Source organism: Drosophila bipectinata, chromosome 3R (assembly GCF_030179905.1).
Source record: "Drosophila bipectinata strain 14024-0381.07 chromosome 3R, DbipHiC1v2, whole genome shotgun sequence".
Taxonomy (NCBI): Eukaryota; Metazoa; Arthropoda; class Insecta; order Diptera; family Drosophilidae; genus Drosophila; species Drosophila bipectinata.
In genome coordinates this window covers 22,758,310-22,900,081 of record NC_091739.1, presented here as the reverse complement: position 1 = coordinate 22,900,081, position 141,772 = coordinate 22,758,310, and the positions used below count along the sequence as shown (strand labels likewise).

Genomic DNA, 141,772 nt, shown 5'->3' with positions numbered 1-141,772 from the left:
TCCCCCCGCCGGACACACCCCGCCCACTCTGCGGAACCATTCACTTCAGTCTTTCGCGCTGTCATAAATCAGTCGCCTGCCCCGAGAGGCAGAGGCATTAAATACTCGTACTCTCCTCCTAAATTGCCGGCCACGAACAGCGACGGCGCAGCACAATGCCGCTGTTGTGTCGTGTCATCCCCGAAGATCCATCATAGCCCAGGCCCGACCAGAAGATTTGCGGCACACAGAAATTTGCCTGGCACGTGTCCATCATGGCAAGTGTTGCAACTCGCAAGCGGCAACGAATTCCAGCGGGGGAGTACCCGGAAGAGCCAGAGAGTGCGGGGCATCCGAGGTGTGAAGCTGTGAGCTGAATGCTCTCAGATGCCATAACATTAGGGTTCACAGGGAAGGAGGAGGGAAGAAATTGCATCACTAGAACACCGCATCCCTGCCCATGCCCCACTGTACCCCTGATCTTCAATGAAACCCGAAATGGCCCATTGTCCAGAGACACCAAACACGGAAGTCGCAGCCTGTGCACTCCCAAAATGCCCATTTAATATAATTTCGATTATTTCTGCCAACTCTGGCAACTGGAAACTGCCACCAGGTGACAGTTACAATGCAGGAACAATATACAACGATCCGAGTGCATCTCTTTGGAGGATTCTGAGTGGGGACATTGCCACCAGCCACCGTAATGCCAACCTGTCTCTTCCCCACACCCACTCCCGGTCCCCTGGCTGCGTTCCCCAAATGATCATCATAATCGTGATCGTTTGGGGGATCGGTCTCGGACTCTACACTTTCTGGTCGGCTACTCCAAGGCTGTCTTGTCCTCGGGGATCCATTTTTGGCATGCGTTCGGCAGCGAACACTTCCTGTGGCTGTGGGAAACACTCGAGTGCCCGTTCTCTGGATGCGACGCGTTGGCACGATTTCTGGTCAGCATTGTACAGCTCCTAGTTTGGGGTCCGATGCACCCACCCACATGGAGTGTAATCCATTCGCTGGAAGTCACCTCTTAGCCCGGTTTGTATTGCCAATATTTTGGGAACGCGTTCACATAAATCAATTAGTCAAGTGTTACAGTTTCTGGATGGGATGCTTGTCTGGATTTGGTAGGTTCCATGGGCGGGGATAGGCTGGTCTGCTTAGTTATGGTCTGTTTTTTTTTGTGGTGCATGCAACATGCGCAGCGGTCATAAATTTCCAAGGCGATGCCCCTTTTGTGTTGCTGCAAATGGCATTTAAACAGAGATCTTTCCCTGCTGCTGCCTCCTGGCTCTGGCTGGTGGAAATTGGTGCAAATTGATGAGAATATAAATGGGAAATATTGGGAGCAGAGTGGAGGAGGAGTCGCCGCGATAGCCCAGATCGTTTCCAGCTTCCAGACGGCGAAAAGCGGCCAGGCCAGGAATCTGTTTACTTTGTCAAGTGCCGCACTGGGGGAAATTGATGAAAATTGCAACAATTTACCGGTTCGCACACCCGCAAGATGCGAATCTTGTCCAAGCTGTTTACCAACTCATCTCCACTTGGAACCGGGAACCCCACTCAAGGTCGAGGCAGGTGGAAGAAGCGAAGCCGGTGGACGGAGAGCAGGTGTTGCCTTCATTGACAGTTGCCTGATTGGCTTGTGTTGCATGTCGCACGCCTCGTGCTGCCTCTCCTGGGGCCCAGAGCACCTCCTCCACTTCCTCATCCCACTCCACACCCAGGCCCATGCCGGGCACACCCCTTCATTTGCAGAGATAGAACCCATGCGGGAACCCTGCCAGCCCCAAAGACAACTGCATTTTGGGTCCGGATTGAAAGAGGAAGCGCCTAGTTGGCGGCTTGGCGACTTGCCCACTTGGCGAGCTGGTGTGCCAACGCCCAGAGCAAATATTGGGAGAGATCTCACTCCATCTCCCGTCTTCATAACTCGCTGCAATGTCGTCGCTAATCGCAGGCTCTGGGATTGTAAATTAAAAATGGAAGCTCCGATGGCAGGGAGATTGCATCACCGTTGCTCACTATTAAATGTGTCCGGCATCCATCAGCACTGGAATTAATGATGGGAATGTGAAACCACCAATTTGCCTAGCCGGCTGTCGATGCACGGCTCCTTCGAAGCAGGGAGTCCGAAAAGGAGAAAAGCTTTCCAATACCTCTTCATATGGAGGCAACAATCGAATTGCAATCGCTGCGTGGCCATAACTCCTTCTCAGCCGTCCCTGCTACCCTCCGCCCCCTTAACCCAATATATCCGAATCCCAGTCCGGCGGAGGCTAAGCAGAAGCAAAAAGTGCAGCAATTAGAAGCAGAAGCTGCCGATGGCAGTTGAATGTTGGTCGGTGATTGAGTTGCAGCTCAGGTGGACCCTGACCCCCTCTTGGCAGTCCTAACCGATGGCGAAGGGGAGTGGGAGGCAGCCACAACGGCAACGACCATCGGCAGCAAACAGGAAAATTCATATTACGAAAAAACTGCATCGCTTAAGTGTCATTATTGGGACCAGAATTTCAACAAGTCGCTGCCGTTGTCGTGTCTTCTGATTCAGGTGGTGATGCTGAAGAGGGGTGGAGTGTGGTGAGGTGGAGGACGGCTCAGGGGGATGAAGATGGAGACGGAGATGGTAACTTTCACCGCGCTCAGAATTCCTTTGTGCAGAGAGCCAGTGGTTGCAGCGATCAGTCGGCGCAGAATGGCAGGAACCAGAACCACAGCCAGACATCGCTCAATCTCCACCACCTCGCCACTCCCCCTTTCCGCCCCTCCTAGGTGCGCCAATATCCGCTGGCCACAATCAACACCTCCGCACCGCCCACCGCCCCTCGCAGCGAGGTGGAGCCATCACTCAACTTCAGTCCGTGGCTTTTCGAATCTTCGCCAGCGGTCTCCCGCTCACTCCCCCTGCACTTCCACTGCCCCACCCCCTCGTCACTCGATGTTGTTTTTACACCTTGCTCGTTTTTGTGGCCATGGTCTCGTGTCGAATGGAGCCCAACTTGGGTGCAGAGTGCCGCGTTGCAAGAACAAGCCGCGTCCAAGCCAAGCTCGAAGCTGGTGTCGTCGTCTAAGGGCGTTAACTGGGTTAAACGCTCGTTGACAGTTTTATGCCGCCGACCAAGCCAAGCCAGCAAGCCAAGTCCACATCCGAGGCCACCTCAAGACCAATACCAAGACCAAGACCAAATGGTTGACAGTCAGTCAGTGGCACAGGCCAAACGAGACACTTATTAAGAGTGAAAATTCTGATAGAATGGTTTCCCGCCTTCTGCTTAGAAAGCTGCAATTAGAAAGACCCGAAGGGAGCCATTGAAAAGTGAAACAAACAAATCGGATGGCGCTGCAATTAGAGTGAACTTCGTTACCATTCCACACTCGTAAAGTTCGTCGCCTAAGTCTTTCGATCTTGGCCCTCTAAAGTGGAATCGGGGTCGCCTTTGATGGCCACTTTCATGCGTGCGATTCTTATCATCAATTAGGAGATTTCCTCCAGACTCTCATCTTCCAACTCCTGCAGGCACTGTCTGCTGATTTATTCACACAACCTGGAGAAACGCCTCAGCAGATTGATGAGTCACATTTGTATCTTTGCGTGCCATCGCAATCCTTTCCATTTCCACATCCACTTCCACTTCCAAAATTCTCGGCATGCACTCCGAGTGAAAGTAAACAACTCCTCTGATCACATCAAGTGAAAAGGGGGCGGGAGGAGGAGGTCGCTCCACTTCTAATGAGCAAACTTGAAATGCATCGCAAGTGGGGAAATATCCGAGGTGGAGACCGATCAATTTGCAAACAATCGAGACACGAGACGAATAAACGAGCTGCAAAGCGAATTTCCTCCGATTGATTGCCGGAAACATAAACAGCGATCACTCTCGCGATCGGAGACAGCTCCTGCTCCTGCTCGACCTCGACTTTCTGGGCGGTTTTTGGGAGTGGGAGTGACGGTGGGAGTGGGTCAGCCCACGCGGCAATCAGAGAATGTGCGAAAAATCGAAAGGAAATTTGCATGTCACTCAATTGAGCAGAGCGGGGCAGAACGACACAATCGGAGTGGAGAGTGTTTCCCAGTTTGTTTGCTCTGCAAACGAACCTCGCCGGATCGCGACCAGATCGGAGGTTGTCTCTGTCACTTTCAGCTGCTTTTTAAGCAGAGCTTGGCACAGTTTACTACGACTTAGAATGCAAAAAAATATTTGAATATCGAGTGACACGGAAAATAGAACAGAATCAGAAACAGAAAAAGAAACACGGCGATGGCCCACTAAAATCGCTTTGCTATTTCCTCCTAACGGTCGAGTATTGATATATCTCTGGGCCATCCGCCCGAATCTGGCCTTGATAAGAGCCCGGTCAACAAACTTGGCTCTCAGCCCGGTTGAACTGTAAATGTCCGAATCCGGATGGAGGATGGCGATTGCAGACTTCCTACTCCCAAAGCTTTTCCGAAAGACACAATTTATATAATTTCTTTATCAGATTCGTTGGTCGCGTTCATTGTTGGAAAATTGTATAATTCCCTCAGAGGCGTTAATCGAACGCAGAGAGCCTCAATTATGGCCACAAAGCGACAAATGCTGGATGCCAGCATCTGAAATCTTAAATCATCGCCTCAATTGTGGCGATCGGATGCCACTGCAGTTGCTCTGAGATGCATGAAAATGGGGGAAAAGTGCGACGAGTGCAGTTCGCTGTGCTTTCGATGATTGCGCGGCAATATTTAATTGCATTATGTGATGGACAAATTCGAGACAGCCTCCGCTTTCTTTGTGGCGCAATGGAGCCAGAGGTTGCATAAACCTCCAAGCCTCGCACCCAGCCCGGTTGCCTTGACTAAGCTGCCCCCACAATCAGTGACCTCATTCCGCTTCCCCTCTCCCGGTTTCAGTAGTTTACCTGCTCATTCGATTGTTATCGCACACTTAATTAGGCGTGCGTTGAGGTAATGCTCGTCGCATCGTGTAGTTCTTGTGGTACTTACAACTTTGGTCATTAAATGAAAAGCTGCAAGGTTCTTCGCAGCTCTTGACAGCTCCCTCCCCGGGAAATCGCAGCGTAGTTGGCTGCCCCCTTTCTCAATTTAGGTCTATTCTGAAAGAATTCTTGCACCTGCAGCTTTAAACGTCTAGGCCCTCGGGCATGGTGGCTATGGCCCGCTGTGGAACTTCAATTTGGCATTATTCAGTGCAATTCAATGCCGAAGCTGCGTGTCAGGCAATCGCATTAGAAAATCATTTGCCTCGACTGTTATAATTGCATTTTATTACTTCCGACAAGAGCTCAAGACTCTGAAGACCCCAGACAGGGCCGAGATAAAGCCCCTGCAGCTGGCAAAGACCTTCAAGAAAAGCTGCTGCTGCTGCGGCTGCTTCTGCTGAAGAAAGTCTTCGCCGAAGAGAGAAGACTGGAAAGAGAGCTGGCAAAGAGATTGGTAGTCGGCGTTAGCTTTCCGTCTTCTACCGGTTTGTCTTGGCCAAGAAAAGCGCAGAGAGGGAGAGAGCGTTAGTTAGTAGCTGGTGGCAGCACTTGGTAGATGGCTCTGCCAAAGTCGACGCCGACTGCGACGCTGGGGCTTCGTGGGCTTCCCAACTCCCAGCTCCCAGCTTGAAAACGTTTTCCGCGGCCTTCGCAGCCAACATTCAGTGTCAAGGTGCTCGAACTGGCGGTCGCTAGCGCTCCTCGAGTGATAGAAGCTAACGAACTCTGAGAGCGGCCCAGTCCAGCCCAATCCTATACGACTTGATTCGATTCGATCCGAATTTCCCCAGCATCTGGAATTCGTAGCCTGCTGCTCAGTCGCAGTCGCAGAGCTGGAGTTGCGTCCAAGAAGTTCGCATAAGAACGTTTAGCCAAATCACATGCCCGGCAGTTAGGCGCTCCACTTTCGACAGTGAGGACGGTGATCGCTCGAGCGGTTCGGCGGTTCACAGTTTCGATCAACTGTTTCGGTTCAACGAATCCAAAAAAACAATACATTAATCAATACAACGTTTTTTAAATCAATAACAATCAATCGTCGATTGTTGGTGCGTGTCCTGCGATATAAAAGTGAAATTTTAAACCGAATCCCAGTGCAATCAATCGTTTGAAGGTAAAATTAAAATCATAAAACAAACTGCTGATGATGGAATGAGAAAAACGCGTTCTGAAAATCGATTGACATTCAATGCCTGACAAGGTGTCAATTGTCAGCCGAACAGGATGTCCACATGTCCATCAATTAAACGAAAATGGTCAATGGATCATTAGAGAAAGCTTTGGGTGAATGTCAGTGCAGTGGCGAGTCCCGAGTCAAGATCGCCGCCAGCCTGATGGAAGGAGAACAAAAACATGGTCAGCCAGCCTGAGGAGATGTCACATTAGTTGCCAGTTGCGAGATAAGTCCGAGCAGAGCAGGAATTTTTGCGATGCCGGAAACAACGGCGCGGAGAACTCGTCAACTCCTAAATGTGCAGAATTCTGCAGGCAATTAACTTTTGCCTGGTCAAGTCTCCTGACTTGTTCTCCCCCTGTTGGCCTTCTTCACTTGATTTACCCACTTGGGATCCTGCTGTTGCTGCCCAATGATTTGGGTCAGGCAACGGTTCGGTGCGACAATTTAATGGCAATTAGTTGGAGACCAGAATGTCAAAGCGGGCTTTAACTTTCGCTTACCCCATTAGAATTGGTCAGCCAACAAGTCACATTCCTTCATTCCTTCTCGCTGACAAATCTTTGGGCTACGTGCCCGAAACTTGAGCTGATTTGGCTCACAATTCATTTTTCGATTACAACATAAGCCCTGGCTCCGCCGGAGCTCATTTGTATTCCGACAAAGTATTCTAACCACTGATCTATGTGGATTCCTCATGATCCAAAGTTAATGCGTTCACAGTTAGAGCGACTTCTTCGTGAGCTATGGAGTTCATGTCTGTGCTCTGTTTCTTGTCGGGGGCTTATGGATTGGGTGAATAGATTAACATTTCGAATGGCTTTCGAATTGGTGCGGTTAGTTTGCCGTTAGGTCGGGCCATGAAATGAAAAGTTTTGTCAAGATTTTTCCAATCAGTGAGTGAGTGAGTGGGGGGAAGCTACCTAGTGCTTTTGAGATACCGCAGTCGGCAAAGGGAAACGAGTTTTATTTTGGAGCCAGAGTCTTTTGATATTTGAGAAATTTCACTGGCCATTAATTGAAGATTTGTCGCTAACTTTGAGAAATTTCTGCCAGCAACAAAAAAGAAATTCTATAGAAATATCTCGGGCTGACCCACATCGGGCCAGGCCAACTGCTCCTTCCGCCAATGGCCAGCGGGTGCAGTTTTCAAATTGCCAGCCATGAAATGAAGATAGCTCAGCCAAATAGTTGTTGGCCAGGTTGCTTGGATGCCCGTTTGCTTGGATGCCAGCTTGCAAGTTTTCCAGCCAGCCAAGTGGCTAGCTCCATCTGCGGTGGCATCCATACATTGCTTACAGTTACATTGAGCAGCGCTTCAATTGAGATAAGCCTCCACTTGGCAGTTATGTCATTCGACAGGCATTTTACTGGCACACTTTTCCAACCAGTCATCCATCCAATCACTTGGCGCGCCGAGCCACGCCGGTCCCCATTCTAATTAAGTTGTAGCAAGTTTTTGGCGAATTGGTGTCATAAAAGTGTTTTATCGGCACCTTGAGAGACAGATAGACAGGCGATGCTCACAGCGGGATTAGCCCAAATATTGAACCAGATCCGAGCACTCTCAAATTGGCACTCGAAAATCCTCCTGTCCGACCACTCTCGTTTCAAGTTGCACTCATTAGGATGCCTTTCATAAAGTCCGACTAAACAAACTGTCAAATTTGGCTGTAAATATGCTAAAATAAAACGGGTTACTAAACTGGGCAACAGCAACTGCAACTGCCTGATAAATGAACAAACATCCCGATGCGAGCATGTATATATAAATCTCCATTCAATTCGAATTGAAATGCCTGCCAAGTGGCCTTAGTGGCTTTGGTAGCAGCCTCATCCACAGCAGGAGCAGCTTGCCTGCCAAATGGAAATTTATGTCCATGTCCGAGAGAGTGCAACTGCGGCAACTGGATGTGGGGATCGCTGCGGCAGACTGCGGATTAGTTTATTGGCCCACTAAAGCGGCTGACCCACAACATTAAATTGTGTGATTTGAGTGGGCCAGTAGCCAAAGTCGGTCCAACAAGGCCGTAACAAAAATACACGGAATCCGATCCACTTTTTCAAAGAGCTCCAAGAAGTACTGGGGTTCGGTTAATTAGAATGTGTACTATTTTCCAGGCATTTCTATTAGCTTTTGTAGTTGTATGAGGTTTGGAGCAAGCACGCGACTAGCTCGACTTACCAGGCGCCGGGTCATTGACCAGCAACCATGAAAATTGATTTGCAGGCAGTTGCATAATCGCTGATTATGAGCCACTCACGACGGGGCAGTCAGTCAGTCGGATTCGATTAGTGCGGAAATCAATCCAAACCTATCCGAGGTTTTTCGAGAGCATGTGGAAAACTGTCCGTTGTGAGCTCTGTGATTTAACGCATATTACACGTAATGCATTTTCCATGCCGCAGCTTAAAAAGCACCAGCTGGGACCCAAGAACCGCAAAAGCCACTAACGATCCGGCTGCCAGCATCCCAGAAACAACGTCCGACATAAAACATCCAACTGTTGTGTTGGCTCCGTATCGATCGCATTGTGATCAGGGGGCCCAATCAGAATTCCTTCTGACCATTTCAGTTAACAGCTTGTGCCGTGGCCCAAGTTCCAGCTGCTGTTGGTTTTTCTTTGGCTTTTATTTTCATTATTTTTTTGTTTTGCCTCTCATTTTTGCCCCCTCAGTTTGGGGCTTCCTGTGCGTGCGCCTGGCTAAGTGGCATTATTTTAATTCCTGAGCCTCTGCGTGTGAGCAGAGCTTAGATCGGACAACGGACCACGGATCTCGGGCCATGGAGGGGGGGCGGCCCATCAGCCAAATTGATTTTGCATCTATTTCTTTGCAATTAATCAAATGCCTTTCGTGATGGTGGGCGTTGCAGTTGCAGGAGTGGTAAACCCATTATTACGGCTTAACTGTAACTGCTGGGGCAATTAATCATGAGATAAGCATGGGGACTGGCAAACTGAAATGCTAATTAAAAACCAAGCTACCAAAACATTCTTTATGGCTCTTTTCTTTCTGTTCTCTTCTCCATTTTTTGCAGTGAGGCAGGGAAACAGAAGCAATGCAACTACAGCTACGGTCAATGACAAAGAAACGAGTCAGCATGATGAAGACGACGACAAGTTACCTGGCGCTGATCGCCTTAATGCTGCTGCTGGTGGACAGCTCGGTGGCAGCACGCAAGTTGCCCAAGCGGCCGGTGAAACCGTTGAAGACATTTCCGCGCAACAATGCTACACCGATACCGGCAACGGGAGCGGGAGCGGCTGCGGGATCGGTATCGGGAACTCCACTGAACGGAAGCGAGCTACCAAAACCGTTGACACTGCAGTCCGGCGGCGAGCCAGCGGAAGCGATTGTTGCATCTCCACCTGGAGCGGCTGCCCCAGCACCTGCAGTAGCTGCCTCACCTGCTGTAGCCGCAGCTTCCCCTAGTTCTGGTCTAGAGACCAAAGCCGATGATCTCGGCCCATCTGCAACGGCAACACCTTCCAGCTCCTCGGCGGACGAGGATTGCGAACCGGATATGATTGGATTTGAGCTCATAACAGGGTAAGTGTCACCGCTTCGGCCCATAAATTTTAATTGCGGGCAATTAGTTGCCCCATGTTGCAGGGACAATCCCACGAGGGAGCATAACTCAAGCGCTTCCAAGTCGGTTGGAAAATATGCAGCCTGTTAACACATCGTAAAGAGCTGGCCGGGAGGGTTCAGGCTCACCTCCATTTATAATGCTGCAACCCACCCACTTGGGGGAGGCCTCCGGGAACTGGGAACCCAACCCGAGAACCTGTTGCGCCTCCTTCACTCTCTTTTTTTCCCCATTTTTGTTACCACAAATGGCTAACCGAGAATTTATGTGCGTTACTTTCCGCCTAATCCACCATCGCAGGTACGTGCTATCGGCGCCATCGAAGCAATTGGAAACGCTGCCCGGCACCCTCATGCTGACCGACTGCCTGGAGGCCTGCCAGGCCAATGAATCTTGCAGCGCGGTTAATTACGAGACGGGGCTGTGTGTCATGTTCCGCAGTACCGCCGATCAGTTGCCAGGTGAGTTCAGCTCGGAAAAGAGAAAACTATTGGTTGTAAACAAAGTTCAGAATAGGTCAACATGTCGGCGACAAATATTAAGTTATAAACGAAAGCTATAAACGAATATAATTTTGGTTGAAGTTTTAGCTGCACATTTAGTCAATGAGTACTTAAACAATAATGTCCTAGTTGTCCTACCTTTTAAGGTGCCTTACAAAGTAGTTTTTCTTGTAATACTATTAACCAAAAATGTTTAAAGCTTAAAGACCTGGGAATGAATTCATTCACATTATTTAAATATCTTATGCCTAGGAATATCTTTAAAAACTGTATACCCTGTCGATCAGAAATTACAGGGTATAAGAATCCAATGAACTTTTTCCTTGTGTAATCTTTGGGCCAAGAGTGCGCTCTGAACAGCACTCGATCTACCAATCACGAGCCCATGGCCCGCAGCTTGTATGTTAAATGTTCCCCGGTAATCGCAATAAATACCCAAAATGCCCCTCTCTTCCACTCTCCCGTGTCTTACAGGTTCACTTTCCCGGTCCCAGTATCCCGTCTTCACCGTTTACGCGCAGAAATCCTGCTTTGGAGTGCGGCCCTGCTCGAAGGCCTGGTGCATCGATCGCGTACAGGGCTACCGGCTCCCGGAGCGGGCCAAGGCCAGCCAGAGCGTAGCTACGCGGCGGGACTGCATCGAACTGTGCCTGGGCGAGACGGAGTTCACCTGCCGGTAAGTGATGCGATACCGTTACAACGAGCCACCCTCTTGAAACGCCCCCTCCACACAATACACCTCTATGCGCCTCTTCAAGGCACTCCATACCTCATACCAAACAGAGAGTTATACACAGTGCGAAATAAGCTTGAAGTTCCGACAAGTTATGGTTATGGTTAAGGACTAAATATTAAACACCTTTCGTCATAGGACTTCGACCCTAAATTTTTCGACCCCAATTAAACCCAAATACATATTTGTTTCATTAATAAAAGGTTCTAAATATATTCAATTATTTCATTTACATTTTTTTTCCATGTGCATGACATTCTTCCTGAAGATCGGCCAACTACTATGCGCACTCTGGCCTGTGCGAGCTCTCGGACATGGATCGCATTACGCTGTCGGACGAGGCGAACATTGCGGCCTACGATGGCGCCGACTATTTGGAAAACAACTGCGCCGAGGAGCCCAGCAAGCTGTGTGAGTTCAAGCGCGTCGCGGGTCGCATTCTGAAGACCGTGGACTCGGTGCATCAGAATGTTCAGAGTCTGGACGAGTGCCGTGACCTCTGCCTGACTGCTCCGTTCCGGTGCCATTCGTACGACTACAACGAGACCGGTGAGCTGGTGTGCCGTCTGTCCCACCACAGTCGCGCCACGCTGACGGATCTATCCGAGCCGTATCTGAGCATCGAGGAGGCAGCCACCTACGAGCAGTCCGCCTGCTACAACGTTTCGATCGACTGTCGCTCCGGCGAGATGGTGACCAAGATCCGAACCTCCAAGCTCTTCGATGGCAAGGTCTATGCCAAGGGTGCGCCCAAATCTTGCGCCGTAAATGTCAACAACTCCCTGGAGTTCGATCTGCGGATGAGGTACAATGATCTGGAGTGCAATGTCCGCCAGAGTGCGTACGGCCGGTACATGAACGACATTGTGATCCAGCATCATGACATGATTGTGACTTCCTCGGATCTGGGACTGGCCGTCTCCTGCCAGTACGACTTGACCAATAAGACGGTGGTGAACAATGTGGACCTGGGCGTCACCGGCGAGATCGAGTCGACGCTAAGCGAGGAGATCATCGTCGACTCCCCGAACGTCATAATGAAGATCACCGCACGTGATGGCAGCGACATGAAGCGCATCGCCGAGGTAGGCGATCCGCTGGCATTGCGCTTTGAAATCGTCGACGCAAACAGCCCGTACGAGATCTTCGTCAGGGAACTGGTGGCCATGGACGGGACGGACAGCGCCGAAATCACACTGATCGACGCCAACGGCTGTCCCACGGACCAGTACATAATGAGTGCCATGCAAAAGCTGGCCGGCAATCGCAAGGTGCTGCTCTCACAGTTCGACGCCTTCAAGTTCCCCTCCTCGGAGCTGGTGCAGTTCCGCGCCCTGGTCACGCCCTGCATACCGCGCTGCGAACCGGTTATCTGCGACAACGATGAGAACGGCGAGCTCAAGTCGCTGCTGTCCTACGGTCGTCGCAAACGCTCGGTGTTCAACGGCACCGATGGCGGTAAGTGAACGGTTCTTCTTGTCTGCCAGGGATGGCGACGCCATCCGCCATCCACCATCCGCCAAGTGACCTCTTCCCAAGTCGGGTGCATGGTGCATGGTGCATGGTGCGGTGGTGGAGATAGTGGCCGCGTTGAAAAATCACCAGACTTGCCCATATGACATTTACCACCATGCCAGGAATGGTTAGCAAGCTTACTGGCTGAAAAAGGTTAAATTGTTAATTAGGAAAGACTAGAAATTCCTTGCTGGTTATTTATTTTGTTCAGGAGAAGACGGTTTCTTAAACTTGACCTTTAAATATCTATGGGTTTTGAAGCTTGGTTTACCTCTTGCTTTAATTTCTGATTTAGTAGCTAATAAGTATTATAAAGTTCAGTATAGAAACCACTAGAAAACTCTAAAATCATATACCTCTACAAAGAAGGTCTATATACTTAATATGCAATATGTTTCAGTCATCCAGTAAAGTGCAATTTTGATATGGTATCTGGACGTGGTTGGCAATCCATCCCTGGTCAGTTGCACTGATCCCAGAAAACAAATTTCATTTCTTGTTTGCCTCTTTGGCGTTTCTCTTTCCGCGCCTGCACTTTTGTGCTTTGCTTTTTTATGTTGCTGCTCTGCTGTTGTGCTTTTCTGATGTTGTGCTGCTGCTACCTTTTCACAGTTGAGCTGGCCATTAAGTCGGAACGCCAAAAACGTGATGTGAGTCATCAGGCGGCCAGCGATGAGAACATTCTGCTGGTGCAATCGATACAAATCACCGATAAGTTCGCCTTCAATGGCGCCGATGGAGGCGGTGGCGGCGCTGGATCGGAGTCTGGTCTGGATGGCCTGGCCAAATTGCAACTGGACCTTGGCACCAAGTCGGACACTTGCATAAACGGTTATGGTGAGTACAGGGGCAGGGACATGGGCTAGGGCTGTGGCAAGGCAGAGGCAGCGGCATGGGCAGGAGCTGGAGCAGGTAAGGTGGCCCCAGAATATCATCTGAGTTCGGTAAGGTTGCTGGCTTATGGGTAGCACGGTGGCGATCGCAGCTCCATCTATTTGGTATCGCCGAGCGTGGCGAATTGATTTGCGTTAATCGCGTGCCGTCGCGCCATCTAGCCCCAAGTTTCAGCCAGGGTTCTTAGATGGCCCGCGGCCGAGGCTTGGCTAGCTTGCTGACTTGCTGACTTGCCGACTGAGTGCCCAGCTAATTAAATAAGCTCGTAAATTTTCTTCAACTCTTTTTACAACTCTATTACCAACACACTCCACTCACTTCACATTCAGGTTTCATAATTGCCGGGGCGCTGTTCCTGCTGCTCCAACTGACGGTCATTGCTGTTTGGGACAATATGCAGAAGCGCGCGTTACACAAGCGATAAATGCAGAATCGATGCCGGAACGTCAAACGTCAGTGAATGGCCTTTTAACAAGCAACACGAAGGGGCACCAGATAGAGACGGAGATGGAGACGAAGACGGCGATGGAGATGGACTTAAAGATGGAGATTGGAGATGCAGATACAGATGCATTTCCTGGTGGAGGTGAAGGCGGAGATGGGAGAAGAACTAGCATGAAATTCTACTTAGCTCAAAACTTAGCACCGCTCATAATCTAGTTAGTAGATGTACGATCGAGGGATGGAGATCCCGAGGAGAGCCCTTCCCCTGAAACTCCTCCACACGATGCCAAACACAGAGCTGGATTACTCTGTGAAGGAAAAATCGCACCAGTGAAGAAAAGAAATGTGGATGGATGGTTGAGTGGATGGAGGGGCGGAGAAACTGTAGCTTAATATTTATACTATACCTATATGCTCATATAACGTTTAGGCGATCCCTTTATAAGACTTACCGCTAAGACTACTCTGAATACGTCGACATACTATCAGCTTAAGACTCGGAAACGAAAAGCTCCTTAGTTGTAGTGCGAACCATTCAAACCTCTTAAGCGAGTTTCGAACTGACAACCACTGGCCAACAATGCTCGTTTAAGAGGTTTGACTGTCTACTAATACTTAAATACTTAACTTAATGCTTATATATGCTAGGCCTAATCGAACACAAATACGAACACACACACTCAAAAAAAAACAACACAAAATCAAATGAAAATAAAATGTAACAAGAGACAAAACTTCAGATGCTATAAAAGGTAAATAAACGTATTAGAAAGATACTCGTTTGCATTGGCTTTACTTTTCTTTTTGGCGGGGTTGCTGGGATTCCTTAGCTCGTTCCTACGGAAAACAAAATTTGCCCGTCAATGTCAATGCCAATTGATTGACTGTATCTCTCGGCCGGGCAGTCTAACAAGGCCAACCTCAAGCCATGGCCATGATTGTTGGTTTTGGCCTAATCAACGTTGATACAAATCAATCAGAGCGCCGTTTAGCCCGCTCCCCAACCCGCCGTTGGCGAACAGCTCCTCCTACAATCGAATGCCACACTCACCAGGTGGAAAATTGGCCAGAGTGAAACCGAACCATGTCTAAGCGGCACTGAACTCGGCTAAACGGCCCTCAACTTGGCCCAAACTGTAGCTGCAGTAAAAGTGACAAACTAATTGGGCGAGGAAAAGAGGGCTATGAATTGCAGGTAAACAACTTCATTAACAAGATTTCACCTACATTTCGAGGCAAGCCATTAAAATGAGGTGCAAAAAGGGCGGGTGGAGCAAATTACATTTACAGCGACTATAAAAGTTTATTAAGATAAATGCTGTGTATGCTATAAGCAACAATATAAGCTCATTCCTTGGAAAAAAAAAATGTTATAAATAAATATTTTGCAAATAAAAAATAATTTAATGGCATTGTAAATGTTTACCGATCATTATCCTCCATTTAAGATTGAAGGAAAAATGCCAATTTCCAGAGAGAGTTTTTCACAGCCATTCTTCACCTTCGCCAAGATGAAAAGTCACCATAATTTTTAGTCATAATTATTACTGATTTTCTATCAACCCACCCCAAGATGGCAGTCGCAAAGAACAACAACACCAAGATCGACAAAACAGAAAAACAATTTGAAAGGAAATGTTTAACATTATCTCGAATCTGATGCTTTGAACTCGGCGCAAGTTGGCAAACATGAACATGAAAAGTTGCCAAGTCAAATGCTGTCACCGACATGGCCATCCAAATTTAGACAAAGCCTCCGCGATGGCCTCCAGAGGAGGCTCAACTGCTCCTCTGCTACTCCTCTTTTTGTTCATTTTTTTTCTAATACTTGGTCGGACCAACTGTCCCCGACTTGTGCTCCCTGGCATAGCGAAAGTCTTTGGACACTTTCCGTCCTCGGACCGCAGCAGGCTGCTTCACAGCATCCGTTTGCTGGCATCTTTCTTTTCTAGATTTTTGTCACTGCAGCGGGCGGTCGGCTGGTTGGACGGGGGGCACGCATAACATAAATTCTGCAATGCGTATTTCAAAAATTGCCAGCATTCGATGATAAAACGAAGGAGGTGGAGCTCCAGCGGCCTCGGCGGCGTGTCGTCCGTTCTTATAAGGAGCCGAACAGAGGCCTTGGCCATTCAGTTGTCCGCTGGGCAAATGTTTATGTCAAACGCGCAGCAAATAAAGTGCTCGGCTTGACAATGTCCGCGGCAATGTCAACAGCAGCAGCCGCGATGAGGAGAACGCCGCCGACTGCTGACTGCCGATGGCCCTTGGGGACCAATCTGGGTGGGTAGCTATTTTTTGTGGCCACTACTGCCAGTCGGGCTACTCTGCTGCCAGAGGCTCTTTTCATAATTTTTATGAATTGCTGCAGAGACAATGGCCTGACGGAAGTGAAACCGAAATTGAATGTAATAGAAGGAATTATCGACAAGTATACAAGCTAATCATTTTTAACAATAATGCGACATTCTGTTTGATAGAACAAAGAAGTCAGCTTTAATATGATAAGAGCTTAGGAAACTAACTTGATGTAAAGACTTTTTTCTACAAAAATCAAAAGACTCAGACAACAAACTTGATCCATAATCCATAACTTTTCCTATTTGTTACAATGGCCTGACGGAAATGCAATTGCAAACCATTTGCAAATCAGTCCACAGAGCCAAACAAAAAACAGGCCAGTACCAAATTGAATGTGGTAGAAGGCATAATTGATAAGAATTAAAAAATAACGCCACTTGCTCGAATCACGCACGCGAATTCAATGCCCGAAACGGTCTTGTTGCCAGCATTGAGATTGGGCCAAGATCATCGCCAGGTGATCGATACGGGAGCAACAGTTGCATTTTGCCAGCCGGCAGTTGGATCGTTAGCGGCATTGCGGTTCTTTTCTTTTGCCACAGCGGCAGCATGGAAAATGCATTACGTGTAATATGCGTTAAAGCACGAAGTTCAGCTTACAGATGAGATATGTGTGGAATATTCCAGCGGCTGCGATTGATTTCCGCACTAATCAAATTCGAATTTAGCTTTGATTTTTCATTTTGAGGTAGTGGATAATGTGGTGTGTGCAGAGAAAGAAATTCTACGTTACTAGCATGTATTATTGAACTAAATAGTGTAAGTGTATTTAATAACACTTCCCTAACAATTCACTTGTACAAAATCGTATAAGCTTAACTACGGTGGTTAGTATTTTAATTATTTATTATTTGCACGTTAACGATTAATGATTGACCTCAATTTTATACGTCTCTGTTTGACAGTGTAGAGTCTACATCAACAATTACGCAATTGCCTGGCTGTAAATCGATTTGCATGCCTGCTGCCAAGCCTGGTCAGCCTTGGTCAATGACATGGCCGAGTCATTAGCGAAACCCCAAGAATGAGTCGCGTGCCTCTTGCTATACCGTTTCGCCTCTCTCTTGGCGAACCCGGGACCTGGAACCCAGGAATCAGGGAAACTCCACACAAAGACTCACACAATTGCAGGCCACCACACTGGGGCGCGAAGAGTCACAGATGGGAATTCTAATTACTCGATTTCTTGTTGACTCCACTGACTTACATGAGCAAGAACATGCCGGACAGAAATGAGCCGGCCAGTGCTGGAGCTGCAAATGTGTCCAGGAGTTGGGGGGGTAAGCGAAATTTGCAGTAAAAATGTTCGTTTGCCCCACTCAAATTACAATTTAATGTTGTGGGTCAGTTGCCTTAGTGGGGCAATAAACAAAGTTTCAGCCGAAGTCCGATTCCCAGTCCGAGTCCGAGTCCGAATTCAAGTCGCAGATTCCTTGCAATGCCCAGGCCACATAAATTGACTGTGTGCGCACAGCACACCAATGTCCGAATGATTGTGTGCCGCAGGGAGTGGGGCGTACTCAAGCTTTTTTCTATGAATTTTCTATTTTTATACCCTTGAAGAGGGTATTATAATTTTGGTCCAAAGTGTGCAGACGTGAAGGAGAAGTCTGCGACCCTATAACTTCTCAGATTCTCTCAGTATGCAGAATTATGGAGAATCGAACCACAAATCGTTTAAGGTACTCCACTTGAGAATCGGATAAGAATTGGGGAAGATATAGCCATCATTGTGGGCCCTATATAGGAAAACCCCATTTTCAAGGGATCCCATCACGAAAAATGGACAAAAAATCTAAAAAATATTTCGTCTTAGGACTTTGATGCAGAATTGTGGAGAATCGACCCACAAATCGTTTAAGGTACTCCGCTTGAGAATCGGATAAGAATTGGGGAAGATACAGCCATCACTGTGGGCCCTCTATAGGAAAACCCCATTTTCAAGGGATCCCATCACGAAAAATGGACAAAAAATCTAAAAAATATTTTGTCTCAAGATTTTGATGCAGAATTATGGAGAATCGACCCACAAATCGTTTAAGGTGCTCCGCTTGAGAATCGGATAAGAATTGGGGAAGATACAGCCATCACTGTGGGCCCTCTATAGGAAAACCCCATTTTCAAGGGATCCCATCACGAAAAATGGACAAAAAATCTAAAAAAATATTTAGTCTCAGGATTTTGATGCATAATTGTGGAGAATCGACCCACAAATCGTTTAAGGTACTCCGCTTGAGAATCGGATAGGAATTGGGGAAGATATAGCCATATAGGAAGTATTTGGTCTTAATCTTAACCGCAAGGGTATATCAACTTCGGCTCCGCCCGAAGTTAGCTTTCCTTTCCTGTTTTCTTTATTTTGGTTTGCATTTACAATTGCTGCCGCGGTGCGCTTTGGCTGCACATTTGGATCCAAATTCAAATTCAGATTTAGACTCGAATTCAGGTTCGATGGCGATTTATTTGGGCGAATAAACAAATGGCATGTGCAGAGTGTTAATTTATCAAGTTGCCGGCGCACACCATTGAAACTAAGTGCGAGGAAATCACTTTGCAACGGCGCATTCCCCGACTCGTTGCTTTTCGGCAGTTGTTCAACAGCTCAGAAGATCCCGAGATGCTCAATCCTGAATGTTCAATGCCCAATGCTCAGATGCTGTCGGTTGGCATATTTATGGCCCGGCTGCTCATTTTGTCAGCCCAAAGTGCCTGCCATATATCAGGGGAGCATATCTCATTACTTTGTGATATTGCCAATGCATTTTGTCTGACCCAATGCGACACCTACGAATAATGAAAAGGACGCAGATACCCCATGCCAACTTGGACGCGGATGTGGAGAAAGATTTGGGCAAGCCAACTGGATTTCTCCCAAAAAAGAAAAAAATACAGCCAACACCGAAACTATATGAGACAACAGCCGATACGAAAGACTTAAGCGACAAACTTGATTTGAATGAAAACTTTACAGGGATCATTTCCTGCCGACCTTATTACTTCGGAAATAAATTTGAAAACCTATGTATTTTCCGATCAAAGGCATTATTCAAATCGAAACCATTAACAAAAAATCCCATATTTTCCTCCCATAATAGAAGCAATAAATTCATCAATTTAAATCTTTGGGAGGTCCATCCACCTTCGCTGCAAGCCACATCACATTAAATGAATTTCCCTATAATTTATTGTTGATCTTTAGGCCTCATTAAAATGCTGCTCCAGTCGCGGCTCCACTTGTGCACAGCCGGGCAGTAAATGAACTGGACCACATAGATCATTCATAAGCAAAAGATCTCGTGGCGATGGCCAGCATATTGATGAGCCCCATATTGGTGTAGAAGAAAAGAAGAATTCTTTCGTCGATGCTGTAATAGCAGTGAATGGCAGCATTGCACACAAGGTTCAGAGAACCCTTTCTGAAGGTTTAGGCACGTAGCCAACGAATTTGTCAGCTGGTTGAGGTCGAAAAGAAAGGAAAGTGAAAAATCTATAACCGATGCAAATATCGCCGTTTTGTTTAAATGCCAAGAAGAAAACGTTGAAAGATTGTCAAGAGGCCTTTGGTTGGGATTGGCTTGATTCCGTTGGCTGGATCACTGGAAATATCAATGACAGCCGCAGGGCGAGAAAATGGAAATAAATGGCCTTTTTTTGCCAAGGTGAATGCCACGCAGTGGAACAAGCCGGGCAGGGAGAGATCCAACCGGCCTGGCACATCAATTGTTCAATCTTTATTGGCCGCTTTTCAATTTGAAGGCAGTTTTTATGAGGCAGCCAGGCGACGACATCCAAGCGAAAGTTTTTCCTGCCTTTTCCTCAGTTGGGTGGCATAAATTACAAAATCAGTTAGACAAATTGTTGTGAAAATGGCCGAGAGACAACGATGACAACCGCATCGTCAGTGACTCTCGTTGATAATCTGCGCAACTGAGCCCAGTTTAGCTTCAGTCCCGGCTAATTGTCTGCAATTGTTTCATAACCGTTGCCTGACCCAAGCCAAGTGACCCAAATCTGCTGGCGGCTAACCATCCAGCCGCATCCAAATGCCCAGTTCTATCCCCAGCTCCAGCTCTAGACCGACTCCCGAAGAGATTTGTGGCCAGGTTTTCTGGAATGAGAATTGAGTTTTCTTTTATTTTTTTGTCATTCTGCGTGTGCGGCCGCAGTCCGAAACCCAGCAAAAGTATCAGCGTAATTGTGTAAGAATTTTCTGCGCATTTGGGAAATGTGTCTGCCAGATGATGAAAAACAGAAAGCAAACAAAACGAACGAATCTTGGAGTGCGCAGAAAAACCTTTTCCGGCCAGTGAGAATTTTCAGAGTTTTGTCGCACGAAACACCAACGGTTCAACGGTTCCCTACGCCGTTTGGCTGGCCGTTGTCGAACTGGAAGATGACACGGCGCATTGTCCGTCCGCACGCGGAGACATTCACCCATGCCAGCCCATTCCAACCCTACCCATCCCATTCCATTTCAGCCCATTCGATTCCAAACCTCTCCCCTGACCTCCCACCACAGCTCTACCCATGCCATCACACAATCTGTTTCGGCTTTCTCTGCTGGAGAATCTGAGGAGGCATCCTCATTCTCCTGGCGGAGATCCTCTTCATCTGCTAGTTGGGGCACGTACGCCGCATGTCAGTCTAATTTGCTGACATGATTATGATTTTTCATCCAATCCAAGCGAAGCCAAGATTCTACACAGGAAAGATAATGAAAATATTTATTATAATTATATATTTATATTTATAAAAAAAAGGTTTAAATTAAATTTATTCTCCTGTAAAACATGTACTACTTCTTTCTTAAATTCTTGTAATAATTTTTGGGCTTCAAAAAGTATACATTTCACAGGAACCTTTTCAATTTTGTGGCTTAAAGACTTCCCGACCATCAATATCAGTTATGATAAGATCAAAACCATTTCATAAAAGTTAACGAGGATTAATAGTTTCTTAACGTCGATTAATGACCAATATTTTTCCCTGTGTGAGACTTAGCCAGAGGATGCCGAGGATGATGCCAATGTCAGCAAGTGAATGGCATTGACTCATACAACTGCCGCCGAGATGGACTCGACCAATTTGGCCGGGGACCAGATCGGGCGGCTTCCCAAGAATTGCGCCGTTGGAACTGACGAGGAGGCAACCCTCCCGGCTGGCAAATCCGCGCCGATCTGCTCCGCATTGGACCGCTCTGATCCGGTGGCCTCCTGCTGCTTTGTTTGTTTGTTTCCGCGCAGATCGATGTCGGGCTGTGTCGACCAGCTCTGTCTGCTCTGGCTGGAAAGAGTTTGAGCCATTTTAGCCACTCGGGCCGGGCGGAAGTCGCTGACACATGTGCTGCTGCTGACTTGGGCGTGACATAGTTGCATTTATTAATGCAAATATTCCGTTTAGCCGCGCATTCCGCAGCTATGAAAATGAATAACAGTTTGCAGAGGCAACACGGTTCACCGAATCTTTCTTTGGCGAAAAGTCTGTGGCATTTCAGATAAAAGAGAGCTAAAGAGTGGCACCTGATGGCACCTGAAGAACGAGGCAGCGCAGTCAACGCCGGCAGAACCTCTGCTCTCTACAAATATCTCTTCAAGATACTCTTAAGTTAAACTCTTCAGTGCTCTTTTAGAACTTTCCACAGAAGAAGCTTTTCCAGCACCTGAAGCTTCAGCCTTTGAATCGCTTTACTGTTCGAAGTAATGAAGTGTCGTTGCAATAATGATTTTCGGTTGCGACAGGTGCATAAATTACTTAAGAGAAAATTCCTCAGCTAAAGACAGAACATTTTTAAATGAGGGAGCTATTGAGAACCTTGTAGCTTTCTTTCTAACGACCAAAGCTGTAAGAACCCCAAGAACTACACGATGCGACGAGCATTACCTCAACGCACGCCTAATTAAGTGTGCGATAACAATCGAATGAGCAGGTAAACTACTGAAACCGGGAGAGGGGAAGCGGAATGAGGTCACTGATTGTGGGGGCAGCTTAGTCAAGGCAACCGGGCTGGGTGCGAGGCTTGGAGGTTTATGCAACCTCTGGCTCCATTGCACCACAAAGAAAGCGGAGGCTGTCTCGAATTTGTCCATCACATAATGCAATTAAATATTGCCGCGCAATCATCGAAAGCACAGCGAACTGCACTCGTCGCACTTTTCCCCCATTTTCATGCATCTCAGAGCAACTGCAGTGGCATCCGATCGCCACAATTGAGGCGATGATTTAAGATTTCAGATGCTGGCATCCAGCATTTGTCGCTTTGTGGCCATAATTGAGGCTCTCTGCGTTCGATTAACGCCTCTGAGGGAATTATACAATTTTCCAACAATGAACGCGACCAACGAATCTGATAAAGAAATTATATAAATTGTGTCTTTCGGAAAAGCTCTGGGAGTAGGAAGTCTGCAATCGCCATCCTCCATCCGGATTCGGGCCTTGACTTTGGAATTGGCGTGTGAATGTAACTGGGAGTTCTGCTGATGGCCAGAGATTGATTGGACCATGGAATCCCACTCCCCCGGACTACTCACCTTTACTTCTGATTGAGTAATTGGAGCTGGCAGAGTCTTGCTCTAATTGTTATCTAAAATCACTGCCAAAATTATGAAGTCAGAATTAAGTGCCGATTCTGTGGAACTATTCGGCTAGATCTTTAGCCAGAACTTGGCGAACGGCCGGACAGCGTTTACATTTACAGTTCAACCAGGCTGAGAGCCAAGTTTGTTGACCGGGCTCTTATCAAGGCCAGATTCGGGCGGATGGCCCAGAGATATATCAATACTCGACCGTTAGGAGGAAATGGCAAAGCGATTTTAGTGGGCCATCGCCGTGTTTCTTTTTCTGTTTCTGATTCTGTTCTATTTTCCGTGTCACTCGATATTCAAATATTTTTTTGCATTCTAAGTCGTAGTAAACTGTGCCAAGCTCTGCTTAAAAAGCAGCTGAAAGTGACAGAGACAACCTCCGATCTGGTCGCGATCCGGCGAGGTTCGTTTGCAGAGCAAACAAACTGGGAAACACTCTCCACTCCGATTGTGTCGTTCTGCCCCGCTCTGCTCAATTGAGTGACATGCAAATTTCCTTTCGATTTTTCGCACATTCTCTGATTGCCGCGTGGGCTGACCCACTCCCACCGTCACTCCCACTCCCAAAAACCGCCCAGAAAGTCGAGGTCGAGCAGGAGCAGGAGCTGTCTCCGATCGCGAGAGTGATCGCTGTTTATGTTTCCGGCAATCAATCGGAGGAAATTCGCTTTGCAGCTCGTTTATTCGTCTCGTGTCTCGATTGTTTGCAAATTGATCGGTCTCCACCTCGGATATTTCCCCACTTGCGATGCATTTCAAGTTTGCTCATTAGAAGTGGAGCGACCTCCTCCTCCCGCCCCCTTTTCACTTGATGTGATCAGAGGAGTTGTTTACTTTCACTCGGAGTGCATGCCGAGAATTTTGGAAGTGGAAGTGGATGTGGAAATGGAAAGGATTGCGATGGCACGCAAAGATACAAATGTGACTCATCAATCTGCTGAGGCGTTTCTCCAGGTTGTGTGAATAAATCAGCAGACAGTGCCTGCAGGAGTTGGAAGATGAGAGTCTGGAGGAAATCTCCTAATTGATGATAAGAATCGCACGCATGAAAGTGGCCATCAAAGGCGACCCCGATTCCACTTTAGAGGGCCAAGATCGAAAGACTTAGGCGACGAACTTTACGAGTGTGGAATGGTAACGAAGTTCACTCTAATTGCAGCGCCATCCGATTTGTTTGTTTCACTTTTCAATGGCTCCCTTCGGGTCTTTCTAATTGCAGCTTTCTAAGCAGAAGGCGGGAAACCATTCTATCAGAATTTTCACTCTTAATAAGTGTCTCGTTTGGCCTGTGCCACTGACTGACTGTCAACCATTTGGTCTTGGTCTTGGTATTGGTCTTGAGGTGGCCTCGGATGTGGACTTGGCTTGCTGGCTTGGCTTGGTCGGCGGCATAAAACTGTCAACGAGCGTTTAACCCAGTTAACGCCCTTAGACGACGACACCAGCTTCGAGCTTGGCTTGGACGCGGCTTGTTCTTGCAACGCGGCACTCTGCACCCAAGTTGGGCTCCATTCGACACGAGACCATGGCCACAAAAACGAGCAAGGTGTAAAAACAACATCGAGTGACGAGGGGGTGGGGCAGTGGAAGTGCAGGGGGAGTGAGCGGGAGACCGCTGGCGAAGATTCGAAAAGCCACGGACTGAAGTTGAGTGATGGCTCCACCTCGCTGCGAGGGGCGGTGGGCGGTGCGGAGGTGTTGATTGTGGCCAGCGGATATTGGCGCACCTAGGAGGGGCGGAAAGGGGGAGTGGCGAGGTGGTGGAGATTGAGCGATGTCTGGCTGTGGTTCTGGTTCCTGCCATTCTGCGCCGACTGATCGCTGCAACCACTGGCTCTCTGCACAAAGGAATTCTGAGCGCGGTGAAAGTTACCATCTCCGTCTCCATCTTCATCCCCCTGAGCCGTCCTCCACCTCACCACACTCCACCCCTCTTCAGCATCACCACCTGAATCAGAAGACACGACAACGGCAGCGACTTGTTGAAATTCTGGTCCCAATAATGACACTTAAGCGATGCAGTTTTTTCGTAATATGAATTTTCCTGTTTGCTGCCGATGGTCGTTGCCGTTGTGGCTGCCTCCCACTCCCCTTCGCCATCGGTTAGGACTGCCAAGAGGGGGTCAGGGTCCACCTGAGCTGCAACTCAATCACCGACCAACATTCAACTGCCATCGGCAGCTTCTGCTTCTAATTGCTGCACTTTTTGCTTCTGCTTAGCCTCCGCCGGACTGGGATTCGGATATATTGGGTTAAGGGGGCGGAGGGTAGCAGGGACGGCTGAGAAGGAGTTATGGCCACGCAGCGATTGCAATTCGATTGTTGCCTCCATATGAAGAGGTATTGGAAAGCTTTTCTCCTTTTCGGACTCCCTGCTTCGAAGGAGCCGTGCATCGACAGCCGGCTAGGCAAATTGGTGGTTTCACATTCCCATCATTAATTCCAGTGCTGATGGATGCCGGACACATTTAATAGTGAGCAACGGTGATGCAATCTCCCTGCCATCGGAGCTTCCATTTTTAATTTACAATCCCAGAGCCTGCGATTAGCGACGACATTGCAGCGAGTTATGAAGATGGGAGATGGAGTGAGATCTCTCCCAATATTTGCTCTGGGCGTTGGCACACCAGCTCGCCAAGTGGGCAAGTCGCCAAGCCGCCAACTAGGCGCTTCCTCTTCCAATCCGGACCCAAAATGCAGTTGTCTTTGGGGCTGGCAGGGTTCCCGCATGGGTTCTATCTCTGCAAATGAAGGGGTGTGCCCGGCATGGGCCTGGGTGTGGAATGGGATGAGGAAGTGGAGGAGGTGCTCTGGGCCCCAGGAGAGGCAGCACGAGGCGTGCGACATGCAACACAAGCCAATCAAGGCAACTGTCAATGACGGCAACACCTGCTCTCCGTCCGACGGCTCCACTTCTTCCACCTGCCTCGACCTTGAGTGGGGTTCCCGGTTCCAAGTGAAGATGAGTTGGTAAACAGCTTGGACAAGATTCGCATCTTGCGGGTGTGCGAACCGGTAAATTGTTGCAATTTTCATCAATTTCCCCCAGTGCGGCACTTGACAAAGTAAACAGATTCCTGGCCTGGCCGCTTTTCGCCGTCTAGGAGCTGGAAACGATCTGGGCTATCGCGGCGACTCCTCCTCCACTCTGCTCCCAATATTTCCCATTTATATTCTCATCAATTTGCACCAATTTCCACCAGCCAGAGCCAGGAGGCAGCAGCAGGGAAAGATCTCTGTTTAAATGCCATTTGCAGCAACACAAAAGGGGCATCGCCTTGGAAATTTATGACCGCTGCGCATGTTGCATGCACCACAAAAAAAAACAGACCATAACTAAGCAGACCAGCCTATCCCCGCCCATGGAACCTACCAAATCCAGACAAGCATCCCATCCAGAAACTGTAACACTTGACTAATTGATTTATGTGAACGCGTTCCCAAAATATTGGCAATACAAACCGGGCTAAGAGGTGACTTCCAGCGAATGGATTACACTCCATGTGGGTGGGTGCATCGGACCCCAAACTAGGAGCTGTACAATGCTGACCAGAAATCGTGCCAACGCGTCGCATCCAGAGAACGGGCACTCGAGTGTTTCCCACAGCCACAGGAAGTGTTCGCTGCCGAACGCATGCCAAAAATGGATCCCCGAGGACAAGACAGCCTTGGAGTAGCCGACCAGAAAGTGTAGAGTCCGAGCCTGATCCCCCAAACGATCACGATTATGATGATCATTTGGGGAACGCAGCCAGGGGACCGGGAGTGGGTGTGGGGAAGAGACAGGTTGGCATTACGGTGGCTGGTGGCAATGTCCCCACTCAGAATCCTCCAAAGAGATGCAGTCGGATCGTTGTATATTGTTCCTGCATTGTAACTGTCACCTGGTGGCAGTTTCCAGTTGCCAGAGTTGGCAGAAATAATCGAAATTATATTAAATGGGCATTTTGGGAGTGCACAGGCTGCGACTTCCGTGTTTGGTGTCTCTGGACAATGGGCCATTTCGGGTTTCATGGAAGATCATGGGTACAGTGGGGCATGGGCAGGGATGCGGTGTTCTAGTGATGCAATTTCCTCCCTCCTCCTTCCCTGTGAACCCTAATGTTATGGCATATGAGAGCATTCAGCTCACAGCTTCACACCTCGGATGCCCCGCACTCTCTGACTCTTCCGGGTACTCCCCCGCTGGAATTCGTTGCCGCTTGCGAGTTGCAACACTTGCCATGATGGACACGTGCCAGGCAAATTTCTGTGTGCCGCAAATCTTCTGGTCGGGCCTGGGCTATGATGGATCTTCGGGGATGACACGACACAACAGCGGCATTGTGCTGCGCCGTCGCTCTTAGTGGCCGGCAATTTAGGAGGAGAGTACGAGTATTTAATGCCTCTGCCTCTCGGGGCAGGCGACTGATTTATGACAGCGCGAAAGACTGAAGTGAATGGTTTCGCCGAATGGGCGGGGTGTGTTCGGCGGGGGGATCTGGCATCGGAGGGCAATTTAGCGGCAGGCGTGGCGCCCTGGCCCTGGCCGAGCGGAGGCTGCTACTTTGAGAGAAGTCCCACCTGAGTCCGAGGCCTATTACGTGATGATGTAATAATTCTTCGAGTTGTTGGCAGTTTTATTGCGGAAAATGTTGCATAAATCAAGGCGGCAGTAAAACGGATCTCCTCCGGATGGCGTGCCCCCTGGATTGCTGATCAATGGTGGAAACAGGATGCCTTAAATATTTCATTTGCACGGGGCGCAATAATTTGGCCCGGGAAATGGGCACTGCCTTTATCAGCCCGGCTCTGAATAGCATTTTCAGTTTTCCGCGTTCATCCCGAATTCGGCTCCGTCATCCGAGGCAATTGGCAACTGCAATAGAATAGTAGAATAGTGATAAAGTGGACTAGCGGAGCAGGCCAGAAGCCATTCATCCAACAGATGATTTCGGAGGCCGATCTAATCAAGCCAGCTGGGATAATCAGCAACTTGTTGCCGCAACTTTGTTGCCAGTTTCCTCCCCGCCTTCCACTGTAAACTCGACCCACGCGGCCCTCGACACTACTTCGCACATTAGCAAGCAAACCTCTGGCCAGATCCAAGATCCCAGTTTCCATAGTTTTCATAGAGATCTCAGCGGCAGATGATGGTTGCGGGAGATGAGAGATGATTCAGCTGGAGGAACGTGATTGTCATTACAATTGAGGCTAAGCCTGGAACCGCGAGATGGAAGCCCACGCAGAAGCAGAGGAGCTGCGTGCTGATCAAACAGAGGCAACCATAAAAGGATAAACCCTGTGGAGGAACAATATTGCAAATGCAAATGGTCTTGATTAAGTCTCTCGTTTGTGTGATGCAACACGGGAAGCAATCTTCGATTTATGGATCAGTGGGTTATCAATCGGGCGGGCAGAGATTACCGCAACTGTTAATGGTTATGCTAATGGTGATATGTTTCAGACTGCGATCAATAATGGCACCTGATGATAGTGATTAGCCATCTCAGCGAGAGACGAAATCGTTTTGTCTTCCGCAATCAGTTGAAAGGTGAATACTCCCTCTGAACTGGCACTGGAGATCCCCCCAATCTGCCCTCTCTTCCCGTTCTTAAGTCACGCTACAGGAAGAACACCGGAATCCCACTCCCACCTCGGACGCGACGCCTCTTATGTGGGCCAGCGACTCCCCGACCGACGTGATTAAAATGTCAAAACAGCCCCGGGGGCAGACCGTGTTGGATAACTCACTTTATTTATTACAGCCGATATAATTAAATTAATTTCTGTTCAGAACGGAACCTTTGCTGGGGCAGCCAGCAGAGGGGGCGTGGCACTTGGCCCGAAATGTATCAAAGCGTGAGCCACGAAGATCTTTGGGAGCATTTGCCATTTCCCATTTGCATTTCCATTTGTTCGGTCGATTCCTCCCCCAATCCCAGTTGCGTGATTCGGCAATGGATTCTTGGCATTCAGACACCTTTTTGGGTGTCCACTGAGGAGTGGGGGAGAGAAGGCCGAGTTCCCAAGGGGGCTGGGCAAAGGGTCACAGACTGAGCAGACTGAAGAAACTATAAACAAAGCCACACACAAGCCAGAGAGCAAATTATTGGGCAGACCTGGACAAAGCCATGGGGTTGGGTAGAGAAAAAGGGAGGAGGTGGGGGAACTGCTTTTTGATGTTCGGTAATTGGCGGTTTGGCAGCACGCGAGCCGAAAAATAGAAGTGGGAGCCGGAGAGGAGGAAGCAGACTTCTGCTGGTCCGACTTGGAGTCGGGAAGGGAGCTGAAGCTGATGGAGGGTCTGCTCTTCCGACTGCCGGCGCTCCGTCGAGCCAAAGTCCAAGATGGAGCTCAAACCCAAACCCAAAACTAAACCCTCGGAATGGTAACGAGCCATTGCCAGAGAATTTCGGTATTTCGGCGTGACGCGCTTTCTGTTCTCCAGGGGGGATCCCCCCGATCTCCATCGGGTCGGAGAGTAACTAACTAACTAGAATCTAGTTCTGTGCCTCGGATGTCGCTGTGGTCTCCTATAGTCTTGGCTCATGTTGTGTCGTTGCTGTCTTCTCATTTCATAATAATTGGCAGTTTACAAATGTTCTTTCGCTTTTGATTTTGCTTCCATTGCTGCCTCCATTTCTGATTCTATTTGTACTTAGTGGCCCGAAATGTCGCGGTTTTTCCGGAGAGAGTTCGGCGGGGCAATAGCGGTTCTTTGTTCCGTTGAACTTACGGCTAGAGATCCGCGATCCGACATTTTTGTGGCGAATCTCGCTGGGAATCCAGAGCAGGCATCCGCCGCAAATAAAGTCGGCAGTTTATAGGCGTGAAAACTAATTAGACAGCGGAGTCAGTCAGGAGTCGAGCCAGCAGATTGCAAAATAAATAAAGCACCTCCTCGGCCATCCAGAAGACCCCCCGTTCTAGGGTTCGGAGTTTGTTTTGGCGGCTAATGAGCAAATGCAAATCACGGCTCTAACCGCTAAGTGTGGCTGCACCCCGGACCCCTGCCATTTCCCCCCTCGGGTGGGCGGCATTGGGGGCGGGGCTGTTTGCCCATGCCATGCCATTGTCCGCCAGCCACCAGCCGCCATCCGAAATCCGCCAACCTCCGACCGCCAGCAGATGCCAGATTAGCATTTAAATTGTAGTTACATTTGGCCAAGGCAAACGCAAGCGCAAACGCGAGCCGAGTGCAGCCCGAATGCAAGCCAAACCAAAGCAAGCCGGGCTGAAACCAACTCAGCTCAGCTCCACATCCAAACTCTAGATTATTTTTCATTCTGCTTCCCGCTTCCCTCGCTGGGCAAACGTTTACCAAATGGAATTGTTGTCTTTTGTTTTCTTATATTGGGAGCTGCTCCTCCCCTTGGACTGATGTTATCAAACCATGGCCCCGGGCAGAAGTTTCCTCTGTGGCGGAGTGCCGGTGTGCCGGTGAGCCAAGGTAGCAATTTCAATATCAAAATTCTGGCCTGGCCTTTGGTCCGCGGAACTTTGGGAATCGCAATAGCAACAGCAATAGCACTGGAAATGGAAATGGAAACAGAAACGGAGCCGAGTTATCAACGGTTGCCAAAACCGCTCAGGTGAGTCGGGCGGGCGTCCAGCCAACGGTAAACTGCCAACGCCAACGCCTTCTTCGGCATATCTGCCCAACTCCAGAGGTCCTCTCCAGTCCGATTCGGAACTCCTCTGCCAAGTCTTCCAGAACGGAGCCAAGTTCCAAGTGCGAGTCCATTTCCTTTGCCGGATTCTGTCAGCGGACCGCGTCCGCAACGTTTTAATTCGAATTAATTAACATTTTTGGCAGTCGACGGCCGCCGGCTCCTCAATCAGTCTGACCCAGTTTCGGGCCAAGCCATTGACTTGTGATTCTGTGGTTTCCGCAATGCTCCCTTGCCCCACTCTCCACTCCGCCACAAGCACTTGACGAGCAGAAAAATTGGCCAAATAAAACGAAATGATAAATTGTCAAACATTTGGAAAATGGCTCCAGAAGTGTGGCAGGCCTCGGGGGAACTCGGTCGCTCCCGATTCCCAGAGCCTCCGCTCCAGAAAAAGAGTGGCAGTGGAGGACGGGGAGATTAATTTGAAGCTGGCCAAGTACCGTAAGCGTAGGTGGCTTGATGGGCTCCGCTGGTCAGTAGATGATGAACTCCGGTTGTCTTTCGCTCCACCTGCCTTGCCGTCCGTCTACCGCCTCGCTCCAGCAGCTCCCTCTTGGAGACCCTGCTCCCTTTTGGACAAGCTACTAATTAATTGCGTGCCGGGAGACACTCCCCGCAAACCTGGTAGCCCAGAAGGGGCGGAGACCTCGTCGCAGTCGCCGCGCTGATGGCCAGGAAATTATTATAGCGGCGTCCAATTCCAAACTTATTTTTAGCCGGTTCCCATCGATTAAGAGATCTGCAAAATGCGGACAGCATTTTGCGAATAGAGTTCAACGGCATCCTGCGGTCAGTTTCCCGTTTTTTCGAGCGTGCTCTTGACCCGAAGCAATCGAAAGTTTTCCACTCGCACTCGAAAAGCAATTCGATCTCAATCTCCTTTCCGTGGGCATCGGTATCTGTATCTGCAACTGGGTGGAAGGCTGAGTCACTCCCTGGGAGGAGGCTTTCCCAGTGCTCAGTGTCCAGTTTCCAGTGTTTCTCGTGCCCAATCACCCGCCACTCGAGACTCGCCGCTCGAGAGGCTCGAGAGTGGCAGAAATGCAGGAAAATCAAAATCGAGCCTAACTCTCACTGCGAGATCTGAGAAAATCGGTCGGGTGGGGGGTGGAGCGGCCTGCGAGTGCAGATGCCATAGATAGCACTCCAGACCACGTCTACTAATTGCGGTTATAATATCAAAGTCCACATAACGCCTTGTCCCGCCCTCTGCCACCTTCCAGCTGGCAGTCTCAACACGAAACCGAAATCTGAAAACACGCAAGTGTCGACCTGGACGATGGTCAAGTGGCTCTCGAGGCCAGGCTGCATCCAAACCGGACTGCCAGCTATGGAGATTGAGGTGGAGCTAGAGCTGGAGTACAGCCGGGTGTCAGGATAATTTGCCAGCCGCCGACGCCACGCAAATGGAACTGATCCGCCAGCAAATGATGGTCGGATGGCCGGACATAATGAACTTTCTCGCTTTTGGGGAGAATTTGTGGTGCTTAGTGGAAAATATTTGGAGGAAGGAGAGAAGAATCCAAGGTGGCTCCTCCGGACCAGTGATGCGGTTGGAAGATCAGGAGATATGGGGCCGCCAGTGAAACAATTATGCGGAATTCGGGTCATCTTTTGAGCATCGCAGTCTGCTGATGAGTTTTCTCAGCCTAGGCAGAGATAAATATTGCGAGAAAGAGCCAGAATCCGAGACCAGAAGAATCATAATTGTGAATTCAATTCTGATGCTGATTTCGAATTCGGTTTCTGTGTCGTTCTGTGTGGCTTCTGGGAAATGGCCGTGAAGTCATTTCATTTTAACGGGCCAGAAAACGAGGGGGAGTGGGAAGCCGGGAACTGCTCCCGAACTGAGGTAATCCGAACCGATTCCAGCGGGCGAACAAGTGACGAACGTGCCGCTCATCACGACTGGGGAAATCCGTTGTTCGGACTCTTGATCCTCAGATGTTACCAATAAGGAGCCGTCGTGCCCATCACAGTCACCTCCAACATCACTGCCCCAGTCACTGTTCCTGGCCATCCCAGCCAGTCCTTGTCAACTAATTGCTGGATTTCTTATCGACCAGGGCATCCTGCTGATTTTCAGTTGAGGAACGGTTCTTGCCCCGGAATCTCGTGTCCCCCGAGTCCAACTGGTACGCTGATCATCGATCGTTGATGAGACCACGTTTTTGTCTCCTGTCAAGGTGGAATCGTTCACTCTCCTGCACGTGACCATCCCGATATTATGAGGCAAGGGGTGTGGACCAGCCTCTCTAATGACACGAATTCCCATAGTGCATATTTGTGATGCCAAAATGGTCCGTTAGGCAGGATGCGATGCATATGACAAATGGGCAGCCAGTGAGGGGAATAAGCCATCTCCCCATTAGCCTCCTAATCGCATGCACTTCTTCATGGTGCGATGTTCTGAGATGAGCGCATAACCAGTTGATCGTCATGAGCAGATGCAAGAAGTGCCCAAGGCCCCACTCCTTCCTGGGTGTTGGGCCACCTACGGAGATGCTAGGAGAGATGTGGACTATGCAGTCAGTGGGCATTCCGCGGCTGCCGTAAATTTGCTCCAACCAAATCGCAAACAAATCGAGCCGCGCATTGTTGTGCCTTAAGAGATAGCCTCTGTCCCCTGGAATCCCTCCGGGGACAATCCTGCAGGCGAGTGCGTGAGTCGAGTGCCTCCCACTCTGGACCTGGTTAGTATGTTTGTTTCTGTTACTCTTTTTCAGTGTCTATGTTGGCTGCCAATGCGTCGCGCATGTCCGATTGCCTTCCATTGATACGCCACTACCTCCAGCCAGCCTCCTGCCCCTGGGATCTCCGCCAGGTTGCCTTCGTTAGCGCTGCTTCACCTACTTTCGGCTGCAGGCATGTCGCATTTCATGCCCCCCATTTCCATGCCCCCTCCAGGAGCTGTGCGTAGCTCTGGTCTCCGATTTCCCGGTGCTGTCATCGCCTACGTTGTCGCTGTCGCTGTTCTGCGGTTGTTTTGGAGCGAGTAGCGACTAGCGGCGGCTGGCTGCTGGCGGAGATCTGTTGGCAACGCCCATTAGAGCCAAAAACACAGCCCGAACTCTGCGGCTGCCATTTGGCGGTAATGCGTTTCAATTACAATTCTCGATCCGCAAACGCGTTCCCAATTTCATTGGTCTGCTCTGATCTTTGGGAGATTGCTGGAAATGCCTTTCCTTTGTGTCGCACTCCGAGCCTTGTCCGCCCTTCCCCTCATGCGCCTCGACTCCCTCAGGGAAAGTGTTCGGAATTGATCCGCAAAGTAATTGCAGTTGCATTTTCCATTCCGCAACAATCCTTTTAAGTAGCTCTTTCCTCCGCCTCTGGCTGGCCCACATTTGCATTTGCAACATGAGAGCATCTAGCTCAATTAAAAGGCCGGAGACAAACCTGGCTTCTTTCCTCCGACTCCTTTTCCGTCTGATGCTCCTGATCCCTGGCCATGTTCCACTTGACTTTAATTGGATTCTGTTTACTTTTGGGCACTTTTCCAGCCGGGAAGTGAGTAGAAAGAGCGCGGAATGCGACACGACACACGATGACAAATGTTGATATTCAAATGGCACCGTTGGGGGCGTCAGGAGCGGGCACTTGTCTTCAGATGCTACCAGCCGAGATGGAGTTCAAGAAAGAGCTGGACGTGGCCTGGGCTGTTTGCCTTTTGTCAGCAGAAAAGACTTTTGGTAGATCGTCGAACCAGCGACACCCGCAACTGGCATTCCAATCGATTGTTGGCCATGTTCCTCCGCGGATGCCTGCGGTCGACATGGCCGGGTGAGAAAAGTAAGCCGTTGCAGGCCTATCCACCTTCTGGGATCCCCTTTCCATACCCGTACCCATACCCCTACCCAATCCAATGTGCCTCCATTCAACGCAAACAGGCACCAGATGTTTGAAATGTTTGCGCGACTTTGTCAGCGTTCTCCCATGTCTTTGCCGCCTTCTGTTTGGTGTCTCATCCAATTGAATGCCTTGAAAAATGTCCACCGCACCTGTCAGCAGCATCTGTAAAAGCTGGAGGCTGGTTCGATGGTCCAGCGCACCGCCAAGCACTCCAGTACCGTTGCCTGGGGAGGATGGCATTCCAGTGGGAGAATCTCCCGCAGCAATTAACTCCCTGGGCGGAGAATGCCGCCAATGAGTCCCCAACAAATTGGGTTAAGACCGCAGTTTGCATAAAACAGGCAGCGTTTAGCATGCAGGATCGAATAGGGGAATGCGAAGAAAGTGCATTTCCATATGCATCGCTGGGCTGTTTCCTAATTCGCTCTGCTCCGAAGTCAGCTCACGACTCGGCTTATCTGGGGGCAATGCCTGGATTTGGATTCCTGCCGAAATGTGTCAATAATTAATTGTATTCAATTAAAACCTAATCCTCGTCTGGGGAACTCAAAATCCTGATCGAGGCAACAAGCAGGGGATGCTCGGATTAATTAAGATGCAGTGAGATCTGCAGACAAGAGTTGGAATCGCGATCGCTCTTGGACTCCTATTTGGAAGTGGCCCACTCGGAGTCATGTAATATGCATTTGACGATGTCGGGCTGGCTGGAGCATCGGATATGCATCGACGGCTGCTCCTCTGCGCCGCCTCATTCGATGTCCACGTTTCGGGTAAAAGTGCAGCTAAACATCAATTAGCCCAATTCCCAGGCCGTTGCCACTTTGACTGCCTCCTCTGCCGCAGCTCCTCCTGTGACTTCTGTTTCTCTTTCTTCGGAGCTTCCACTTTGCTGTTATGTGCTTCATGCTGCAGTTGCATGTGGCTCACGTTGCATTTCGGCAACCAGTTGCAGTTGCATTTGAAATCTTTGCTGCCAGCCCAGAGTTGGGAGTTGAACGGGCTGCCCTTGCCTGTGATTAGATGCCGCTCTTCTTCGCACAAGAGTGAAATTTATTGCAATTTTCATTTCATTTCACTTGCCAGTCCTCCCCTTTTCCCAAAGTGAGTTGACCCTCTGGCGAGGGCTTTCCCATATATTGTTCTTCAGATCGGAGGTCTCCTGGTCAGCTCCGAGTTCCCAGTGCACTCCGCTTGTCTCACGTGCCATCGAAAGTGCGTCGTGCAGAAGTTTCACTTCCCAGCGAACCGAAAGTGATTCCAATCAAATGGCTACGGATTTAATGAAATAATGCCAGGAGAATGTAGAATGCGCCGATGCAGAGCCTCGAATGAGCATTTCACTCATGTCGGGTGTCAAGCCGCCGAGGCTTTCAACTAAATCAAAACTCGGCGATCGACACACATTTGGCTGAGTGTCCCATCCTCCTCAAGGTCTCTTCTGCACATCCTTGGATGTGTCGCTGGTCGCATTCGCGTCACGATTCTGACCAGAGACAAAAGCAAGCCAGAGACAGCAGATGAGCGATGGCCATGCATCAGCTGGAATCGGATAGGAATCGGGCTTGAAGCTGGAGCTGGGATGGCGGTGACACTCGATTCGTATTCCCACTCGAATGTATTATGCAGAATGCTAAACTGGCAAGAGAATTGCAAATGTTCGGGGCAGGAAATGAAAGTTCATTAAATCGGCAGAGAAAAGAATTCAGTGTCGCCACCGAATGCCAAAGATCTGTTAAAAGTGAAACCTCTAATAGCCGATAATTGCCTGGCACTCGCAGAAATAGATGCCCCGGCATAACAGATAACCCATTGACCAGAGAGTCAGCGGTGGCATCATTAGCCGTCAAGATTCTCATTTGTTATCCTCAAACTTTCGACCGGCTGAAGTCAACAGGTTTTCGTGCGACTATTGGCTTCAATTCGGTTTCAACTCACGCACATGGATGACATTCTCCTCAGTTCAGATTTATGCAAATGGCCGTAAATATGAACAATCTGCGATGCTGGCACCAACGACAACCTGGGGAATTGGTTTGACCCACAATCCGATGGGGGGAGAAGAACTTTTGCTTTCCATTTTCGCGAGAATCAATTAGCACGGAGCCAAGATGATTTATGGTATCCAGGTCACTCGCAATCGAAGGGAATCAGAGTCGTACAACACGCCCCATATCTTGTGATTGGGGAATGGCACAGGGAACACCTTTCTATAATTAAGTAAACGAAAGGTCTGCTCTCAGATTAATGGATGATGGAAGATGTGTGGACGCGCAATTCACACAATCGGCCAACACAAATTTCTTAATCTTGCATCTGCCCCACGAGAACATCGCATCATACAAGCAGAATTAACAACATTTCCGATAGGAACAAAAAGGCACAGAGACAAAGATACAGAGGAGGATGTCATGAACTTTGAGCCCGCGGGGGAGTCGCCTCCTGGCCCATCTGCATCTCCTTCTGCGGCATGACCCGATCCCAGCCAGCGTCGCCTATCAGCACTGACATCGCCTAAACAGCCGGGAAACAACTTGGGGACAAACGACGGTGGATCTGGGACTAGGGCCTCTGGGGACTATGGGAGGTGGGTAGGGGATGGGACAGGGTTTCGAACAAGACTTGATCCTGCTGCTCCTGTTAAATGTGGCCATGTCTACACTACTGGCACAATTTCCAGGCCAGACGTCTTCCCGTTGCTTTTTATTGTGGTTTCTAATTCCGCAGCAGCATTTTTTCTCCTTCTTGTTGTCTTCATTGCTGAGCATTTTGTCAGCGGCATGTTAAGATTTAAATAGACATGCAAAGCCAAGCCACGAGGAAAACAGAGAAGCTAAGCTAGGCAGCCGAGGAATAAAAGGCCTCCCAACCATTTGCAGCGGGCGTAAGATGCACACTTTCGATAAATTTTGCCTGAAATTTATGCAACTCGATTCGGAAACTGAAGCAGCGGTTCTGACTGAGATTCGTTGGGACCGGCCTGGGCCAGACGAATGTAAGTCCCCAGCCAAGGCGAGCGTCTTGAAGGGTTCTCACTCAATGATTTGGCAATTTGTGTGTTTTGTGAACTTTGGGCGATTCTTCCCGGCTTCGTCGCTGCCTTTCGCCCATACATAATTTACTAAGCTGCTTTTTGTGTAATTGCTTACAGAAAATGTTTTTCGATTGGAGGAGGAGGAGTGGCTGCGGGCGGAGGTACTGAGGGACCACCCGAGTCGGGTAATGACAAAATAAATGGCCAAGTCGAGGCCAAGGGGTCGCCAAATATCGCTGCATAACGGGGCTCTCCCGGCAGAATGCAAAGCGATCTGCGAGCGAGTTCCTGGGTCTGCTACTCCAAATTTATGTTTGGGCTTAAAGCTATCTGCCATTTATCGGGCTGGCAATTAAAGCGGCCGAGAGTTTGTGCCAGTTGCGGTGGATTCAGTTGCTTCCTGGGGTTACCAAGGTGGCAGTGGCAATTGTCGTCGAGTTTCAAATTGTTTTTTTTTTAGAACTACTAAACTCTTCGACAGCTACCGAGTCACTATCAATGGCCGCAAGTTAATTAAATTTCAATCCATTGTGCGCACTTAAGTGCCACTTAACCTTATGCCACAAGCCAAGATACGAACTGCAGTTACAGTTAGAGATGCACTTTGGTGGAATTCGAATAAACTTGCACTTTGACTAATTGATTTTTATTGCGAGTGTTTCGACAGGGACTGCGGAAGGGTTTCCGATCGAAGCACTCAGCTAGCCCTTCTTTGAGGCGAAAGCCCTGGGCAATCTATTAAAATTTCACCCAAATGACGTGATTGGACCTCGACTAATCGAGCTTGGCATGTGCGGAATTTTAGCCGCTGGTCTGGCACTTAACAATCATTTAACTGCTGCTAAATGCGTATAATTAAGGTAATAATTAAGAGGCCCACTTTCAATCGCGGAGAGAAGCGATTTGGCAAGCAGGTCAAGTCATTCGATTCGGGGAATGGAAACAAACCAATGCATTCGGTCTGTATTGGAACTAGAAGTCACATACGTTTCCACTTTAGAGACATTCATATACCGATGGAAATTTGAAATTAATTAATTACACGGAATTCGCCTTGTGTGGATTTCGATTCACGTTTAATATCATAAAGTTTTCCATTTGCTTTTGACTTATGTCCAATCGGCTTACCCCGCAAAGTTCTCGCTAATTTTGCGAAAGAGATATGCCGCCACTATTCAGGGAATCTTTGAATGCGGGAGCCTCTGGGTGGTCGCTAATCCGCTAAATTAAATCCAAATAATGGCCGGTCAAGCATAATTGTATTTGCCAATGCCGCGACCAGGGGTTCTAACTCAAATTCGTAACGCCAGCCGATCTGAGCCCGAAAGAGGTGGCAAACCGATCCCAGATACGGCATGTGAGGGCTCCTCTCCCGCCGATCGTTTTACCGAACTTTCTGGGCCATAAACTTGAATGGCCGCCGTAAATGTGGCTTGGAAGCGATCTTTACCGACGATCGAGGGCCATGAAGCTGCCGGCCAACTTGAAATATGTATTTGATGAGTTTGACAAACAATCAACCGATCGATCTTCGGCTGGGAGCCCATAAAACAGCGCTCAGACCCAGCACGTGAATGGGATGCCATCAATTCGGAGGGCGATCGTTCGCCCTGATCGGAATCAATAACAATTTGTTGATCACTCGACTGGGAGGGAGTTCCTTTTTTTGGGGCCAACGGAAGTTGGGTTCATTTAAATGAGTGTAGTAAATGACTGAATTAGTTTTACAGTTAGCAGAGAGTATTAGGCCACATTTTAGGGCACTGATAAGCACTTCCGAAAAACATTTGTTTTCATCCACTTATCGCATATGCAAATGCCCCACAAAGAAACGTGAAACAGTGCCAAGAATATTAGTTTGACATGGACGGGTGGCGACTTTTACGGCCCTACATGGCTCGGCTTTCATTTTCACAAAATAAATTTACTTTTTCGGCGGCACACTTTCCAACTTTCAATTTTCTTGTCCGTCCATAAATGAAATTATCCTCAATTGAGAATTTTGGAGTAGGTTGTCGGTGACACCGTCAGAAACCAGAACTCTGGCCAAGTAAGTGACCTTCGCTGCGAGAAAATGTTCACACACGTTGTGAAAAAACGAAAGTTCGCACATGGACAAAGTGATACAAATCATTCATCAGTTATGCAATGACAAATGTGGGAAAATAAGTTTCTTGGAATGTTGGCAAATAAAAGATCTTCTAAAATTGGATAGATGATCGACGCAAGTCGAACGAAAGCATAAGAAATGAAAGTTACTGTTTCCTTTCTTCATTTGTTTGTGGCCAAATGTCTTGTTTGGGCTTTCTGCCAGACTCTCTAGCCCATTGCATTCATATTCAAATCGAAACGTTTTTCATCGGCTATGCTATTTTTGTTGCCCCGAACTCTCACTTTCATTGAAGTGAACCCCAACTTTATTAGTTGCATGCTGCCGAGCAATGGAATCGCTTAACGGGCCATCAGTGTCGATCGAATAAAAGAAAACCCGTACTCCACAACCTGCGAAGGCGCGTCAATATTACATGATTTATGAGTCATCAATTATGGCCAAACAAATTGGAAATATTGGCTGTCAATCGAGTCATCCTCTAACTAACTAGTCATTCATTGAACCATCGATGAGTTAATCAAGTCAGAGACAGACAGCCGTCAATTATAGTACTCAAAGAATCTTTGCCATTGTTGGTGCATATCTTACCTCAACGAGTGTTTTAATTTTAAAGATATCGAAGATCGAATACTTCGTGATAGTCTAAAAAATTGATTTTTAAAACTCCCACAGAGTAGCCCCTGGGTTTAATGTTTCATATTAATTACTGTTAAATTCTCGAACACTTAGGTGGATTCAATTCCACAGAAGTGCCTTAAAATCTCTTTTTTTTAACAAAATTCTTAAAAAACTCTGTATTTTCACCACTTTTGAGCTCATATATTTGGAGAACATAAATTATATAGAATAGCACGATCATGTTTCGTATGACCGTTGTTGGTATGAAGCTAAGAAGGGAGCTCTTTAACAAGCGATCTACTTTATACTTTTGCAAGGATAAGGATAAGCCTGCAGATAAAGATAAGCCCAATAAGAAATCCCAAACGGACGAGTGCGGAAGAAGTAAGCAAATTTATAAGTTTTATAGATTTCCATTTTGATTTTTTTTAAATCTCAATAAAGGTACAGCTCCAACTGGTCCAAAGTGCAAAACCAAGCCGGGTGATAAAGATAAAGGAAAAGATGGCTGCAAAAAACAATAATGCTGACCCTTTAAAAGTTTCCACAAAATTTCCAACTACATTTACTGAAATAAACTTATTTTAAATAACTTGATAATTTATGTTCTGGATTTAAGGGAAATGGAATAACTTTGATGAACTCACCATTTTGTAACTTATACGCCCATCACTTAGCAGCCAAACATTCATCACTTTGCGCCTCATCAGCAAACTATTATACCCTCTATTAGCAAAAGGCATAAGCTGAATATGCAAAGTCACCCATGTACTCCAGCATCCTCGGCAAAAGTGTGAAGATGATTTGCACTTGGAAAACTATGGATGAGCCTTCAGCTACCGAACATTCCTACGGCAAAGTCTGGACATAAGAGGGGGCGGTATACAGCATCGAGGTTATGGTTATGGCAGCGAATCGTGCCTGGAGTTATGCAAATGAATTGTTTATTGACAGAAGTGTCACTCGTGGCTTGTGGATAAACATTGCACAATAATTTTGACTAATTGCAAGACAAATTGTTAGAAACGCAAACGAGAAGAGCTTTGAAAACCAGGCAACACGGCTGCTGGTCAAGCGGACAACCCAATTTCAGTTAACAGACTGCATTTTTTTCTAGCCTAGCCGCCGGGCATCTTTGGAGCCAGGCTTTTTGGTGGGCGTTTTGTGGTCTACAAAAAAAAAATGGAATAACAAGAAAATGTTGAAAAATTTGTTGGCTACTTTTTTGTTTGAATTATTGAACGTATCAGGGCCCCCGGTCAGAACTAACTGTGCTACGGCTTGAGTTAAAGTCTGCAAAAATATTATAATCTTTATGCATAAATTCACACACCAACTTACAACAATAACCGACGGGCAGTAATGGCAATTCGGGTAACGCACAGAAACGAGTTCGAGTTCGTTGCCTGAGTCTTTTGTTTGTAGATGGCGGATATAAATAGCCATGGACCATTGAGTTTGTGCACTATAAACCTAATTTTGTTGGCTTTTATAGCCTTAATGGATATTCGCCTAATTAGCCATAGACACACGATTCTTCATTAGCAATCCGCGAATGAAGCTTAATCTCCGCCGCGACCGCCTGCATATAATCGAGAATTTCTCTTCTATTCCAGACATGCTGGGAATGTGCGTTTCATTAAACGGCCAGAAATTGCCAAGTCAAAAATAATACTCCTCTGACATTGCTCAGCACGAATGCTGAGTGCCGAATGCCGAAGATATAACAAATGGCTTTTACTGCAAACGCAGCTGTGACCCACAAAATGGCCAAAACAACATTAATTCAACAAATCAAGAGTCAACAAAATGCAGACAATTGCAAAACGGCTTTTCAAAGCTTTTCCCCCACCCGAATGTTAAATTGTCCATTATCCGGCTGTACTTTTCGCTTTCAAAAAGGGGGGAAGTAAATGCCATTATATAGTAGGATTGGATCTCTATCGGGGCCCAAGGAGATGATACGGTTATGTGTGCGCAGCTCGAATCGATTGCAGTCCAAACATATTACATCAGTCCGGTGCATCAAAAGAAAGCCACCGCCGCCAGCCGAAAGATTGAAGCTCATTGAATGCACTTGGGTGTAGCAAAATTCGTAATAGAGCCAGTCCAATGGAGACTATTGAACTCGTTTCACAGTGGGGCATCAGCTAAAACAAATTGACTAAAGTACAGGTCGAGGAAACTGCCCGGAAACTCCCAGAGAGTTCAACGTATTGCATAAGGAATCTAATATAATTTATTTGCACATTTCTAAGAAAGCTCTAATAAATTCATATAATTCATAAAAATAAAAATATTTTATTTTTATTATGAAAATTATGATTCTTGCTTATTTTAATATGATTTTTTACAACAGGAATTTGCATATTCGTTTTTTTTAAGACTTTACCTGTCCCAACTGTAAAGTAATAACCTTTTTTAAGAATTTGTATGACTCTCCGTTGACCAATTATGTTAGGAATATAATTATTTTATAAGGTCTTCATAAAAGACATAAATAATAAAGGGGTTCCATGGAGCACTCACGAATCAAACTCCACTCTGAACCACTGTGACTATCTAACACGAAAACCATTTCAGATTTTGCCACTGGGCTGGCAAAGTGCGAGTGGAATAAAGTCCATTAATATGGGCCAAAATAAAATTGATAATCGTCTTCCGTTAGTGCACCGCTGATGCTGATGCTGATCCTGATGCACTTTTGTTGTTTGAGCTGACCCAGTTGTTCCCACAGATATGAATGCATTCCAATTCCAAGTCCGACTCCGACCGGGCTGGATCCCAACTGATGGCAGTTGTGGGCGGGCTTTTTAGCATTTGCCATTTTCCATTTACCATTTGATATGACAAAAGTCCGTGAAAATGGCAAAGATCTGGAGCCATATAAGAGCACAAGTTGTATGGAAATTTTCGTTTTCTCCTCGGCAGATTTCCCTAAGCAGCCAAGACACCAAGCTCAAAGCCAGAAATAGGAATACCCCAACCCCAGTCCGCCATATTCTATGGGCATTTGGACACTGGGCGATCTCACCTCACCCAAATACGCGACAGCTCAATCAGTTGGCCATGACTGCGTGTTGCAGTTTCTGCCCTGACTTGGCTGTGACTCTGACTTTGGCTTTAGCATTGACTTCGGCTCTTGGCCAATTTGATTTATGTTTGTGCAGGCCGGAGTACTTGTCTCTTCCTAGTTGCATTGCAGTTTCATGTTGGAATTCATGAATAAACATTAAAGCTGCCGAAAATTTGCAAGCCATGGCCACCGATAGAACAATAGAACTCGGACAGGAGATGCTCCATTGTGTTTTATGGACCCTTTTCCACATCGAACGTGAGGTTCAGCTCGAGTACCAATTCTCACAGATATCTGTATACATATGTATGATCTAATCCTCCCTTTGGGTTCATCAGGGAGTTGAGGTTCAGAGTGCCTCGATCGAACTCTGCGCATCTCCACTCCACTGAAAAGTCAAAAGTTCTTGTCACACTCTCGATGCGTGCAGCATTCGCGAATCGTTTTGTGAAAGCTGCCAGAGTCAAGGGAAATTATCGGCTGACTGAGCTCGTGCCTCTGTCTCTGCGGCTTGATTAGTTCAGGTGCTCGCATTGACCCAGAGAACTACATTCCCTCGGAGTTGGACTACGTTTGGCTGCTGGCTTCCGTCTTCTGGCTCACACTTTCGGTGTGAGAGCATCAATGGAGCAATTAAAGTGGGTGAGCTCAGCGGTGGGTATTCCTTTGGATGAGAAGTCATCCAGGCTGTCTCCCGTTAGCTAGTTGGCCAGACTCTAAGTCAGTCAGTCAGTCAGTCGGGGAACGGTTAATTTGGCAAAGAGACGAGACACGAGCAGCTTTTGATAAATGGCCCTTCGCCAGGAGTTAGTCCACTTCCTCGCCTTCGTCCCAGACCCGGTGCTAGTCGAAATCCGCGACTAATCGTTGCTGCTTGGCCCGGGTTAGTTGGCCTGGCTAAATAGCCTCACACCTCTCCACGACACCAGCTCAGACATCGCCTCAGACGGTGGATTTCGGACTCGGACTTGGACATCGACAAGGCGTCTGCTAATATTTCGGGCTGCCAGCGCGGCCACAACTCAATTAGGATGCTGGAAATGATTCATTCTAATCTCAAGTCGGGTATCTGCAGTCATGAAGTCCGCCCCCTCCTCTCCTCTCTATTTTGGCCATCCGTTTACCGTTGCTCGGTGCGGCGGCATTCCCCAAGGCGGCTTTTAAACGCTTCGCTTGTTGTGTCTAGAATTTTGCATGGCCATTTCATTATTGATTCGCATCTGACCAGGTCGTAAATGTCTTAATTTAGTGGCAGTTCCCGTTTCACACCGCGGACTAAGTCTCAGAGTTCTGGCAGTTCTGCAGATACTCTTCCCAGTTCGTAGGGTACTTGAAGTTTCCACCGAATAGATTGGGAAAAAGTGAGAGCTGGAAGCTGGAGGAGCAACCAGCATGGAATAGCCCATCTAATCTGGCAAAGCTCATCTCTTCGCAGGTTTTCCATTTGTTTGTTTATTTTTTTTGGAGTGAACGACTTTAATCGATGGATAACCTGCATGAGCCATCATTAGGGCCAAGCAATTGTTAACACGCTCGCAAGGAAAGTGAAAAGCACAGAAATCGCTGCACTTTCGTTGCATCTACATACGAGGGCGAACGACTCTTAACCTCTACTAATGATTCCCTCTGAGGCTCCGAGATCAATCACTAATTACCACCCGATTGTTGGGTCAAGTTGGGGGGCGTTTCTCTCGCCTGATTAATTGAGTCTTTATTGCGAATTAGTGTTGATCAAATAAAGGCTGGACAAGATCATGGCCAGTGCAATTAATTTACTCATTAGGCCATTTCTGTCGCATTATTGATCTACAAACGGGGAACGCGGCTTCATCTACGGTGCTGACAGTTCTTGGAAGCGACGGATCAACTTGCCCCAGAATCCGCCGATGGATTCCCAAGCGACAGCCGCTTCCTCGTTACAGATAGATCATTTTAGGGAATTCGGCTAACAAGAAGCACTCATAACTCAATTAAGAACCGGGCTGTAATTGTTCCACCCATAGTGGATCGCATGACAAGTTATCGGATGCATAGTGCTCGGGTTTTTCATGTTTGGGATCCACTCCAGTCGAGTGGATGTGTCACCTGTTGCAGCGATGCGAATAGCAGTGACAGGCCCCCGTCCAAAAACGTCGCCACCGATTCCACTCGAAATGCAGCTGGACGACGTGCTAATGAAAAACCTAGCTAACCAACCAACCCAACCAGTCGGATAGTGCAGAAGCAGCATCTCGCACTAGATAACCAATTTAGTCGATGTCCACCGATGATGCGTGTGCAATCGATTGTGCGAAGAACATGTGTTAATTATGCTGTTAAATGGCGTTGATTCGATGTCGAACAGTGGCCAGAATTGATATTGATGTGGACAGGTTGTAAGCTGCTCTGCAGATACAGAACTTTTTCGCGCTGGAAGTGAAAACTGTCTAAAAGCCCGGTCGTTAGGGGTCTGAGCCCTAAAGGGCCGTCTTGGCCCTGCCCGGCTAAACGAAAGTGTCACATCACTCTACGCCAGAGTCGTGTTAACCTTGAAATGAAATAAAATTAAAGTCGTTTACGGCCTGGGCCAGAACTTGCCCATTAGAATGACTTTTGCCGCTCAAGAAAGAGAAACTTGAGCACTTGTCGGTTCTTGGCTTTTATTTTATTTCATTTTTTTTGCGCAGACCTTCCAAATAGAAAGCCAAATGAAAATTAAACACGATTTCATGGTCCTGGGCTTTGGTTTAGTTCTACACTACTTTAATTTTTGGCACGGCCAACAAAGGCCCGAAATGGGAAAATAATTGTGTCTAAGTACAGAAATCGTGTATGTTTCAAGTTTCACACACCAGATCGACACTACATGCCCCCCACGCGGGCACAACCCAAAAAATAGATATATACGTAAACAAAGGCGTCCGAAAATTCCGCTTACTCATTCGATTTGTGGAGGGAATAGATAGATTCGTTGGCATCGGTAGCAGACCTTCGATAAAAAAAAATGTGTTGTTAAACAAATCATTTGCATGCCACAACAAGAGCATGGAAAAAGCACGTCAGATCCAATCGCAGTTCATCAAATCGAAACCGAACCGAAAGTAAAAGGTCCATTAGTTTGAACAAAGGCTATTTAATTGCCGACAAGCTTGGCAGCCTTTATTCTAAGATGCGTCTCGTTTCACCTCCTCAGACTCTACTTTTAGCCGATCTGCTGACGGATAAGTTTCGGTTTTTGTGCTCCACTCATTTGGAATGCGCTGGCTGCTGCTGGAATGACTTTCATTCGATTCATTCGCTTTCATTCACACCTCGGAAATTAGCGAATCGCTGTAAAATTCATTGTTCGTTCGCCTCCTGACTTAACGGTCCCGAAATGACAATTGGCTATTAGCATAATACAACTGGATTTCGTCTACTTCTATTTTCGTTCGAGTTGCCAATTCGACAAGCTGGCTTTCGGTGTCTGAGCTGCTGTCTGATTCCTCGCGTGACGAATGACTCTTGACCCCCAGAAGAATGAAGAAGAGTCGCATTTAAACAGCTGACACATTTCGTGTCTCAGTTCTCAGCTCGTTATTCAAATGGAGTTTCCGGTCCATACACACTCGTACTGCTGTAAGTGTAGGATAGGTACAGCATTTTCACTTTTTCTTTCTTGACCTGGCACTCGAGGCGTCTTCTTTTACTTTTCTCCTCCAGAACCCGCATACCAGGTATGGTACATATGATGTTTACCTATGACAGCTGTCAAGTCGAGTTTTGTAATGTAATTTTCATAAAGTAACACATTTTCACAACTTTTCTCCAATAGGCGAAGGTGCGTGAGAGATTTCCGAAGGTGTTGAAAACAAGAAACTAATGTCTAACTCATGGGATTCTATTTTAAAGTTCGAGAGTACCATGAAAAAACCACCAACGTGACTCGGCGATTCTCATGGTCTTATGGGCATCGATATATCATCCGGATGATCTGAAGCATTTATACCAAATTAAGCCGCCATTCAATTGCCATTCGGCAATTTGCGGTCTTCTCGCAGAAAGCAATTTATCCTACAATTAAAGTGATTCAGATACTGGCGAGATTGTTGCACAACCGAAAAGAAAAGAGTTAAGTTTTCCTTACATAACACGATAATTTCAATAATAATACATAGTGGTAGTAGTGGTGGCAGTAAAAGTAATGTCCAGCCATATTTTCTGCTATCTACAATACCTGTGAGCATAAGTCGTGTTTTTTAAGTCGTACGTTAAAGCCGCATCGCGTAAAAAATTCAACGTTTTCGACTAAGATCTTTAACGACACATGAGCTCAATGATATGTCCAGAGAGCCGGCAAAGCTAATTGTTTTTAATGCTTTTGTTTTTGCGACCACGGCCAAAGAAAGAAGAAAGTGCACGATTTAAGGCAAATAATGTCAACGGCTGCCGAACTATTCCGAAGAAAAGACTAAAACCTTTTAGCCAACTGCCGCGTGCCTCGACGGACCATTAATACAATTTATTTTGTTTGCTTTCTTTTATATTTGTTATGGCTTTTTAATAATTTACCACACACTCCGATATGCCAGCAAGGAAAAGAGAGGCTTTTACCAGGGCACGTCTGCCTTGAATGCAACGTGAAATTTTCTTATACAATCGCCGGTGTAAGTTCATCTCTCTCACTAGCCGTCCACCGAACATCTTTCACAATAATTCAAGTCTTCGGCCCGATGAAACATATAGATTTCGGCGTGAAAGTTTTATGACGGGCCTAACAGAACATCAACAACATTCGAGTGCCCGCACAACCCCACATCGATGAGCTGTATGTAGCGATCCGATTATGATGATCACTTGATAGCCACATCTTGCCAAGGCCGGTGACGATGGTAACCACATCCCAGCATCTAATCCAGATGCAGCTGCAAGCCCCCAACTTGTTAGCCGTTTTTATTAGAGGATATGTGGCATTCAAATAGGGTATGATTGGCAGCTTAAGGAATTACAGACCTCACTGATAAAAAAAAATGAATAATTACTTTGAATGAATATGTCTTTAAGTTAGGATTCCGTTATAGAGTAAAGTTTACACTGTAAACTATTATTTAATTAGTAGTTAAATAGTTACACATGTTAGTATTTTCTAGTTCACGTACTATACCATCCTTTAAGGTACTTTTTTTTTTAATTTTAAACTAAAACTTGTTCAATTGAAGGTTTCCTCAATATACGAATAAAACAATTTACTTGATTGAAGTTTTTGCTTCTCGATTCAGTTTATATTTATTGCTATCAATAAAAATTGCTTGAAATGTGGGTAACACCTAGTCGATCCCGTGCAGTGTCAGCCATCTTACCAGCTTTTTAATTGAAAAATGTTAGCGGCACTCGACCACTTTGCACATAACTGACAAAACACCGCGGGTCCCAACTGCACCGGCTATAGCACTGGCTCCCGCTCGAGATGTAAGTCCGAAGCCTGGGCCTGGGTTATGTTTTCATCTTCGTTTTTCCATAACTTATGCTGGAGCTGGTGCACCACCAGCAGCTCGGCTCTAATCTTAATCGCTGCTAATCACAAGCGATCAATTTTTTTGCGGAGCAATGCCAAAGTAGACGTACAGACAATTTGAAAATGCATTGAGAATAGCCAGCCTTGTGCTACATTCGAGGTGAGAAGCATTCAATCCTGGCAGCAACACCCTACATTGCATGTTATGGACGATATCGGGCCATAAGTCGGGATTCTAGATTCTGGATTTGTGGCCAACGAGTTGCTAACACGTCTGGGGCGAGGCACCTTGCAGTTGGTAGCTGGCAGTTTGGTAGTGATTGCTGGCAGTTGATTTGATGCATGCGAGGCATAAACTGACCTTGACTATGTAATGGCTCGAAATACGAAGCTAACCATGCCCACAAGCCACACACGACATGCCAAAGTTCTGACATTTGCATAACACGCAGCTAAACGAATCCCGCAAAACAGTTTTGTTGCATTGCCCGATCTACCGCATAAAGATTTAACTTGCAGCCCCATTTGAGTGGATGTGAGTTTGATTTATGTGCCACAAGTGTGACTGCCGTTAGGTAAGCTGTAAGCTCTAGGCAACTGCAACTGCAACTGCAAATTCAACTAAAAATGCAACTGCCATTTCTATGGAAGCTGGGGCGTTGCACGGTGTCCGATTATGCAATATTGATTGCACAATAATTGGCGAAAGGGCGCAATCGCAATCGCAAATAATCCATACAAGGTGTCGATGTCTCTCGCTGCTCACTAACGAGCTTCTTTCTTTCTTTCCGGAGATATCTGGGTCTAGAGCGGACAGTCAGCCAAACAAATGCTGCCATAAAGACTCATAACTACAAAATGGAATACAATTCTAAAACTTCCGCCAATTCTAGTACAATGGGATCGGCAAATGGAAATTTGAAAGCATATTCAGTCTAAACTATAATTGTAGCTGAAAAAATTAAAAGACCATTTAGAAAAGAAAAAGGTTCCTTAATTAAACAATTTCACATGGAAACCAGAATACTAGTCTATCAGATTTTATTCTCTTTAACGTATCACCAAATTACCCAATAAAATATTTACATACCCGAGTATAGATCCAACAAAACAAAGGACATTCTTTGTTAACCATATTACCTGTTGCATAATGAGATTCTTTTGAATTCTAGAGTAAATTCCTATTATTTTTCTAAACAATTCTGCATTTCGATCTACCCACAGTGCTTGTGTGGTCAAGTTAGGAGTATCGGTGTATATCGCATTCGGCAAAACTGTTGTCCATGTTGCACTTTAATATGATAACAAATTATGGCCAGACGGGCCGTGTAACCAAAGTCGAGTGCGGCGCTTTACATGCTCCGAACCGACTCCATGGGCCACACATATATGGCCAGGAGAAGAAGAAGGCGCAGGAGCAGTAGTCGGAGGATGAGGAGACCACATCATTGGCCAAAGAAGAAGCTAGGCTGGCTGGCTGTATGGCTTTTATGATTATCATGATATACGAGTGCCCATTGTTTTCGGGAGCAGGCAACTCCACGGCAAAGATACACATACCTATACCCATTCCCATACCTTTACCTACCAGAAAGAGACTCACCAAAAATGGCCAAGCCAAACCTGGGAGCTGTGTGTAAAATTTAAATGAGCAGCCAGCTAACTATCCGAGTTGGTGGGGGATGGGGCTAAGCGATGAGTTTCACAAACTGTTGGCAGCCAACAATTTGTTGCTTTTTGCTTATTTCTTTGGGTTTTTGTTAGCCATTGCAGCGGCAAGCTTTCGTTGGGGTTTTCCATAACATTCCAGTACGCTTATCAGAGCACATTAGGTGAGAATTGTGTCACCTAATTAGCGTAAATGAATCAAAAAGTCAAACGAAGGCAGTTAGCCAGAGCTGGCTCTAAAGAGAGTCAGTCAGTTAGGCAGTTGGCAGTAGGAGTTTCAGTTGGAGCTGGAGAGCCCGATGTCTTCGGCCTAATCCGTACCAATCTCGTTTTCAAAACGTGACAACACAGAGCCACAAAATGAGGCATTTGAAGCCTTTTGGGCTAATTTCGAGCGTCACTAAAGAGCCAGCATTCCCTCTTCGAACAAAAGCCAAATGGTTGTAGTGCAAAAAATGCCAAGAAATTTAAATAGAATTTACAGTGGCCAAAATGTTCAATAAACGTGACAAATGCCACATGCCGAAAGTCGAAAAGCCTACGGTGTACAAATTTTAATTGCATATATGTGCTAAACAAAGAGATTAAGCCTTAGAGCTTTTTAAGAAGGAGACATGGCAAGGGAAACTTATAGTTGCCATAATGTTACCTATTTATTTTGCCTTATAGGAAACTACAATATGATAGAGACCAAACTATATGACTTTTTCCAAGAACTTATAAAGGAAGCTGAGTTAAAAACGCGATTTTCAGACGCGACCGAAATGGAAAGAGCCAACAACCAAACCAGATTAAATGCCGGACAAGTGCAAGTCAGTCTGTCAATGTCATTACAAACAAATCCAAGCACTGGCATTTAAAGTCTTTTACTTTCTGATGACCATTCTTGGATTTTCTTTTTATTGTTCCTATTATGATTGCCATTACCATTATGATTTCTGTGTTAAGCCGGGCATCGCCACATGCCAATCTGTACTTAGAACGTGAGCTGATGATGATGCGACGACAGCGATGATGATTATGATGATGGCGGTGGATTGTTCGTTGGTTGGTTGGTTGGACCTGCAGATGGAGATGAAGATGATGCCTGGACAGTTGACCATTTGTCGCACTATTGAGCACACAAAACAGCGGCAGAGCAAAAGATGTTCTTTGCCATTGACAAAAACAACTTTCACCGGGCTTAGAATGCCGCAGCATCTTTCTGACATCTTTCTGTTCTCGCCGTTGTCGCAAAAATTGCTTTCTTTAGAAAGAGGAATGCCAAATGAGGCCTACCATACCAGATCTAAGTCAGATAGAGCAAAAAACAAAACCGAAAACTATGTATTTCCCAGAAAAGATCAATCAGTGGCGACATAAATCATTCAATACCCAAAGGCCCAAATATTATATTAAACACTGTAGCTTAATACTAATTAGTCAATTAGGAAAGAGCCAAACCCCAAAACCAAGCCGGGAATTGCATCATTTATCTGGATGAAATTTCTCTTTTTTGGGTCACACGCGCTTTTGGCCAGGAAACCCAGAGACCCGAAGGCGTCAGCATTCCACCACCATCACCAGCATTCCGTGGATACAGATGTACAAGTAGATACATACATTCAATTTCTTTTTTGACATTCGGCGAATTTGCAGCTCCCCGAATGCAGGGAAGGTCTTTCATAAAGGGCCGGCCCGCTGTTCCCAAAGCCCGGCGGACACGAACAAATTACGGTAATCGGCTTTAATTAACGCTGCGTTTTATCTGGCCAAAAGGTTCGCTTTTCGTTTTTCGATTATTCGGTTTTTTTGGGGTTTTGGTTTTTGGTCGTAAGTTTCCGGGTTTCGGCTTCGTTTAGCTTTTCATTTTAGGCCTCCAGGGAGCGTTGAACTCTTTTGGCACAAGGAACTCGCACTCGCACCAAACTTAATAAATAAATTCTCACCCTGAAACCAATTTACGTTTGTGGCTAAAAGATTTCAATCTCCAATCAAAGCCGATGGCCCTTTGTTGTGCCTCATGTGCCAAAAGTTCTCATTGTTGATGGTCCGCATTTGTTTCTATCTGGAGTAAAGAAAATAGTTTGATGTGCGCTATAGCGTATGGCAAAACGATTTCATGCTTTAAATATTTGGATCGGCAGACAATTGTTAATCAAGAAATCAAAATGGTAACAGTCCACATGATGTTTGCTTAAACTAACACAAAAGCAACTTTGAACCAAGCCGCCAAAAAAGAATTCTCGCCGTTTTGTTTTCTCAGAGGTGAGGTAGAAAGGGCTTCAGAAGAAACTGCAAAGAATTAGAAACGTGTCAGCTCTGTCACACAAAAAAATCAAGACGATATTTTCGAAAATTGCAGGAAGTAAACACTTTAGATAGATCTCTTTGCTTTTTGCTGAGTGTGCCAAAAAATTTGGCCAAACGCCAAAAGACACATTCTTACCAAGCCACCGATTTTACGACTTGGGCTAGACAGCCCACAAAGTTTTTGGGGGAAAATAACTTTCAGCGATCTCCACCCACTTCCAGCTCCCATAAACAGAATTGCGGACAAGACTCGGTAACCCCGAGCTCAAGCAAATTGAATTGCTTTATGTGGCTGTTTAAAGATCAGGCCCTGCCCACTGCCAACGCCCCAATGCACATGGAAAATGTTGACCTGATTAGCCGAAGAATGGCCAAATATTGGACTATTTGTTTTACATTTTACGAGCGCCTATTTCTTTCCCTATTTACTTTTTGATGAAGTTCACCTCCGGCTGAATTTTCTTTTATGATACAGGCCAACATAATCGCATTAAATAACCGAACAAATACGATCGCTAACAAATCGCAAACTGCAATAGCCCCAAGCAAGGGCGCCTACTCTTGGGTCCTGGAACAGCTTGACTTTTTTCTTTCGCCAGGCAGGGTTCACAAACAGCTCGCACACATTGCATTTTAATATTGGTGCCCGGGGACAAGCAAAGCTGAAATAAAATTTTCTCAGCTCATATTTCACCCAGGCTGGGCATAATATTACGCCCAATTTGGCTTCGTACTTGTACTTGGATCGTTTTGTTTGGGTTTCGTTGCCTTTCGGACTCGGAGCCCCTTGTTAACAACCGTTCAGTTACAATGGGATAACGTTAGCTCTTGTTCTTGTTCTGTTTTGGGAATGAAGTTTTTGGCGGTGAGGTCCATTGAACCCATCAAGTGTTTTGTTTTGTAGTTAAACACGTTTTTAATTTTATAAGCATAATCAAAAAAGTAATGTTAATGTCAGTCATGCCTCCAAAAACCTTCTGATATATTAAAAAACAAAATTCTTTGAATAAAAGTGCATTTCTGGTTCGACTTTTGCCAAATTCGAACTTTGCTGCTAGGCTTTGTTTGTTTTTGGCACATTTTCGTTGCTGGGTGAAGCGGCTGCGGCAGTTTCAGCAGATGCAGCAGCAACTTAATCAGCAGGCAGCGAAAAAAAAAAGTTTGCGGATGCTGTTAGAATTTGCACAGCACAGAAAGAGCCAACCCACCCAGGCCCAGAAGATATCTGAAAGAAAGGCAAGGCGGGCAGGAAGGCAAAGCCAGTTGGCAAAGGCAGACGGGCAATCGCCAATAACCATAAAAATCTCATGGCTGCGGGCAGCTGGAGAAAGATTTTGCTCCACTAGATCTTCCAACTACAACAAATAGCCGAGAAACTCTTAAAATGAGGTGTAATTAAAATTTGGTGATTGTTGTATAAATTATAACAAAAGACTTAAGCAACGAACTTGGATGATGCCTCTGCAGCTGCTTGCTATTTCTGTTGCTTTTGCTGTTGCCATGTTATTTGCCGAAATTGCAGTTTTCATTTTCACCCGAAATGAAAGAAAAACGAAAGCTGCGAAGAAGAAGAAACGATTCTTCAAAGCTAAAACAAAAAATAAATAAATAAAACAAATGCACCTGTTCACAGTCAGTTACAGATACAGGCAAATCAGCCACCAAATCTTGGCAAATCAACGTGAATCATCATTAAGCAGCTGTCATTGTCACACAGCACAGCAATGGCTTGGTGAAATGCAAATTGCCTTTCTAACCCCCCCTTGGCCCTCCCCCCATACCCATTCATGACCTCCGCGGTAACATTTTCGGGCATATTCGGCGCTTTGTGTAAACATTTCCGGCGACATTTGATTGCCGCTTTGCAAGAGTTACAATTTGCGCTTCCTTGCGCGACATTTCATTTAGCAATTGTCGCTTTGTCGTTTGGCGTTTGTTGTTTGTTATTTTGTTTGTTAGTCGTTTGTCTTTACTGGCCCGCGATTTGATTTCTTTGATTTGGCTTTCTCCAGATCGTGATGATCGTCTCCAGATTTGTTCAGATTCAGATTCAAGCTCATCAGTATGCAGAAGATCGTGCTGGGCTCTTTGCTGCTTCAGTTACAGCTTCGTTGAAAGCGAAAGGTCTGCCATCATCCGATCCAATCCGATTTGAAATTGATTCATTTTTTCGGTGGCCTTTTGTGTCGATTGTTCTGTGATCGGTTGTGTTTACATTGGATGAGAAACGAGCATCTTTATAAGATCGTTTAATTTATGGGCTTAACATGCTAATGACTTAATAGAAATGTTATAAAATTATTTGTTTATTTGCCATGCCAGGCAATATCTGTTACTTTCTTTGCTGGGCCGCTCAATTGATGGCTGTTTTGATTTCTGACTGCTGTTCTCCATCGCCTTTCTCCCATAATCGAATTGACTTCGTTTTGGGCTCCTAATTCATTTAAACTGCAGTGCTGGACAGCTTTTATGGAGCATAAAACGCACGACAATGCCTGACCACAAGACAAGAAGAGAATATCAAAGCTGGGGAAAAAAAACAACTGAAAAAAAAAACAAAAAAAAAAGAAGTAATATCATAATTTTCATGTACCAATAACTCGGTTAAGTGCGATCTCATGGGCAAAATTGATTTTCCCCCGGTAGTTCTAGTTCTGCTGGCAAAACTCCATCTCCGCTCATGAACTGATTTCAATTTAATTAATGATATTGAACGTCGTGTGTGCCCGTTTTGAACCTTCTCTTCGAAGTTCTGGCCGTGGATTCGGTAATCGAAATTATGAATGAACCGCTGCATGCACCACATGTGCCTCCAAAGAGAGCTTCACTCGCGCACAAAGAGTGGCCGAGCCAGGAAGAGCCAGTCTCGAGTGAAATGCCAGGCAAAGCAAAGCCAAACAAAGTCACGGCGAAGACGATCCGCTTTTCTTTACCTGGAGAAACTCACTCAAACACGAAAGCAAAGAACTCGGAGCGAGAGTCTTTTCTTTGAGCCGTTTGTGTTTGCGGCTCATTTCTTTGGCTTTCTTTGCTCGGCTCGCTTTGTGGCTTTCTTTTGCGCTCGGTGCTCGTCAGCAGCTCACAACGCTAGCCATTGTCAAGGCGATCGCACGCAAACGGAGCGAGCTCACCTAAAAAAGCAGCCAAAGCAGCCCAGGCAGCGAAGAAAACTCCTCCGAGAGTAACTTATATAACGACTGATTAGCCCGACGTTTACTTTAGTTATTCGGTCAACTCTCGACGGTCAAGTTCGCAGCGATCGCAACTCGACTTGCCGATCAAAAAATAAAATATTAAATTTAAACCTAAAATCAACAATCCAAAACTAAGATTTCAATTCAACCGAATAGAACCGCGCGCCAGCCAGGAAGTACGTATCCGTATCCAGACTCTTGGCGATTTTGACAAGGAATATCCAACCGAGTCAAGTGCAATCGTCAAAGCCCTAACCAATGTGCAATGTGTGTAATCAGCAAACAGTGATCATTTACATACATAAATAAAACTCATCTCGAAAGTGAAGCGTGACTCAGCATCGATAGCCGAGAGCCAAGAAGAAAATAAAACAATACGAATTCCCATTCCGAATCTGAATCTGAAAGGAAAGGATACTTTTCGGTCACTTCTGACATTCACGACGCCGAAGAGTCACAACAGTTACAGTTGCAGTTGCAAGTTGTTCTTGCCAAGTGAGTGTTTATTAACTTTTACCACACAGGCGCTAAAGCCTGCACCCTCTCATCTCATATAATACAAAATATGCAATGACAAGTCAGAAATCCGTAATAGTGATCCGCAAGAATTTGTTCTTTTTGTTGACTTATGGTGTGGGAACAACCTTGAGTCTGTTGAGTACAGGATTTTTTAAAGGGGCTTAGAACATAAGTTTAAGCACCTTTTTTATTTAAAAATTTTTCCAATTTTCGAAACTAAAATTAAAATATCCTTTTTTTGTCTGTGACATCTATAAGAACCTCTCATAATAAATGAAAAGCTTAAAAAATATATCACTAAAGGATTAGGAACATAAACTATTTCAAACTTGGATTCCCCCAATTAAAAATAATGCAGGCAGAGTACCATTCTTAAGGTGCTCATAACATTTGCATTAATTGGCAAAAGATTCATTAAGTCGCTGTCATGTGGTGTCTTTTATAGTTCATCCGTAAGCCCTATAATTAAAAGCGAACACAAGTCGCGCAATTAAAATAATTAAGCCTCCGATGTGGTGTGAAATCCACAATGCAACCTGTCAGAACCCGCAGCCGACTGAGGGCAGGGCTGAGGGCTTTTTCTCAAAAGAAATAATAGAACTGGATTGCCACTCTGATTGGTGGTGATGATGATCAGGAGAGCAACAAACAAAGCCAAAGCCTCAGACCACCGGCTGAAATGATCCATTGAATGTCAGCTACTGTCTTGGCCAGCCAGAACAGGCAGTACCTGTACCTTCGCGGATCTGGGCATGGACTTGGTATTTAAATTTGCCCGCAATAATTGCCCTGGCCATGACTGAGCTTTGTGGGTAGGGTGATAGCTGGTTGGGAGTTGGCTAGGAGTTGGCATCATCATGATGACATGACAGTTACAACACAGCCTGCCTGCCTGGCAGCTATTCATTTACGCAGCCTGCCAGTCGCCGTTGATTAGACGAAGCGTGCGCTTTAATTGCCGCCAAATGGGCAAAAAACGAAAGATAAAGGAAAATCTCCAACACGCTTGGCTACCAGGGTACCTGGCTAGCTGGCTACCCGAGTACTGGCCGTGCCTGGCTAAAGGCCTTCGGCTTTGCAATTTGTCATGTGCATTTAATATTTGCCTTGACTTTGGCTTCCGTGCCGTGGAAAACAATTTGCGTTTGTTTGTCCAGCTTGTTTGTTGCAGTTAGCGTTGATTAGCCTTAGAAGAAGCCCCTGCTCCGGCTTTGGATCTTCAGCAAAAAGTTCTCCCATTGCAATTACGGCCAAGTAAAATCAAATGCCACAACACTAACAGCAGCAGCTGTGCCTTTGAGCGAAGAAACTCTGCATTTGACCACACCCCTCACTCGGTTTTAAGGGGGCCCGGTGTCAGCAAAGCAATTTCAAATGTCTGGCCAAGAAACTTTATGGGGACCCACCGCATTTGGGCGTACTCATTCTGCTGTGAAATTGATAGATTTAATTTGACATTCGTCGCAAGACAAGACAAGAACAAGTCCGCGTTTGCATTTGATTTCTACCTTCTTCGATACGCTTTTTTCCTTCCATTAGCCGCTCGGACATCAGCGTTTTGTAATTTACTTTTGCGGCTGACAGTGGTCATCAATGGCTAATCAAGTTGTCGTCAAAGAAATCGCGAAATCGCGAAATGGATTCTATGTAGCGAGCCAGAGAGAGAAAGATCATTGCGATGATTGTCAAGCAGAAACCGCTTCCGTTTCAGTTTATCAAGGAAAATTGATTGATGGACCGCTGCTAGAATTGTCAATTGCCGTGGCGGCTCGATCTCCCCTCGATTAGAGTCTCTCAAGATTGAGATTGAGCCACGCCAACCCTCCGGGCCATCAAGCTGAGGTACGTTCTGAGATTCCCCCGAAAAGAGCCTCATTTGGGTTAGCAGTTTTGGGCTATGTTGGTTTATACTCTGTGCCAAATTTCCATTTTTGTTTATTTGCGATTGTCAACTTTTGGGTCAGTTGATACAACGGTCGAACGCTTAGCTTTGCCTAGCCGGCTGTGCTGTTTGGTCAGGCAATTAGCAATTTTTATCCAACAATGTTGTCGGCTGATGGGAAGTAGCGTATAACTGTTTAGATTTCTGTTTTAAATTATTTAGCATTTTGTTTTTGGGGTTTATTTAGCATTTCTTGGTTTTTTCGGCACCTTTTTGGGGCTAATGTCGGCTGATCTTAAATTGGCTTTACGATAATTTATTCACAAGCAGCAAGAAATTGGGTTGAGAAATTATCGAAGGAAATTGGCTGATGATATCATTTGACCAGCAAACGGCCAACTTTCTACACGTCGGATTTCCCTCCCTGGCTTAAGATCATCTATCTAGAGATGGATTAGTACAGTTTATCCCACGTCTTAACGTAGTTATAGTTATGTCCATGCCGACGCTTTTTTAATCATGTGAATTATACACATAAAGTATACGCCCTGTTTGTCGGCCGGGTTCGATCGCCTGGCGATCGTTGGCATCTATCGCTCGGATGGCTAATAACATGGATGGTCCCCCAATTTAAGGCTGTCCGTCAAAGCACAACACGAGGAGATTCGAGCCTGTTTCTCACTTGATTGGCTAACTTCGCTTTCATTGCCAAATGTCTGGGCGATGGGAAGAAATCCAGCCAGCGAGGCAGCCAGCCATCCACCCAGGCAGCAGGCCAGCTATCTAGCCATCCATTCATCCGGCTGACATGCAGTTTGGCTAATTTGTTCAGAAGTGCTGCCCGAAATGATTTGCGATTGTGTGAAAGTATTTTGTTGCCGTTTGCTGCGGTAATATTTTAATTGAAATTTAATTGAAAAGTAAAAAGTTTTCGCCTGCTGCATGCAAGATTCAAGATGCAAGATGCGGCATCCAGCCATCGACAATTGGCATTGGCAAGAGCTGGGGGCTAAGATATCTGAGCCAAGTTCAAGACAGAGACATCGGACATTGACAATTGAGAGGAGTTTCACTTTTCGCACAAAACGTGGCTGCACTCGAAATATCAATGAACTCTGAGCCACCCCATGAAGACAATGGCAGGAGTTGCCAATGCCATCACAATCGCCATCGCCCCAGGCACCCCATCCAAAATCCCAGGCTCAAAATCTAAAAGGAAAAAATGACACCAAACTTTTGTCAGGCAGAAGCAGCAGTCGAAAAATTACCAAGAAAATAATCGCCGAAGAATTTGACTTTCGCTTGTTTGGCTTCCTTGGCCATAAATAAAAACATCCGATCCCTCAACCCCCGCCCACATCCCTCCTCTTTTCCCCACCTCCAAGGATTTGTGATTGTCGCCGATTAAATGCGCGAAAACGAAGCAGACGAGGAAAAAATGCTTTGGGTGCAACTCCAGCCCAACTGGCACGACCAAATGGCAATCGCCATTGCAATGCCAATGCCAATGCCAATGCCGATGCCGAAGCCAACGCCAAGGCGTTTGAGTTTGCTTAAACTTTGACATTTGGCAGCTGGCTTGCCGATGGATATGTGGATGCTAGGCTCATACATATTTGTCTGCCAGCCGCGATGATAATGCCAAAAAGGAAAAGCGCCAATTGGCATGGCTGGGAAGAAAAGTAAAAGCATTTGGCAGGATGCATTCAAGAGAATGCAAGGCCGGGCTAAAATTACCACAAATAAGGCAATAATCATTCAATAAAATCTTTTGAATAGCATAATTTAAATCATTTTCTATTAACATTCAATTTGAGCATTAATCCTACGAAATAAATTACATTTTAATTAGGAATTACCATTCCTCAGAAAGCAAATAAGCTTTTTTAGGAAACTCGATTTCAATATCTTAAGATAACCATTTCCCTGCCCATTCTGGCTGTAAAATTTAGATCCTAAATACTCAATAACCAATCTTATGCCAAGGTCACTTCAAGACGGGTAGCCCCTCTTTAGAGATAACCTCTGACTCATGCTGGGGAGGACTTCCCTTCATTTTTTAGTGCACTGCGGAGTTTCTCCCGTCTGAGTCGGAGTTTCGCTTTCAAGCCTTTAAGACTTTGTCGCTGCTTCATTCAGCGAAGCCAAACAAAATTTAATGACAATAATCCAATAAACGTTAAAAGCGCAAGCCGAAGAGCCAGAAAAGCCTGAGGATCGTGACAAAAATCTTCGCTGGGTGCACAAAAGAAAGCGCCGCGGACCTCCCGACCCCGCACCTAAGACCTAAGACCCCTTCTTGGCCATGGAGTCAGTGGATGGCAACGAATGCTGTTAACATTTTGACACCGACTGCGTTTCGGTTCAAAAATATATATAGGTGGAAAGAAGTCACAAAATTGAGAGGAAAAAAATTACATTAATAGCTTGCATTTTCCGACTTAGTTGGTCTTTATTTTTGTCGGATTTTTCTAGCATCTAGAGAAGTCGGCGGCGGGTGGCCGTGCAACGTGCCTAGCATTTCGGGAATTTCTATTGTACTAGCCATGCATGGCTGTCGGCCGGCCTGCCACTTGGCCGCCTTTTATGAGCCAACAAACCACGAGTTCTCCGGCCACAGCTTTTCAACAGCTTCTACACCCATTCAATGGCATTTTTATTATTATTTCGTTGGTTTTTTTGGTTGACCTCAATAGAAAGTGTTACAGTTCAATGTCTGAGGCTTCCGCCTGCTTCTTTTGTTACCTTCCTTCCTCTCCCCCAACCCGAAAGCGGAAATCTCCGGTGGCTGACGTCAGAGGAGGATCGGAGCTGGCGGCTGGCAACCTGATATAGATCGAAAGTAAGAGTCAACTGTCTTGCAGAAATCTTCAAGTTGATTAGAATGCCCGGCACTCCATCATCAAGACAATTTGCATTTTAAAACTGCCAAAAGAAAGTGGCCAAAAAAAAAGTGGCCAACTGAGGGAAAACTAGAGGAGCATCGGAGTCGAGCGCGTGCATTGCATAGTTAATTTAAGATTGTGCAAATGTTTTCGAGTTGCTTTCTGGCTTACTGACTTGGCCGGGCTCTGGGTAGTCAGAATAAAGAAGAGATCCAATGCCAAAGAGAAACTTGGCGAATTTCAATGTTCATTGGCTGCTGCAAATGTGTTAAAAGTTTCAGTTGTTAGCCGGCAGTGCCAGTTGAGTTATTTGGCTTTTGGCCATATTTAATTTCGTTATTTATAAGCAAATTTGTGCAGCACCCTCTCCACTTTGGTGGATCCCCTGCCACCTCCAACGATAGAAACAAAAACAAAAACCAAAAACCGCGATCGTCGACTAGGTCAACTTTCGCTAGCATGGAATGCGAAATGCAGCAGCAACAACTGCATCTAAAGCTGCAACACCGGCAACAACGACAACCACTGCCACAACAACGACATTGTCAGCCAATAATAAAGCAAGAAGCCGAAGCTAAAGGAGAAGAGACCAGAGCTTCGAATTCAGCTAAAAAATATATAAAAAGAAGTGCTCTGAGTGACTGCGAATGCTGGGACTTTGACTTCAGCCTCAACTTCAACTCTAGGCTGGCTAATAATACTTACTTACCAAGATCTTTGCCAGCCTTGGTTTGCTTTGCCTGTTTTTATATACACATAAAGCGATATATATATACTTTTTTTTGGCCTGGCCACGACGACTTTCTTGGCAGTTGCTTCTTGGCTTCGCTTCCTTCTTCTTCGTTTAAATAGTTGCAAATAAATTGTGTGGGTAGCGGTGGAAACTGGCAACAGCAAGTAAATTACTTCAATGTCACCTGCTAACGATTCAAACTCCAGATAAGCGCTCCACGTCAAGACGGATACATCTGTGCGCCGCATGCCCCATCCATCTGTATCTGAATCTTCTCGATCTCTCTGCCCCTAGCCTCCCCCCCTTCCATGTTGAATCCTCCCCGTCACCCTAAGTTTTCTCTTATAATGAAATTATCGCTGCATCTCATTGTTTGCATTGCCGCCATCGCTGCTGTTGTGTCTCGTCTCGGTGGTAAAAATTATTTATTTAGTTCTCGTTTTCACATTAAACGTTGTCACACTAAACTCAATTGCCGCACATGCAGATGCAGATGCAGATACTCAGATGTATATCGGGTTGATAACACGCTAGAGCCTTACTATAAGTGGGTTTGTGGCCCAGAGCCGGGCCCAGAGCCCATTGTTGTTGCTAGAAGGCAAATATTTAACTAATTTGCATTTGTTTGTCTTACAGATCGCACACACACCATCTGCCGTACCAGTTCTAAGACCGATTCCAGATTCGAGAGGATTGTCGATTACACCGAAGCGGGAAGACACGAGAGCAAACAGTTAAGGTATGTGCCACATCAAATATGGGAAGAGGTTATGTCAAGTTCAAAGTGTAGCGGCACAAAGTCGACCAGAAACCTAGCAAAACAATGACAATTCCCTTAAAACTGAGTCTCAAAGGATCATGGCTAATGGAATTTCCAGGCAACCAACGGAACACATTGACACATTTCAGAATGACTTACCCAAATACCCAAATGCAATTTCAGTTAATTATGTAAATTATGCATATATGCATTCCCCAGAACATGGGGAACACGATGTGGTCTTCTCAGGAAATTGAAATTGCCCCTCAAAAGTGTTTGGTGAAATTATAACAATTTTTTTTTGTAGCATAGTGGCCAACTAGCGGAAGTTAACAGGTATTTTTACAGCGGAAAATATTTTAATATTCCTCGGAATTAAGTGAGAAGATAAACCAAAGTCGTAAAAAACAAACTAGGAAATTTAGTCTGGGGAATGTTTGAATATTTAAAGGAGAAACCCAGCTGCATGTCTTTGGTGGTACTGGGGATTGGCCATAAACATATATTCGCTTCCTTGGGGTGTACATGACGGCCTTAAAGAGATTCGAATACTTTTCAGAGAAGCATAGGAAGTGTTCTGATTTAGTGTGTTGGCATTGCTTAAAATATCCCGCAGTTACCCTGGGTCATAATCTAATCAAGATTAAGTGGCAATTAATGTGAGGTATATGTTTTATTACTCTTAGGGCGAATCGCAGGCAGGAAGTCAGTTTCAGTGCAGTTGCTGCATATTGAGTTACAGTTGCTGTGGCAGTAGCAGTGGCAGTGGCAACCGTGCATTCCAGTGCATATCATCGACCCAGTTTCGTTGGCTCTCCGCTAACTAGGCTGATGTTTGGCTAAATAGCAAATAATTTGGCGTGGGCTGAATCTGTGCCTCTTCCAGAGCCCCACCGTGCCCCATGGCAGTCTTCAAAGATGGAATACGTGTGTGTTGTATCTTTCACCTGACTGACGTGCAGACACTGCATAAATTAGCTGTCTATATAAAGCATTAAGATCTGGTCCAAGAATCAGGCAAGGCATAATTGTGCAATGAATATTGTTAGCCAAGAACAGAGGGAGCCCAAAGACTCGATTCTGTCGTGGCATTGCAGCTTTGGCTGTTGCTGTTGCAGTTGCAGTTTGCAGTTTCAGTTGCATGCAGTTAGGCTCGAGCCGTTGGTCTGTTCTACTTTTGAGATACTTTCTTGGCAGCGTTTTCGCGTTGCCTATCGGCAGATACAATTCCATGGCCACGAATAAACTGCACGCAGAGGACGGAAGGAGCCCGGCCAGTGTCTTTAATATTTATTGCGTTTTAAAGACGCATCGGGAATGGAAGCGAGCCACAAATGGCAACTGTGTTTGCCCATAAATCTCCCGAGTGCAAATTATATAATGTGACTCGTTCTATATATAAGCATGGCTCTTTATTTACCCGTATATATTGGCCAATTGGGCTACTGACTCTCTTTTTGGCGGTTATTTATGGGTCCATAGTCTTTTGTTTTTATCGCGCAAAGGAAGGATTTCTCTTCCTTTGGCAAATGGCTAATGGGGGAATGGGGAACAGCAAACAGCAAACACCTGAACCGGAAGTCCAACTGCTGAGATGCTGAGATATTGATTCTGATTGCCGGCAGCGGAGAGGCATCAGCGGCCATCGAATGTGTGTAATGATGGCTAATAAATCAAACAGCGAATTACCAGGAATTTTCCAGCAGACAGTGTCGGCAGCGTTTGTCTGCCAGATTCTTTGGCGTTTTCAGGCTTTGGTTTTTGCTGTCTTCCTGTCTTGGCCAATTCCACTGGATGCCAACAAATTAGCGCAGCGTCGGCATTGGCCAAATCATAAGGCAAGTCGGTAGCCGCAGTAGCAGCAGTCATTCACTCGGTCAGTCTATCAATCAGTCAATCCATTCGGTGAGCAAACAAAGCCCATTCCAGCTCCAGCTCCAGCTCCAACTCCATCTCGAAGTCGAACTCCCCCTCCTGGAATTTCTTGCTCCCCAAACTTAAATCGTTTGCTTCTGTTTGCTTAGGCCAGTGTTTGAGCAACAAACTTGTTTGTTTCCCCGATGTTTGTTTGTTTGTTGCCTTAGCTGCCGTAAGCCGCTTTTAACCCCTTGAGTGCCACATATTTAAGTGCCTGCCATTCATCCTTTGGTCCGCCTGTACCTGTTGTGCACACACTGGCTTGTTGACAAATGGCTGAATGGAAAGGAATTTTAATCTCAACAGATGGAATGGAAAAGCAATTGAAAAGTATGATTTTTAGTTGCTAGGCTAGGGAAGAGGGCTAAAAGAAGTCTCCCCACTGAAACATTTCATGTTAGCTACAAGCTATGCCATAAAAATATGATATAAAAGCGAAATGGCTTGCAGAAGGCGAACTCCCCATCTAAAGTATTAACCGGAACTGCTTCTCTTGAGTCATCAATTCTGGTATCTTTAATGGGTTAATTGAATTTGTCCCCAGTTTCGTTGCGCATTTAAATTGCACATTCTGTGTGCATCTTTGCGCCGAATCGCCGACCAGCCTGCCACTCGCAAATGGGTTAATGGCACATTCTAATCGGCCCAGGCACACACGGCGATATGGAGAGCTGGAGCTGGAGAGATGGAGGGAGATGGCCAAGATCTTTGGCCAGTATTCGGGCTAAGAAATTTAGATGGCAGCCGTTTTCCACCAGCCAGACTGGCAACAATGTGAACGCAAATTGGCTTAAATGCAAAAAGCGTCGACAATTAGCTGCGCAGTCGGTGGCAAGGTGGCGTGGTGGTTCACTGGCTCAGTGGTTCGGTAGCTATGTAGTGGGTGGTGGTGGTGGTGGTGGTGGTGGTGGCGGTTGCCTGGCATATGCAGTTTACAGTTAGTTTGCGCCATGTTGACAGTTACGTGCGCCGACAGCTTCCACCTGCCAAGTGAACAAATGTTGCATAAATTAGCCAGCAAAACTAGAGCGGCCAATTCACATTGTTGTTGGAACTGTGACTATGGATGTGGATGATGATGTTGCCATCATTCACAGCCTTTTGTACTTGCGTAATGCATTTTCACGCAATTTATAACCGTTTTCCTCAAACTGGGTCAGCGGTGGAAATGTTAGAAACAGCCACCAGATAGCAGCTAGCAGGTGGCCCCCACAAAGAGAAGCTCGCTCAAGAATTCTTGCAATTTGCATTTGATTGAGTCGTAAATTTGCAACGCACACAGAACCACACACACACACAACATGCAACATACAACAAACAACAATTTGGGGTGCCGGGGCATAGTGGGTTGATGGTGGCATTTGTGGGTGGGGTTTTTGGTCCAGGCAGAACAGTTAGCTGGGCATAAATCATCCGGCTGTGGGAGGCGGCCCGACCGCCGACCGACCTGATTTCCAAGTCCAGTTTTCCACATCTCCGCCACTCTGGTCTGGTCCCGATGATGATGATGATGCGACTTTGGCGTGCGCTTTTCAATTTGTTTAGATTTTTTTACGACCGTTGTGGGGCTGTTGTTTTTCCTCTTTTCATAGCCGTTTCCTTTTTCGGGCTCAGCTTTTTGGCTTTGTCGGGATTTATGTTTGGCTGTCAGCGGTTTTCGGGTTGCCCGGCTTTTTATGAATTTTAACTTTTACTCGAACGACCGCCGAGAATTTCCCAAAGAGAAATGCAAGCAAAACACGTGCCGGCAACTATTTCCAACTATTAGGTTTTCAAAACTATGCTCTTTTGGTTCTTGGTTTGGTTTTTTTTTTTCTTTTTTGCCTCTACAACAGTTTACATTTAATTTACGTCTGGCCGGCTTTCTTTCACTGCCGAGCTTCTTTGAGCCAGTTTGCTAGAATTTCTAATAGCCGGCCGAGCGAGCAACTAGCATTCATTATTGTTTGCCATTAAACGCTTTTTTATTGACTCGAATTAGCGCTCAAGTAGAATTTGATGCCATCGGACAATGGGCCGGACAGTGAGCGGTGAGAGGTGAGCGATGAGCGGTGGAAGTGGCATTTGTCAACAAAGAATGGCCAAGTCGAGATCGAGAATGTAGGCTGCTAGAAAGCGAAAAGTGCCTGGCCGCACGTCCCAGAGAACTCTCTATTCTCCAGTCCCTTCATAAAGTTCTGCTTGTCACGTAGTTCAAATAAAATGTGTTTTTACGAGGCGATTAGTTCCCGTTCCCCTGCAACCTTCCCTCAACTCGCCACCTGTACAAGTGTATATATGGGGCCTAAAGCATATCAACGGCCGACAAAAAGTGAAAAGAATGTCAAGTGTTAATTGCCTGGCTTATGACCATAAAGTGTCTTCAGCATGTCTGACAGCATCTCCTATGATGAAGATTAAGTTGTAACTGGAGATGTTTGTCTTTTCTTTATGGATTTCTAAGAGCCAGGTTTATGGCGCTTCTCTGCAAGGAAGTGTTTAATAAATTATTACAGAATTATGAGAACCGAAAAGGTCAAGGACACTTTGACTATTCGAAGCCTAAGTGGATGCTATCCAGTCATCAAAATCTGCATTCTTGGACCGGAGTAATGGTCTCTGCAGTAGCGAACATCTCGTCCAAGTCAACTGTCCTTCTTTGGCCTTATCATGGGGCATTTATCGAGCAGCAGAAATAAGTGACTTTGGCAGCGAACTTGTTCTGTATCTGTAGCCGAGTTCTTTAAACATTTTTGTGATAGTTGTGCGAGCATTCTGAATGACATTATCTATAAACTAAACAACGCAATTTGCATTGCTAAATGGCCGGGGATATGGCCAGGGAAACACGCCCCGCATGGGGCGGCCGCAACATAACTGAAATTCTTTTGCATGTCATGAGCATTTGTGCGGGACTCCGTTACTCTGAATGTTAGATGTTAGATGGAGTTTCTGTTTTGTGGTGCGCTCTGCTGTTTTGTGCTGTTCTTGTAGCCACGGCCATGTATTTATGCGCTCTAAACATTGTTAGTTATGCAACAGCAGCAGCAACCAGTCCTCCACTTATGCAGCATGACAACAGCCACAAAGAAGACAACCACGACAACATCAGCTAGCCGAGGCAACACAACTACGGCCACAACAACGACGACAATCATTGGCGGGCATCGATGATGGCAAGGCCTACATTTCAATGTCAGGCTGCTGCCAACTGCCCAGCGCTACCAATCAAGTTGTTAACTATGCAAAAGTAGTAAATTGCGAAACGGACAAAGCATCACCGCACCACTGCACCACTCGACAACAATTGTTATGAACTGAACTTTAAATAACAATCAGCCAAGTGCCGTTAAATGAATGCGACATTGTTCAGCCGTGCAACTTTAACACCAAACTCTAAGCCCCCAGCTCCCAGCTCCGAGCTCCGAGCTGAGCAATATTAATTTGCAGCCGCAAGTTAAGGCTAAAATATTTGCATAATAAACGCCAACGCCTTGGCCCCCAAAAGCCTGAAAGGTATCTCCAAAGATTTCCTTCTGGAAGAGGTCTTTCTTATATCTCTGGTTACCGCTGCCCATCGGCCAAAGCGCATTCTCATCGTCATTCTTATTCTTGGGTTCAGTCTCAGCCTGGATCTCATTCTCATTTTCATTGCTGGCCATAAGTTAGGTGGTTTTTTGGGTTGCTTAGGCGTTTGCCGGTTACTGAGAGGTGCTGAGCAACTGCAGTCGCTCACCTCGTACATTTCCGAAAAGTAATGGCCCGGCCAACAGTGATAATTTATCACTGGCCAGCAGCCGGACATGCGCTAAACTTCAACGGTACTTGCAACACAATGCCGATGCCGGTCTCCGGTCTACGGGCTGGAGTCCAGTCTTTGGTCTGAATCGAAGAAAGAGCTTTGGCTTTGGCCTTAGACTCGTTTCGCCATTGTGCTGCGAAGTGCACAGTGCGCACCGGTCTCAATTTGTGCTCTCGGCCAGCACAATCAAATTGATATTTGCTGCTATATTTAGTTTATGATAATGCCGCCGCCAAGACCGGGCTGTTGCAGTGCTAATACGCTGCTTCCTCCTTGCGAGCACTCATTTTTCAGCCGCCGCGCTCCACAAAAGCCATATTTATTATGCATGCTCAGCCGAAGCGCAGGTTGGCCAGGTTATACGGCTGAGCCCCGAGTCAGGTTACTCAGCAGTAACTCCTTGTGGCTTTGTCTTCCTTGGCCTCCATTGAGAAAGTGTTTTTTTTTGGTTGGCTCCATTTTTACAGCCGTAAAGTCAATTAGCATTTGGCATTTAGTTGGCATAAATTCAAATCGAACGTATCGAAATATTATTCTTTTTGTGGCTACCCAAAGGCTATAGTTTTCCAACTCCCAGACAACTGCCTGGGAACCCGCATACGAAACTAGAGAAATTTTCATTTTAAATTCAGCCTCTTTTCTGTTCTGACCTCTTCGGAAGATCCAGGCCCCCGAACGCGATCAAATGGAAATGAATCTAAGCGTTTTCAATTAAATTTTCATCGACAAATGAGTTCATCTGTGAGCTGGAGAAGATCTTTTGTTTTCACTAAGCGTAGAACCATTAGCGAATTGTAATGGAAACTCGGCAGGCCGCAATCATACGCGCAACATATGCTTAGTTCGTGGCTTGAGTCTTTTGTTTATGGGAGAAAAATTAGCGAGGAAGATTGGAGATGGGAGCGTAGTCAATGAATACGAGGAAGCTCGGTCTCACCTAATAACTAACGAAATTGTATCTCTCTTACTTTGTATCGCTGCTGACTGCCCCGCTCCTCCCAGCTTCGTCGGATTGGAATCCGATTGGAAGCACCGAGTCGTTTACATGATTGATAGATGGATGGAAAACCGCTTCCAGCCAGGCTGCGGCGGCTTGTTAACGTTCAATTAGTGAAATTGATAGACATATCTAACCTCAGAGGGAAAACATCAGCCGAAACAGTGAATCAAAATTCAGGAAAACACAGAAAACAAAGGCCCAGCCAGAACGTTTGGCTAGCCACAAATTACACCAGAAGTTAATTAAAATGTAGCTGCCTTTTTTTTCGGAGACTCTTCGGTTACGCTCACATGGAAATTCTAAGTGGCGGGAAGGTTGAAACCACAGAACGTTTTGGATTCCGCATCTAAAATGTTGAAGGTTGGATCTTGAATGTTGAACGTTGGCCTAACCACATGCCACACGCACGCACATTTACCGTTCATCTTTCTTTTCGGCCATTCTACCCCGGCTTCTGTCCACTTTGGTCAATGGCTCATTACATTTGTGGGTTAGCAGGTGAAACTGAACCGAATCGAAAAACAGGGGAACGGAGTAAGAAAGCCAAGTTAAGGGAAAAAGGAAGGGCCCGAGAAAAACGGCGTATCTGAAGAGCCAGAAGATAAGAATGAAGCTGAAACAAAAGGCCCGAAAAATCCGTGCCCGACCCGATGCCTTAGGTCGCTCTGTGGCTTATTAAAAGCGCGTTGCGTTTGCTGTCGAGGTCTATAATTAGCATAAATTCATTCATACCACTAATTGCAAGTGGAAGTGAGCGTTCCGTAATGAGTTCGCCTTCTCTTTCTCCAGCTCTGAATTTCTTTGGCGTTCAATCGACCAGAAGAATGGTGGTGCTGCACAGACAGAAATCTTCTGATCGGCCGGAGAACCATGGGGTGGGGGCCAGGGGTTGGCCACACATTGTTTTTAGTGCAGTATCTTAAAGCATGTTATTAACATTAACGGTTCTTTCTCTCCTCTTGTTTGGCTTTCATAATTTATGTGTGAGCCAGCTGGGGCAGTTGCAGCTGCTTGGCACTGCAGGTTGTAGGTGTGGGCGTTGCACTTGTTTTGCATGCAACCCGCCTGTGCCCCCACCCTAACCTGTGGCCTCTTCCTTGCGGCTCATAATTAATTATGTAACTAACGAAACATTAAACAAGTGCCCAGCATAAAGCTTTTAAGACAAAACAAAGCAAAACCGAAAAAAAAACTGAAGCTTCAGAGAATCCATGACTGCATCGAGCGCAAAAATCTTTTCTCACGCAGCCGCTTATTAACCGCTAAATCCTCTTCGTTGTCTCCCCGGCAAAATAATGAGCCACACTTTAGATTATCTCACAGGTGGCTCAGCTCGGCTTAGTTCAGTTCAGTGCGAATCGCGAGTCTCGAATCGACTCTCGAGACTGGCTTTTCTTTTCCTTGGCTTTTTATTGCCGGGTAGTGAAATTTTTTACGCTCTTGTCAGGGATCGACAGCCGAATCGCATTAAATGCTTACCTTCTCGAAAATGTGTGTTTTTGTTGCCATTGTTTCGTTTTTTATGAATGAGAGATAAAGCCGAAATTCACTTTCACGCCGAATCTTGTAGCGGGAAACCACGGAAAGCCAGTTATTCGCAAACAAACAAAAATATAATGTAGTGGTGTAGATCTTAGATTCGTCAGCTATAACGTGTTAATTGTTTGACACGTTTTGATGTCAGATTACATAATTGGATTAGCAACTTGTTATGACAGAAGCGAGAAGCGAACGAAACTTGGCTCTGAAAAGTCAATGACTCTTTAAGGAGTAATTTGTTTCGAATAATAAATTATAACATTTTTCTAAAAACTTTACGATTTGTTTATTCCGGAGAATGATTAAAAAAATGCCAAGTACATTGCCTTTATGGACTTGGTAATATTATTTCTTTTTGGACATTGCCCTCTACATTATTATGAAGATTTATTAAATTTTCTATGTTATAAGAAATAGGGTTCAAGTTTCTTTCCAACATTATTAATTATCACACCTGGCTTGAGGAATGTACTTTGAGCATCTGGAACATTGCATTCCCTGCACTTATTCGGTGAAAACTAGGCCCATGGGGCTTCTTGGGTCTCCGGGGTCTCCCAGGTTTTCCCCCAGCATGATGCCACCCACTCCCCGGCACGTCCAGATACCCGACTCTCTCTCATCACTCCTAAACATTTCCCAGGCGGCGGCGTTTTTCACACATAAAACTTCTTCGCCCCAGTGAGGCCTGGCCTGAACAATGTTTTTGTTCTGATTGTGGCTGCAACTGTTTCTGTTGTTGTTATTTTGTGTCTGCCGCTGCTGCTGATGCTAGTGCTGTATGCACAATAGAAAAATCCGAGATCGCTGTAAGCGCAGCTGTAGCTTTAATTAAACGCTGAAACACACAGCGAACAAGTCAGGCAATTAAAGCTCGAACATAGCCAGACGAGAGACGAAAACCGAGAGAAAATACCATCGAATGCCGAGCGAAGAAACAAAGTTCCGTTCTGTTCCATTCCTGGAAGTGCAAAGCCCCCGCAGAGACTCCCTACCTAACACCAAACTAATAAAATGCACACCAGGAATTACATAAATTACGCGTAATGCGAAATTAGCTGCCTAATTAACATTTAGCCATCTCCTCGGGAGATTCTCCCAAGACCACACTTACCGACACCACCATATGCCACGTATGTAACCATTTTATTTCAATTGCAGACAAAATGTTTCTACGCCGCTGCACCTTTCTGCTGCTGCTCTGCCTAATTGCGAGTGACGCCGCCAGCGCCGCACGCAAAACAAAACGTCCTGTCAAGCCGGTCAAGCAGACCGTTCCGCGCAACAATGTGACGCCCTCGCCGCTGGCCGCCGCATCAGCCGGTAGCAGTGGCATTAGCTCCACGCCTGCCAGCACCACCACCACGGACGGCAACGTCAGCGACCATGTGGCGGCGGAGGCAGCCACCATCGGAGCGGGCGCCGTGGAGCTGCCCAAGCCGCTGGCCACGCCCATCGAGGCACAACCAGAGGCCAAGACGGACAAGGCCCCAGCCATCCTCCAGGAGGAGGAATGCGATCCAGATATGATTGGCTTCGAGATCATTACCGGGTGAGTTACCAACAACGGTTGTTGCGAGATACGCAATTGATATGGTACTGAAGATAGGTTTATGCAGATAGCCTTTGGTATGTTCTTTCTGATGCTTCTATCTGAAGTCTTGAGGCTTTTAAGATTCTTCAGGTCTTGAAAGAAAATAAAGCAAAGTTGGTTTTAGCATATATTTTGTTTATTTTAGCAACGGTTACTATTATTATAATCTTCTTACTATTAGATTACTTTAAACTCAAATTGAACAATCTTGTAATATTAAACTAAAGACTTCCCTTGTTAAAAATTTCATAACTAATTAAACTTCCATAGTGGCCCACAGCATGTTCAAAAACCTCATAAAAAACAATGAAAAGTTTCACTCATCTTGACTTACGCAATAGCCAGCATTATAGAAACTTGATTACATTTTATAGCCGCTTGTTATTTTCACTTTTGCTTTTCTTCTAAAATTTGAATTTCCGAAAGACACAACAATGGGCCGGCTAGGGTTCATACATTTTTAATGAAATGCAACTGACATTTTGGCCAATTAACATTTCCATAAGAAGAGCAGAGCCGAGTGGAGAAAAACAAAGAAGAGATAACGGTGAAGTGGCAGCAGCAAGTGGGAACCCAGAAATGGAGTCACCAGCACCAGCAGTACCACCACCAAAACCACCACAGCACCACCACAGTGGAACGCTGCTAACTAGCATATGCAAATGTTTAGTGGCCGTAGGAGTGACAGTCTTTGGTTAAAACGTGACTAATCCCAAGACTCGTTTCCGATGTCATCGCCCGCCGCAAGTTCGTTGCCTGAGTCTTTTGTTTGGTTTTCCGTTTCGCTAGAAAATATTTATAATAAAGACTTATGGCCCCAGAATGTCTATGCCGGGCTGGCACACTTTCGTTTTCATCGGCTCATCGATTCAAAGAAATCCATTAGCCGTTTGCCGGACAGAAATCATAAATCATTAGGGAGCCTAAGCAGAGCTATCGCCACCAGATCTGATTTATAAATCATATTTTATCTCTGATCACTTTCAGCTACGTGCTATCGGCCCCCTCGAAAATGCTGGACACCCTGCCCGGGACCCTGATGCTAACCGACTGCCTGGAGGCCTGCCAGAGCAACGAGTCCTGCAGCGCCGTCAACTACGAAACCGGCTTGTGTGTGCTGTTCAAGACGACCGCCGATAAATTGCCAGGTGAGTTAGAAAGTGTGAGAATCTGAAACGGCGACTGTGACTTCTGCTGCGGCTGTGGCTGCGACGACAGCGCTTGATTTTCTTTTTGTGCCAAAGAAAGCTCAATAATTCAGGCGACTCGCTTAGCTCAGTCGTTCATTCATTCATTTGCTCAATTACTGAGTTCTAGTTCATGCAGGTTGGCAAGAGTTGAAGCCAATGCTGCCGTGGCCAACGGGCATAAATCACCCGCGTGTCCCACAGAGGCCACAAAAAAACACAACAACATAAAAAAATGAAAAAAGAAAAATAAATAAAAAAAACGTAAACACGCCTTTTGCTTTTACGCATGATTTGGCTGGCTGGCCGAGCGCCAGCGGTCTAGGCCCGGCAAACTAGATTTTGCCTATTCTGCAAACTGGCTTTTGGCATTGGAGCTGCCAGGCAGTAACGCATAATTTCTGCCTTCTGCAGCCTTCCCAGTCGAATCTCGAATGTCGATGCAGTTGTCGCTGCTGCGGTTGCTGGCGATTTAGCTGCAGTTCCAGCTTTTTTTCGCAACCGCAGCTGGTGCTGCGTTTCTCGACGCCTGTTACTTTGCAGTGAAGGGGCGTGTGCGTAAAACGCACAAAACGCATAAAATCCTCAATTCACGCATCGCGTACGCACAGCACCGTTGCGTTTTCCCGCTTTTCCTGGTTTTCCTGTTGCCTGTCCTAATGTCCACTTTTTTATGCACTTTCAGGTTCACTTTCGCGCTCCCAGTTTCCGGTTTTCACCATCTACGCACAGAAATCGTGTTTGGGCGTCCGTCCTTGCTCCAAGGCCTGGTGCATTGATCGCGTTCAAGGTTACCGCCTGCCGGACCACGTCAAATCTAGTCAGACAGTTCTGTCGCGGCGCGACTGCCTGGAACTCTGCCTGGGCGAGACCGAATTCACATGCCGGTGAGTGTGCCAAGGTGTTAAGTAATGGTTAAAAAAAAGAGTTACAGCCCCAAATGGGAATGCTGGTAGCCAATGATGCCAAGCTAGTTTCATGGGCAGCAGTATTCTTGAGAACTTTGTTCAAAGGATAGGATAGTAGTTAGTTAAGAATAAGTACTAGTTCCGAAATGACTTGCTAGGTTTCTAAAAAAAAACAAATATCTTAATCCTATTCTAATCTTTTATTATCTTGAGCGGCTTAACTTGCTCTTATTACTATCCATGGTCTCATATAAACTGACAACTCTATCTTAATGTATCCTGTATTTCGCTTGCTTTCTTCCACTTTCTACAACACTCGCTTTCCGCACTTCACTCTTCCGTCTTCTACCGCTCAAAATTTTTACCGCGCCCAGATCGGCCAACTACTATCGCCACTCGGGTCTGTGCGAATTGTCCGACATGGACCGTATCACTCTATCCGCCGGAGGAAGCGTGGAGCCCTACGATGGAGCCGACTATCTGGAGAACAACTGCGCCGAGGAGCCCAGCAAACTGTGTGAGTTCAAGCGCATTTCCGGTAAGATCCTAAAGACAGTGGATTCGGTGTACCAGGACATCAACACCATCGACGAGTGCCGCGATCTCTGCCTTAACTCCCCATACAGGTATGTTATTTCCAGGGATTCCTGTCCCTCTTTTTTCGAATAGTTCCCTGATTCAATTATCCTGATTAGATGCCACTCATACGACTATAATGACACCGGAGACATGGTCTGCCGTCTGTCGCATCACAGCCGCGCCACCCTCACCGATGTGATGGATCCCTACCTGGATGTCCCCGAAGCAGCCACCTACGAACTGTCTGCCTGCTACAATGTCTCCATCGAATGCCGATCCGGCGAAATGATTACCAAGATCCGTACCTCAAAACTCTTCGACGGCAAGGTCTACGCCAAGGGAGCTCCCAAATCCTGTGCTGTGAACGTGAACAACTCTCTGGAATTCGACTTCCGCATGGGCTACAACGATTTAGAGTGCAACGTTCGCCAGAGCGCCTACGGCAGGTACATGAACGACATTGTGATCCAGCACCACGACATGATTGTCACCTCTTCCGATCTGGGCCTGGCTGTGTCCTGTCAATACGACTTGACCAACAAGACAGTGCTCAACGACGTTGATTTGGGAGTGACAGGCGAAATTGAGTCTTCGCTGAGCGAGGAGATCACCATTGACTCGCCCAATGTGATAATGAAGATCACCTCGCGGGATGGCAGCGACATGAAGCGCATTGCCGAGGTCGGTGATCCGCTGGCCCTGCGCTTCGAAATCGTGGAACCGAACAGCCCGTACGAGATCTTTGTTAGGGAACTGGTGGCTATGGACGGATCCGACAGTGCTGAGATAACGCTGATCGATGCTAATGGCTGCCCCACCGATCAATACATCATGGGCACAATCCAGAAGATGGCGCACAACCGCAAGGTGCTGCTCTCCCAGTTCGACGCCTTCAAGTTCCCCTCCAGTGAAGTGGTCCAGTTCCGTGCCCTCGTGACGCCCTGCATCCCGCGTTGTGAGCCAGTCATTTGCGACAGCGAAGATGGCGCCAGGGGAGAGCTCAAGTCCCTGGTCTCTTATGGCCGCAAGAAGCGTTCGGTGGTGAATGGAACTGATGGTGGTAAGTCCTCCCCCTTAATTCATTCTCAAACTTAAAAATAACGAATCTCCTTTCCTTCCTTCTCCACCTAATCTCCCCCAGCCGAGTTCATGGTCAGCACACGCCAGCGACGGGATGTGGCCCCTGTGGATGATAACATACTGCTCATGCAGTCCATACAAATCACAGACAAGTTCGGCTTCCAGTCGGAGGATGGCACTAGCACCACTGGCAACAGCGACAGCGGATCCGGTCCCCACGAGAAGGCCTATGCGGGCGTTGCCCAGGACAAGCTCACTTGCCTTAATGGCTATGGTAAGTTTCCTATTCTTTGACTTTGACTTTGACTTTAGCTCTGACTACGACTGCTGAGACTCTGTGAAAATGCCCAATCAAGCGCGAATCAAAGGTAGCTTGATTTGCATAGACAAGCGCAGGAGCAGCAGGACGACATCGTGTGCTGTGGGTATCGTGAGATGCTCAGCTTGTTCTTGGCTCGCTAATTTTGATAATGAATCAATTTTTCATCATTGCATGGCCTTAAATTAGGCTCTCTATTCTATTCGGTTGCCAGCTGCCGTCGAGAACGTGTTCTGTGTGACTGCTGCATTAAACAAGTTATGATGCTGGCTCACGACCAGGTCACTGGTTCATCTGCAGCTGGGCAGCAGGATTCTGCACGCCTTATTTTCGTGCGGCGCGAAAAAGTATCTGCACAGTTGGCCGTCCAGTGGCTCTCGGGCCACTTGGCTTATGGCCAACTCTGCAACTCTGCAACTGGCCATCTCCCATGTGTCATTCCTTTGTGGAGCAATTGCCATGCCGCGTCTGAGGCGAATCCAGCGTTGAAGCGTTAAATTGACAGCTCGTTAGACAGCAGCGAGCATTAGTTTCAGTTCCAGCCTTAAATCCCGGCTCAGAAGACCACCACAGCCATGTCCAGCCATCGGCACAACGTACATTTTTGTGGTAATTACGCGCTGCATTTCAAGGCAGATCACAACATTGCCTGCAATTAGAGCAGCGGTTTCTACTTGTGCTTAAGCTCATTTGCCACACACATTGTGTGGCAAGCGGGGCGACCAGGTGATCTGGTTGTAAGCAGGTGAGCTTTGATGCGTGTGCATCCGAGCTACCACCTTGCAGCTCTCAACTTTGAAGCGAAGCTTAGCTGTGGCATGCAGAACAGCAATTTAACGCCATCTGGCGGCGAGTTGACTCAACACCCTGTAATTTGTCAAAGTTTATGAGCATTTTACATTCTTCGTCGATATTTATTTATAAATGAATCTGCTCCATTATTCCAATCATTTTAATGGCCACTTTACGGCATTTCTGGCCCATCAGCAGCGAGCTTTAATTTCTGATATTACTTTGAAAAGAATCACTAGGAAGTTTTCTTCTTAAATGCAGATCAATCATTTCGCTTTCAAGAATTTTTCCATTACTCACTAGTGGTTCTCGACGTCTGCTACCAAATTAGAGATAATTTTCAATTCTCTTTCTTTACTTAAGAACAGCGAAAAAAACTGCATTCCACGAAGAAATGAATAGGCTACAATTTATTAATTAGAACGTAGCTCTGTCTACATTATCTCTGTGGTGTTATTAATGTTTATTAACCCATTTCCTATCGACTGCTGCAACATTTGTAGTTGCAGCTTTATAAAGTAGTTGGATTGATTTTTTTTATTGAAATTAATTATTTCTTCAGACTATGTACCAGTTAACAGGTTTTTAAGTTCTGCAGTAAAGTTTAAATGCCAGTTTTTATTGCTTAAGTAATTTTGAATCAATACTCATTAAGAAGTTTATGGGCCATCTTCGTTCTGTTGTTCTTGAAAAAAGAATAATGAGCTTTAAAGAAATTTATTTTATTCTTTTAGAATTTTATATTCCTAGTCTTTAATTCACATCACTTTCGCTGAGTAGTTTTACTTTTTCCTTCATCCCGTTAGCTTTTCCCAGGGCCTTCGAGCCGTTTTCCTTACTCATTGTTCTGAGTCGGTTTTCATCAAATTATTTACCATTTTGTGGGCGCCCCAGTTGGGTCACTCCCACTCCTCCAACTCGCTGGCCCCACCGACCGTTTACGGTAATTGTTATAATTTTGTATATTTTCGTTGTTTCCCCTTTTGTTACTGTTATTGTAATGGTTTGTTCTGGTGGCTCAGCTTTTGTTGGTTTGGGCCAGAGACTCGGATACATAAATAAAAGTCTCAAGTGCGTGCACTTTGTTATTGAAACTCATTCAAGTCATGACCAGGGCACAAGATGATGATGATAATGATGATGGCGATGACGACGTTGCTGCTCCTTCTGTTGTGGCTGGTTTGTTTGTTGATTTGTATTTTTTTGGCTTACTCGGTTCAGCTTACTTTTTATGGTCATTTGATGTGCGGCAACAGCAACAACAGTAACATTGTTACGAAGTAATCTCTGATAGTCATCTGGCATGTCGTCGTCGTAGTTGTTTCTGTTGCTGTTGCAGTTGAAGTTGCAATTGTTGTTGCTGTTGCCGGTGATGCTCTTAAATTCTGATTTCGTGAACTGGACACAGACAACAGCAACAGCAATAGCAACACAAGCAACAACGCATGCGAGCTGCACTCGACTTTGACTTTGACTTCAACTTTGGCGGCACTTTCACCCGATTTCTACCGGCATTGGCATTTCGAATTTCCTCCACTGGCCGCCGCTGCTGCTGCTGCTGCCTCGGTCGCTGCCGGTCTGGGCTTATTTATGTGGCATGTTGCACTTTTAAGAACCCAACGCGGAGCAACGAGGAACGGCTGCAACATGCGATGTCTAGGGTAAAGAAAGTGAGTCCGTGCCGAAATATGCAACTCATGCATTAAATTGTCGCTGTTTTATTTCTCATTGTTTTTGTTTATCTTCAACTTGTTGCTGTCAAAGTTGGTCACTTGGTCGGTCGTTCGCTGGACGTTGGGACGTTGCCTCGTTTACGACTGCCTTGGAGCTATTTCTTTCCTCCGTGCTCTTTCCACCGCACCAGTTCGTTTCAGTTCACTCCGAAGTGGGTCAAGTGGCGCCCACTTTTGTTTTCTTTGATAACTAAACCGATCTGAGGTCACTTCTAGCTCTACTTATTCTGTTGCCACTGCCGCTTCCTTGTTCTCCGCTGATTGAAGCGGAGATCTTATCTGCCTCCGGATTCGTTTGCTTTCGTTGGCTCCAGTCCACCAACCAGTTTCCATTGAATCTCTTCGAACTAGATCGGCTTCTCGAGATAATCCCCTTGATTTATGGCGATAAGAGGCCGACTTCCCTTTTCAAATGGTTCAAGTACATTTCTCTCAGGGGGAGAAAACACCAGCTTAGGCTAGAAACGATCTCGTTCAACCTGTTCTAAGCCCTAGAAAGTTAAAATTTCAGTTTCTTATATGGAAGTTTTATTTGCGTATACTAACCAGAATTATCTTGTGCTCTTCCAGGACTTATCATGGCTGGAGGACTGTTCCTGCTGGCCCAGCTGAGTATCTTTGGCATCTGGAAAACAGTGCAGCGCCGCACCCGCAAGGAGCGTTACCTGTACCAGCACGAGCCCACGCCCACCATCACCTATGGAGCGCCCACCATGCTGTACGGCCCCCCGCCGCCATCCTCCGCAGCCTCCTCGTCGGGAGCGTCATACGGCGGCAGCGCCAAGGACACCCTGAGCAAGCTCTACGACAGCGGAATCAATGGACGCTACGGACAGCAGTTCTAGGGAGGAGACCTGGGTGGCTCACGCACCTTGCTGGGAACACTTAGCTGGGAATAAACGCAATATGCCTCGAAAGCTTCAAAAGATTCGATGAGACTTGAATAGAAAATATTCGCCTAGCAGCGACACATGCAAATCATTGGAAAACCTAGATTAATTCAAGCCTAGACTAAGCCTTAAATTAACTTTACACTTAATGTTTTGAAAGAATTAGTTGCGACCTTTTTTTTAACGATACGATGAATAATGCGCGCTTTTAAATGGCTTGGAAATCCAGTGGTTTCCAACATTTTAAATCGGCACATTGCCAAGAAAAATTGAAAAGTTTTCCTGTCCAAATTCGAATTAGATTAAAGCTACAGGTTTCTCCAATCTCTATAGCAAAGGTTAGGCTAATTGTATGTTTAGTAAGAAATCTGATTCATGTCCTTATGTCTAAGTCTAGACTCGAGCGAACTGCATTTATAACTATTACACTATTTATTAATACCTATTGAGCTGCTGACATTTTCCCCACAAAGTTTGCCAAATAATTTTGTATCAAAATGTTTTGCGCCAGGCTTTTGTGCAAGGCGGCATTTCTAAATTCACTGAGGCCTCTACCCACACCCCAACTACTACTTTAACTATTTATTTTCTAATTTTACTTCAGAATATTTATTAACCGAAACGAAAGGCGGTGCTAATTTTTAAGAGCTTCGACTTGTCCCCCTTGAACAGAGGGGGTCTCAAGTGTCAGACACTTAGTTTAATCGCGAGGAAAAGGAGATGAAACATTTAATAAAATAAAGAATCTTTATAAACGAATTGTACTGATTAAGTAATGCAATAAACCTTATGTCTAAAGAAACATATCTTAAAAATAAATGTCTAAAAATAAATAAAGTTTAATCTTTTATTGGGTTAACAAGGAGATAGAAAGGGGTTACCCAGCTAAGATTTTCTTAATGAAGGGATTTAGGTGCCCCAAACACTAAATTAATTAACTTACACCCAATGTTTAATCATTAATTTAATTTGCCATGGCCAAGACCTTTTCCAATTAACATTTGAGCGATGAAACCAAGGCAACCATTTAGCTAAATTGATGTTTGTCAAAGCAAAAGACACCCAAAGAAATTATGATAATTTCACGGCACTTTGAGCAGCGCCTGCATGTGGCATGTGCCCAGATACAGTTGAGGCATATGAGCAGGTATCTCGGGTGCCCGCAGTTGCTCCGTTGCCTCCGTAGTCGGAGGCCGTCCGACAAAAGTGTTAATCAAAATATGAGGCGGCATAGCAACGAGCTTAACCAGCCGTGTTACGATCTCTTTAACGCTTCAGCTACGCACGCCATTACCGACATTCTCGATTCCTATTGTAAGCCGCATCTAAAATTCTGAGCCACCGAAGACCTCGATTAATCACAATCACGATGAAATTGAAATGTGTGAAAAGTCGACCAACAACCGAGACGTGTACGAAATGAAGATGTCTTTCAACTGTCCCCTCTGCTAGGCCCCTCTCTGACCAATAGGCCTCCTTCGTTCAGGTTTCTGCCGCGAATTGCCGCTGCCACTAAAACGGTGTGAGTTACGCATGTGCGTCGTGCCTCATGTTGAATAAAACGCCCCTATTAAGCAACAGATAATTGAAAAACACTTGTCAAGCCGAATAGCAAATGCTCTGGAATACTTGTAAATTTAAAAAATATTTTTCATCAGAGTTTTGATGCAGAATGGTGTTAAATCAATCCAGAAATCGTTTAAGGTACTCCGCTTGAGAATCGGATGAGAATTGGGGAAGATATAGCCATCACCGTGGACCCTATAGGGGAAAACCCCATTTTCAAGGGATCCCCTCACGAAAAATGGACAAAAAATCTGAAAAAAATTTTGTCTCTGGATTTTGATGCAGAATGGTGGAGAATCGATCCACAAATCGTTTAAGCTACTCCGATTAAGAATCGGATGAGAATTGGGGAAGATATAGCCATCACCGTGGACCCTATAGGGGAAAATCCCATTTTCAAGGGATCCCCTCACGAAAAATGGACAAAAAATCTGAAAAATATTTTGTCTCTGGATTTTGATGCAGAATGTGGAGAATCGATCCACAAATCGTTTAAGCTACTCCGATTAAAAATCGGATGAGAATTGGGGAAGATATAGCCATCACCGTGGACCCTATAGGGGAAAATCCCATTTTCAAGGGATCCCCTCACGAAAAATGGACAAAAAATCTGAAAAATATTTTGTCTCTGGATTTTGATGCAGAATGGTGGAGAATCGATCCACAAATCGTTTAAGCTACTCCGATTAAAAATCGGATGAGAATTGGGGAAGATATAGCCATCACCGTGGACCCTATAGGGGAAAATCCCATTTTCAAGGGATCCCCTCACGAAAAATGGACACCAAATCTAAAAAATATTTTGTCTCTGGATTTTGATGCAGAATGGTCGAGAATCGATCCACAAATCGTTTAAGGTACTCCGCTTAAGAATCGGATGAGAATTGGGAAAGATATAGCCATAACCGTGGACCCTATAGGGGAAAATCCCATTTTCAAGGGATCCCCTCACGAAAAATGGACAAAAAATCTAAAAAATATTTTGTCTCTGGGTTTTGATCCAGAATGGTGGAGAATCGATCCACAAATCGTTTAAGGTACTCCGCTTAAGAATCGGATGAGAATTGGGGAAGATATAGCCATCACCGTGGACCCTATAGGGGAAAATCCCATTTTCAAGGGATCCCCTCACGAAAAATGGACAAAAATTCTAAAAAATATTTTATCTCTCGGTTTTGATCCAGAATGGTGGAGAATCGATCCACAAATCGTTTAAGGTACTCCGCTTAAGAATCGGATGATAATTGGGAAAGATATAGCCATCACCGTGGACCCTATAGGGGAAAATCCCATTTTCAAGGGATCCCCTCACGAAAAATGGACAAAAAATCTGAAAAATATTTTGTCTCTGGATTTTGATGCAGAATGGTGGAGAATCGATCCACAAATCGTTTAAGATACTCCGCTTAAGCATCGGATGAGAATTGGGGAAGATATAGCCATCACCGTGGACCCTATAGGGGAAAATCCCATTTCCAAGGGATCCCCTCACGAAAAATGGACAAAAAATCTGAAAAATATTTTGTCTCTGGATTTTGATGCAGAATGGTGGAGAATCGATCCACAAATCGTTTAAGGTACTCCGCTTAAGCATCGGATGAGAATTGGGGAAGATATAGCCATCACCGTGGACCCTATAGGGGAAAATCCCATTTTCAAGGGATCCCCTCACGAAAAATGGACAAAAAATCTAAAAAATATTTTATCTCTGGATTTTGATCCAGAATGGTGGAGAATCGATCCACAAATCCCCTCACGAAAAATGGACAAAAAATCTGAAAAATATTTTGTCTCTGGATTTTGATGCAGAATGGTCGAGAATCGATCCACAAATCGTTTAAGGTACTCCGCTTAAGAATCGGATGAGAATTGGGGAAGATATAGCCATCACCGTGGACCCTATAAGGGAAAATCCCATTTTCAAGGGATCCCCTCACGAAAAATGGACAAAAAATCTAAAAAATATTTTATCTCTGGATTTTGATCCAGAATGGTGGAGAATCGATCCACAAATCCCCTCACGAAAAATGGACAAAAAATCTGAAAAATATTTTGTCTCTGGATTTTGATGCAGAATGGTGGAGAATCGATCCACAAATCGTTTAAGATACTCCGCTTAAGCATCGGATGAGAATTGGGGAAGATATAGCCATCACCGTGGACCCTATAGGGGAAAATCCCATTTTCAAGGGATCCCCTCACGAAAAATGGACAAAAAATCTGAAAAATATTTTGTCTCTGGATTTTGATGCAGAATGGTGGAGAATCGATCCACAAATCATTTAAGGTACTCCGCTTAAGCATCGGATTAGAATTGGGGAAGATATAGCCATCACCGTGGACCCTATAGGGGAAAATCCCATTTTCAAGGGATCCCCTCACGAAAAATGGACAAAAAATCTAAAAAATATTTTATCTCTGGATTTTGATGCAGAATGGTCGAGAATCGATCCACAAATCATTTAAGGTACTCCGCTTAAGCATCGGATGAGAATTGGGGAAGATATAGCCATCACCGTGGACCCTATAGGGGAAAATCCCATTTTCAAGGGATCCCCTCACGAAAAATGGACAAAAAATCGAAAAAATATTTTATCTCTGGATTTTGATGCAGAATGGTCGAGAATCGATCCACAAATCGTTTAAGGTACTCCGCTTAAGAATCGGATGAGAATTGGGGAAGATATAGCCATCACCGTGGACCCTATAGGGGAAAATTCCATTTTCAAGGGATCCCATCACGAAAAATGGTTAAAAATGGACAAAATCCATGTCATATAGGGGACTATATCCTATCGTATACTATAGCTGAAGCTTGGTACTTTTTTTAAGTTTTGCATTTTAATCAACTGCTATATGCGAATTTGCGAAATCCAATTGCGAATATTATCCAATCTTAACGGCATGGATCTTATTTGTTCTTGTTAAAAAATATTTAAAATGTTACTTTATAAATGTTACTATAAATAATAGTTCTGAAGTATTATTATGACGCTATCGAAATTTAATGATACCCATCCTATAGATGAGAGTAAAACATCAAAGCCACGCGTTGACAATTTTTATGGCCGGTTCTGGTGCGTATTTGGCTTGGGCAAGGCCTGGCTGCATCGATGGCGATGGAACTGGGAGTTGCAGATGGTGTTGGTCATGGTGTTTCTTATGGCGTAATGTTGGGACACCTAAGCGGCGGAGCGGGCGGAGTACAGAGGATATGGACGAACGCTGCGTGAGCTTTTTGTTTTTGGTTTTTCTCGCCTCGAAGCGCGGGTTGGGGATGGGGGGACCATAGAACGTGGCCAAGTGTGGGCATTGGCGTTGACAGCTATGCAAATGCTCGGCCATTAAGTCGTTGGCTGTTAGCAATGGCTTTTAATTAGCGGCTTGACTTAGCCCGGCCTAGATCGTTTTGAACCTGGCCTGGACATGCATTTAGGCAGAGTCAGAATGCCAAATACAATGGATGGGACACCTACACTCGTTGTCGTTGACACTTTGACCACATTGAGGGAAACGCTTGCTCGCATTTTGCCAATTTCCATGCATAAAGTTCGCATTGAACACCCTCACGCTTCGTGGTCATTTGCATTTAAAAGCCATTGCCTCGTTGAAGCTCCGATGCTTTAGGTTGGGATGGGATTGGATTTGGACGGGATGGGATGGGATTGGATGGGTTTGGATGCGATGAAGTGAAGATCTCGTTTGCAGCACTTCCTTTGCACCGGGCCAGGGAGCTTTTCTCGTTCGAGTTTTCTTTTCTGGCCATGTTGGCTGCCTCACGATTTCTGGCGTGGCTACCCGTCCTCTGCTGGTTTTCCTCTGCTTTTGTTTGTTTTACAGCTGCTTGCTTTGATTGAAAAATTATGCACTTGCCATGGCAATGGGCACCGCCAAATTTCGCCTCCAAAATCCAACAAAAAAGAAGAAATTGAGGAAAAAAGGAAAATCAGCAGATGAACCAAAGAGCAAAGTCAAGTGGCTAGCAAGGTGAACCAAGTAATGCTCTTAAGGTAAGGATAACGTTAGCTTCTCACGCTAGTTAAATACTCAACTTGAATCCTTTCTAATTCAAATTTTAATTGTATCGTTTATTTTCTATATACATTTTTCTTTAGGTTAATATTAACAGAGAATATCAAATGACTTTGCAGAGCTACCCGAGCTTCTCATGAGAGTAACTCTGGTAAGAAAAACTGACAAAAGTCTGAATTTAGCACTTGAAACGACGAATGGCAAACGATTTCCCGTTTACCATTTTCCATTGCCAAAGTGGCAAGCCTGAAAGCGAGGACAGTGGCTTGTTACTTTTCATTTCGCCAACTCCTCCAGCTTGTCCTGCTCATTAGCAATTGCCCGGCATGGCCGGGACAGCTGTTAGCCAGTTTTCACCTAATTAAGCAAACAAACGTGTGGGAAATGGTCGCGTCGTTCGGGCCGCTAGATAACTTTCGCCCGTTTTCCGACCCGACCCTGCCCCGCCCCAAAAACACGCCCATGTCGTCCTCGATGGTCCAGGTCTAAGGCTCAAGCTAATTGCCACGAACATGGGGGCTAAGTAGCCGCTGGAATGCAGCCGAAAACATTTGTCTCTAATTGCGGTTCAGCCCAATTGGGTAGGCCAAATTAAATTAAATGCAGCCAAAACAAACAACCGGAGCAAAGGCAGCCAAAGCCAACTTCCAAGTGCAACGGCAACAATAATAGCAACAACAAAAACCAGAACAAACAAAAATGCAACAGGAAGAACTGCAACAGAAGATGCAACAACAATTTGTGCAAAAATACAAATTGGAACATTTGTAGAAGCGCAGGCGTGTAAGCACTGTGAGAATTTATGGCCCTGCTGGGGTCACTGCCGCATCGGACGGGATAACATCTGTTGGCCAAGCTGGAGGAGCTGCAAAAGACCCCAAAGGAGGAGGTGGAGGCACCACCGCCAAGCCTCCACCTCGAGGAGGAGGTGGATTGGAAGGTGGCCGGGCTGACGCGTCGTGCGCAATGCGCATGCAAGACCCAAACAAAACCGAAATGGCAAAGGACATTGACCAGGCCGGGACCAGCCATCGAGTCTGCGTCAAGGCAGACAACCGTTTGTGGCAGCCTCGAGATGGAAGCCCATTAGAAATTAGAGAAATGGTTCAGCCCAGGCAGGCTCAGCCTTAGCCACAGTTTGGATTTAAGTTCGTTTTCAGTACCGTTGAAGATGCTGGTCGGAGGCAGAAAAACAATTAATATTTATATATCTCTGGAATCTGGCTGGAGCAATTGCAATTACCTCTCAAGGGTACTTGCCACGGTAGTCAATGCTGATCTGTGTTTGACCTCCAGACAAACCCTGACTTATATTAAATTGATTAGAAGATTTCAATCTGGCTTAACAGCAGCACTTGGTTTTTACGACCGTTGTGATACCGGTGCAAGAGTAAAATTTCCTAGAAAGCGAACAAATTTTATGCAAATATAAGTGCCTGTTTTAATGACGTTTTAATTTTTAGTTATGATTTTTTTTAACGAAAATCGCAAAGTTGTGCTCCTGGCTGTCAGCAGACTAGGTTAATAGACAAATTCAATATGTACTCAAGATTCCAAAGAGAAAGTTTATGTCTTATCACATTTTTATTGTTTTTTTTTTGTTTGTTTTTATGGCTATCGTAATAAGAACTAAAACACATTTCGCTTTAGGCAAATTTTTAGCTGGAGAATTAAATTTAACCTTCCAATGACTGAATAAATTAAAAACATTGCCCAAAGGATTGCTGGTTAATTAAAATTTTAATTGTTTAGCTCCTTAGGGCTTAATAAAAGACTAGTCTCCAGGCCAGTCCAGACCATAAGCCATCACATCCGCCTAACGGGCTGTGGCTCGTTGGCTTTCCTTATGCGATTGATGCGTATTCACTTTTCTGTCTATTGGAACGATCCATGCCGAGCCTAGAACAGACTCTTCTGGGGGGGAAGATGGGGCGTGCGTGAAAATTGCTGGATTGCACAAGGAAGGCCGCTGGCTGGCCTCTCTCACGGGGCAGGACAACAATCGCGGTAAGTGATTATGTAACAAGTGCATTGTTCCAGCATCTGTTTGCCGGCCCTGCCGTTTTCGTTTGCTGATTTCAATGAGAAATGCAACGCATTGGATGAACCGAGCAGTTGGAGAAGCTGCAGTTGGAGTTACTGCCGTAGTCTTATCAGAATCAATGGGCTGGGGCAGAACGAGAGGAAGCTGTTGCGAAATAATTTATTCACAGCCATTATGCGCTGCGAATTTATGCCACTTCCTGGTGAAACCACTACAAATAGCCTTTTAAAATGCGATAAAAATAGCGCCAACGGGTCTGCAGTGCAAAAGCCCGAATGCCGAATGCCAGGGAAGATGCACAATGGCCAGAGCCAGTCCCAGGGATGGGGCGTGGCAACGCGCAATGACTTTCAAGCATGAAACCGTAAAATGGTTTTTCAATAAACCGCCAACAGAACACCGACAAGGAGTGGGACAGGGAACAGATCTGGGAGTAGAAGAGCAGGCAGGAGCTCAAGATGAAGCTGGGAAACTGGCAAAACAATGCGACAAATATTTGAATATGTTAATTAGTTTGTTGTTCCTGCACGATCAGTTCGTTCTTCTTCTATCGCTGGACGTGCATCGGCGCAGTCTAATTTCATGTGTTGTGTTGCCATCTTGTTAGCACAGAGAACGACCGGAGGAAGCCATTCGAGGCGAATCCCAATCCAAATCCAAATCGGAGCTGCCGACCGTTTTGCATCTTCGCACCAGCCGGACCTGGCTAACAGGCTTAATGGCTAACGAGGTTGCAGGCAGCAGCCTGCAAGTGCATTCGAGATTCATATTTATATTTATGACTGGTATGCAGGTTGGCCCACACACACACACATTCGTCCAGCAGTTCGACAATAAAGCTGCCAATGAGCCCGGCTAAGAGCAACTGACAGCATCAGCCTTATAGAGTCACAGGCCACCAGCGACTCTGGGGGATCGGGATCTCTATTCGAAGTCCAACACCACCTCCCTAGATGTCTTACCTCCGCTGCCCCGCATTCCACACATTTGCACGCAAAGTTATTTTTTCGAGGATTTACAGTGAAGTTTGGATAGTAAGCGACAAACGTAATCTTTTGGATAAAAAAATATAGTTTCTTTGCTTATTATTTATATTTTTTTATTGAGTATGCCTTATTGTCCTATTCTTAAAGTAGCTACAAGATTAGATTAAAAACTAAATGAAAATTCGTACTCTTTGGAGATTATATAAAAATAGTTACTTAGCTTGAACAATACAGAATCCTTAAAATACCCTTAAACTATTACCATTAAACTATTGTAAGGAGTATAGTTTCCTTAGAAAATAAATATAAGCCAGTAATTATTCATAAGGCCTTCGAGCGCCTATATCCAGCTTTTACTGTACCTAAACCGTTTTGGACTCACCTGTGGCATATTCCTTGCGTGAGCCGCCGCCACTGCCTCCTCCAACTTGACTCGAGAGTTTGGCCTTTTTGGTTTTTGGCTGTAGGTGTTGCCCGGGCCACAGCTGATGTCTTTGACAGCTACTAAATTCTACAGCTTTGGCCGCGCGACGCACGTTCCTTGTCCAATTTTGGGCAGCGATATTCTCCTTTTGGCCGGCGCTTATCGCTTGGCCATAAATTTATGCCGTAGGTGTCTGTCCATGGCAGGCCCCTCGTACTACTTGTCGTTGTTGTTTTTTTGGCGAGGTCCTCGCCTCACGACACGCGATGAAGTTGTTGCTGGTTGTTTGATGGAATTTCCCCCTGGTATGTAAAATGCAATTAACGGCACTTGTCCGTGCAGCGGAAATTGGCAATTCAATATAATGTTCCTTGTTTTAGTTAATTGGCGGAATTGAAATTTTGCGGCAAAAGCTTACCTGAAGTGGTTTTCTAACACTAGAAAATCAGTTTCAACACTAAGCCACTTATAGATTGTACGATAGTTTACATTCAACTATCGATATCTCTCAACAATCGCTTAGGCCCCTATGTTGAAAAACTGTAGTTCCATCTCCAATCGAAAGTGAAAAGAAACGGAATACATTTATTTATTCCGCAACACTTGAGTTAAATTTAAATATATTTAGAGATAAAATCCGACAAAAAAAATCCAATATGTGTGGCGGGTTCACATGCTCCAAAAATGCGTTGATTGCGCTCAACATTTTGTATGTGGTAAGATGAAAACATAACAACTGTTTTTTAAAAACGCATATCCCCAAAACAACAAAAAACCAGGAAGTGCTAAAAAACACAACAACAACAATGAATACCAATGAGCAGTGAATGATTTAATAAGATTATTACCAATTATGGGTATTGATTTTCATTTTGCGGTGGCAGGTGCAAGCCTGTCACTATGTGTGTGTATCTCCCTGTCTGCCTCACTGTATTTGTTGTTGCTTATGTGTTTGGGGTGACCTCCAGTGCACATCTTGAATCCTTTTTACATATTTTACCCTTCCCTTCTTCAGATGATTGGATTCTTGCTGATTGGCGTCGGTGTGTATGCCCGGGCCGCCTCCATTGTCACCAACCTGCCGATTGTGGGCGGAATCCTGGCCTGCGGCGTCATCCTCATCTGCATCTCCATGCTGGGCTTGGCGGGCGCCGTGAAGCACCATCAAGTGATGCTCTTCTTCGTATCCTTTTGTCAAAGATTTTATGTCTGTAGCCGTGCGAAAGTGTATCTCTTACAGCTGTGGTCAAAAGTCACAAAAAAAAACAAGTTTATTAAAACTTAAACAATATTTAGAAATTAGATAACGCACTTGCATTTCTTTAAATTCCCAGAATTTATAGAAAACAAACGTAAATTTATGTTGCACTGCTAATTTTTTGAGCACAGCTGTATGCAGCCACAAAGGTCGTGGCATGTGGAGCAATTAGCGTACTTAGACAAGTGCCCACTTCCGCAGAGAAAGCTGGCCGGTAATGACTCAAATTATGGCGGGCCCCAAGTCACTGCTGCTTCTGAGACCTTCGTTGTTGTGCTTCTATGACGTCAGCAACGCGAGGTTATCGCGAAGCAACCTCCATATTCCGGGAAAATATGGAAAAGCCTGATAAGAAGTGATTTTAATATACTGCCCTGGTTAAACCTTAACTTTAGACTTTTACGATTTCGCTCCCTGCAGTACATGATCATTTTGTTCATGCTGTTCTTGATTCAGTTCTCCATTGCAAGCTCCTGCCTGGCCGTCAACTCCGAGCAACAACAACAGTTCGCCGAGCAGGGATGGATGACGGTGCCCACCGAGTTGCGTCAACAGGTGCAAGATAGCATGTTGTGCTGCGGATTCAACGCCACAGGACCCAGCCCGAAATCCCCCCTTACGCCAGCAGAAGAGCCCACTTGTGACATTATACAGCGGAAGTGCTGTGCCACAAGCAGCGATCCGAACTGCCACTGCCCACCATGTGGTCCGTTGCTACAGGATAAGATCGACTACGCTTTCAAGCTGTGTGGCGGACTAGGCATTTTCTTCAGCTTCACCGAGGTAGGTTTGAGCAGGAAAATGTATAATTCATCTGTTTAATCCATTGTCTAACTAATTTTCACATGCTGCCATAGTTTGTGGGCGTCTGGCTAACAGTTCGCTACCGCAACCAAAAGGATCCGCGCGGCTTGCCCAGCGCCTTCCTATAAATTGTCGACTAATCGAACACACAGAAACATTTTCCAGAAACAGAATAACATTCAAAGTAATTTAGTGCGTGTATCCCTTCTCTGTCTCTGTTAAATGTTGGTGTTACGATAAAATATTTCATGCGCCCTTGGGGCCCACATACCATACATATATACAAGCATTCTTTATATTTATACCATCTACACATATATATACACATATATATATAACCACATTGCCGCGAAACTACGTACGTAATGTGTTAGGTCGTAAATGATATACAACTTTAGACTTATATACACATTATAGAAAAGAATATAATAACGTAAGAGAAAGCTAACTCTAACACGAGCCCGATGGCTAAGCAATCAGCGATGAAACATATTTCAATTTACTCTCAATGATACCTTTCTTTAACACTTTACTACTGCTTCCAAACAAAACATATACTAACACTTGACTGCCTGCTCTTTGACTAAGATAAATCCAACAAGGGGTCATAGGTGAGAGAAGAGTAATGTTATGAGTTTCTTTGGTTTGCTTTTTGTTTAATCTTTTTGTGATGTAAGCCTTGATTAATCATTTCTTTTCTTCATAGGTCTTGGCCGTTTTTCTGGCACGTCGCTATCGCAATCAACACGATCCCTTCTATCTGCCCGCCCGCGCTGTGTTTCCACATGATTATTTATACTGAAAGGGATAAAAAAAACGGGATTAAAGTAACCATCTGGATGTGAACATTGTTAGTCAAAGGGACGAAGGCTGAATTCTTATTTTTTAAACAAAAGTTTCCTAGCGAGAACAAGAGATTGCTCTAAAGGAGGAAAAGAATGCGAATATGGAGGAGTTAAAGAAATATTACTGCAGCTATTTTAAAATAATTTTATTGTATAGTTATGTCTTCTTTTATTGCACAAAGATAGAGAGGACTTCTACTGTCTAGAGTCCCCAATGAGATTATGTTTAGCTTTAATTATTCTTTAAGTTGTAATGTTTTTTGAACACCTACATAAGTTAGCTCTTAATGCCTTTCTTTGCAACTCGCAACAATCATGAATGACTCGACGCGACTCGACATCAAACTACTGTACCACAACTACTGACTAACATTTCAACAACCTGATCTTAAAGTAGAACTAACAACCAAGTCAACATTTGTAACTAGCAACGTAATAAGTATACATCAACCTATATACAAAACGTAATTGAAATATTGGCGGCAACGACCGCCGTATAAACAATACTCTAAATGTTAGTTGTTTGTTAAACTTTAAACTAGCGAGAAAAACACATAAAAGAACAAAAAAAAAAGAAAGAGTAATCCCACTAAAGATACATGTCAACAATTATACAAGTCTATATAGATAAAGTCTACCACATAAGCCAACTGCTTCGTCTATATTTTCACTCCTTCCGCACTTGCTCGACTTTCTCTGCAGCTTTTCCTTCTCGACTTGCACCCACGCAACAGCCAACAAGAACAAAAACACATCACACCCGCCACGCTCTTTCCTCTTACACATCACACTCACATGGAAATAGTTTTCCTGCAGTTTCGTTTCCTGTTTCCTTTCGAGCGACAAAACCATTAGATAATATTCTCTGTACTCTGTGCTGTGATTGAAGTAAATATGATCTTTAAAACAAAAGCCAAAAACCAGAATAAAGTTTCGAGTTTCATTTCCCGCATTTCCCCAATCCCAATTAATGAGTGACACACCCATGACACTCCCCCGTGGGATTTGCGGCTTGGGATCATTAGCGAAGTGTCTCAGCTTACCGCAGCTATCCTTGCTGGGCGGAAAAGATGGCCGACAGTGGCAGGAGTGTTTATTTAAGATGGGAAAGGAAGCCAAATTTAATTTCTTAAATTTTCTATATTTTTTGTCTATTAATTTTAAAGACGTCTTGGAATATGTTTTTTATTTTAGTTCTATATTTTATATTAAGTTTCGAATCATATTAAAATTATATAAAATATAATTAAAACTTCTAATTGATTTACCTCTTAAATCTAACAAAAATTTATTGATTAAAGGAAAAATCCTTAAAAAAAGGACCTAATAAAATAAACCAAGGAAAATAAACAAATGGATCTACGTATCTTTAAGATTAATTAAGATCATTTGAAACATTTTCCAGATTACTGTATAATTCTTTAATTCCACGGTGCCCGTCGTGCCCAAACGCCATAATCATCATAAGCGCCAGAGAAGATTAACGCTCGCACTTTGTTTGACGCCTCCCACGGGACAGGAGGTGGCGCAGGTGGCCTCACCCACACCGCTGGTCTCAACAATGTTTGGTCTGGAAATGACTCAACGGGAGAAGTCGGCCGAGACATTTTCACTCAAAGCTGCGACGAATTGGGCCAAGTTCAACGCACTGCCATGCAGAAAATATTAGGGCGAAAAAAGTGGGCGCGAGAGAGAGAGGCTTGGTTGCGTAACGAGTGCTCAACAAAATTCTGTGTGGGGGTCGGCCAGGGGCTACTTTTCCGCTTTTGCGTGGTGGAATGTGGGCGTGGTGGCAGCCACGGCATCCTGAATGGATAGGCCGGGTGCGCCTTACCCACAACAGCCGCGCCACATCCTCTCAGGCCTTGTTGACACTCGCAGCGGAAATGGTCAACAACAGCTGCGTCTCCAGGACATTTTCCTGGCTGCAAACAGAAATGGAAAATGCCTCTGAAGTGTCATGTAAACGAGGTGGTTCACATCAGTGTTTATTTGACAAATAGATCAGAAAAATGAGCGTAAGTATGGTAGGTGTAGCCGTGACCTGTTCCCCAAAGGCCATTGAATAAGTCATAGTTCACATGGTTGAAATAAATATTGATCTAACAAGTACAAAAGAACTTCTTATATTTTCAATAAAAAATATAAAAGCCTACAAATTCTTAAATATTCTACTCCTTGTTTCAATATTCCCCTAAAACTTTATTCATAAAACGCAAGTGTTACTCCTTGATTAAAATTGAATGATATTGACCCCTGAAATCAATACTCCCATTCGTGTGCCTTTGACACGCGTCGGATATTAAGATTTGTGATGGCTGGGCGCGGCTTTAATCCTTAAATCGGCCATATGCTTCGTTCTCAACTGTTGATCCAGGCAACGTTGCGTATGAGCAATGTCTTGTCGATTGCGTGCCCTATGGGACATAAAGACATTGCCAGTCTCGGCATAAAATAAGTATTATTATGCAGTGAAACGGAAATTTGGGGCCAGAGCTGTGAAGATTTCTTTCTTGTCACCGAAAGAGTAAATGAACGTTTACAGAGGCATCGACTTAGTCAGCCCTCGGCTCGATTGTCGAAAATTCATCAAAGCGAAAACAGTTTAGTCACCGCTTTACGGCAGCTCTTCCTCTTTCTCTGTTGAGTGGGCGTGGCTTTTACGCCCAACGTAATTCGAATTTACTGTCCATGTCGGTGTCGTGTCATGTTGGACTTATTATCTCCGTCTGAGCCGCAGCCAAGCATGGCAATGTAGGAAAAAGCGTGTGTGTGTGAAAGCCTGGAAATTAAGCAATAAAGAACATGGACAAATATATTTGAATTTCAATGTCAAAGTAAAGTCAAACGCACTATTGGTTACAATTAATTAAAGCAAGTCCGAAAGTTCTGACCTCATCCCAAGTGAAACTTTACAAAAAAACACCATATACGCTTGCTTATTTAATTAAAGCCTTTCAAGGGTACAAGTTCAGCTAAGCCAGAAATGCTATGACAGCATCTCTAATCATTAACATCAACTTTGTTTGCCTTTTTTAAATAAATATAATCTAATCAGTAAACTTTTTGTTGGCTAGATCTCATTAACCCATCAACACCTTGCCATTGAAATTCTCTCAATAAACAATCGAATGTTTACCTAAACAACGAGATATCCATAAAAAATATGTAGACTGGAATAGGAAGTGTTGTGGAAAAATTCGAAATCCTTAAATTTTGATTGACATACTCTAACATCTTCTCGTTTGTTTTGACACTCGCAATTGTCGTTTTCACTTCAATAAAATACAGTCCAATTTATTCAATGTTTCCACTTCAACAACCTTTCCATTAGTAGAAATCCCTTACAAGTGTATGGAACATTTTTCTCCAATAAAATCCTCAATCCGCTTCAATGAGAAACGTTTTACGACCCCCATAAAATGAAATCAAATGAATAAGCAAATACCGCCTTGGTCTGTTTGCTTCATGGCCTGCAGATCTGTTTTGTACAGCATTTATGAAGTGGCGTACATGGCGTATGCGTTATGCGTATACGAACATTGCGTATACGCCACCGAGCCGCATCGGTGAGGCATGGACCATTTTCAATTTTTCAACACCTTTAAGGTTTTTAAGTGCGCATTAAAATTTAATTAAATGCAGCTTTAATGACCGCTGCTCGGCAACGGACAGCCCATGTCATGTCCTTTCCCAAGACACCATAATTAAGAGACGGCCGAAAGGAAGCGCGTGTCGAATGGACTGCGCAGCAGCTGTTGCACAGAAAACTTGAAACCACCCCCTGCACCTCTTCCTTGAACTCTCTCTCCCTGGTGGAATGTTTCTTCTCCCATTTGAGTGAGATTTTAGAGAAAATTGTAAACAATGGTGTTGCCTTTGCTGGCTATCCGCAGTATAATTATTTAACCCCCAGTTTTGCACAGAGTACCCATTGAGCGATTCTGCGAAACACTCCTCCTTCCGAGCGTTGAGTGAATCGCCAGAGAGAAAGCATGAGGCATACAGTTGAGTTTACTGAAATAGCAATTTAGGCTCAAATCTTTTTAATATTTTTTTTTTTTAAATGACTGGCATTGGAATGAAGGATATGACTTATAGGAGGCTTCTTCTAAGGTATGTATTATAGATACCTTATCTGAGATATTATAGATCGAAATGTTAGGTTTGAAGGGCTGTTTTAGAGATTATATGTATTATAAATATTTTTGTATAAAGCTCAAGTCATCTGCACTATTCTGCTGAACACAGCTGTATCTCTCAACAATTTTCAGAGTCAACAATTTTGCTTCATGGGACTCCCCTAGTCAGTTTCGTTTCGAACCTCGTGCAGCTCTGGTCGAAGCACTCCTGTCCGTGTACCTGTGTTCGTGTGCCAGTTCGGTGAACAAGAGAGGGAGAGAAAGTGCTCCTGCTAGCTTCACGTGCCTGCAGATAAACAATAAACTGCCAAGCAATCGAAATACCAAAAGTATATCGTGACAAAGCAACAACACAGAATAATAGTGGCAGACGGTTTCGATTCCGTTTATTGGTGCGCGTCGACGAAAAAATTATAACAAAACCCCATTTTAACCCTTGAAGATCCAAATAACGACTACAACTTTTTACGTAAGTCGACAGAGTAAGAAAAACTCACACAATAAATACACAAATATCGTAGAAATAGTTTGGACTTGACACGAAACGGAAAAACTTTTTATGTTAGTGCTGTCTGTGTAGAAAATCAATAGCTCAATTCTTGGCGTTATCCTGCCTCATGATACACACACCACAGTAGTGTGCAATTTCTTTCTCAGAACATCTGATTCGATGCAGAGCGATAAGAGTGTTCTTGAGATAATTAAAAAACTTTCCCATGAAAATGGTAACACATACATTTGTGTGTGTGTGTGTATGTACAAATGTAATTATCTCAACCCTCTTCAATGCTAACCCTTCTCACATCCCTCCTTTATACCTCCTATCATGTCTGCATCAGCTGTATATTTGCATTCGTTCATTGGAACGGTTCAGCAAACGCTTTCAAGGCTATTGAGCCTTTAATGGGTCAGCATGTTTTGCAGAAAAGTCTGATTAATGGTGTTGGAAAGGGGTCTGTATCTTCTAGAAAATATTATGAAACTTTGTTTTGCTTAAAACTAAAAAATAATATATGTATCCTAAATTATCCTCAAAGAAAATATAAACATCCTAACTCATAAGCAACAGTTTGTGTTGACTTTCTTTTCCACAAATTTATATTCAAAACATAGCCATCAGTTGAGTAAATATTGCTGGCAAGAAACCAAAAACAAAGTGCAGAAATTAAGGACTTCTCAGTCTGCCACTTCAGCACTTTTGAGTGGCTGCTTGGTCAGGCTAATTGTAGACGGCCTTGAACTTTTGCCCGCCCACGCAAGAAAACAACCAACACCAAAAGACACTTTAGTTCAAAACGTGGCATAACTTTGGGGGCAGCCTTGTTGGCCAAACGTGTCCAATCTTTGGGGAGAAAATAATGCGAAAAGCGCCAACGGATAAGCCCCGAAAAAAGGAAATCGCTAAACCATTTTGTTGGTCCGGTTGAAGTCGGTAAACATTTCAAGGACTCGCCGTCATACACACACAGAACACACAACAAGCTTCAACGCAGAGGAACGTTCACATTGATGTTGGCACGTGACGTTTCTCTGACATTTTTTAATTAAAAGCCGTCAAAATGCTTTGTGCGCGCTTTCCAACTGTTTCCTCTAATGTACAGTAAAAAATTATTTTAATTTTTAGGTTAATTTCATTGTGATAAAATAATAAACTTATTAAAAGTTAAAAATAAACATTGATTTCAGTTATTGAATTATAATGCTTCAAATAATACCCATGGTTATTATTTATGCTGTTTATACTGCAGAGGTCCTTTTGTTTTTCCTTTTTTTTCATGTACTTTTCCTCGACATTCCACTGTCGTCCTTTTTGCAGGCCACGGCACACTGTTTAGGCCTTAGAATGTGGCACGCATTTAAATGGGCTTAGCGTGCCCCCGAGAGTAGACCTTTTCGTTTGAAAAGATGCTGCCAATTTGCACATCGGAATTACGAGGTTATTAAAATTCCATTTGCGTTTTAATTTCTCATTTACGTTTGCTTCTCCGTTGCAGGATCCTACACCAAGATGTCGCTGCTCACAGCCAACAGTCACTCCCTCTCCGAGGAGGAGCTCGATGAGTAAGTACCAGCACTTTCAGCCACAGCCAACTGGCTTTAACTTTGGCTGGCTTACGAATAAGTTTTCAAGTTGCCCGCCTGCCTGAGTGAGTTCCCGTCCAAAAAACAAAAGCACTAACAAGGCCAACCTCATAAATTTAAACTTTGGCAATGGCGAGGAGACAAAACTTATCAGCAGACTGAAAAAAGAACGAAAAATACGGGATGTCTGTTGTTTTGTTTTTTGTATTGTTTTCCTCTGCAGGCTCATTTAATTAAGTAACATACTTCTAGGAAAAATGTAATCATACAAGAAACTTATCATATTTTTGTTAAAAGTAAAGTTGAAAATAATTTCAAACTAGCTTAACTTGCATATTTTTGAAAAGAACTCAAATGGCTTTGCTAAATTATAAATCTCCGAAAAGTATGCAACAAAAACCAAACTCTCTAAGGAGCCCTAACTTCTTACAGCAACGCGAACTCTAGTACTTCTATATTTTTCCAAATTTTCCCTTAATTAGATATTCCCCAAATTACGTCGATGACAGAAATTGGTTTAGGCCTAATCGCATAATAGCATCACCACTCAAATTGCCTTTAATTAACGGCCCATTCAGCTAAAACAAAGTCCTAAATATAGCACTACATTTTGCACATTTCGCAACAGAATGAAAGGGAAAACGTGCGGGAAAATTCACTTATCGCTCCCTTTTGCTAGTTGACCTTGGCTCCGGAATGGTGTTTTCATTGCGGCATTGCTCATACGCACAGTAGTCGCAAGTTCAAAGCCAACAAAACAATAAATAGCCAATTATCGATTGCTTATCCACTGGCGGCATATGCTAGTCAGTCGCAAGCCCATATTGCCAAGCCGCCCACATCGGCCCAGAAGTGGATGTGGGTTGGAATCCTTTGCCAGCGGTGCGTGAGTAATGCAATTTCGGATGAATGCGGTTCGGAATGACATCATGACATGATTTGCCCCACTGAACTGGCCATGACTTTTGATTTCTCAGTCTTAATTCTTCCTTTTCTGACTTGGCAAAGTAGTCCCTTAAATAAACCCCCACATTCTCCCCATTTTCATTTGCATTTCTCGACTCATTGTTGGACTTTCTGTGACCTTCTGTCCTCTCTGTCTGGTTCATCCTTTCAACCTTAGTAATTATCCTACCAGGTCTTATCATTGCCCTGCAGAAACGCTTAATAGCTTTGTTCGGGCCAAATGCAATTACGTTTCTCCTTGGCGGGAGAAGGCTGAAACGTGTGAGCAGATGAAAGGACTTGTACGCATTAAAGGATCCATTTAAAGTCTCTGATTAATGGTGGGACAATGTAACGTGATGAATAATAATACATTGAAAGTTTGCAAAGCTTTTAGTCGTTTCAAAGAAAGTTATACGTCCTGGAGGTTGTATGACGATGGTTATTCATACACTAAAGAGCATTAGCAATGCATTGGATTTAGGACATCTTACAAATAGTCTAGTTTATGGTACAAAGCATTACTACTAAGATCTGTGCCATCCATAAATAGATCAAGTTAAGAGACTCCATGAGAAATAGACTAGATCCATGCCACTGACATTTGTGGCTGCCACTGACAGTAAAAACATCTCAGGGTACCCAAGTGGAATAACCCAAAGAATGGGCTTGAAATGGCCAAGTTTGTTTTGGGTTTCTTCCGTCATAAGAGGTGTATACACTTTTCTGAAAAATGAGTCTGGAATTTCTCTCGTAAATAAGTTGCACAATGAACTTGATACTTGATAATGGAACCTATTTCAATGGATCTCTCAGTGCATTTGTGGCAATTTCCATTTGCTTATATAAGCTGAGCTTTTGTGTTTAGCTTTGCAGCTGAAAAAGTCAATCAGTGAGCCAACATTTGGTTACGGGGAATTGACCAAGTTAATTGCGGGTATGGACATTAAGTGAATTCCATGTGGCACCGAGTTGGAGCTCGGTACTGAAACGCGACCTCAAAAACCGACTTGTGAGCCGCATCACGTACATGGCTCTCTGCTCTCCATCTTTTCTCTCAGCCATTCTCTGTTAGGAGCTCTCTGGCTAAAGCCAAGCCCCCTTTTTGCTTATTTTTGGCCAAGCTTTGTTTTTTCTTCTTCTGCGTATGCTCTTTTTTATCGCCCAAGTTTCCTTTTGCTTTGCCGATTGTTTCGCTTTTGGCTTGACTGAATGTAGTTGTGCGTATCTGTGTGTGCCCCAACTTAGCCTCTCTTGGTCTGTCTTTCGTCGGATGTTTTTATATATGTATATATATCTGTCTGTTTGTTTTTGTGTACATTTTATGGCCTGACTTTGGCAAGTAAGTCCATGGATGACGCAGAGCTGAATGGGCCTGTAATGCACTCTTCACATTCTTGGGCCAGGTTGACTAACAATATTGCTAATACAGGGTGTCTAACTAAAAAGAAACTAGATATATTTTTTACAAACATATATTTTGTCTGCAAAAATAAACGAAATCCTAATTAAGCTTTGTTTGCATCTCATTTGCAAATATCAGAGTTGAAGAATGTGAAACGAATTTCAAGTCAAAAACCAGTTTCAAAAACTCTTAGCAAAAAATTCCAAAAATAATTTGCATATTTACGGAACCAAACAAAATGGACCGGCTGATCAAACAACTTCCATAGCCACACAGTACCCTGTTATTATCGTGAAATTGTAATAATTGTGTTACGCAAATCCGTTATGCTTCGTTTTATTATCAACCCGAGTCGCTTGTAAATTGCACTTGAATAGAGCACTACATAAGTCTGCTTATACTGATAACAATCAGTTATATTTGCATCCACTGACCTTGCCGGCCCAGCACGTTTCCATTGCACTGCCCACTGGGCAATCTATTTTGATTTCTGCAACTGAATTGCGCAGCATAAGTGACACTTGAACTTCCGTTTCGCTGCCAAGATAGTCCTAAAATCTAATCAGAATGCCACATACACAGATAGTGTAACACCGCATCACCACTACAAGTGTAATGTTAACAGAGCTAGTCAACTAGCTGCGAGAAAAAACCGCTTCGATAACAGAGCTCTGTAAAGGAGGGTATATAAGGCAGGGCGAAACCTACGAAATTTTTTTAGTTCGTTGAAAACGTTGACGTGTTATACCAGTTCCGGATTTCTTTTCTGCGAGCCATTACTTATTTTTGGTTGTTTGTGACTCAAAGGACATTAGAGTGCTGACATCATGCCGCCCACCATCACCGATAATCAGTCGCACGACTTCAAGGCCCACTACGAGCTCGCCCACAGATCCCCGTTGCAGGACGATGAGACCGATGATGCCTACGTGCATAAAATAACGCGGTAAGGACACTCAAACCGGTTTTCTTGCCGGCAGCTGCATCGATCCCTGGGAGGGTTGCTGAATTTGGCGGGTCTTCACAACCAAATAATAATAATGCAACACGATCTCTCTCAATTTTTTTTTGAAGAGTTTTAATATAATACTTGTTCATGATATTAATAATGATAAATCACTGTGTTGTGCGAGTATTAAATCTCTCTTGGTAAACCCCAAGAATAAACTAATTTATCCAATAATAATATGCAAAAAGGCAAAGAAAATCGGTAATGCTTTCCCCAACTGTCCAAATATTGGTCTGGACTGATGGGTGTGTCGCCAAAGTAGCTTACTCTGGATTTTGTTTCAAATTCAAATCAACAGTTGCTGTCCAAGTGATCAGATTTCATTCTCTATCAAAAAATGACTCAATTGTTTCCCCTGTATATTCAAATCGGATGTTTGGCAGGGTGCTAACAAAAAATCAAATAAAATTCTTATCAATCAAGGTCAAGACATTTTGTTTTGATTATGTTGAAGTCATAAGTTTTTTTGCTTTTTGTTTTGCTCACTCTTCTAACATGATTTTTTCCCCGATTCGTTTGACGCACTTGATAATGACTATCTATCTATCTTGGGTGGAAAACATTTGGCTGCCCCCCACTAGGGGGTCGCCTCAACAACAAATTAATAAAAATAAATGTAAATGCAAAAAAGCTGACTATTTCACATTGATTAGCCAAGCGAAATTCAAATCTGTCATTTGAACTCATTAAAAAGAGCTCAATGCTTATTCATCGTTATATGGCATAAATTTATGAATCAAATGGAGAGTTATTGTATATAAAATTTTATTTTTTATTTCCTAAGCCATCTAATAAAAGTAACTACGAATTTTTGTAGCTATTCCCCACGTATATGAAGTGTTTCCTGTTTAATTACTGATTAAATTTTCGGGGGCTTGTCACAAGGCAATTATTCTTGGAAAAAGATAAGCGTCTCATTTATCAAAAAGCAATGGGAACTTGAAATGAGTGTCAGCTGGAAAATAAAAATTGTATTATTTATTTTTAGGTACTCTGATGGAACAGTTAAATTACGTAACTCAAACATTGAACTCATGGACCAGGATATTCTCTATCATCTGGCATTGGGAAGCGAGAGTCATGACCTGCACGAGATGTTCGGAGATGTTAAGGTGAGTAGACCCAAGAGCTACGTATTTTGGTTAAAGATTTACTGAATTATTCATACTAAAGCAAGCTCAAAATCGGTAAAGACCCAGACCTAGACCTTGTTTGTTATTAAATCAAGTGGAGCGATAGCGAAACTAGTTCTTTAATCAAAGCAAACTAACTTATACTTTTTTTAATAATCAATAATCAATGTTTGAATTAATTGCCAATTATTTATAAAAAAGTCTGATTTTATTTTCATTCAAATCATCGACATAGATTATTTATTTTGCGACCTAACCTGACGCTTGAAGCTTGGTTTTCCCCTTTATTTATTTACATCGTTAATTAATAGTTTCTAAACTCTTGACTTTCATTTTGCTGACCAGTTCGTTTGCATGGGCGGAACACCAAAGCGCATGGAGAACTTTGCACACTTCATAATGAACGAGATCGGCTACAAGCTGCCAGCGGGTACTCAGCTGCAGGACATTAGTGCCTACTCATATCGCTACTCGATGTACAAAGTTGGCCCAGTGCTTTGCGTTAGTCACGGCATGGGAACGCCCTCGGTCAGTATTCTGATGCACGAGATGATCAAGCTGATGTACCACGCGAAGTGCAAGGACCCCGTCTTCATCAGGATCGGCACATGCGGCGGCGTCGGAGTGGAAGGCGGCACAGTTATCATCACTGAGGATGCCCTCGATGGCCAGTTGCGCAACTCCCATGAATTCGTAAGTGACTTCTCCCAAGAATTTAAAGAATTTGTTTATCTTATTCATAATTTATGTTATTACAGACCATTCTGGGCGAGACCATTCACCGTCCTGCCAAGCTGGACAAGAAACTTGCGCGTGAGCTCAAGTCCCTGGCCAGTGCCGACGATCCATATGACACCATCATTGGCAAGACTCTGTGCACAAATGATTTCTACGAGGGTCAAGGGCGATTGGATGGCGCCTTCTGCGAGTTCAGTGAGAACGACAAGATGGCATACCTGGAGAAGCTGCGCGACCATGGAGTGGTTAACATCGAGATGGAAAGCACCATCTTTGCCGCCCTGACCCACCACGCCGGCATCAAGGCGGCGGTTGTATGTGTGGCGCTTCTGAATCGCCTGAACGGCGACCAGGTCAATGCCCCCAAGGAGGTCATGCACGAATGGCAGCAGGTTGGTATTGATTTCCATTGATAAATGAATTGATTAACAGGTATCACTTTTCTCACTTTTCCCTCACAGCGTCCTCAGATTCTCGTGGCGCGCTATATACGTAAGATTCTGTCGCATAATGGTCAATTGAAGTCACTGTTCGGCCATCAAGGATCCATCAAGTCGCCCAGGCGCTTCAAGTTGGTCCAGCAGGAGTCGCAGGCCCACGAGTAAAGGGCCATATATCGGGAGTTTTATTTAAAAGTTACCTTCTATAATGTATGTTCGCATCTCTCCAGTATACTACGGTGTTTCAACATTCCCTAGTTTAGCTCTGATTAAGTTCCTAGCTTTATTTCTGTGTATATCGACCCTAACCTCATTAGTTAATTTAATCTCAAGCATACTGTATGTATATTCATTGAAGAATTTACTGCTTATATATGTTACAACAAAACAAAATATACATGTAATACATAAAACAATATCACTCAGTGTGACGTTCAAAGGTTATCATTAAAAAGGCTTTTGAGATGAAGAAATGGTTTGGGAAGGAAAACCAAATATGATATAATATATTAAAACCAAATCGTTAATTGTTATGTTGCATATTTTAAATGGGGCTAACCAAAAACAAGGATTTAAATCGAATATCTATAAAAAATGAATACTGTAATTAAATTTCTTAAATTATTCTACTATATTGTATTGAAATTCCTTCAAATTTGTTAATTGTAAATGTTGATTAATGTTGCTACCGCGAAAACAACCTCAAAAAAATCAACAGCAGTTAAACTAATTGTATGTACATCTATCCAACTATAAATAGAATATGGACTACAATTGCTGAAAATAATTTGATTACGGAATGCACATGCAAATATACAAGTTATATTGTAAAAAAAAAAAGATTTACTGAATATATTTAAATGGTATATTAAAATCAATCTAGTGTTTATAATTTTGGCACACATCCCAACACATTTGTGGGACCTTTCATTTTCTTATTCCTACACAATTAAAAGGGTGTGGTTGTTATATGTTTCAGTTGCAGATGATTTCATATCAGTTAATACAAACGCACTCATTTGAATTCAAGGGGAACACCCAATCATTCTTACACTTACAATCGTTGTTGTAAATGGAGTCTTGCAGTCCAATATGTAGGCACTATGTACTATTTAGAAAACTTGGGCAGTTCGCAACCAGCACTCGGAGAAGACGGATCGGCCGCGTTCTTCACAGACCGTTGTTGTTTCAGTTCCAAAAGTGGCACCACGTTTCTCATTCAGTTGCCAACAAGACTCTTCGCTCATATATAGAAAACTATACGTAAATATTGTTTGTTTATGAGTTATCAAAGTGTATATAATGTTGCTATGAACTTGAAATAAGAAAATATCAAGAACATTACATTAAAAAACTAACAACTTCATAAAGTTTCTTATTTCTGAATAATATAATGTGGAATGTAACATATTATATACGCATACATGATACATTGCAAATAATACATAGCTTTCTATAAGCATTTGCAAAAATATATGGCTGGTCAGATAAGATTAATATATTAGCAACCCGCTTCGTGACAAAATAGTTCATTTAGTTCATATAAACTTTTTTTTTCTTTCTTCAGAGATAGACACTTCAGCGATATGTCTAAAAGGTAAGTGTGCAACACTTTTAAGTAGTTGACTTTTCTTTAATTGGTTGGTCATTGTCAGTGTTCAGTTGGCTAATCCCCACTTGGAGACCATGTCTTCGGATTTCTTGTACCACCTGAACTTCAATGTGGAAAACTCCAAGGAACCTACCGAAATCAAAAAAAAGTTTGCCGATGTCAAGGTCAGAAAGTGGCAATCCAATAATCATCCGATAATACTATTCTGTGGCATATCCCCAGGTGATTTGTTGCGGAGGAACTATCTCTCGAATGCGAGAACTCGCATTGTACCTCCGAAAGGTGCTAGATGATCCGGAGACCGGTGAACCCGTGGATTTGTGTAGTGGTGGTCATCGATATGCCATGTTCAAGGTCGGCCCTGTGCTAAGTGTCAGCCACGGTGTTGGATCCTCCACCTTCAGTGTAGTGTTGCACGAACTGTTGAAGCTGGTCAAGTATGCTGGCTGTCAGGACCCGGTTTTCCTTCGTATCGGTACTTGTGGCGGTGTCGGTGTTCCCCCTGGCACTGTTGTAGTCACAAAAAATGCCTTCAACGGCTATCTCCGCAACGAGCACGAGATCGTAAGTGGATTGGACAGCTTCGAAGAAAAATAGTTTAAGTGGTATTCATTCTTCAGGCTATACTCGGTAAGCGTGTTGTGCGACCTGCCCAGTTTCCCGAGAGTGTGATCAAGGATGTTTTAGCATATGGTAGCAGTGCGGACGATGGTTTTCAAACCATAAGTGGCAACACAATGGGAACGGACTGTTTCTATGAGGGTAAGTGCCCCGATTACCAGGAAGGCCTCATGGGTTCAACATGGTTCGTATGGACACAGGTCAGGGCCGACTGGATGGAGCTATATGCGAATACACGGAAGCCGACAAAATGGAGTTCCTGAAGAAGTGCTTCGACCTAGGAATCGTGAACATTGAGATGGAGGCCAGCATGTTTGCTTCGGTTACCCAGAAGTTAGGAGTTAAGGCTGGTGATGTGTGTGTGACCATAGTAAATCGACTGAACGGGGATCAGGTAAGAGCCATACATAAATTCTGGAGATATCGCCATATAAACTGAAAATACCTAGGTGGAAATAACCATGGAGCAGAAGCACGAATATGAGCAGCGCCCCTTCCTAGTCGTGGGCCGATACATCAAGAAACTCTTGCAGAAGTGCTAGATAATTCTACATTTTATTTCCACTCCAATAAAGATGGCGTTTAAATTTCTTGGATAAGGAGTTTGTTGCTGTTGTTGACATTGTCCTGGGGTAGACGCAACATCGCTGGAGATGGATCCTTTATCGGTTTGGATTGAATGTTCGGAACGTTGGGTGGCTTAGGTAAACCGGTTTTTGGTGAATGCATCTTGTTGCCAAGAGCCTCGGCAGCAGTAACCAATTTGCTTTTAACGACACGGTTTGGCTTAACCAACTCAGCAAGATCGTACTCCTTTGGTTCTGGGGACTTGCTGGCGGGAGATATCTTGACAGGAGGAGGTTTAGGTTTATCCACAGGCGGCTTTTCCTTCGAGACTTCTTTGGCTTTTTCTTTGGAGGTGTTATTGGACTTCTTTTCATCTGCCTCTGGCTTCATCTCTTCGATCATCAAGCGTGTGGCATTTGTGGGCGCCAGTTCTCCAACCTGCGAGTTGAGCTTCTCCAGCGACTTTTTGGCACTACTATTTTCGGGATCCAACTGAAGAACTCTTTGGTACATGTGATAGGACTAAAACAAACATATTTTATTACACTTTTAAAGGGCAAATTGGATTTCAGACTCACTTCGCGACGTCTTCCTTGGGCATAGTTAGCATCAGCCAGACGGAGGCAAGCCTTGACGTTCTCCGGCTCTAACTGGAGGCAAGCTTCGCAGTCCGCAATGGCAGCCACATAATGATTTAGTTTCATATCTTTAAAAAAAATATATATATTCCTAAAAATAAAACACTTTTTTAGTGAAAACTTACGAGACACGGCACGATTATTGTAAGATCGTGCCGCATTATCAGGATCGTAGAGAATGGCGCAGTTGTACTCCTCAATGGCATTTTCATATTCTTTGGCTTTAAAGAACTCATTTCCTCGAAGGCGGTGTCTTTTAATAGAGTTTTAAAATACATAAAAGTTATCAAAAATATTAGAATTTTTGGAACACTTACTTTTCAGAAAATTGCTCTCGTTCCAGAGGGCTTAGTTTTTTTAAATGCATCTGCAATCGCTCGTACATTGATTTTCTTTCGTCCAGAAGTGCGTCGTCGGAAATGGGCTTCTGGAGACAAGCCATCTTTGTCTCCGCTTCCTCCTTGGTGCGCTCCTCGCTGAGATCCATACGTAATAGCTCCTCGTCGGGATCATATTTATCCCATTTTCTGTAATCAGTCGATCGGATCCTATCTTCCTTGGGCTTGGAAGGTTGAGCTGCTGGCTCTGGTTTCTGTTTTGTAGGTTTGGAAGAGTCAGTACTTGGTTTTTCCAGATCTATTTTGGCCAATTTCCGAATGGACGGCAAATCCAAGACAAGTTTATCTTTTTTTAATTCGTTTAAAGCTTGGTCTTTCGATTTTATATCGTTGGTCCAATCCTGGAATTAATAAGTACATAGAAAAAGTGAAGCATTTCGGATCAAAGTACTTACCATAATAGGCTTTAGTTCCTTCTTGTCCAGAACGTCGCTCTGTTTTATGGGTTCCTCGTAGCGAAATAGTCGGCTGTCTGGCTTGAGCTCCTTGAGCTTCTCCTCCGAAACGCGCAATAAGTCCGGGAAGTAGCCTTCTTCGCCGGAACGCAGGATATGCACAATTTTTTCCATTTCCCGGGCATTTGTGCATTTTTCAACATACCCGAAATCCAGATGATTTATTGGTATCTCATATCTCTCCAAGAGAGACTTCTTTTTCTCCTTTTCCATATTGTTTCAATACTATTTTAAACGTAGAAAAATAGATTCCTGCTTGTTATGGTTTTGTATTCCTTTTACACTTTATTGATTAAACAAAATTTGCCTAGCAATCACCAGGCTACTAAGTTCGGGTCACTCACACAGGTCACAGGTCGAAATGGTAGCCTCATGTGGCCTTCTCACTCCCTTATTATTTTCGTAATTTACCCAAAAGCACCACAATCTTGTTTTTCAGCAGGCAATATATTTTTTTCAAACCACCACAAACCGGCCAACACAGAATTTAGCGGCGGTGGCACAAAATTGTATTTTGGCAGCTCACCGACACCAAGGTTCTATGGTGTAATGGTTAGCACTCTGGACTTTGAATCCAGCGATCCGAGTTCAAATCTCGGTAGAACCTTCTGAAAATATTATATTTTTTAAAATCATTTCATTTTTTTTTTATTTTATTTATTTTTTTAATCAAAAAATAAAACAAATTTTATAACCACAATTTAATTTTAAATTAAACGTATGTTTTCACATCATCTACGTGTGCTTCTAATTTTTGCGTTGCAAATAGAATTGCTAGACCTTTGTCCATGTTTTTATAAGAAACATTGAAAAATATAATCTTAAATATTTATAGCTTTATTTAAAATTATTTATAAAATTTGTCCTGGTTTCACTGCCGGTAAAATATCTTTGGATTTGTGCCTCCCAGACAACACGGTTCTATGGTGTAATGGTTAGCACTCTGGACTTTGAATCCAGCGATCCGAGTTCAAATCTCGGTAGAACCTGAAATACAACTTTTTTTATTATTGATTTTTTTTTCTATTTATTTAAATTTTTTTTTGCTATTAATTATTGTTGCTGATACAGTAAAATTTGTATTATAAAAATATAACTTATCGAAACAAATATTAACTAAATAATATTTAGTGATTTAAAAAGCAGTTTTTGGCTTTGTAGACAAGCAGTGCATTAAAAATCTCAATTTTGACATTATACATGTAGATACTATGGCCAATAGATACTCGGTCGTGTTTCTGTATCAAAAGTATCATAAATTTATAACAAAATAATATAATTTGGCAAATAAAAACGAAAATATTCATATATTTTGTTATTTCAGAGCCATATGTGGAAACGTTAACGTTCTAAACATGTAAAGCAGTAGATATTTCACAATGTAGAACACTGAGGTAAAAGTCAGACCGTATTTGAAAACAAGCCAAGTCCCACAAAAAATCCAAATTCAGAGTAGTCGCACTTTTAAAAACATAAAGTATTTAAAAAAACAGTTTTTCAAAATTGATATTTGAAAAATGTATTTAAAGTTGAATCAAGTTCAAAGTCAATTCATTTCATTCCCCCCGGAATATAAAAACAGGTTTTTAAATAAAATTACGTAAATACATAGTAGTTTATTTAAACGTTAAGTTTAAGCTTTAAAACTTATTTACATGGTTGTGCAGCAGCGATAAAAGTATTTCGGTGTTGGCTTTACAAAATACACAATAGGTAATCGTACAATAATAAATATATATTTGTGTGCATGTGGTGTATTCTCCTTTAACAACAATTTAAACCATGCTTTAAGGACACTCAGTTACCGCCACAATGGCTCCCCTCAATATCATTTTAAAAACTCGAAGCGTGCTCTTGTCCCTTCCACTCCCATAGTTGATTCTGGACTGACGACTAAAAAATAGATTTTTGGTTCACTTAGTGCTAGATTTATACGCTTAGGATCTAGAGGTGTACGAAAGTAAAGTACTTGACACAATCATACATTAGTTTAGGTAATACAGATTTTACACAAGCAGCATTAGATATTTCTTGATATACATATATGGGGCACAAAAACTGACGATGATTTAAGTTATTCGAACTATGTATTTTTAATTTTCAGTTAAAGTTGTTCTATTTTTAGTAGGAACGTTGCAGAGCAATGCCAAGAAGCAGAAAAAGCACGACTTACAAATAAATAAATATACAATTGCAAAAAGTATATCGGATACCTAAATTATGCTCGCTAACTTACGTTTATATCACTTTTCGCAAATTATTCGTTTCATTAAATTAATTTGAGGCCTTTGAATGAATACAAATAATAACAATCGCTACAGTAGCTAATCGTGTTTTTGGTTGAAATCATTTTGAATTTTCACTCCCTACAATATGTTGATCTGGAACTCCCTGACGATGCCCTCAAGGAAGTCCTTGAGGCTGTGGTAGGAGTGGCTGCGCCAGTATATGTTGTTATTGACCTGTTCCAGGGCCAAGTCGATGGCCGATGCCACGGCAGGCAGTCCCAACTTCCGGCAATTGGCGGCCAGCTCAAGAAGCTGGTTCTTGTGGAACTCCTTATTCATGTAGATGGTCAGCGACTTGATCATCTCGGACAGAGTGGAAAAGCCATCCCCATAGCTATTAAGTGGATAATTAATATAAATAGATTTTTAAGAAATTTTATAAAAATAATAATTACTATTCTGCAATCTCCTTGATGTTGCTCTGGAGAAAATCAAAGGCTATTTCATGGCCGATGGCATTGGTGGCCACTGAACGGAAGGCCAGGGCTCCATCTTGCTTGAGAATGCCCGAGTGGGGATCAATAGTCATGTTAAGGTACCTAAGACAAAATAGTTATTACCCGATAAAAAATAGTGATCTTTATCTTCTTACTTGGACAGCAACCAAGGTTTGGTAGTGCATCCCAGGGAGCTGAGTATCTCCTCCTTCTCGGAAGCACTTGTGGTTTTCTTGTACTGCTGGTGGGCAAAGTACCACTCCTGATGAGTGCCTTCCGCCAGAGCTGTGCAGTAAATCACAGACTTGAGATTGGGCTTAATGCTGTATTTTAAAAGAATGGATTTATAAATAATTCAAATTCTTTGCGAGGCTGTGAAAACTCACGGATTCTTGCTTTCATCCCGCATCCATTCCCGGAACTTCATTTGGGCCACTTGGGTGCATCGATCGTAGTTGAATTTGCAGGCAAAGTTTGCAACCAGAGCTCGGTGCTTAAGCTGCAAATGAGACTCATTGTCCGGCTCATTCAGGCCATACCTATCGAAGGCAGGTCGTACAATGAACTTCATGAAGGCCTAGTTGGGTGAAATAAGTTTAAAAATACTAAGTAATCTAGAAAGGCTTAAGTCCAATTATCTTCATACCCTGAAAGTCTCGTAGGCAGGCTCCCTTTTGAGGTTGTAAATGAGATAGTTGAGACCAGGTTTGGCAGCACTCCAGAGCAACTCGTCGTCCACCGAAGTAAAGAGCTCCATCAGGAAGGTTAAACTGCAATTACGAAAGATTTTATATATTTTTCAAATCACCAACTTAATGAAACTCACGGTATGTCGTAGGTCAGATACTCCGCCTGTGACAAGTGCAAAGCATCGTCCAAGATCTGAGCCCTCGTTATCCTGGGTAGAATGGAAAAGTTCTTCTTGAGGGCCAGCCAGGATGTCATGTCATAGTTGACCCGATAGTAGCCTTTGCGGTTCAAGTTCAAGTACAGCACATTGCCTTTGTTCTCAGTCTTGGTAAAGACATTGTTAATAACTAGCTCCTCTTCGTCCTGGCTTCGCATCCAGTGGGTGGGAATGTCATCACCCTTGTGCATCTCATCGGTCTCAAACGTAATGGGAATGAACCAGCGGCTCTGATCCGAGGGGTTTCTGGTCGGCAGCAAGTACCGATCTTGGCGCAGGACTAAATCAGTACCACGGCGCTCCACATTCACTACCGGATAGCCGGGCTGGGTGATCCACGAGTCCATTATCTGCTTCACAGTGAGATCCTTCGGCAAAGTGCCCTGTTGATGGCCGTGCAGAGTGAGGATGTTCCACAGATCGTCTCTTTCCATGTTCCCGTAAGCGAATTGTCGCAGAAGATCCCGGGTAGCAGATCGGAAGGCTTCCTCGCCCACGATTGAGTTCAGCATGCGCAGCAGAATCGTTCCCTTGGAGTAGCTAATAGGATCGAAGATGCGGCGAACATCGTTGGTGGTGTGAACGTCGAAGGAAATGGCGTGGGAAGTGTTGTCCGCGTCGTGTTGCATCGACTCCTTGAATTCCAGCATGGTGAGAGTGTCCATGATTTGGAACTCTGGGTGAGAGTACTCGAGCGCCTTGTAGCTCATGTAGCAGGCGAAGCCTTCCTTAAGCCAAAGGTCGTCCCACCACTTGGGGGTCACCAGATTGCCAAACCAATGGTGGGCCAGCTCGTGAGCCACAATCTGGGCGACGTACTGCATGTGCTCCGAGGAGGAGGCCAGCTCCAGATCCTCCGGCACCAGGAGCGCCGAGTCCCGGAACGTGATCAAACCCCAGTTCTCCATCGCCCCGAATCCAAAGTCCGGCACCGAGACGAGATCAATTTTGGGCATCTTGTTCTTGACGGCAAAGTACTGCTCATAATAGGGCAGGAACTTTCTCACCATGTTGTAGGCGTAGTGGGTCATGTCCACGAAGTTGGGTCGGGTCCAAATATCTACTTGCGGTTGCATGGTGCTGTCGAGAATAGCATATCCTGAATCAACCATGTTCGACACAATGAAAGCCACCAGGTAGGTCGGCATCTTGGGGGTGGTCATGAAGTCGTCCCGAACGTAACCCACGCGGTATTGGCTGCTGTGCGCTCTGGGCATGTTGGACAGGGCCATCTTGTACTTGGTGCTTCGGATAATGCTGATCGTGAAGTTGGCCTTCATGTCCGGGCGATCGAAGCAGGGAAAGGCCCGCCGGGCATCGATGGGTGAGAACTGCGTACTTATCATCCATCTGAAATGGGATTTCAATTAAAATGATCCTTTTTGGTAATATCTCTTAACACTTACTCCACTTGTTTACTCTTCGGGTTGGGGTAACTGGTTTTATAGACGCCCTGCAGGGTATCCGTCACCTGGCTGACAAAATCCAGACTCAAGAGCAACTTGAGCCCAGGCTCCTCGGATAAGGCCTTGTCCAAACTGACCACAAAGGTGGCATTTTCATCGCCATAGTCGCTGTCAAAGTCCAGTTCCTGTTCATCTGATCCATTTCTCGCCTTTCCGTTGGGGGAGGCACGGATCACTCGCACATTCGAGATGCTGACATTGTGAACATCGAGCACAATGGGCTCCCAGCTGGTCACCTTGGACACATCCCGCTCGATCTCAATGGTGAGGCTGCCGTTGCTGATCGACGCCTCCACGCTGGGCTCAATCAAAAGACTGAAAAAGAGGGAAAGGTATTACAAAAATAGCCATGGGAAGTGCAAGAGAAAACATCCGTTGCAGGTGAAATGAAAATGACTGCCAAAAATGTCAAGTCGGCCCCATCAAAAGTGCCAATCAATCAATCACTCGCTGCAGGGCAGCCTGCACATATGTTTGGCACCCATTCCGGGGCCAATGAATGAAATTCACACAGCTATCTGTCCGGGGCTTCGGGTGCCACCATTAGACTGGGATGGCGGCAAATGAAATGCATGCCATCTCTTGAGCCGCATCAGAAATCGAAGCTAACAAGCAGCGCGATAATTGCTGGGGGGACTATGACACAACTTAAATGCTCTATAATTTTGGTCTCATTATGATACGATTACTACCAGAGACTAATGTCTATCAGAGAAACATGAAAGTAGTTTAAATATTTTATTACTTTCTTTGAAATCAAGTCATACCCAGAACTAATAAAGTAATAGATACTGATTGAATATTGATTTCACTAGGGTCCCCTCCTCTTGCAACCGCTTGCCAAGAATGCCACAGATGCAGCCAGTTGGAGTCTTCTTCTGGCGCGTTCCGCCTTTCGCCAATCTGGAATCCCCTGGGTGCGGGCTTTGCGCCTAGTTGCATTTAATTGAGGCGATTGGCTTACAATGCGTGCGCCGGGGCAACCAGGAAGCTTGCAACTTCGATCTCGCAGCAATTTGCCATGAAGATATTCTGAGGGGACCGGATCGCGTATCTGAGAGATACCACTGGCACTGGCAGCCAACAGCTGCAAAATCAGTTGGCATCGATTCACCCGATAGAAGCTCCAGAACTTTGCCGCACAGGCCCCATCTATCAACCTTCGAGTCGATCCGTATCTGAGTCTCCACCTCCTTTTAATTTTCCCTCCATCGGGGAGTTGGCGGCTGCGTGCGGTGCTCAAATTATTGCCCAGCTTGGGCTTTCTGTGTCAATTATATTAATGCATGCGGCTACCGAGGAGCTGAGACCAGTGAGCAGCGCAAAGCATCTTTCTATCTGACCATCTATCCGGCGCAAGTATCTGGCGCATTATGTCATGCCGACAGTCGGCGTGCGCTTATTGTTCCCTCAGATCTATGCCGCATCTTTTCCGAAGTGTGACTGATGGTAGGCCTAACCGATTTCCGTTCGACTGACAACACAAGATGCTCCCTGCCATGTCTGCTTTTGGGGCTCTCTGCTGGCCGTTACAAGCTGTTGCCCAAAGTGCCCCGGTGTCCACTTTGAGTAAACGGCTACTACATCGGGCTACTGAACTGCAACGGCTCAATCCTTGACCCAGTTTGTTTCATAGAAATAGAAAAATAAACGTGTACATGCGACCCCAGAATTCTGACGTCAATGGGGTTGGCTTAGGGCGGATGCTAGTGGAGGAGTTCCTGCCAAGGATAATCCTTGTAAGGCTACCGAATTGTATAAAAAGGAGGAGAGCTTTGAATATATTTTAGCCCAAAGAGCTAATTAGCAATTCAATGGATTCAAAACAGCTTTTCACTTGAACTGACTTGATAATGAGATTTTTCTATTTTCTCCTGACAGCGTAAGAAAATATACCTTTAAATAGTTATCAAAACATGTTAAACCATTAGACTTTGATGTGAAATCTAGATATATTCCGGCATTATTGTGACAGCAATGAGAGCAGGAAATGTCGGGAAATCTGAGTTAACAATTTAAGTGTCGGCCGCTTCTTTCTGGAATTGAAGTGCCGACATGCAAAGCAATTTGAACAGAAGATGGGAAACCAGCGCGTGTTTGGCTGGTGGCGCTTTTCATTAAGAGCAATTGCGGTTTAAGTACTAAATTGCTTGACCCACCCTACTGTTTCACCTGTCGCTTTTCTACTTACTGGTAGTGGACTGGACGCCATCCCTCGTAGAGCTTGAGTAACCGATCCACGGGCTTCGGGGTGGTGTCCTCGACTTCCGGGACAGGCTTAACCTCCAGTATGTCGCCCACTGGAGGAGGTGCTATCTTCTTCTCTTCGGGCACCACAATTGGCGGAATGGGCGGGCCACTGGTAGTGGGCGTGGCTGACGGAGTGGGTGTGGGCGTCAATGTTGGCGGTGGAGGAGAGCTCGCACTTATCCAGCCGGCAGTTTGAATCTGTGTCGCATTAACATCTTTGCGATCGGCAGTGATGCAACTGGAATAATATTGAAGGAGGCACGTTATTAAGGAGCGAATCAGTTCGGGTTTGGCTTATGCAAAGTGTCAGAGACGCACCCATTTTTTGGTTCTTTCTGACCCTTCCACGCCTCGAAAGCAGTCGAGCGCCAAAGGAAACGCATAAATTGCTTTCACTTTCTGAATGAGGTCATGTCGCCTGGGTTCGACTGCCAATTAGCACGCTTGCCAAAACGTTTAGCAAAATGCAAAACGAAACCATGAAACTAAACAAATACCCGACTAACTTAATAATCAAACCACACCCTGGCTTGATTAGGGTTGGTTCTACACCCTTACCCTTACTTACCCGGCGGCACTGATTTCCTTGGAGTTCAATCCCTGCCTGGTCACAAAATAGGTGACTGCAATGGAGAAGAGCAGGGCCACCACCATGATGAAGGCGGCGATCACCAGGCATGCCTTGGAAACATAGACCCCCGATGGAGGTCCATTGAAAACATATTTCTGGCCATTTTTGGTCTTCAGCTGACCACCTGAAAAATAAATAAAAAGATTCCATTAAATAACTTTTTAGAAATAGTAGTTCTTCCTTCAAATTCCCTTTATTTCTCATAAAAATTGAGACACCATCAAATTTATTAGCTGTCAGAAAGTATCGCACCCACGCACATATTTACATGTTTGCATCTTAAATTTTACTGCTCGCTCGTAAAGTTTATGCTTTGTCCAATTATTTGATTGTTTTCAGTGCATTCAGAAATTGTTTATAGATCTTTATTTCATATAATTCTTTCAAATTCCTTGGATGCCAATGCATTATGTATATTTGAATAGATGCTTGCCATGTAAACAATGGATGGGAACATCAAACTGATTTATAGCATAATTTAGCCAAGAGTCGAGTGCTTGGAAATTCAAAATGTTGGCGAGCCATTTAGCGGGGTGTCGACAACAAAAATGTGGGCAGCCGAGCCTCGGAGTTGCAACTGCCACATAATCCCATCCCGCTGCGTTTTTGCTTTAATCTGTGGCAGCAGTTGCCGATCGTTAAAATGGCTCTTTATGGCGAAAACTCGAGTTGAGTGAATATTAATGGGTGGATCGTTTTAAAGGGCAAAACAGTTTGTTGAACAAGCCAAGGAGAACCAAAGCGGTAGTTGGGTCTGGGCCAAAATGCACATTCACAGTGATGCACAAAAGATAGCAAACAATGGAATGCCATATTTTTTGAAGTCAAATCTGAAAGTTAAGCCATTCAATTTTCCTGGAATTGCAATCAAAAAACGATGGAATACTCAGTAGTGGTTAAAAATATCAGTTGCTTGATCATCAGATAAGAAAAGAAAAACTGCCATGATAAGCAGAAATTCGCAGCCAAGCAATGCGGAAGTAGATAAATGGAGCTCTCTAGTAGAACCTTATCGGATGATGAAATAAGGCTGTGGTAAGAAACTTTCGACGACTACTATGCCGCTGTCAACGAACGGGAGCAGAAATTAAAGCACGTGCCGGGAATTTTCAATTACCCGATTACCATTTTCTCGCTGGCCTTCACAGAAGGAGGCCTCAAAACTTTTTATGATGTGTGCGCATGGTACTTTTATGGGAAAGGCATACCCAATGTCAGTGACACCATCACTCGATATCGTGTTTTAATTAAATTTCACTAACAATCTAACCTTGTTTCTCGAAACTTTCTAAGAAATGCAGCCTGCCTTCTATCCACCTGTTGCAATGTATCTGCAGTTCATCTCAGGGGCCAGCCCGGTCCAGGCCAACCAACAGATGCTCCTGCAGCCACACGCTTTGATCTTCGACCACAAGCTGATGGAATTTATGTGGTGCACCCAAAAATAAAAAGCCAACTGCACCACCTGCAGCTGTGAGCTGATTAGAGCCGCACGGATCTCGTGTTCTGATAAATCAGTTGTCAAGACCTATAATTCAGAGATAGCTGCGCCCGATAGTGCTGCCCTATGCGCTGAAAGCTTTTTAGATGTTCCCCTTTATTTATTGTTTGTTTGGCTCTGGTCCATGTAGTCCATGTAGTGGGAGGTTAAAAAAATCTAATTTTGACGAACACATGACGAACCTCAGTTTCCGCTTAATAGAGAGTGTAATGTCCCACCTGTACAGGTCTGTGTGAGGGTAGGGGCCACAACTCTATCCCCCTTAATCTCGGGCCACCAACTGATTCCCTTTAAGGCGGGCCGCTTTAATATTCATAAGTCGAAGTTTAAGTAGCTCCAATCGCCAATAAAACATTCAAATTAAGTTGGTCGCCGCTTTTTCCTTTTTTTTTTTGGAATAGAGTGAAATTTACAATGTTTCCCCAATAGTTTTTGGGATGAGTGTTGGAGTGAACCTGTGTGGGCGGAAAGCGTGAGGCGCCATCACAAATTTAAACGCCCACGACGCGTTTGGGCTGTTTTTTCATTAATGTGGGAATAACGAACCCATAAATGTTAACAAAAATGGTTAATGAAAATGCTAATTTAGTTTGATTAAAAGTTGGGATCATCTGGAGCGATCGAAATACAATATGCATACAAAATGACCTTTTAGATAAATAGAAATAACATAACACCAAAAACATCATAATAAAAACCTAGAGCCGACAAAAGCCTTAAATTGAGAAATTTTAAGAACCCTTTAGAATCTAAAGTTTAGATGGTTTTTCGAAGCTCTAAATGGGGATAGTGAGGATAACCTTCGTAGAAGGTTCTTAAGATGAAATAGATATAGCCTACGCTTTAAATTCTAGTAACATTAAATATGGAAAACATATAAAACCTTATATTTAATTTCAAATATAATTAAATTTTCAATTTTGAAACATACCCAAAAATCTATCCTTTGATATATAATCGAAATGGAAACGTTTTCTTATATTTTTCGTGTCGTCTAGTTTAAAACTACGCAACTTGGCAACAAATCCTTGGAAAGGACCTCCCCTTGGAGGTCTTCCTGATGTTTCTGCCGCTGCTGTGGATGAACCTGGTGGTGATGATAATGAAGCGGATGCAGATGCGGATGCGGTTTTGGATGAGGCTGCACAGGCTGATGGCGGAGTGGCTGCTGATGTTGTGGTGGGCGCGTAAATTGCAGAGGCCGTTAGGGGGATTTGCAGTTTGGGATTGGAATAGGATATGATGGCTGTTTAAGACAAGAGGGAGTAGAAGAAAAAACAGAGAGCAAGCTGAATTTAAGCCAAATGAATTTGAAAGCTAGGTGAAATGGTTGGAGTGTTTTCATTAATCATTACAGTATTATTATTAGCATGTGATGAGCGTGTCGAATGTAAGCCGAATGGGAACAGAGCATGAAATAATGTATGGGGAGGAAAATTAAATGAAAAGCAAAAGTAAAACCATGTATCGTACATATGTGCGGGTGAAGTCGATTCTTTGGCACTATTTGGCCGCAATTTAATTGAAAGGCATTTAATCAAATTGACGCCGATCGGCCGGCTAGGGGGGCTGTGGGAATGAAAATAAAAATGCGTTCAGTGGCACGTGTCGCTGCAGGGGGCGCGTCCAATATAAACTATCCCTATGCTGTTTTTGTTATTTGCCAGCGATGCGTGAGTGTAAATTACAAAGAGTCGTTACCCGATTGCCGATTGCTGGCGCCAAATGTTTGAAATATCGCTAAAAATACCCACTCAAACATTCGCACATTCGTGCAATGGCTATAAAACACATGCAATTCGAAGGAGTGTGTGTCAGCGCCTGGGTGTTATTCAACTTTGGCAGATCGGCAGCTTCTATAATTAGCCATAAGGAAATCTTAATTCTCAAATGATATTGTACATTTATAGAATAACAAGAAGAACAATGCCAGACGCTGAGCATATTTTCCAATACTCTACGGTTGGATACCCTCCAAATGAAGAATGAAATAGCTTTTGAAAGCGTCTGGCTAGTTGAGTTCTCGCCCTTAGATCTCATTTATAAAATCGTTAAACACTTTGTGGTCTTGGATATTAAAAAAAGCAATCATTTTTCGGCCAAAAACCACACACGTGAATCATCGAATCAGTTGATCAGTCAAACGAAACCGAATGCCCAGTCAACACTTTCGATGAATTTCATCCGCCCCGTTGGCCCCCGACACTATAACCCCTCGCACTTCAAGCACTATTTTATTATACTGGTTCTGGTTTGGAATCGGTCGATTTTGCCGCGTTGTTAAACAAAATCGAAAAACTCATAAAACCCGAATGTGGCAACTGTTTGCATTTCGCACACAAACGCGAGATCGTCTTACTCGAAATTACTTTGAGGCTTGTGGAATCGCATTACCCAGCAGAGGGTTGGATCGCGGTACTCCATATCTTAACAAGTCAATCATGCGTTAAATGCCAAAGCACAAACTATACATATGTATTTGTTAACAAGAGTTCAATAGCAGCAGTAACATAAAATTTGATTACTCGACTTTGAACTTGAGGAAGTGTTTAGTTTTTTTCTGTTTTGATTTTGGAGAATACCTCAAAGGCATTGAAATCTTTAAGCAATTAAATGGAAGTATTATAAATTATTTTTATAAATTTAACAATTTGCCCCAAAAGTACAATTAAATATTTCCCCAAAAATTACAATCTAATGTGGAAAACAAATTAATTTCCCAAGAGGTAAGGCAACTGGTATAACAAATGTCTTGTTGCGACAGACCAGAAACGATACGAATGTTCTTATCAAATAGCATATGTACACTTGGCTGACATTTAATTGGAATAAAATTGTCGCTTTACGTCACGACTGCTTTCTTCTGGGGCATAATGTTCGGAACTGGTACTTTCTTATCGGATCCATCGAAATCACAGACAGTCAAACACAGGCGTTTCCCTTCACTGGGCTCTTAATTGTGCATGTTGGGGCCCTTTATCTCCCTTTCTCTAGTTCTCCGGCTCCCAATGCCCCCTGGCTGGCCCATTTCTTCGCTCTTCACACCTTCAGGAACCGCCATTCAATTGGTGAGTGTGTCATATTTAATGATAACCCATTTCGGCCGCCCCTCTGCCAGTGAATCGAAAAGGGGGTACTAGGTATGTGGGTTATGTAAACAACTTCTGGTCATGCTTACAAGTGAATTTCTTTCAGTGGCCCCAGACAAAGATGCCCAAACCGCGATAGCCGGGGTCGAGTTCCTTTTCACGCTCTTCCATGAGGGTCCAGAGCGAAACTGTGCCGAGTCATTCATTAATAACCGCCATGTGTCAGGGATCTGTCTGCAGCTTTTTTGCATTTCCCTCTACCGGCTTGCAGCTTAATTCCTCACTGACCCAATTGGATGGGCTCCCCTTCAAGGAAGTTCCCGGACAGCTTTTGCATTAATGATCCAAGGAGTTGTCGGGTAAGTCAAAACACATGGTTGGCATCAGGAGTTTTTGGTTTTTAGGTCAACGCAACATGTGTAAAATCAAAGAGACAATTTTTACAAGACTCCCAAAGTGATGTCACATAGAGGCCTGGGGGCCTCTTTTTATCGTGTTAGACTTTTAATTGGCTCCCACTTAAGTGTTTATGTCGGTTTTTGCTCTTTTTTATGCTCCCCACTCTTTAATTTTGTGGGTACTTGTGTTTTGCGAAGGCAGCCAAAATGTCTGGCTTTAACAATAACAAATGTTCAACCCGGCCAGGCCGGCATTGTCAATTGCTGCTGAATGTTTACTGAGGCGGGAGGGAGAAAGCCAATCGAATGGCCAGGGTTTAGTGAACTCGGGCCAGAACGTGTCGAGGAACTTCAATGGAGCTGGACGCTTCTGCTTTTATTTTTTTTCCATTTTCCATTTCCATTTTGCATGCCTCTAATGAACCGTTCAGCATTTTTGAGTGGGGCGGGGGGCACTGATTAAAGGGCTTGCCGGGCAGCCGGGAAAATTCTGCGGAAACGTCAGCCCGTCCATACATAACTCTGGAAAACTCCAATTGCTAATGTTGCATGTGCCGAGGTAATAAACAATTCATTTGTTGTCGCATCAAAAAAGAAAACTCTCCTCCAGTATAATTGGAAATGCCACGAAATCTCGCATCCACAATGTTTATTTGACGTCTGTCTTTGTGGGCATTAGCTTTGACGCCTCGATAAAATTGTTTACTTCTGACCGAGCTTGACCCAGTGCGTTTTCTTTGATATGAACCGCCCCGGAATCATTCCACCGAATTGGAGATGGTTTTCGGGAACACTGAAGCTTAAATATAGCTAATCAATCCATATGGTTGGGCTTTCATCCAGCGTATTAGCATAGCCCGCGTGAAAGCCGATCTCCCGTATTAATATTCAATATTTTCCAGTTGCAATCTGGTAAAAACAAGAGGCAAACTGCTAATGAAGTTGCTCAGACAATGCAGTTAATTATGCGCCGACTGGATGTCAAGTTCCAGATGTGTGGCTGGTGGAGTTGGATCCCTTGGGTCGCGTTTCCGGTGCATAGCCGAGCAGAAAGAAATAAAGAAACCGAAATGAAAAACCAGTCCACTATTTGCAGTTACCCAACGGTAGCCAGAGTGGAGGGGGTCATAATTATAATTGTGTATCTTCGTCACGGGTGGAGCCTCAAAGGGGTCGTGTTTACACTTGAGGTATCCCCCTGGATGCAAACAGCAGCACATTGTGTCAGCATGAGAGCGGACAAAACACTCAGACATCCGACAGAACTTGCCACCTCTCCACCTTTGAGATACAGATGCTGATGACAGCATAAGAAACTGAGATTTTGGAGGAGGGAGCTTTTGGAATCCACATATCTCGACTGCGACAAACAAGCCTTGAGATTTAAATGTTTTTTCGGCTCACAGCCAGACTGCTGGATGTTGTGATTTATCATTAACTGCCGTTGACACCCGGACTTCTTTCCTCTTGTCTCACTTTTTGTTAGCAAAGTAGGCGTGGCGGCGCACATTGGCCATGCCCCTTTCATGGCCCACGAGTCGTGCAACTCCAAATGCAATTCGTTTCAGTCCACCAATTACCATAAGATAACCATTATGCGAAGCAAAACGAACAATTTGGCATGCCCAGATCAAGTGGCTGTTGGGCGGTGGAAAAATATCAGAGATTAAATCTTAAAAACTATATTTCATTCTTCATTAATGACGTAGTCTGAAAAAGTGCGTCTTGGTCGCAAATTGATATTCACAATTCTCTGAACATGAAAAGGTGTTCATGAATGCCAAAATAGTTTTGGGAATTTTTGTTAGGAATAGATGTTATCTCTTAAAGACCCTCCTAACTTTACTGATCTAAATTCCTATCACATATTGTGTACCTCTTACATTATGCCAGACACAACTATCGGTAGCTGAAAAATGACAAATTAAAACACTCTCAACCGACACCAAAATTCGACACTTGCCGTGCAGTACTCGAGTGCGGCTAATTTGTAAATTAAATTAGCGCTCATTCCCATTCGCGAGTGGCGAGTGACGCCACCCGGCAACAAAGCAGCCGTCAGTATTTCAGACAGTCATAAACCTCACACAACCCAATTTTAATTAGCTGGGCAAACTACAAGATACAAAACCCGAAAAGCCGCTCATGCATCTTGCCAAAAGCGGCTTGTGGGTGGAGCTGGAAAACATTTTGCATGTCGGACAGACCTTCACGAAATCCCATAAAAACTGGACTATATAAACCCATACAGAAAGCCACGTAAAATCAGGTGAATGTGTTTCTACCTGAGACGCTCTGGCCAGAATACTTTTGGTTGAATAAACTTCAGAAAACTTCCAAAAGGAAATAGAAGAAGACTTTTCTATATGTACGGCTATAGCTGAGTCTGAATTTTTATTGAAGTGAGTGGCTCTAAAAAAAAACGACGGCTTGTTACAAAAGTCCCAAGCGTTGCTGTGTTTTAATTATCAGCGACACGATATCGTACAACATAGTAAAAAATGTCTCAATTTTCATACAATTTTAAAAGAAATGTAAAAAAACAACGTTGCGTTTTGATTGTTATATGGCGTGCCACAAACTTGATGAGTTTCTGATTTGAAGAGTAATTGGGTTGGCAGTTTTGTAATAAATCGTTTAAGCGCTTTACAATTTGTCGCAGTTTGTCCAATCGACAGAAAAACATTCATTCATAAAAATACAAAAAGAAAACACTGTAATCGATGAATGAAATAATAAAGGGGTGGGCCAAGTTGCCTTCAGTACTTAACTTATTGGACAGTACTATATTTATTGGCAATTGTTCTTCTTCTAAGTATCTGGAGAATAAAAATTACTTAGTTCGCCCACTTAATATGCGACAATCATCTTCAATTTGCCACATTTATCGAAAGTGAAATATCTGATTGACCACTCCCGCTTTCCATCAAGATGGGGCACGCCCTTTTAACGCCCCAGTATCACGTCATTAAATAAATTGGCACGTATGCTGGGCCCCGGCACTCGTGTAATGCCCATAAACCATATTTTAGTATAATTAAATATTCTTTTATTTTTCTCACATGGCCTTGATAGGCATTAAGATGTCGCCGTATTTAACCCATCATTTGCTCTCTAAATCTACGATATATGTATTAATTAATATTTACTTTGGTTCAGGAAATATTCGCATTTGAAATTATTAGATCACAGTGTGAACTTGGCGCCCGATTTCCCTCGTGTGGTGTTTTGTTTTTTCCAAGATCTGCTTTTTTTATGAAGCCCATTTTATCGGTAGCATTTTTGGCAGGGGTCCAAATTATTCTGCTCTCGTTTTCGTTGGCCTGGCACTGACATTGTCACGCCTTCTCGGCGAAAGTATTTTTAAAAACATTTTATTTATAATTGCCTGTCAGAAATATGTGCTAAAAGTTTCTCAAAAACTCATACATTAGATTAGGATCTAAGGAAATGCGCGGCTAATATGACTCAAGTTTCCACGAAAAAGATTCGTAAGTGGCTAATACGAGTTCTTAAGATCTCGGTGGACTTGTGTGCGATGTGTGGGCTTATCCAGGCTTTTTGATCCACCAGAAAGAGCAGCAATTGTGGCATTGGACCGTGTGTGATTTATCGCTGTCATTTTTTCGCTGCCACCGAGAGGCAGCTAATTTCAGTTTAATGAAGCCCGCAACACCTCAACAAGAAAAAATCCCCCTCCACGGGCCCGGCCTGAGGGCTTGTCAGTGTCCAATCTTCGGAACAGCCTACGCCACCACAGCCCAAGGTCCGATTCCATTATGTAAATTGATTAATTGCGACGTGTATTTCTTTTTTATATTTCCGTTAATTCTTATTTGCCAATTTAGAGCTGGCCTACGGGTGCCAATTATGAGAATTTGGAGTAATCCAATTATGAGATGTGTGGGTGGCGAGCTCTGTCGAGATCACAATGGAGATACTTCCCATAAATCGGCAGTCAACTCCACCCAACAGACATACAATGCCCGATAAGGATCTGTTCCGCATTATGACAAATGTTCGCCGCGTCCCAGAGCCTCGGCTTATGCAGCTCAGGTGCCAGGGGCCCCACAATTTATCTAACCATTAGGAGGCGATCTATGCGCTTCAGATACGTGCTGGCGGCGGTAGAGCCAAACTGACGGATAGCATCTTTCGCCTTCAACGCCGTTTACTTTGATGCATTTCCAATCCGCAATCCACAATGACGGTGGCTAAGTCACGAGCTGCCTCTGGTCTTTTGTGTGCTGGCCGTTTCTTTGTGGCCGCAATTTTAGCTAATTTTGTAAAAAGTCGAAAATGAAAAGGTAAACCCCATCACAGACTTTGCATGCCGGCTTGGTGGTGCTAGCTGAAATCTACACCGAAAATCACTTAGCCCCATTTAATGTGACCGGCCATTAAAATAAATTATTTAATTTTATTATTGCAGATAAAACTGCGAAGTAATGAGCCTGAAAATGCTAAAAATTTTACAGGCGGTTAGTCTTAGTCAAGATAAAGCCAAAAAAATGACTAAGGTTGTTCTTAGAACACGTCCATGGATGGTTAAAAATCGACAAAGCTCTAGCATTGACATAAATCACTTCCTCTACAAGATAAGATACTATACATACAGCTCAAAATTTGATTGTTTTCGACCAGCATGGCTGCGCATGCGCATAGCTTCGCCGTGACTAAAAAATTTGCATATCCCCAAACATACATACATACTGTATGTGCAATTACAGCGTTTTCATTGGACATCAGGCTCATATAGAATGAAATAAAACGCCTTAGATGAAATATGTCAACAGCAATTGGCGCTACTGCAAATTGATTTCAATTGTATGCCCAAGAGCGCCACGAGCTGACGTCATTATTTCCATGATTGTCGTTTTTTTGTTGTTGTCTGGTCAAGTCGGTAATCGTTCAGCGCCAAAACGGCAAGACGCCAATGCAAATAAACACGCCGGCCAGCAACATGCCAAAGCAAAGAATTCGTGGCCAGTTGGGCAGAGTCGGAGCCGAAAACAATTTAAATGCAAATCACGTGTTCTTCTTAATGCACCCGATAGAACGGTTACTACTTAAAGAGTATATTTAGAAATTATTGCAGATACTAAAATCTAAATCTTTAATCATCAAAGAGTAATATTTATTAATAGATTATGCATTTTTCATAGTGCATTTTGCAGTGATTGCTGCCTGAACTTGGGCCACAAATGGAATTGGAAAATATTTCTGGACGGCAATGAATATTGACATTTCAGGGAAATGCGGACAGTAGGTAAAAATATACATAAATGATGGAAAGGTTGCATCAACAATTTGTTTATATTGTCCCATATGTTCGGAAATTGTACAAATAACCCTTGGACACTCGTTCGTAATATATCGAATTTCGATTTGAATTCCGACATTGAATACCGTGAGCATTGAGCAACTTGAGATGCATTTTCCATGTCGTGTAATTGAACACCTTAGCAAATGAGATACTTAAACGATTTGAAAATCTAATCCCACGGCAAAGCCGTCTGACAGCAATTAAAACTCGTTTCAGCTCACTTTATACATTTTTATATCAGTCATAAGCAAGAGGTGTTGGGCTTAACGCCTTCATTTGGGCTTCTTCACGAGGTTTATGCAAATTTTGATAGCTTATCAAGTCACAATATGTAAATACTGCCGTTCTTGTCCACACATTCTGTCTGCCAGAGCTCTGACAGAGGTCAAGTTGAAGTCCAAACAAATGGGACTACATGAAAAGTAGAGTAGCTTTGTCAGATACCCTACATCGTACTTAATATTAGATGTTTGCTGTCGAGATAGATGCAAGATACTCACAACCCTTTGTGAGGGCGGTAGCAGACACTGCCGCCAACTGTTGCCCATTAATTTTGGCCCATGATTTTCATTCATGGGGTTGTCGTCATCATATGAGTTGTAGCTTGGCGCTTACATACTACAAGATACATGGCCCTACACATGTTTCCATAAAGTTTACAGTTCAAAGCACCCGCAAGGTTGCAAGGTCAATGTAAAACTGTATGTTTTTATTTTTGATGATTCATATAAAAAATACTGAAAATAAACATTGTCTCGTAATTAGAACATTAGCAAGTCTGCAAGCAATTCTGGCCTATGTTTATACAATTTTAAACACCCGGTAGGTTGCAAGGTCAATGAAAAACCGAACGAACCATGACCGTTTAATTTTCGAAACAAATACTGTTATTATCTATTTTTGATAATTCCTTTTTTTATGAAAATAGTTTAATTTGAATTTAATGGCGTAGTTTTTACGATCAGACTGGATGATTAAACAAATATAAATTTTAACTGCCATGCCAAATTCTCATGAATCACGTTAAGATCTTCCTAATCTGGAAGAGCTCATAAAGCATCAGAAAGCGAAACCGCATCATACGATGCCAAGGCCAGGGCAACAAGAAGATCTATCGGTCTCCACAGCAGTTTAGCCTGGCGCACCGAATTCCAGGAATCAAATTCGAAATCTTGACTCTGGTTGCCAATTTATTATCTCATTGTTTTTTTTTTTTGGCTGCAAAACGAGTTATACTGATCCTTGGGGCATCAGATGACATCATCGGGCTGCCAAAAGAAAAGAAAAGATGCTTTTCGCTGAAGCGACTTTGAGATGCCCGTGAAAGACGTGACCGAATTGCATTTTTGACGCCACACACTTGAAGACGCCGCTCAAGGAACTCTGTCCGACTGCAAGCCGATAATTTATGACAGTTTTTGCCTTCTCCCAAATGAATATTAATTGAAATCCCCAATGGGCAAGTCTGACAGACAGTTTTGCCTTTTGTGGAACACAGTTGTCAGCATACTGACTACTTTACGGTTTGTTTCCAGCGATCTTTCCGAGATCTTTTTGCATACCGACCTATACCTAGAATCAGCTATGAGAGGCATGGCCAATTTGGGCTGTGATTTACATTCGTTAATCCTCTTATGTAAATAAAACAAAACAAAAATAGAACCAGAAACAACTATGAAGGCGACATTAGCTGTGGCGTCATAGATACAATGTCAGCGACCGATTCCATCGATTTGGGGCCCGCCTCGAAGGAAGGGGATTCACTTGCGCCTCTGTGGGCGGGTTAAACCGGATTGTCAAGATACTTGTTGAGATCTCTTGGTCTTTAATTGGGCGTCACAAAGTTGTTGGCCCTTTTGCTAAGCCCACTAGCAGCCCGCGGATTATAATTGAGTGTTGGTTATGAGAACGTTGGTGGATCATGTAATTAAATCGAAGATGTTTCAATTTACCTGGACTTTCCACACCCATTATGGCGTCTGAATCCTCTGCACGGGAGATGGCGAAATTTCAAAATAAATTGATTTAATTTGGGTTAGTGATTTGCCGTGACTCAGTCAGGTAACGTAATTGTCTATTTCTATTAACAAAAATGTTTGCCAAAATATACAAAAAATACAAGCAGCTATCTAGATGCATTGCCTCATTGCGCTGACTAATGGTGAGTGAAGTGTCTGTTTGAATTTGAATAATTCGCATTTGCATTGCTAATAAATTGCAGATTTTTGTGTCACTGTGCAGATCTCCATCCGACCCGCCTCCCCCTTCCGTGAATGATCTCTATGAGGTGTACATATGTACGAAAAATAGAATTTCAAAGTCAAATATTTTGGTCGAACATATGTCAGTATTTTGTTGAATGAATTCTGCATTGTGTGAGAAATATTTTTAGGTATTGTAGGTGATCGTTTAAAAGCCACAAAATGAATGAGAAAACAGTCTTATTTATTGTGCCAATGATGTAAGTTTTCTATAGATCGTCCATCTATCCTATATATCCGCCAAGTGAATAATTAGCTGACGAAATAATAATACTTTCTAAGTAATTAAAATAACTTTCTAACCCAGATGAAAAGTCAGAATTTTCGTGAAACAAGTGCCAGTTCTCATTTAAAGAAATTAAACAAATTATCGAAAGACTACAAAACTTTAAGAGCTGAAAATTGGATTAATAAACTGTTGTGTTTATGGGAAATACTACAAGTGGCTGTATTCACTTGTAAATATTCCTGGTCTATGAATAATTGGCTGATGAAGTACAAATTACTTTGCTATTGGGAAAGCCAAAAAACTAATAACAGAAAAGGTGCTGATATAGCAAACTATACATATACATATGATGTGCCACGAAATTCAAATAAAAACTGCAGTTGGCTTAAAGCTACAAAATTGCATCAAAGAAAAGGCTTTCGGGGTATCACGTGGCACATACTTGAGATTGGACTAGTTGCAACTCACCTTCGTTGACGTAACCGCCCTCCATGGTGCCAAAGGTGTACACCTCGCCGCGGTTCCCGTTGCCGGTTGCTCTGCCCTGGAACACTTTGGCCGCGACCTACGTCTATGTTGCCTCGAAAATCGGGGAATCTGGGACCGCACCGGACCCGCGGGATGGGATGGGATTATGGCTCGTTTGGTTCTGGCCAATGCACTCGACACCTCAACTGTATCGAAATCCAAATTCGAATGTGTTGCAATGCGTACGGAGCGTTGTTCGTTCCGTGTTCCGCGTCCGCGTTCTTCGATTCTTATTTATTTTTATGCCAAGTATTGTGTTGTCTGGCTATTTATTAGAATTTATCTGGCGATTGCACCACCAGCTGAATCTGCGGTGCTTTCCAAATATTGCTGCAGATGGAGAATATTTTCGCGGGTCGGCGGGGCAGGTTCTCTGAGGATCGTTGCCTCAAAGATCTATGGCGTGTAAGTGGCTGTGTGGCATCGTGGGGATCTGCCCGATGAATGCAATAAACAAACAGCTCGTCCCACCAAGTGCGGAAATGTGCACTGCAAGTAATCTATCTGGATGTTGTATCTTCCAGCACCAGCTCCAGCAACAGCAAGAGCTCCAACGGCAGAGTTCGGGTTCGGGAAGATTTCGTTAGAATTTGCATGGGCCCGTGGCTGGTTCCTGCAGTTTTGTGCTTTGAGTTTTCGGGTTTGGCCTCTGCTTTCCTCCTAATACTTCTGGTTCGCTGATGTTCGCTTCTTTGGCCTGAAAGTGGATGGGGAGAAATCAAACAAACAGCCTCATAAGTAAATGTTCTTCATCAAATCGGGCAAAGATAAATGATGACCTCTGCCCTGCTTGGGGCTATAAAGAGTAAATCACAGCAAATAAATGCAATCATTGGGGCGTGGAATAGCAACCCTCGACTTGACCCCTCGAAATAGACATTTGCCTTGACATTCGCATCACACTGCACTGAGATAAATTCCGTTCGGTTAGATCCCTAGTTTATGTGGCATTTTTTATTGCTTTAAAAATAGCCAGCAAAATCATTTCGGTTTGGAACATTTAGTTCCTTCATTTCCGTTTCGCTTCTCGCTCAATTACCGCCGCCCTCCAACCAGTTGTCTTGGAATTTAGCGGATCTGCACGCATGACGCCCACTGGTATATGGATTCACTTTTGCTTTTATTCATTGTTTGCTTAAACCCCATAAGACCATAACAAAATCTGGTCACAATCGGCGGACACCACGAATTCATGATGTCACTTTGTCAATGTTTGCGCCGTAAATTGAAAACTAATTTATAATGCAAATACGAGCTGGCGAAAATAAACAAAAAAAGGAACCCAAATTTGTTTATTGAAAGCTCGAATGCATTCGCTTGTTGTTGTTAGCATAGATCGTTTATTTTGTCAGTGATTAGGCACCAAGTTCAATGTCGAAGCCAGGCCGATGTGGGGATCGAGTTCCAAAGCGCCAAAGTCTTACTTTTTCAATATCCAAGCAGAATCGTAAAATAATCAAAGGAAACAAAGTTGAACCGCACCCGATAAAAGCTCGCCGCGAACTGCTGAGGAACGAGTGCCGGCTCCAAAACGCCAACAATCAAAATACTTCACCAAAAACAGACAACGAAAAAAAAAAAGAAATAAAAGATATTAAGTAATAAAAAAATTGAAGGGAGGGCAGAGATGCCACAATTGTCACCACGAAGGGCCATCAAAAGAAATGCGTTGTCGTCAATGGATTCATACTTGACATTCGATTAGACGCCAAGAACAGACAACCCCATAACTTGCGGCCAATTCTAAGATGCCAAAAAAAGAGAAAGAGTGACGAGACTCGTAAACTTTCAGTTTTTGGACCGCTCGAATAGATCCATTTGATCGGCGGAACGAATTTTAATTGAAGCCCCAGACCTCGATGGTAATTCAGAGGGGGATGGGAACCCTGTCTGCCTGGGCGTCTCTAACAAGTCGCATAATTAAACTGGCGTTTGATTAATAATCATTGAACCCAACATGACCCGCACTTCCCAAAACACCCCACCTCCCATACACATACCATATATCGCCAGTGAACAACCCATTCGCATTGGCTTTTGTGGTTTGTTGTAACAATTAGGCAGACCATTATGCATTTTAAATCGACATTTATTGAGTTAAATCTGTGAAGAGCCTTCGCCAGCCCTTAGATTATAAATTGGATCAATTGATTTTCAATACATTTATTGCCTAACGAGTGTAAATATTGAACGTTAAGGACACTATCCCCTTGGATGATGCATCCAAATTGTTCTTAATTCGACGGGAGGGCCATCAATCAAAACTACATACAAAATGTGGAGAAAGCAACTGGCTTGGAGTGTCAAGTTAATTGTTAAACGCATGTTGGTAATTACACTATGTAATTGTCATGGCTGACGGTGCCCTTGCGCTCGGAGCCATTCTTCTCTTCCCAATTTGTCGGTTGACAATGACATGGGTTGGCTCTGGAGTTGGGGTTACGAGAGTAGCATTGACCCCACATCACGGCTGACAATCTGACATTTAAATCCGCGCAAAAACTTTACACTTGTTTAAGTTTGGGGAATGAAGAAGCTTTTTGCTAATAGCTTCCCAGAATTCATTATGGTTCTTCATCATCACGCCAAGCTTGGACATTAATTTGGGTGTAAATCCTATGTCCTCGTCCATTCAGACAACTATGAGATATATTTTAGGCTTCTGTCAATTGTTTCTGTGGCAGGTTAGCACACGAAAATTAGCAATGCAAATTATTACTCATGCCAGACTTGAGCACTTAATAATTTATCACTTTTTATGGCATTTGTAATAACCATTTTGTCGCTATTATTATTTCAGAGCGTTGAAAACGCCCACAAATAGCATGCCCTGCACTTGCCGAGTGCAATATTACGTATACGCCGACGATGATGACGGATCATTAGCCCAAAGCAAACTGAAAACCCAATTAAGAGAGACCACAAGCCAAACAATGGAATCGAGTTGCCGCGAAGGCAGCAACCAACCCAAGGGGATATGTCAAAATTAATAGCACCACTTTTTGTTTTGTTTTTATTCATTTTGTTCTGAAGCCGGCGACGTCATCGTTGTCACTTTTCGACGGTGCTTCTGTGCCGAATAATATAAATAAGTAATTTACTCACAGCCCCAAAGCCACAACAACAATGGCCCAGAGTATCTTTTCAGTGCTCTTTTGTCCGGCGAATATATTCATAGATATTATTGAAAGTAAATAACGAAACTGGGTCAGCGCCACAGCATCCCACAGAGGCAAATGCCAAAATTATTTCACCAAACAGATCCATCATATTTCTTATAAGCAAAAATAAATCTTCAAAAAGCATTAAGAGAGAGACACGAAAAGCGTCAAAGGTGGATCCGACACCGCCAATAACACACAATTGGCGCCAAATCACTAATAAGCAATATCGGTACACGTGTCGTATACTTAACATGGGCATCTACATACTTTACGAGCGCTCATAAAATTTCAATTACACCGAAAACTCCCTGTGACTCATCCAAAGTTCATTGCTTGTTTATTTTATAGAAAAAATAATAAAGGCTCATTCAGAAAAAAAGTGGCAAAGGCCACTTCCTTAGAAAATAATCAAATACGTGTTGAAAGTTGCCGGATTCTTTGTGGTTCTTTCCGAAAAAATTCTTACTGAAAAGCGATGCTACTTCCGTGCCCTGAATTTGAATATAAATTATTTGCATTTATTTAAATTTTATACAATTTAAAGGAATACAAGATTACTAACAGTCTATATTTGGGTTTTATTCTCGAGCCTCAACTATGTGGTATGGCATTTTAATTGAACAATCATTTGCAATCATTCGAGTGAGCCAATAAACATTTTTAGCACATTTCCCTATGCTGGCAGAGGCGTTACCGTCTTACGAGACTGCCACATGTTGGCCTTAAATTGTACAATCCAATTTAATGTCCGTTTATTTGTTCAGAAATATTTTCTTGATTTTCCCCATACTTTCATTTGTTTGTTCCGCGCTTTCTGCTATTTTAGGTTGCTATTTTTGTAGGTGATGCGGTGTGTTTGGCCATCTAAAGTGGCCACTGGCCCGGCAACCTGCCATTGGCACTATCGAAGGTGCAGTAAATCATCCGAATTCGTTTCCATATCTATTTTATTTTATTTATCACACAGCGTGTTGGACGAACGAAGCGTGCGCTCCAATTTCGAATCCAAAAGTCAATGGGAGAACTGCCGTCAAAAGTAGCGGTGACATTCAATGTTGTCACTTGTGGGTCGGGGGTGGGTTAATCTTTCTCCGCCGAGCCGGACATTAGCTGTTTGTGTTTACTACGGCTATTTTTCGGGGACAAGTGACGTAAGCCGGCCAGTGGGACTCGAACTATTTCAAGGTTATTGGGGCTTTTGGTCTCCAAGTTTATTCCCCAATTGGAATGAGTTGCAACCGATTTTTAAATGGGAACTGTATCGCTTATTGATAGTAGTTCTATTATAGTCTACTATGGTTTCGACTTAATTTCCTTATTAGCTTTTCTCTGAGATCATTTTCACGGTAAGCTATCTTAGCTATCTCACCTTAGGTAACTACACGATATTACATAAAATATTTAATTTAGGTGATAAACTTAAGAGCATACAATCTAATAAATTGCGATGTCCCCACAGCGATAACGTTCTCGCTCTAATGTTGATGTCACGGCTTTGTTGCCTCTGTAAGCCCATATATTCCATTCTACTTCTTGTTTTCCCTCTATTATGCCATAAAGAAAACAATTTCTGGCCGGGCTATCTTGCTGCAAACTTGAGGTGGCTTTTCCTTTTGCATTGCGTGACCGGCCCGCGGGCTAGCTGGCCATGTTAGGTGGAACACACCCACAACCGACTGCAACGCACCGCTGTCATATTTCCACAACACGCATAAAAATTTAACGCCATTGCATGTCGCCGGTTTTCTAAGCTTTTGACCCTTGACCCACCTGACAGCCCGCCCCACCAGTTGATGGAAATTGGGTGATAGCGCCGCCGAAAAAGCAACGCAACGTGCTGCAATTTTTGGCTGTCAGAGGGGAATCCCCCACAATTCTCTAACCAAAATTCAAAATCCAAAAACCCATTCACCTCATTCCCTTTCGGTTTGTCAAATTAGTTACGCCTCGCAAGCTGTGGCAGGTGGTTGTTGCTATTTTAGTTTCATTGCTGACTAAGTCAAATGAAAATGTCAACTACTTGTGACAGTCCGGGTTGTCAGCTTTTTCGGTCGTAATGGAAAACTGCTGCCTCATTTATGAAAAGTACACAGAAAAAAAAGGTACATACTTATGTTAAAAAGAAGACTTAATATGTTCTTCTTCTAACTTAATATGTTTTACTATTTCAAACAGGAAAGTATTTTTTTCAAACCCTTTACTAATGAGAAACTTACTAACTTCACAAAAATGCTTTCTCCTTTATCTATTTCAAAAATTAAAAGAAACTCTTTTATAAATTTAAATAATTTTATCCCTTAAATGTACTGAAGGGAGAGTATTATTTCTCTAATCACAATTTTGTATCTGTTTTCTAAATTAATATCTGACTCCTTCTATTCAACCCCTCATTTATCTTCATTCAACCGCTGCACTACCGTCAGAAGTTCATTTGTCTTGTGCTTTCTGTTTTGTCATCTGTCATATGCACTTCCTGACGTCATCGTCATCGCACCATTAATATTTATAAATATTCATAGAGCTGGGGCCAAAGTCAAAGTGAATTAGGCAAAAAGTTTATCAGTCCGGTTAGCTTATCAATCATGTGAGGCCCATGAATGAATTTTTCGTTCACCTACATACACAAGTGAATATTTTATTTAAATTTTGCTTATATTTCAAAAACACTGCATTTGTCTTGTATATAGAATTTTGATCTGAAGCTTATATAGCTAGCAACTGCCTTCTGGTTCTTCACACAGACGACAAGCATTTTAACGATCTTCTGACCTTGAAGGTGGAAACAAAAAAAATTTAAAATTTTTATGCGTTTTCTACAGCTGCTGGTCTTGTTGTTTCGTGTTTGTTTGATATTGCATATAGACTTGTTTATGAATTCTTTGAATAAAAGCCACGGAGAGTCTACGAGAATGAGTCTACAAGAGGGAATGTCAAGCGGCTCAGGAAATTTCAGCATTCTACCCAAAATAAAAATTCGAAAAGAGCTGATGAGGTGGGCGAGGAATGTTTTGCCTCACTTTGCACTTGAAATAGTTTATTTATCTTTTCTATTTTTTTCAGCTTTTGAATTCTTTGTAGAACATATTAAAAATATTAAAATATTTCTTCCTCTGTATCAAACATTAAATTTGGTGTTGTTTCAATTAATTGTTGTTACTTTTTAATGTTTCTGCTCTTATGCAGCGCCACAATTATCATTTGTTCTTATCAAATGACTCATGAAAGCAGCCACAAAACCAGCGAGGGGGCAGAGCTGGAAAAATAAACATTACGCGTCAATTGTGCAATAAACTAGCTATCAGCTGAAGCGAGAAGGGGAATATTACATTAGAAAAACAGCGTACTGCTAGCGTGAACTTTTCCAGTGTCTGCTGAAATTCTTCCAGGTAAAAGGATAGTCTGTAGTACTATCCCCTTCTCAGTTCTGCTACCAAATTTCAAACAAGGTGCTAACAAACAACGGCGAAACCACATAAAGGTAAACCGAATCCATCCAGGGGAGAAACATATGAAAGCCAAAGGAAACCACAAAACGCAGCAATCAACCTAAACTCCATGGGTGGTATGGGCGAAAATATGGGTTGGTCTGAAATTAGAGTTGAAAGAGGGCCAGACGCCGTATATGAGCCGCAAATGCAATTATGCAAATTCCCCGGTTGAAATGCAGCCATAGAAAAGCGAGGGGAGAATTAAATCACACAATAACAATCAAGATGGTTTTTAAAATATCATAAATGAAATTTCATTAACCCAAATGGGAAGAACAATCGATGGCCAATTCAAATAAAATAAATTAAAAACACGCGACAAAAAAGAGTCCTATATAATTGAATGTGAAATCAATGCCACGAAGGGGATCTCAAAAACTGGAGGGTGGTTTGTTGGCAGGGTAACTTTATGCCAAATAGGGAATTTGATCTTTTTTTGCCGCCACTACCTGAGAACGAGCCAAAATGTGCAGCCGACGATGAGCTCATTTTCATTTTGGGTATGAAAATCAAATAACCAGATAAGACAGCCCCTCAAATCGGCTATTACAATGCCCCGGATATACTATACATATGTACATATGTATGAGTATAGCTTCAATGTAGTTATATTTTTATTTTTTGCACACTCCCCAACATTGTAGGCTTCTTATCGCAGGACTTCTATCTAATGACAGACTCGCATATGCTTATGTTGGCTGAAATCTGATAACCAGGCCGACAAAATCGTTCTACTGTTAAATTAAAAAGAGCATAAAGCCGGCAGTGGGCCCTCTTTATAAAGCAAACAAGTTCACTTGGAATCCCTCTTTATAAGCTTGCCAAAGAGTGTTTACTATAGTTGATTACCGCCTGAATAGGCTCCATTGAAACTTAATTAATAGGAAAACAGCATCGTAACAAAAAGGAAAATTTATAGAGTGGGCTTGGTGCAAGCTTAGAATTAAGGCCAACTAACAGGAGCTTATCCACAAAGGCGTTTAATGAGTTTTAAGCTTAAATAGCTAATAATTGGATGATTAATTTCATAATATTTTTGGTCAGAAATTAATAATGCTGTTACTCTGTCTGATACCCACGTCGACTAGGCCCCCAAAAAAGCTCCATTGGGAGCAGAAATTGCATTTATAATTTTCGGTGGTGCAGGTCTGGACACCCACACCACTCGGAACCACACGAAACCCACTCACGTGCCGCCAAGCGCCGGCTGCCACTTGTTCGTTGCATTAGCTTTGTTGAATGGAAATTGAAAGCATTGCTGCAACTCGGAAAATGTTGCCGGCGCACCGAGAGAAACCATTTCACAGCTGTTTTGTGGGGGGGCATGGTGGGCGGGAGTGGGAGCCGGGCTGGCTGGCAGGAGGTGAAAAGTTCAAGCACTGCACCAGGCAGCGTCCTTGGGCTTTTCAGCTGCTGCGGAGCTGCAAGCCGGCCGGGCCTCGTGTGAAGGACATTCCCTGCAAAATCAATAATTGCCCGAACGGATGTGAATGCATTGGGTGGATATTTCGGGGACGATGGCGGGCCATTAAAATCGATTCGAAAACTATTGCCAAACTCACCTCGAGTTAAACAATTTTCCACTTGTATGGCACAACAATTTTGAGAGGTTTTTCTTTTTGGTAATCAATTTTTGTGGGGCTTTCTGGCTTCGAAGCACTGCAGACGAGATTTCAAGCTGTTTTCCAAAATGAAACAAGAAAATTGAACTATTTTTTTTTGGTTTTGGCTATTTACGAAACTTTACAACACCCGTTACACTTTGATTGTTGATAGCGTGCTTGTATTTTTTTATTTATTTACTATTTTTTGTTCGATTTTGTGAGTGCGTGTGTGTCTGTTTGATTTTGATTAGAGCGAAGGGGAAACGAATGCAAATCGATGGAAACCGACTACACATATGCTGGCATTTTATTTGTTGTTGCCTGGCCGTCAGGGGCAATGTCAGGCATGCATATTTTATTTTTGTAATTTTAGCTTTTAAATTTAGCTTGCCGGTCGGTCTATTGTTTGGCTGGTTTGCCTATGAAAGAAATTGAAATTTTAATGTCTCACCGGCGGCGGCACGTTGTGCTTGCCTGACTAACTAGTTTTCAGCCAACGCTGAAAACATTGTTCTAAATGGCAAACAAAACGCCCACTTTCAAAACAGCCCACTCAGTGGCAAAAAAAAAATACAAATACAAAAATGCTTTGGGGCACCACAAACGCACACGCACCCACCATACGGCGATAACAAAACTTGCGTACTTAATCAAATAAGCGTTATAACAATCGCTATGTTGGCCAAAAACAAAAAGCGTTAGCGAGCGGCCAGAACCTCGATTTGAATTCGTTTGGAGGACCGCGCGTCTCCCACGACTTTCCGTTTCGGATTGAATTTTGAATTTCGGTTCCACGGTGAGACTCTTAACAGCTTTTAACCGCCGCACAGCCAACATGTATGAGTTCGATGTTTTAGTTTGAGCCGTGATGACTCTTCCGCTATTTTATTGCTAGGTCTAGCTATTTTCTAGACTATAGAATTAGACAATTTTGTGATAAGCCATAATTTTACCAGAATATTTGTGTTTTTAACCTAATTTGGCTAACTAAACTTCGATACCATTTATTTGGCTATTTATAATTTTATTTAAATGCTTTCGGGCCTTAATTTTTCCCATTTTAGCCGCTTCATCCTCTGAAATCCAACCAGAAGTTTCAACAGCTATTTAAAGCCGGCCACGCTACACCAACAACAATAGTAATATGTATAAGCAAAAATATATTTAAAAAAAAAATATTCTTAATATACAATCAATTGAAATTGTATAATGATTAAAACTTAACTAATTTTTAAACCAATTATATTGATTTTGTTATATGTTTTCGTATATAATAAGCTGTTCTGTTGGCAACGCAACCGAATCATGTTGGATGGCCAACAAGACGTCTTATCAGTATGATGGAACGGTTCGATCTATAAAGTCAGTTTTATTTTTAAAATTGATAAGAAAAATTAAATATTGTTAACTGAAACAAAATATAGAATATAATTTATCTTTATCGGGTTGATCAAACGTTGATGACTCAGGTAGGACTTTCCATAATTGTACGATAGTCATCTAAGCAACTGTTTCCTTCCATTTTGATCATCATGGGTGACACAGTCACAGAATATTAATGAATGACTTCAAGTAGGCCTCAAGAATGACTCAAATCCAGAGATATTCAAATTTTTGTTTTAGAGGAAATTGCCAAAAAATGTCTTATAGCTAGAAACATTTTTAAGAAATTGTTCTACACGCAAGGACATGGCTCACTTGTCTCACTATTTCCGGTTCCTTTCCCAACCACTTAAGCGGTTCATCAATAACGTGACTGCACTGCCCTCAACTGGGCAATAAATAATTCAGAGTTATTTGAAAAACCAATAAAATGCCGGGCACAAACGAGTTCATATCCTGCCCTTAATTCGGCCGAAGGTTTTTAGGTGTAGTCTGTAAAAGCTCCATAATTCATTTGACGACGCGACCCCGCCAAGAACTGGGCCAATTAATTAATTCAAAAATTATGAAATGGAAAGCAAAAAATGAATCGGAAACGCAAAAGCACTCTGAGTTATGCTTGGCCAAAACACATTTCGCCCGCCTTTGAATTGTCCTTGCAGTCCTTTGACGGCTTGGACGGTCGACCCAAATACTAGCCAACCGCACACCAGTCTATGTGTGTGGGCCACGAAAATGCAAATTCTCCGAGTCCCAAGTCCCGGGGCTAAGGATCTGGGACTAGAGCTAGTTGCTCCAGTTAACCGTTCCGTGTGGGAGTTGTCCCTATTGATTTAATTCCAGCCAGCCATCCGCCAGTGACGCAATTCGCGTGGAGTTGAACGCTCGGCCGACAGCAATCCTTAGCGTTCCCAAGGGGTTGTTTTCAGCCACGTTCTTTTTGGCTTTTGGCTACATGGGAATTTCTGGCAATGGAGGCGCCACGATGACTGCGCATAGTTTTATGATATCGGTTTTTTTTTTTTATGTCTTTTCCACGTTGTCATTGTTGTTAGGCTCTGGTAATTGATAGAAGTTCAGGTTCGGGTGGATGTAGTAAGTATGTTTACTGCAGCTGGATATGTCATGACCTAGACAATTTTTGGTCTGCTTAGATTTCTATCTCGGGGAAGGTCAATGCGGCGTATACTCGATGTGTAATGTGATACTACAAATTAGATCTGCCTTCATTAGCATAGACAACAATGACTAATAATGGCTTTGGGATACGCCGAAAAATGGAGAATGAGAAAGTTAATTCATCACAATTATTAATATCTCTTACCCAGCTGGGGCGACATTGGCAATGACTCAGTTTCTGCGATGACGCCGGAAAGGTAGTGACCACAAAAAATGAGACAGAGTGAAGCCGTCGAATTTGGCCAGTTGGCTAATATTAGTCAACAACTTGGCTAGAGAACAAAGTAGACAAACAAAGCATATTTTGTTGTCTGCCAACAAGGCTTATTAGCCTGTGTGGCACGCAGCAAGGGGAGTAAATGGAGTTGCAAGGTTAAAAGTTACGACGGAGTTTTTGCCGGCATTTCCTAGCGGTATTCGAATCAAGTTCGTCGTTGTCATCTGTGTGTATAATATATATTTAGCGAGATATTTTCGAGCAAATATCGTTCATCAGTGCCAACTGAGTCAACAAATGAGGTAATGCATGTTCCCAACTCTGAATATCTGGGAGGGAGCCGACTTTGACTATATCGCGGGACATGGAAAATCGCTTGTGTTAACAAGTGCGCTGTGCTCTTGAAGTAACCTAACCTCCTATTCCCTGCCAGATAAGACAATTGGCCTTCTTTGTCCCACCGTCTTGACCCACTGACTGATTGCCTGAAAAATCGGGCAGAGATGGTGTGTGGGGCATTTAATCAGCCATAGCTGAAGATGGGGAGCTCTTGCCACTCCACTTGGCAGGGTGGCCGCTGCACTTCCTCAATGTGTCTCAAAACAAACATTGCCAATTGTGCCCGCAGGGCTCTCAAAGTTGCAAAAATACCGCAGATGTTCGGGCACCCACTCACAGCTCAAGTGGGCGTTCGAGCACCATCTTATTGTTGCGAATTCCTCAATTAACTTCGATTGCTTTCTAGGAAAAGGCCTCAAAGACGGGGGAAATTTTGTCACCCAAAGACTGCCAAATTTTTATTGATCATGAAAATTAAAATTTTGATTGCTTGTGATAAATAAAAAAATTAATTTTGCAAGGCATCCAACAGCAAAATGTGACCCAATCATCTAGAAAACAAAAAAAATTTCCTTAAAAGTCTGAAAAATTTCTGGGAAGGAAAAAAAATCATACAGCGATGGCTATATCTTTGCGGAGTACCTTAAATGATTTGTGGATCGATTCTACACAAAGCTGCATCAAAATCTAGGAACAAAATATTTTTTAGATTTTTTGTCAAATTTTCTGGGTAGACCCCTTCGAAAATGGGGAAAATGCATGAGAGCTCAACATGGCGCACGCCGAATTCCATATCTTTGCCAATATTCATCTGATTCTTGAGCGGAGTACCTTAAATGATTTGTGGATCGATTCTACACAAATCTGCATCAAAATCCAGGAACAAAATATTTTTTAGATTTTTTGTCAAATTTTCTGGGTTGACCCCTTCGAAAATGGTGAAAATGCATGAGAGCTCAATATGGCGCACGCCGAATTCCATATCTTTGCCAATATTCATCTGATTCTTAAGCGGAGTACCTTAAATGATTTGTGGATCGATTCTACACAAAACTGCATCAAAATCCAGCAACAAAATATTTTTTAGGTTTTTTGTCAAATTTCCTGGGTAGACCCCTTC

General features: G+C 44.0%; 7 protein-coding genes, 1 long non-coding RNA gene and 3 other non-coding genes across 18 annotated transcripts; 8 read left to right on the top strand and 3 right to left on the bottom strand.

The window, feature by feature from the left end:
• Nucleotides 1-5,611: 5,611 nt before the first annotated feature.
• mey (morpheyus) lies at nt 5,612-14,562 on the top strand. Its single transcript, XM_017253793.3, has 7 exons — nt 5,612-6,073; nt 9,174-9,685; nt 10,026-10,186; nt 10,703-10,904; nt 11,230-12,419; nt 13,089-13,313; nt 13,700-14,562. The coding sequence occupies exons 2-7, from the start codon at nt 9,195-9,197 to the stop codon at nt 13,792-13,794; spliced, it is 2,364 nt and encodes a 787-aa protein (XP_017109282.2). The 5' UTR covers nt 5,612-6,073; nt 9,174-9,194; the 3' UTR covers nt 13,795-14,562.
• Nucleotides 14,563-40,043: 25,481 nt separating this feature from the next.
• LOC122321555 (uncharacterized) lies at nt 40,044-40,617 on the top strand. The gene is made up of 2 exons (XR_011443154.1): nt 40,044-40,409; nt 40,470-40,617. It is a non-coding gene; the product is annotated as an uncharacterized protein (transcript).
• A 14,993-nt stretch (nt 40,618-55,610) lies between these two features.
• nyo (nyobe) lies at nt 55,611-80,560 on the top strand. The gene is made up of 9 exons (XM_017237359.2): nt 55,611-56,223; nt 62,384-62,486; nt 71,903-72,293; nt 73,323-73,483; nt 74,208-74,409; nt 74,805-75,056; nt 75,126-76,069; nt 76,151-76,363; nt 79,504-80,560. Exons 3-9 carry the CDS (start codon nt 71,908-71,910, stop codon nt 79,776-79,778), a joined length of 2,433 nt encoding a protein of 810 aa, XP_017092848.2. The 5' UTR covers nt 55,611-56,223; nt 62,384-62,486; nt 71,903-71,907; the 3' UTR covers nt 79,779-80,560.
• An 8,858-nt stretch (nt 80,561-89,418) lies between these two features.
• Tsp97E (Tetraspanin 97E) lies at nt 89,419-92,694 on the top strand. Of its 2 annotated transcripts, XR_001773159.3 has the most exons (5): nt 89,419-89,591; nt 89,891-90,058; nt 90,554-90,916; nt 90,991-91,548; nt 91,644-91,731. XR_001773159.3 is itself a non-coding variant. In XM_017237378.3 (4 exons), the coding sequence occupies exons 1-4, from the start codon at nt 89,532-89,534 to the stop codon at nt 91,737-91,739; spliced, it is 687 nt and encodes a 228-aa protein (XP_017092867.1). In that variant the 5' UTR covers nt 89,420-89,531; the 3' UTR covers nt 91,740-92,694. The 2 variants fall into 2 exon arrangements, 1 of the variants encoding a protein (XP_017092867.1); XM_017237378.3 differs by lacking the exon at nt 90,991-91,548 and having other exon boundaries at nt 89,420-89,591; nt 91,644-92,694.
• LOC138926650 (uncharacterized) lies at nt 89,928-90,293 on the bottom strand. Its single transcript, XR_011443235.1, has 2 exons — nt 90,188-90,293; nt 89,928-90,115 (listed from the first exon to the last, which is right to left on the bottom strand). It is a non-coding gene; the product is annotated as an uncharacterized lncRNA (long non-coding RNA).
• Nucleotides 92,695-96,104: 3,410 nt separating the features above from the next.
• LOC108122677 (uridine phosphorylase 1) lies at nt 96,105-104,554 on the top strand. 2 transcript variants are annotated; one of them, XM_070280966.1, is made up of 6 exons: nt 96,105-96,393; nt 97,919-97,985; nt 102,354-102,477; nt 102,844-103,191; nt 103,257-103,628; nt 103,698-104,554. In XM_070280966.1, the coding sequence occupies exons 2-6, from the start codon at nt 97,933-97,935 to the stop codon at nt 103,839-103,841; spliced, it is 1,041 nt and encodes a 346-aa protein (XP_070137067.1). In that variant the 5' UTR covers nt 96,105-96,393; nt 97,919-97,932; the 3' UTR covers nt 103,842-104,554. The 2 variants fall into 2 exon arrangements, with proteins under 2 accessions (XP_070137067.1, XP_017092884.1); XM_017237395.3 differs by lacking the exons at nt 96,105-96,393; nt 97,919-97,985 and adding an exon at nt 100,809-101,302.
• A 47-nt stretch (nt 104,555-104,601) lies between these two features.
• LOC108122573 (uridine phosphorylase 1) lies at nt 104,602-106,511 on the top strand. Its single transcript, XM_017237202.3, has 7 exons — nt 104,602-104,939; nt 105,244-105,273; nt 105,332-105,452; nt 105,511-105,852; nt 105,909-106,050; nt 106,110-106,303; nt 106,359-106,511. Exons 1-7 carry the CDS (start codon nt 104,749-104,751, stop codon nt 106,449-106,451), a joined length of 1,113 nt encoding a protein of 370 aa, XP_017092691.2. The 5' UTR covers nt 104,602-104,748; the 3' UTR covers nt 106,452-106,511.
• Spag1 (Spag1 axonemal dynein assembly factor) lies at nt 106,452-108,260 on the bottom strand. The gene is made up of 5 exons (XM_017237201.3): nt 107,908-108,260; nt 107,432-107,853; nt 107,240-107,367; nt 107,055-107,182; nt 106,452-106,998 (listed from the first exon to the last, which is right to left on the bottom strand). Exons 1-5 carry the CDS (start codon nt 108,178-108,180, stop codon nt 106,492-106,494), a joined length of 1,458 nt encoding a protein of 485 aa, XP_017092690.2. The 5' UTR covers nt 108,181-108,260; the 3' UTR covers nt 106,452-106,491.
• Nucleotides 108,261-108,502: 242 nt separating this feature from the next.
• TRNAQ-UUG (transfer RNA glutamine (anticodon UUG)) lies at nt 108,503-108,574 on the top strand. The gene has a single exon. It is a non-coding gene; the product is annotated as a tRNA-Gln (tRNA).
• A 310-nt stretch (nt 108,575-108,884) lies between these two features.
• On the top strand, nt 108,885-108,956 carry TRNAQ-UUG (transfer RNA glutamine (anticodon UUG)). Its single transcript has one exon. It is a non-coding gene; the product is annotated as a tRNA-Gln (tRNA).
• Nucleotides 108,957-109,550: 594 nt separating this feature from the next.
• LOC108122641 (aminopeptidase N) lies at nt 109,551-138,309 on the bottom strand. Of its 6 annotated transcripts, none has more exons than XM_070281076.1 (14): nt 138,181-138,309; nt 137,493-137,639; nt 129,219-129,975; nt 128,213-128,248; nt 118,379-118,693; nt 115,884-116,070; nt 115,257-115,553; nt 113,006-113,380; nt 111,519-112,949; nt 111,339-111,462; nt 111,079-111,269; nt 110,848-111,015; nt 110,651-110,794; nt 109,551-110,589 (listed from the first exon to the last, which is right to left on the bottom strand). In XM_070281076.1, exons 3-14 carry the CDS (start codon nt 129,241-129,243, stop codon nt 110,334-110,336), a joined length of 3,549 nt encoding a protein of 1,182 aa, XP_070137177.1. In that variant the 5' UTR covers nt 129,244-129,975; nt 137,493-137,639; nt 138,181-138,309; the 3' UTR covers nt 109,551-110,333. The 6 variants fall into 6 exon arrangements, with proteins under 6 accessions (XP_070137177.1, XP_070137176.1, XP_070137179.1 ...); XM_070281075.1 differs by having other exon boundaries at nt 137,493-137,608; XM_070281078.1 differs by lacking the exon at nt 118,379-118,693 and having other exon boundaries at nt 137,493-137,608.
• Nucleotides 138,310-141,772: the final 3,463 nt, after the last annotated feature.

Bases quoted from the DNA above. Each gene is read 5' to 3' on its own strand.
- mey (XM_017253793.3), top strand. From the start codon at position 9,195: ATGCAACTACAGCTACGGTCAATGACAAAGAAACGAGTCAGCATGATG. The intron at 10,187-10,702 runs GTGAGTTCAGCT...CGTGTCTTACAG, and splicing joins TACCGCCGATCAGTTGCCAG to GTTCACTTTCCCGGTCCCAG. The intron at 12,420-13,088 runs GTAAGTGAACGG...ACCTTTTCACAG, and splicing joins GTTCAACGGCACCGATGGCG to TTGAGCTGGCCATTAAGTCG.
- nyo (XM_017237359.2), top strand. From the start codon at position 71,908: ATGTTTCTACGCCGCTGCACCTTTCTGCTGCTGCTCTGCCTAATTGCG. The intron at 74,410-74,804 runs GTGAGTGTGCCA...TACCGCGCCCAG, and splicing joins GAGACCGAATTCACATGCCG to ATCGGCCAACTACTATCGCC. The intron at 76,070-76,150 runs GTAAGTCCTCCC...AATCTCCCCCAG, and splicing joins GGTGAATGGAACTGATGGTG to CCGAGTTCATGGTCAGCACA.
- Tsp97E (XM_017237378.3), top strand. From the start codon at position 89,532: ATGTGTGGCGGGTTCACATGCTCCAAAAATGCGTTGATTGCGCTCAAC. The intron at 89,592-89,890 runs GTAAGATGAAAA...TCCCTTCTTCAG, and splicing joins CGCTCAACATTTTGTATGTG to ATGATTGGATTCTTGCTGAT. The intron at 90,917-91,643 runs GTAGGTTTGAGC...TTTTCTTCATAG, and splicing joins TTTTCTTCAGCTTCACCGAG to GTCTTGGCCGTTTTTCTGGC.
- LOC108122677 (XM_017237395.3), top strand. From the start codon at position 101,184: ATGCCGCCCACCATCACCGATAATCAGTCGCACGACTTCAAGGCCCAC. The intron at 103,192-103,256 runs GTAAGTGACTTC...ATGTTATTACAG, and splicing joins TGCGCAACTCCCATGAATTC to ACCATTCTGGGCGAGACCAT. The intron at 103,629-103,697 runs GTTGGTATTGAT...TTTCCCTCACAG, and splicing joins TCATGCACGAATGGCAGCAG to CGTCCTCAGATTCTCGTGGC.
- LOC108122573 (XM_017237202.3), top strand. From the start codon at position 104,749: ATGGAGTCTTGCAGTCCAATATGTAGGCACTATGTACTATTTAGAAAA. The intron at 104,940-105,243 runs GTAAATATTGTT...TTCTTTCTTCAG, and splicing joins TCATATATAGAAAACTATAC to AGATAGACACTTCAGCGATA. The intron at 105,453-105,510 runs GTCAGAAAGTGG...GCATATCCCCAG, and splicing joins AAAAGTTTGCCGATGTCAAG to GTGATTTGTTGCGGAGGAAC.
- Spag1 (XM_017237201.3), bottom strand. From the start codon at position 108,180: ATGGAAAAGGAGAAAAAGAAGTCTCTCTTGGAGAGATATGAGATACCA. The intron at 107,183-107,239 runs GTAAGTTTTCAC...TTTTTTTTAAAG, and splicing joins CAATAATCGTGCCGTGTCTC to ATATGAAACTAAATCATTAT. The intron at 106,999-107,054 runs GTGAGTCTGAAA...TGTTTGTTTTAG, and splicing joins CCCAAGGAAGACGTCGCGAA to TCCTATCACATGTACCAAAG.
- LOC108122641 (XM_070281076.1), bottom strand. From the start codon at position 129,243: ATGGAGGGCGGTTACGTCAACGAAG. The intron at 115,554-115,883 runs GTAAGTAAGGGT...ATATTATTCCAG, and splicing joins AAGGAAATCAGTGCCGCCGG to TTGCATCACTGCCGATCGCA. The intron at 110,795-110,847 runs GTAAGAAGATAA...ATTTTGTCTTAG, and splicing joins AAACCTTGGTTGCTGTCCAA to GTACCTTAACATGACTATTG.